The 144,179-nt window shown below is 35.5% G+C and overlaps 5 protein-coding genes and 1 long non-coding RNA gene across 11 annotated transcripts; 3 read left to right on the plus strand and 3 right to left on the minus strand.

Moving 5' to 3' along the window:
- Window positions 1–24,317: 24,317 nt before the first annotated feature.
- LOC131145645 (protein yippee-like At4g27745) lies at window positions 24,318–26,429 on the plus strand. 4 transcript variants are annotated; one of them, XM_058094838.1, is made up of 4 exons: window positions 24,334–24,686; window positions 25,002–25,162; window positions 25,306–25,375; window positions 25,949–26,429. In XM_058094838.1, the coding sequence occupies exons 1-4, from the start codon at window positions 24,558–24,560 to the stop codon at window positions 26,045–26,047; spliced, it is 459 nt and encodes a 152-aa protein (XP_057950821.1). In that variant the 5' UTR covers window positions 24,334–24,557; the 3' UTR covers window positions 26,048–26,429. The 4 variants fall into 4 exon arrangements, with proteins under 4 accessions (XP_057950820.1, XP_057950821.1, XP_057950819.1 ...); XM_058094836.1 differs by having other exon boundaries at window positions 25,989–26,429; XM_058094839.1 differs by having other exon boundaries at window positions 24,662–24,686; window positions 25,272–25,375; window positions 25,989–26,429.
- A 2,886-nt stretch (window positions 26,430–29,315) lies between these two features.
- On the plus strand, window positions 29,316–37,128 carry LOC131145648 (uncharacterized). The gene is made up of 5 exons (XM_058094842.1): window positions 29,316–29,759; window positions 31,795–32,000; window positions 33,865–33,963; window positions 35,390–35,463; window positions 36,798–37,128. The coding sequence occupies exons 1-5, from the start codon at window positions 29,459–29,461 to the stop codon at window positions 37,021–37,023; spliced, it is 906 nt and encodes a 301-aa protein (XP_057950825.1). The 5' UTR covers window positions 29,316–29,458; the 3' UTR covers window positions 37,024–37,128.
- Window positions 37,129–37,216: 88 nt separating this feature from the next.
- LOC131145646 (pentatricopeptide repeat-containing protein At2g13600-like) lies at window positions 37,217–40,031 on the minus strand. The gene has a single exon (XM_058094841.1). The coding sequence runs from the start codon at window positions 39,791–39,793 to the stop codon at window positions 37,241–37,243; it is 2,553 nt and encodes an 850-aa protein (XP_057950824.1). The 5' UTR covers window positions 39,794–40,031; the 3' UTR covers window positions 37,217–37,240.
- Window positions 40,032–50,103: 10,072 nt separating this feature from the next.
- On the minus strand, window positions 50,104–51,892 carry LOC131145649 (dof zinc finger protein DOF4.6-like). Its single transcript, XM_058094843.1, has 2 exons — window positions 51,762–51,892; window positions 50,104–51,311 (listed from the first exon to the last, which is right to left on the minus strand). Exons 1-2 carry the CDS (start codon window positions 51,786–51,788, stop codon window positions 50,394–50,396), a joined length of 945 nt encoding a protein of 314 aa, XP_057950826.1. The 5' UTR covers window positions 51,789–51,892; the 3' UTR covers window positions 50,104–50,393.
- Window positions 51,893–61,355: 9,463 nt separating this feature from the next.
- LOC131145650 (uncharacterized) lies at window positions 61,356–105,758 on the minus strand. 3 transcript variants are annotated; one of them, XM_058094844.1, is made up of 8 exons: window positions 105,316–105,758; window positions 101,848–101,979; window positions 99,411–99,534; window positions 92,084–92,526; window positions 91,755–91,831; window positions 91,491–91,626; window positions 62,542–62,745; window positions 61,356–61,659 (listed from the first exon to the last, which is right to left on the minus strand). In XM_058094844.1, exons 1-8 carry the CDS (start codon window positions 105,724–105,726, stop codon window positions 61,600–61,602), a joined length of 1,587 nt encoding a protein of 528 aa, XP_057950827.1. In that variant the 5' UTR covers window positions 105,727–105,758; the 3' UTR covers window positions 61,356–61,599. The 3 variants fall into 3 exon arrangements, with proteins under 3 accessions (XP_057950827.1, XP_057950829.1, XP_057950828.1); XM_058094846.1 differs by lacking the exon at window positions 62,542–62,745; XM_058094845.1 differs by lacking the exon at window positions 101,848–101,979 and having other exon boundaries at window positions 105,316–105,757.
- An 8,402-nt stretch (window positions 105,759–114,160) lies between these two features.
- On the plus strand, window positions 114,161–115,321 carry LOC131145651 (uncharacterized). The gene is made up of 2 exons (XR_009134186.1): window positions 114,161–114,835; window positions 114,916–115,321. It is a non-coding gene; the product is annotated as an uncharacterized LOC131145651 (long non-coding RNA).
- Window positions 115,322–144,179: the final 28,858 nt, after the last annotated feature.

Genomic DNA, 144,179 nt, shown 5'->3' on the forward strand with positions numbered 1-144,179 from the left:
CAGATTTGAAGAGAACTCCGCCAGGAGCTTTGTGGTGACTTCAGATCATTGATCTGACCATTGGTGGGGCCGAAAATGTAGAGAGAAGGGAGAGATAACCGTAGAGAGAGAGAGAGAGAGAGAGAGGAGAGAGAGAGGTTTCGTAAAAAAAAATAATATCTCCCCTGAATTTTTCATTCTTATAAAACAGGATTTCATCGACGAGCCCGACCTTCATCGACGAGTCCTTCACAAATTTCGTCAACAAGACCCTGTGTTCGTCAACGAATTTAAGCTGCCTCAAAATCTCTCTTGGTATTTTCTCGTCGACGAGCCCCCTATGTTCGTCGACGAATTCTCTTAAACCTTCGTCGACAAATACAGGGGATTCGTCGACGAAGTCTACGACTTCCTTCTATTTTTGGTTTCCATTTCCCTTTCATTATTATTTAAATTACATTTTTAAATTCGAGTCGTTACACAGGTCATCTGCACTGGTATAACCCTCTGCTCCTCCAACAATCTGGTGGCTGCCCACCATCTCTCGGCTTCCCCTGCCTGCCTATATGTAGCATATAAAACTCTCTGCTCGTTGGTGCAATGGAGTACTATCAAAATCTTCTCTACTTTCTGTACCCAGTTCTCTGCAACTGCAGGATCAGTCACTCCAGAAAAAGCTGGCGCATTCATCTTCATAAATTTTTCTATGGTACATCCCTGAGCTGAGGATGGACCTCCCTGTTCTCTAGAACTCTGCGCTATCTCAGCCATGACTTGTTGAGCCACACTGCGTAGCATAACATCTAAATCTCCACCTGCTGCGCCAGAAGGACCAGCACCATCATCCCCACTGGCGTGAGTGCTATTGCCTCCTGGGTCTATCCTGCAAACACATAGAACATTGTTTCAAAATTCTATCTTCCTACAGACCCAACTTATTTAACTAAAACTCCAAATCCTCTATTAACTATCCCTCATACTTCTAGTCCCAAAAATCCACTCCTGCAACCCAAACACATGGCTCGTCGACAATTTACTATGGTTTTCCTAGAATCGTCACCCCAGGAAAAACACAGAATCAATTACGAAATCCAGTATTCGGATCACAGAACAAAACCTCAAATCTCTTTTCTATATTCTGGTATAGCTTTCCGCTGCACTGTAGAGTCTACAGAACCTAGCAACCTAGGCTCTGATACCAAATTGTAACGACCTCAAAATTCTTACCATTTTTTTTATCTATAAAAATATATCTGTGCATTTACATCCATACCTAAGCAGCGGAAACACAAATCATATAACCATTTACATATATATACAAAACAACACCATGATTCAAGATCTACAATTGTATTCATACAAAAATGCCCTTCTATCCTCATCTACTCAAAAATATACCCAACTCTGTCAAAAACTCACCCTAAACCAGGGTGATAGAACGCTCTCTCTATCCGCGAGCCTGATCTGCTCGCCTAACTAGCTCACCTGAAAAATGTCAGAGTACTGGGGTGAGTCGACGCTCAGTAAGGGGAAATATGCTATTACTAGTGTGTGGCAACTAAGTTAAAAGTACTTTAAAATATAGCAACTGAACTGTAATGCAACAATTTATAAAACATATCTTCCAAGCATATCTATCTTTCTCAATTTAAAATATATTGTATCGTCTGTATTTTCTACTTTTCATACTGATAATATCAATACTCATCACATACTGCAAAACTGTATACATATATATAACTGTGCTTTTATCCATGGGACTCTGTACGTCATGATTTGACCCCTCATGACAGGGTTGTACGGCCCGTAGGCGGGACTCTATCTGGTTGGCCCTCCAGATAAGTCAATAAACTCTACACTACCTCAGTCTGGCCAAACTGCATCCTCTCCTAGGCGCGGGACTGGCTGCTACCTCGTCTAACTGGCCCCCTCTACCCAGTGTACTGGGGAGCTACATCCTCTCCGAGCACAGTTAGACGGTACCCACATACTATCTGAGATATGTGGTTGCACTCTATTTGTATATAGCAATGGTACCATGCTCTATAAACTGTTTCCGTACTGTGTTTGTCTATAATCTTTTCACAAGGATCTTATACTATATACATATATATATATATATATATATATATATATATTCTTTTACTGTTTTCGCCATGTTCCAGAATTACCATAATGCTATCTTTATGTACTGTATATATACTATAAAATTGTATACTGCCTCCGTAGCATCTTGATGCTACCTTTGTATCTCTGTCTATATATTTTGTCTATATACTCTGTCTGTATACTCTGTATATTATGGTAATAGGAACATGGCATGCTAAAACTCTGTGTGTACTGTTCTGTATAGAACTGTAATATAAATATTGATCTGAATAAAACTGTATGCGTGTATACATATATATATATATGTATCTATCTATCTATTTCATGAAATTGTTCATAAGAATACTGTATATGCATGTAAATCTCTCTGTATAGTCTCTGTGAATATATCTCTATATCTACACCTGTATATTCTGTATAATTTCATATACTGAGAAGAACCATATAAACTGTACATATTGTCTACTTCCATGCATTTCGTATAGTATGATATATATTATAAAAGCTATATAAATTACTTCATCTCATGAAAATCACTTAGGCCACGCAATCATTTAAACTCATATTTGATAAAACTTGTATAATAAACTGGCATAAATATACATCTATAAAATCACTATAAACATTATTAAAACTTCTAGCATAGCATATTTCTCTTACCTTAACTTTGAAAAACCCCTATATAATGCTGGCTCTATACCCACAGGATTCCTAATTCAACATCTTGAAAACACAATATCGTAGAACAAAATATTAATATTTTTCCGCCTACAAAATTTCCTATAACTGTCATAAGGCCAAAATCTGAATAAAAGACCTTACCCTAAATTTGGAATGAAATTCAACTTTGTTTTCCCTACGATCCACTCTGGCAAACTTGTAGAGAACTCTGCCAGGAGTGTCGTGGTAGCTTCGGATCATCGATTCGGCGACTAGTGGGGCTGGAATCGAAGAGAGAAGGGAGAGGATTCGTAGAGAGAGAGAGGAGAGAGAGAAGGGCGCTAGTAAATGGATAAAAATCCCGATTTTCAAATATTTATACTGCCAGATTCGTAGACGAGACACGTCACCTCGTTGACGAGTCTTTCATTAAATTCGTCGACGAGTCCCTGTATTCGTCGACGAAATTCAGGCTACCCTCAAAACTCCTCTCGGTACTTTCTCGTCGACGAAACCCTTTGTTCGTCGATGAAATCCTTTATGCCCTCGTCGACGAACTCCCTGTGTTCGTGGACGAAGCCATGTGTGCAACTATGAGCTTCTTTTTTATTTGCTTCCCTTTTCCTCTCTTTTAATATTTAAATATCGTTATTTTTCCAGGTTGTTACACATTAGCTGCTGTTAGTACCTAATTTGGTACGAGATTTTGTAATCGGGTTGTCGTGATGGTTTTTGTAGACACCTGGAGTGTGAACAGTATTTATGGGATTGTATACCTTAGTATTGTATGGGTTTGTATATCCTAGCTTTGTACAGACTCTGGTATGGTATGTTATATAGATAGATGAAGCATTTTTTTGCTGCGTAACTGATGAGTATGGATGTATATGTGTATGTGTATAGGGCTTCTGCGTACCTCACGGGTCGTACCCTCTTATTGTATTGTATCATGTATGTTTGAATTGATACAGAGACATGTTAGATTACTATATTCACACCTGGGACCCATCTGCGGTTTCGGGGCGTGACACTAAAATACAACTATACATTCATTACTCTGTACTGAATAAAATAAAACTGTTGTTATCTGAACAATTCTAACTATTATTATATTTCACTAAATAGGTGTGGGTATTTCTATCTGATTTTCTCCTCAAGCTCTCATGAAGCTTCCTCTATAGCATGATTCCTCTGGGCGGCTTTAATTCTTTCTTACAATGTAGGCTATACTACCAGGTTGGTAATGAATGCTTGGTGATCAACTTCTATCAACTCCATGCCTAATCTCTTTAAATCCATCTGGATAGGGTGCTGAATCTCCATTGTTGACACAGCTGCTCCTGCAGTTTTCCTGCTCAGTGCATCAGTCACCATATTTGCTTTCCTAGGATGGTAGCTGATAGTGTAGTCATAATCTTTAATAAGCTCTAGTCACCTCCTCTGCCTCATATTCAACTCTCTATGGGTAAAGAAATACTTCAAACTTTTGCGGTATGTGAAGATTTCGCATTTACCACCATATAGATAATGCCTTCATATTTTTAAAACATATACCACTGCAACTAACTCTAGATCATATATCGGGTAGTTCTTCTCATATTCTTTAAGCTGCCTAGAAGCGTATGCAATAACTCTGCCATGCTGCGTCAACATGCACCCGAGTCCTTTCTAGGATGCATCATTGCATATAATGAATTCATCCTCTCCCGATGGAATAGCTAACACTGGGGCAGTGACCAACAGCTGCTTCAATTTCTGGAAGCTCTGCTCATACTCATCAGACCATTCAAACCTCGCATTCTTCTTGGTGAGCCGTGTTAAAGAACCTGATAATCTGGAAAAACCATCTACAAAGCGTCGGTAATACCCTGTCAGACCTAGAAAACTCTTGATCTCCTAAACATTCCTCGGCCTCGGCCAATCAACTACTGTTTCTATTTTTCCTGGGTAACCTGATATACCATCCCCGGAGATCACATGCCCTAAAAAGGTAACCCACCTCAGCCAGGATATACATTTCTTAAATTTCACTTACAACTCTCTTTCCCTCAATACCTGTAACACCAGCCTTAGATGATGCTCACGTTCCTTAAAGCTCTTTGAGTAGACCAATACATCATCTATAAAAACCACAACAAACTGGTCCAGATACTAATGAAACACCCAATTCATCAAGTCCATAAATGTTATCAGTGCATTCGTCAGACCAAACGGCATAACGAGGAACTCATAATTCCCATATTTGGTCCTGAAAGCCGTCTTCGAAACGTCCTCTACTTCAACTTTCATCTGGTGATAACCAGACTGGATATTAATCTTGGAATAGACCTGAGTCCCTTGGAGCTGATCAAATAGATCATCGATTCTGGGAAGAGGATACTCATTCTTTATCGCCACTTTGTTTGTTTATCTATAATCAATGCACATCCTCATGGTCTCATCTTTTTTCTTCACGAATAACATTGGTGCTCCCCAAGGCAACACACTGGTCCTAATAAAACCTCTATTTAACAATTCTTGCAACTGATCTTTTAACTTTTTCAATTCTGTTGGTGCCATTCTCTAAGGCGCTTTAGATATCAATGTCATCCTTGGTAGCAGATCAATTGCAAACTCTATCTCTCGATCTGGTGGTAAGTTAGGTAACTCCTCTGGAAAGACATTTGGAAATTCTCTAACCTTTGGAATGTCAGCCCGTAATAACCCGGGAAATTTTAATGATAAATAATTGGGAAAAATAATAGAAGAAAAAGATAAATAGGGAATAAAGAAAAAGAGGGGAAAAGGAAAGTTTATAAGAAAAAGGAAAAATAAATTGTAAAAGAGTATAAACAGGTGCTTGTCGATGAGCAGGATTTTCTCATCGATGAGAGATATTTAGAAACTCATCGCTGAGTATGGATGTCTCATCGACGAGGATTAACCGAGAGGGTTTTGGCTATTCTGGAACTCGTCGACGAGCTCACGGCCTTGTTAACGAGTGTTCTTCAGTGGTTCGTCGACGAGTCTACGTGGCAAAGTCGAGTATAAGAAGGTTTGGGGAAGCTTCTCTGCGAAGGAAACTTATTTTCCTTCAGCTTTCTCTTTCTAAACTCGTCTCTCTCCCTTCTCTCTTCAAATCCGGCCTGGATTCAGCCCAAATCGAAGATCGGAAGTCGCTACGGTGTTCTAGGAAAGATTCTCTGCACATCTAGCGGATCAGTTTTCTAAACTGGGCATTTCGAGAAACGCTCCTAAGTTGAGATAAAAGTCTAGATTCTTAGTTTTGGGTTTTTCAAAGGTTATTTAAGGTTTATAAGTTGAGAAAATGTAGAAATAATGGTTTATTTGGAGTTTATTTAATTAAACTAGGGTTTTTGAACCAAGGTCCGGGTGAGCATCACATGCATCGGTTTGGGATTCCTGTTCGTGTAATTTGAGGATTCAGGTAAGGGGGAAATTATATATATTAAATCATGTTTTTGTGAATTAAATAAAAATAGACTATGTTATATATGTATATGAGTTTTCGTGTGGGTATAAAATGCCAATCATGTAAATTATGTTTTCTGAACTTAGAGTTGCTTATTTATTTATGTATATGTGAAAATGAACCAATGAAAGTAAATAATATTTTTAGGATAATTATGTAAGAAATGAAAGGTATATTCTTAGTATATGAACATTAAAAGTTGATTGATCTATTTTATAGGGAATGTATAAATTTTACTGCTAAATTGTGTGGCATGGGTAAATATAAATTTTGTGCAAATATATGTTATATGTATGAGATGTAGGTTATGTAAGGAATGCACTGAGGATAAAAATGCGATATGAATTATGCTGCTTGTGTTTGTTAATGAAACCATGTATACAATGACAACTAAAAGGAGCTGTAGATTAATTGATGACAGTTAAAAGGAGTTGTGTTAGCAGATTCTAGCGCATATTTATGTGGACTAACTGATGTACAGCTAAAAGGAGTTGTAGTATGAATGAATGAAATGAAAATGAATAAAATGGAAATGTGAATGAAACGGACATGAAATATGAAATGTGAACAATGTAAAATGTTAAAGGTTACGTAAAGTGAAATGCCAAGAAATGCTAAAGTTATGAACATGAACAATTATGGATGTTTGAATAACGACAAACAGAATGATGTATTATGATATTATCAAGTATTTATGTTGTAGAACATGTTACTTTAAGGCAGGACAAACTCTTCGCTTGAGGGCTTGTTGAGAAAGGTGAGTGCACTAGTAGCATCAGATGTAGCAGTAGGCTGCATAACGCACTAAGGCAGAGGAAAACTACTTGTATGTGCGAGTAGATTTCCTTATTCTTAGGGGTCTTCGCTTGTAACGACCCGAATTTAAATTGGAAATTTGAGTAATAAAGAGAGAGGGAAATAGAGACAAAAACAGAAGGAGGCCGTAGACTTCGTCGACAACAATGCTTTTGGGGAATAAAATAATTTTAAAGAGATTGCCTAAATTCATCAACGAACACAGGGTTTCGTCGACGAAGGCTTAAAGGATTTCGTCGACGAACACAGGGCTTCGTTGACGAACAAATGCCGAGGGGGGTTTTTGAGCTGACTGAATTTCGTTGACGAGGAGTGGATTTCGTCGACGAAATTTGTGAAGGACTCGTCGACGAAGGTCGGGCTCGTCGATGAAATCCCCTGTATAAATATGGAAAAACCCGATTTTTAATTCATTTGAAGATTCCTCTCTCTCTCTCTCTCTCTCTCTCTCTCTCTCTCTCTCTCTCTCTCTCTCTCTCTCTCCTCTTCGGCCCTCTCACTCTCTCTCTTCGATTTTGGCCTCACGAGTCACCGGATCGAAGATTTGAGGCTACCACGACGTTCCTGGAGAAGTTCACTACGAGTTTGCCGGAGCGGATTGTCGGGAAAACAAAGTTGGAGATCATCCCTGGGTTGAGGTAAGACTTTTTAAGCCAAATTAGGCTTTATGGTAGTTAGAGAAATTGATGTATGCATGAAAATATTGAGGTTTAATACTGGAAGTTTTGAGTTTCAGGGTATTGAGTAGGAAATCCTACGGGGGTCAAGCTAGGAAGTTGTAGGGGCTTTCTCAGTAGCCAGGTAAGGGGGTAAACTAAAGCAGTTCTTTTCCATGCAAACTATTATTGATTATGAGTAGATTTATTTTCAGGAAAGCATATGATATATTCGTTTATTATGAATGAAATGTACGATTTGGGAAAATACTACTATGATGCTTAAAATATATATGTGTGTATGAGATGTCAGAAAATCATGATTTTAGTATGACTTTTAATAGAGCATGTGTGGCATGAATATTATTTTACGTGAAATGAGATAAGATATGAATGCTTTTACAAGTAAAACACATTTTCAGGTATTATGAAATGATGAGTTATATTGTGATGGTTTTGACGATTATATGATGAACGATGTATTTTCAGAATGTATATACCTGAAACGATTGGTGCGAGGCCATATTTTATGCTATCGGCACGAGGCCGTATTTTATGTTATCAGCACGAGGCTGTATTTTATGTTATTGGCACGAGTCCGTATTTATATTATTGGCTCGAGACCATATTTACTATGATTTTGGCACGATGCCATAGGTATGATTTCGGTGCGAGGCCATATCTATGTTTTCAGCACGAGGCTGTAATGATGTTATGTATGATCATGTATTATATGTTTTCACAACCAAAATGTTAGTTTAATTCAAACCAGGAGCTCGGTACCGTAGCTATGGGTTGATTTTGGCACGAGGCCTTATTAGTGCTACCGTCCCACGAGGGGATGGGAGATGGATAGTCGATGAGGCTTTCAGTAGAGTGTAGACATCCACCTGGCAGTCCGGACCAGGGTGCGGCGGGCCCATCGTAGTTACAGACATAGTTGATTCGGCAATGGTCGGCCAGCCATTATCGGGCCCCGCCTTCGGGTTGCACAACCGGTCATAGGGGGTAATACATGACATTAGCTAGCTATTCATCCTGGGTTGATTTTCAGTATTACGAGTTATAACAGATATTTATGTATGTTATGATTTATTAACGAATATGAAAGTACATGATTATCCAGTATGATATTATGATTATTTCCAGAGTTATGAAATGTATTATACCTGTATAAGCACTCTAAATATTCATGTTGCCACACAGCTGTATTTAGTTTATTTTCCCTTACTGAGAAGTGTCTCACCCCCAACATTATTAAATTTTTAAAGAGCCCCTGAGAGACCGGCGGGTCAGGGCCGCCGTTGAGATAGAGAGATTACCCCGTGAGGAGGGTAAGATTTTTGTACTAGGGTTAGAGTTATTTTGTGTGACCCTGGAGATATTTTGATATATATGGATATGTACAGAAGTACAGGAATATAATGTTATAAAAGCTCTGGTATTATGTTTTATCGATGGATGTATGGATTTTTTATGTTTACTGCTGCTAGGTTTTTTTTTTTTTTTTCCGCTATGTATGACAGGTGTCCCCGTTACCCACGGGTTCGGGTTGACCATTTGATTTATTTGTTGTGTTTTAATAAGGGACGTTACATTTGGTATCAGAACTTAGGATACTAGGTTCTGTAGGCTCTAGAATGCAGCATTAATAATACCAGAGTATAGGATAAGGGGATTTGAGGTCTAGTTTTGTAGTCTAGATGCAGGACTTCCGTTGTGGTTTATATGATTTTCCTGGGGTGACGATTTCAGGAAATTCATTGTAAACTATCATCAGGTCGGGTATCTAGGTTGTAGGATTGAACCTTGAATTGAGATAAGGAGTGATGAATTGATTAGGAGAAAATATTATAGGAGTTGGATGATATGTATAGAGAAGAAGGAAGTTTGAGTTAAGTTACATGTTTTTCAGGATGGACCCTGGCGGCAGTAGTGCCCATGCCAGTGGGAGTGAGGGTGCTGCACCCTCAGGCGCTGCGGGTAGCGATTCAAATGCAGTCTTACACAGCGTAGCACAGCAGGTTATGACTGAAATTGCCAGGAGTTCAAGGGAACAGGGTGGTCCATCAGTAGGCCACGGTAGTTCTATAGAGAAGTTCATTAAGATGAGTCCTCCAGCTTTTTCAGGAGGGACAGATCCTACAGTTGCTGAGAACTGGGTGCAGGAGATGGAGAAAAAATTTGCAGTGTTGCAGTGTTCAGAGGAGCAGAAGGTGTTGTTTGCCACCTACAGACTGACTGGAGAGGCCGAAAGGTGGTGGTCGGCAATGACACTTTTAGAGCAGCAGAGAACTATACCTGTGGAGATGATGTGGGAGCGGTTCAAGGAGATTTTCTTTGACAGATATTTCCCAGCCTCTTCCAGGGAGGCTAAGATTGTAGAGTTCCTGAATCTGAAACAGGGACAGCTGTCGGTATAGCAGTACGCGGTGAGGTTCATTGAGTTATCCTGCTTCGCCCCGTACACTATTCCAGATGAGGCGAAGAAGGTACGATAGTTTGAAAGAGGCCTAAGGAGAGAAATATACAAGCAAGTATCGATACTGAAGTTGCAGGACTTTGCTGAGCCAGTGGACCGAGCCACTATAGCAGAGATTGGTGATCGGTTGGAGGCTGAGGAGCAGAGATAGAAGAAGAGATCCATACCTTCTGGTTCCTAGTAGGGGGGTGGACGTGGTACATGGAAGAGAGGTGGCTATTATAGAGGCTAGAGGCAAGAGACTGGGAATAGCGGTTTCCAGGGTGCGCAGCCATCTCCAGCTTGCCCATCTTGTGGGAAGAGACACTTAGGGGAGTGTCGTGCCGGGCAAGGTGTCTGCTACAGTTGCGGGGAGCCGAGGCATATAATGAGAGAGTGTCCGACATAGACTGGTATGGCTTCTGCTCCTAGACCTGTACGAGGAGGTTACCAGGCACCACGAGGAGGCCAGCAGAGGAATACGGCCCTAGCCAGAGTTTTTGCTTTGACGCCAGGCGACGCTGAGGCGGCCGGCGACAAAAGAAATGTCAGAAAATGAATTGAAACTTATCAATATGCCTGTGGTGAAAGAATTTACAGACGTGTTTCTAGATAAGTTACCAGGTTTGCCACCTGATCGTGAAGTAGATTTTTCCATTGATCTACTTCCAAGTACAGCGCCCATCTCTAAAGCACCGTACCGAATGGCGCCGGCAGAGTTGGAAAAACTGAAAGACCAGTTACAGGATTTGCTTGATAAAAGCTTCATACGACCTAGTGTATCTCTATGGGGAGCTCCAGTGCTGTTTGTAAAAAAGAAAGACGGGTCTATGAATGTAACACCCCGACCCTGAGGGGTCTGGGATATTAACTTTTTACTACTCATTTACAGCGGAAGCAAAATAAACTCAATTTTTATTAAACCAGAGCACTAATTATCCATATTACAATCATTTATTTCAAAAAAAGAAAAATTACACAAACATAAATATCTGAAACCATACTAATATTTCTAATCAATCTTTATTTTTTCTAATCCCCACCCGCATGCTTGCTAAGCCTGATTTCCGACATGTCCTTCAGAGTTATCTGAAATAAAATATGATTGAGGTGAGACGACGCTCAATAAGTAAATAAGATTATTATTAGTGTGTGGCCAAAATGAGTTTTTAAAGAATTTCGTAAAACAATATTTAATACTATAACTTCAAGACTGCTTTTAGAATAAACATAAATTTAAAAATTTCTGCATAAAATTTTTGTCATAAATTTCAATAGTAAATTTTGACAATCATATACTATAACTGTTAAATTAAACTTTTAACTTTAAAACTGTAAAAATATTTAATGATAAACATACATATACTTTTCCTTATACGTTTTCCTTAGATCGTCATTTAAGTACCAAAATGATCATTTTCACGTAAACTTACACTTTTCCTTCAAATCATCAGTAACTTTGTACACGTAATTAAATATGTATAAACATATATTATAAAAACCCACCCTTAGGCCTGTTTGCCGTAAGTCATGTTTACCCCCATGACTGGGTTGTGCGGTCCGAAGACTGGACTTAGCTGGCTGGCCGACCAAACTAAATCAACGTACGTAAACTTTAAGTGAGATTCTCCTTATTAAGTCCTGGACTTAAACCAGGTGTGCACTCAGGAGAAATCCACTAACATAAATAACCACTCTGTAAACAGTGTGGGTGCACTCTGATCCGTATAAACTTTAAGCTGCGGTACCGAGCCTCTGTAACTTTGAACTTCCGTTGCCATAAGGGGTTTTAAAATCATCTTATTATAATTTATGCAAATTTAAAAGTAATATCGTGAAAATCTCATCTTTACTCATATTTACATAAAAAAAATGTAACGTAGAAATAAACTCATGCCACACAATTTTTGTGTTAAAAATATATATAATTTTATTTTTAAATAGAAAGAAATGCTGAAAATTTACCCGAGGGGATTGGAACATTTCTTAACCCAAAAATAGATGCAAGTATATTAAAGATAGAACTGGTATAATTAAATATGCGTAAAAATAAACTTATGGAAATTTTGTGGAACTAAGTAACATAATTAAAATTTACGTACCAAATAAACTCGGGTATGAATTTAAAATAAAAAGAAACTAACATAATCAAAATTTACTTACCTTCTTCTTTTACCGTGTGCTACGAACACAATAATTATCTTTAAGAAATGAGATCGGAAAAAGTGGGTGATTGAGAATTTATTCAAAAATTCTCTCTCCACCACAAATTCTTTCACTCACTAATCCTTCTCTTCCTTGGAAAATTGTTGTGAAAAATGAAGGTTGAGAGCTCCCTATTTATAGGAAAATTTTGGGGAAGAAATAGAATTTATAAAAGTGTGGGGAGATGGGTGAAATTATAATTTTAAAAATTAAAGAATGGGCAAAGGATGGGCAAGGTATGGGTTGAGTATGGGATGGGGATGGAGGCCATGTGGGAGTGCTTGCCACCATTCCCATTAAATAAATTCTTAATTAATTATTTACCTAATTAATTAATCAATTAGTTAATTAATTATTTTATTATTTTATTATTTTTCTTTAATCATTATTATCATTGTTATTACTTTTAAACTATTTTTAGTATTTATTTATTTTATTATTTATTTTTGAACAAGAATTTAATTTTAATTTTGAAAACTCATGTGGGCCCCACACGGTTTTGTGGGCCCCACACAACTTCGAGACCCGAATGGATCCTACGTAACTCGAATAATTCTTATACGATTTTATGCATCCTAAATAGCTTCGAGACTCGTGTAAACCTCCATACGGCTTCGGGACTCATGTGGGCCCCACACAGTCTTGTGGGCCCCGCATATGATACTTACATTATTATTATTTTATCATATATTTCTACAAATTATGTCAGTCAAAACATTATTTTATGTACTTATTTACGTATATAAACAGTGTCTACCCTGTTTATCCTATGAAATTCCATTTTGACCAGGCCGACCTCCAAGGAGCGACTGAGCCGCAATGGTCTCTGAGCACTCGCTTAGACAAGGTCTTTCTTAGGCATCAAACATGGAATCAAGGATCCTAACAGAGAAACACTTTCTTTTTTAATACTAACTATTATTATTATTATTCATTTTTTTTTTTCGGTTATTACATCCTCCCCTCCTTATAAAAATTTCGTCCTCGAAATTTACAAAGATTTAAATGAGTACCTTGTATAATGTTGTGCTTTTACCCGATCCTGCTATCGTCAAAAAGATGTGGGTATTTCTGGCGTATTTCTGCTTCTAGCTCCCATGATGCTTCTTCAATGTCGTGGTTGTGCCAGAGCACTTTTACCAGTGAAATCTTCTTTGTGCGCAACTCCTGATCCTTCTTGTCTAAAATCTGGATTGGTACTTCTTCATATGATAGAGTGTCACTAACTTCTAACAACTCATAACTTATCACATGAGAAGGGTCTGGGACGTACTTCTTTAACATTGAGACATGAAATACATCATGAATTCTCGATAGTGCATGAGGTAAGGCAATTTTGTAAGCGACTGGACCAATCTTCTCCAATACCTCGAATGGTCCAATATACCTAGGGCTTAGTTTGCCCTTCTTCCCAAACCTTATGATTCTTTTCATTGGAGCTACTTTTAAAAATATTTTATCCCCCACTTCAAACTCCAACTCACGTCGACGGGTATTCGCATAGCTCCTTTGCCGACTTTGAGCGGTTTTTATTTTGTCTCGGATGAGCTTAATTTTCTCAGAGGTTCTTTGTATAATCTCGGGACCTAAAATTCGTCGTTCGCCAACCTCATCCCAATATAATGGGGATCGACACTTTCGGCCATATAACGCTTCATACGGTGCCATCTCTATGCTGGACTGATAACTGTTGTTATAGGCGAACTCAACTAAAGGTAGATACTGAATCCAACTTCCTTTGAAATCCAGTACACAAGCTCTCAACATATCCTCCAATATCTGAATGGTTCTCTCTGACTGTCCATCAGTTTGAGGATGAAATGCTGTGCTGAAGGTAAGTTGTGATCCCAAGGCTCTTTGCAAACTCTTCCAAAATTGTGATTTGAATCGTGGATCTCGATCTGATACGATAGAAACGGGCACGCCATGTAGTCTAACTATCTCTTGAACATATAATTCTGCAAGCTTGGTCATAGAGTAGTTAACTTTGATTGGAATAAAGTGAGCGGTCTTTGTTAGACGATCAACAACCACCCAGATGGCGTTCTGTCCATGGAGTGCTGGAGGTAGCCCAGTTACAAAATCCATGGAGATGTGCTCCCATTTCCATTCAGGAATGTGGAGTGGTTGCAGTGGTCCTGCTGGTCTCTGGTGCTCAGCCTTTACTTGCTGACAAGTAAGACACTGTTCCACAAATTGTGCAATCTCCCTCTTCATGTTATTCCACCAAAAAGACTCTCTCAAGTCCCTATACATCTTCGTGCTTCCCGGATGCACTGTATAAAGAGATCGATGAGCTTCTTCCAAGATTGTTCTTTTGATATCTTTGTCATTGGGCACACACAATCTAGTTTGGAATCTCAAAACTCCATCGTCAGAGATGTTAAAGTCTCCCTTCAGTCCACTCTGTACCTTACCCATAATCTTACTAGCTCTGCATCTTCCATCTGTGTAGCCTTAATCTTTTCTTGTAAGGTCTGTTGGATTACCAGATTAGCAATAAGAGCTTGATGATTTCCTTCTACTATTTCCACACCAAATCTTTCCAGGTCCATCATAATTTGATGTTGTGTCACCATTGCCGAGACTGACGCATTCATTGACTTTCGACTTAATGCATCTGCTACCACGTTGGCTTTTCCTGGGTGATAATTGATGGCGCAATCATAATCTTTGATTAATTCTAACCATCTTCTCTGTCTCATGTTTAATTCCTTTTGTGTGAAAAAGTATTTGAGACTTTTATGGTCTGTGAAAATCTCACACCTTTCACCATAAGATAGTGTCTCCAGATCTTTAATGCAAATACCACAGCTGCTAGCTCCAAATCGTGTGTGGGATAATTCTTCTCGTAGTCCTTGAGTTGTCGAGAAGCATATGCAATGACCTTCCCCTGTTGCATTAATACACACCCGAGCCCTTTCCGAGATGCATCACTGTAGATCACAAAACCATCTTCTCCTGATGGAATTGTCAGCACCGGGGCAGTGATGAGTCGTTGCTTTAATTCTTGAAAGCTTTGCTCACATTCATCAGTCCATTCATACTTCACATTCTTTCTTGTCAATCTCGTCAGAGGTCCAGATATTTTAGAAAACCCTTCCACAAATCGACGATAATATCCTGCCAGACCTAAGAAACTCCTGATCTCATGAACATTCTTTGGTCTCGCCCAATCCACTACTGCCTCTATTTTACTTGGGTCCACAGAAATACCATCCTTAGATATCACGTGCCCTAAGAATGCAACTCTTTCTAGCCAGAACTCACATTTCGTAAGTTTGGCATAGAGTTTCTTTTCTCTTAGTATTTTGAGTACTAGCCTCAAATGGTTCTCATGTTCCTGGGGGCTTTTTGAATAAATCAAAATATCATCAATGAAGACCACCACAAATTGATCTAGATATTCATGAAAAACCCTATTCATAAGGTCCATAAAAGCAGCAGGAGCATTGGTCAGTCCAAATGGCATGACTAAGAATTCATAGTGACCATATCTCGTTCGGAATGCGGTCTTTGGAACATCTTCTGATTTGATTTTCACTTGATGGTACCCTGATCGGAGGTCAATTTTAGAGAAGACTTGTGTTCCTTGGAGTTGATCAAACAAGTCATCTATGCGAGGTATTGGGTACTTGTTCTTAATGGTCACTTTATTTATTTCCCGATAATCAATACACATTCTCATCGATCCATCTTTCTTTTTAACAAACAGTACTGGTGCTCCCCATGGTGACACGCTGGGTCTGATGAATCCTTTGTCCAGCAACTCTTGTAATTGTTCCTTCAGTTCTTTCAATTCTACTGGTGCCATTCTGTATGGAGCTTTAGATATCGGTGTCGTCCCTGGTAGTAGGTCGATAACAAACTCGATTTCGCGATCAGGAGGTAGCCCAGGTAAATCCTCAGGGAATACATCCGAGAATTCCCTTACTATTGGGATATCCTCGAGCTTCAATTCTTCCTTTGGTGCCTCCACCACGCATGCTAGGTACCCTTGACATCCATTCAAGAGTAATCTCTTTGCCTGGATTGCCGACAATATTTGTGGTGAAGGGTATACACGAGTTCCATTGAACTTGTATTCTTGTTCTCCAGGAGGTCTAAACACCACCTCCTTATTATAGCAATTTATACTAGCATAACTAGAAGTTAGCCAGTCCATCCCAAGAATTACGTCAAACCCGTGCATATTAAATACTACCAAGTTAGCCGGTAGTATTCTTTCCTCAATACAAATTGGATAGCCTTTAAGTATTTTTTTACATACTACCGACGTTCCCATTGGTGTACCCACAGATAACTCAGTCTCTAATGGCTGAGTCTCTACCCCGCATATTTTAACATAAGCTGTAGATATAAAGGAGTGTGTGGCTCCAGAATCAAATAATACTACTGCTTTCTTGGAGAATATGGGAATAATACCTGTCACCACATCACTAGTATTTTCAGCATCTCCTGGAGTGAGGGCATAGACACGTGCCTGAGTGGTGTTCTGTTGATTGTTGCTTCGAGGTGCCTGGTTGCCTCCTCTTTGTTGATTTTGTGGGCATTCTCGTTGCATGTGACCAGGTTCACCGCACCGATAACATACCCCTAGTCCGGCTCGACACTCTCCCCCATGTAATTTTTTGCATTTTGGACAAGGGGTGCCTTGTGCATTGTTTGGGTTTCTCGCTGTTTGGCCTCGCCCCACATTGCTGCTGCTACTGTTGCTGTTGTTGTTGTTGCTCCTTTTCCAAGGTCCTTGATTTCTACCGGGGTGAGACCCTTGTGGCATGGGCCTCTTTCTCTGCTCGGATATCTCCGCACTCCTTTGTAGACTTTCTTCTGCCTTCGTTGCTTTGTTCACCAATAGGGAGAAGTCTTCGAGCTCGAATACTGTTACCATCTCATAAATCCTTGAGGTCAATCCTTCTTCAAATTTTCGAGCTTTCTTTGATTCGTCTGGAACCAAATAAGATGCAAAACGAGATAATTCAATGAACTTTGCTGCGTATTGTTGTACATTCATATTTCCTTGTTTCAACTCCAAAAATTCCCTGGCTTTAGCATCTCTGGTGGTTTTGGGGAAAAATCGTTCAAAGAAGACTTCCTTAAAACGCTCCCACGTAAGGACGGTTGGATTTGGTCCTTCCTCCAAGAGTAACTTTTTCGAGTTCCACCAACGTTTGGCTTCACCAATCATTTTATAGGCTGCATATAGCACCTTCTGTTCGTCCGTACAATGAAGGACTTGTAGTATTTCTTCCATTGCTTGCATCCAATCTTCTGCAGCAATTGGATCGGCTTTTCCCTCAAAGGTCGGAGGGTGCATTCGATTGAACTGTTCAACCGTACAACCTCCATGGGTTGGTGTATCATTCCGATCCTTGGAGTTCCGCAGAAGTTCCTTCATGACTTGTGCCACGTCACGCAACACTGTAGTAGCATTGATGTCTTCTCCATTGCGAGTACTCGTATTATTCTCGTTTCCTTCAACACTTACGTTGTTGTTCCTTGGGTCCATTCTGAGGGAAAGGACTAGAGTTATTTTAAAATCATAACCTCATTTTTTAAAATTTTATCAAATTTATAGGCAAAAGAAAAACATCCTAATTTACCCGTTCTTACCCACATCATGGTTATGCCTATGCTCTGGTAAAATTATTTCTTAAAGTCTACAGAACCTATAACCTATTTCTCTGATACCAAATGTAACACCCCGACCCTGAGGGGTCTGGGATATTAACTTTTTACTACTCATTTACAGCGGAAGCAAAATAAACTCAATTTTTATTAAACCAGAGCACTAATTATCCATATTACAATCATTTATTTCAAAAAAGAAAAATTACACAAACATAAATATCTGAAACCATACTAATATTTCTAATCAATCTTTATTTTTTCTAATCCCCACCCGCATGCTTGCTAAGCCTGATTTCCGACATGTCCTTCTGAGTTATCTGTAATTAAATATGATTGAGGTGAGACGACTCTCAATAATTAAATAAGATTATTATTAGTGTGTGGCCAAAATGAGTTTTTAAAGAATTTCGTAAAACAATATTTAATACTATAACTTCAAGACTGCTTTTAGAATAAACATAAATTTAAAAATTTCTGCATAAAATTTTTGTCATAAATTTCAATAGTAAATTTTGACAATCATATACTATAACTGTTAAATTAAACTTTTAACTTTAAAACTGTAAAAATATTTAATGATAAACATACATATACTTTTCCTTATACGTTTTCCTTAGATCGTCATTTAAGTACCAAAATGATCATTTTCACGTAAACTTACACTTTTCCTTCAAATCATCAGTAACTTTGTACACGTAATTAAATATGTATAAACATATATTATAAAAACCCACCCTTAGACCTGTTTGCCGTAAGTCATGTTTACCCCCATGACTGGGTTGTGCGGTCCGAAGACTGGACTTAGCTGGCTGGCCGACCAAACTAAATCAACGTACGTAAACTTTAAGTGAGATTCTCCTTATTAAGTCCTGGACTTAAACCAGGTGTGCACTCAGGAGAAATCCACTAACATAAATAACCACTCTGTAAACAGTGTGGGTGCACTCTGATCCGTATAAACTTTAAGCTGCGGTACCGAGCCTCTGTAACTTTGAACTTCCGTTGCCATAAGGGGTTTTAAAATCATCTTATTATAATTTATGCAAATTTAAAAGTAATATCGTGAAAATCTCATCTTTACTCATATTTACATAAAAAAAATGTAACGTAGAAATAAACTCATGCCACACAATTTTTGTGTTAAAAATATATATAATTTTATTTTTAAATAGAAAGAAATGCTGAAAATTTACCCGAGGGGATTGGAACATTTCTTAACCCAAAATAGATGCAAGTATATTAAAGATAGAACTGGTATAATTAAATATGCGTAAAAATAAACTTATGGAAATTTTGTGGAACTAAGTAACATAATTAAAATTTACGTACCAAATAAACTCGGGTATGAATTTAAAATAAAAAGAAACTAACATAATCAAAATTTACTTACCTTCTTCTTTTACCGTGTGCTACGAACACAATAATTATCTTTAAGAAATGAGATCGGAAAAAGTGGGTGATTGAGAATTTATTCAAAAATTCTCTCTCCACCACAAATTCTTTCACTCACTAATCCTTCTCTTCCTTGGAAAATTGTTGTGAAAAATGAAGGTTGAGAGCTCCCTATTTATAGGAAAATTTTGGGGAAGAAATAGAATTTATAAAAGTGTGGGGAGATGGGTGAAATTATAATTTTAAAAATTAAAGAATGGGCAAAGGATGGGCAAGGTATGGGTTGAGTATGGGATGGGGATGGAGGCCATGTGGGAGTGCTTGCCACCATTCCCATTAAATAAATTCTTAATTAATTACTTACCTAATTAATTAATCAATTAGTTAATTAATTATTTTATTATTTTATTATTTTTCTTTAATCATTATTATCATTGTTATTACTTTTAAACTATTTTTAGTATTTATTTATTTTATTATTTATTTTTGAACAAGAATTTAATTTTAATTTTGAAAACTCATGTGGGCCCCACACGGTCTTGTGGGCCCCACACAACTTCGAGACCCGAATGGATCCTACGTAACTCGAATAATTCTTATACGATTTTATGCATCCTAAATAGCTTCGAGACTCGTGTAAACCTCCATACGGCTTCGGGACTCATGTGGGCCCCACACAGTCTTGTGGGCCCCGCATATGATACTTACATTATTATTATTTTATCATATATTTCTACAAATTATGTCAGTCAAAACATTATTTTATGTACTTATTTACGTATATAAACAGTGTCTACCCTGTTTATCCTATGAAATTCCATTTTGACCAGGCCGACCTCCAGGGAGCGACTGAGCCGCAATGGTCTCTGAGCACTCGCTTAGACAAGGTCTTTCTTAGGCATCAAACATGGAATCAAGGATCCTAACAGAGAAACACTTTCTTTTTTAATACTAACTATTATTATTATTATTCATTTTTTTTTTTTTTGGTTATTACAATGAAGATGTGTATAGACTGTAAAGAGATTAATAAAGTGACTATCAAGAACAAGTATCCTCTACCTCGTATAAATGACTTGTTTGACCAGCTCCAGGGTACATGGGTATATTCAAAGATCGATCTCAGGTCAGGTTACCATCAGGTGAAGGTGAGAGCAGAAGATGTATCAAAGACGGCTTTCAGGACTAGGTATGGGCATTACGAGTTTCTTGTTATGCCATTTGGTCTGACGAATGCTCCAGCGGTATTTATGGATTTGATGAATAGAATCTTTCACCAACACCTAAACCAGTTCGTGGTTATTTTTATTGATGATGTACTGGTCTATTCGAGGAGCTATGAGGAGCATGAGATACATTTGAGGCAGGTTTTACAGATGCTTAGGGAGAAGAAGTTGTATGCCAAATTTAGTAAGTGTGATTTCTGGCTTGAGAAAGTTGTGTTTTTGGGGCATGTCATCTCAGGAGACGAAATTTCTGTAGATCCCAGTAAGATTGAGGTGGTGGTGAACTAGGCTAGACCGAGGAACATTCAGGATCAGGAGTTCTCCTTAAAATCAAATGCTATAATATTATACATACTTTTCATAAAATACTAGCTTAGTTTATCCCCTTACCTGTGTCCTGAAAAAGCCCCTAAATCAAACACTCCTGCACCCGCAGGGTTCCCTGTTCAACACCCTGAAAATAACATTCCCCAGAACTAAAGGTCAGTATTTTTACGCGTACAACACTTTCTACAACTGTCAAATAGGCAAATACTGAGTAGAAAGTCTTACTTTGGATTTGGGTTGCTTTCCAACTCAGCCCCACTGATGATCTGCTTCGGCAGACTTGTAGAGAACTTTCTTATGAGCGTCATGGTGGCTTCAGATCGTCGAATCGGCAGAAATCCAACCCAAAAACTTAGAAAGAAGGAGGAGAAACCGAAGGATGAGAGAGAGAGAGAGATTCTGCGCAGAAAATGAACTGAAAAATCATGTTTAACCCTATTTATACTGCGGGATTCGTCGACGAGTCACGTCACCTCGTTGACGAGTCCTATAGAAAGTTCGTCGACGAACCTCAACCCTCGTCGACGAATTTTAGGCTTCAAAAAATCCTCTTTCGGCATCTTCTCGTCGACGAGATCCTGAAGCACCCTCCTTCTGTTCCTGTTTAAATTTCCCTTTCTTCTTATTATTTAAATACCATTATTCTTCAAGTCGTTACAAGTTTACTATGGTTTTCCTGGAATCGTCACCATAGGAAAAACACAGAAACCACCTCAAAGTTCCTGTTTCCAAACTGCAGAACATAATCTTAAATTTCATCTTAATTCCTCAACATTAACTCACTGATCTATTCTATTATTCTCAAAATTTCAATCCTAAATTTTGGTATTGTTTTTCCCTGTACTTTAGAGTCTACAGAACTTAACAACTTAAACTCTGATAACAAATTGTAACGACTTGATTTTTTAGGCCATTTTTTAAAATAATAATAATAATAATAATAATAATAATAATAATAATAATAATAACTGGTAAATATATTTTGTTCTCTGATACCCATAGCTCTGAAATAAATACTGTATAATCTGCTCTGTAAATGACTGTATAATTTGTATGTCATAATTCTATAAAACTGTATACCTATTCATAATTCTCTAAAAGTTGTATAAATTCAATACTGTACTCACATTACTCATGCCACACAACAATGATAACTCATCAAATATAATTTGTAAAACAATATAATATTTACTCTGAAAAACACCCATAATTTTATACTATCTTTACTAATAAAAAAATTCTAATTTATCTGGCATAACATATTTCTCTTACCTAACTGGCTGGGAGGCTTGCACCCAACTTTATCCTCACGCTCACGGTGTACTATCCCCAAAATCCTAAAATAATACATATATACATATTTGCAATAAATCAACTATATTTCCCCAAACCTACATAATCGTAATTTTTCGAATTATAATTTACCTGAGCTCTTGAAAATATTCACTTGGTCCTCAACCCATGCCTGTAGAGTCCCAAAAAAACCCTAGTCCTAAAATCATTACATCCTAATTTTATTCCACAAAACTCCAGTATATTCTCATATAACTTAAAATCAAAACTCAAATAAGTCTGATAAAACTGAAAATGCCCAAATAATCTACTTACCCTAATTTTGGGATGGTTCCTAGACTTCTCAAATCGAACTTCTACTCCGACTAAGTTCTAGATATTCTCTCTAGGATCATTGTGGTCGCTCCTGATCGTCAAATCAGGGAGAGACGGAGCCAAATTTTTAAAGAGAAGTTGGAGAAATCGAAATTTAGAGAGAGAAGGAGAAAAGAAGATTGAAATTTCGTCAAAAATCATTGTTTTGCATATTTATAGGTGGTTAGATACGTGGCCTCGTCGACGAGAGGTGTCACCTCGTCAACAAGTCCAAGGAGAGATATCGTCGATGAACTCCTAATCCTCGTTGACAAGTTTTAGGCCCTAAAATCAGCTTTCTCGGTTTATTTTCGTCGACGAGACACAGGTGCTCATCGACGTGCCTAGTAATGCTGTCTGTCGAGGAACGCGGCCTTGCTGAATCACCTTTTAAATTCCTTTTCTCTCTTTTCTTCTATTATTAATTGCTATAAATTTTTTGGGTTGCTACCTTGAAGGACTGATCAGTTGGGGTTGTTCTAAGCTAAAAGGGCTGATCGACTAGGGTATACAAATTAACCGAGTAAGGCCAGTAGGCTGGGCTTTCTCAAATATAAACTGGCTAGTTAGTCGGGCTCTGTGAAAATTATATTTTTGCCCTTATGCTCTCACCGGTCGATTGGGGCTTATAACACATAAGGGGGCCGGTCTGCCGGGCTTAGATAAAATATGATTCTAGCCCTGTTTTTTATCTAGAAACTATTCAACCATTTGTGTATTAGTTATGACACTTTAAGTGAAGGGCTTTTCACGAAAGGTTTTGGATCCTAAGGTCAATCTCTGGTCTTTGTTTGAGCATTCAACCACATCATGCATAATATGCATTATTACAGATCAAACTTAAATGCAATTACAATTCAAAATGAAATATCGTCAATCTTTGCTCTTTATTCTGCCATGCTGCAAGTCAAGTGATGTGAGTTTTTAGTTTTTCATGACTTCCATTTATACCTCGACTCATTGTGCCTTCTAAAAGAATTATTTGTTTAAGCACTAGATGCACAAGTGAGATACTTTTGGATTTGTCATAATCAAAACGGGATAGAACTCATAAAGTCAACACATAGTATTGTGAAAGTCCTACGACATTTCACCCATCGAACTTTGTTGATGTTTTTGTGATCCCTCCAATTCATCAACATGTTCCGTTAGTCGAGCCATCTCTATGGCCACATTGTTGACTGTTGTCTCAGCTTGTGCTTCCAACATACTAATTCTTTCAACATTGGTTGACATGGTCATTTACCAAAGTTTTACCAATTTCACAATGGAGGCAACTTAATTCATGTCGTAACTAAATGAGCTCTGATACCAAGTGTCACGGGGCGAATATTTCACACTTTTATGAATGGATATGCGGCGCTAGCTAAAGCCCTATTGTTTAACTAGTCAGCCTATCGTTGACCACAATTCATCCACAAAACAAGTTCATTGTCATTCAATCAAACATAAGCGGAAGTAGTAAACATTTTATTAAAGTAGTGACACGTAAGTAGTAAACATGGAAGCAACATAATTTATTAACAACACTCCATTAATATTATGTGCCTAGCAAATGAGGCAAGTAGGCTAAAGATAATAGGTACTGAGTGTTACAAGTTGATAAACATTCACCCTTCCTTAAAAGAGTTTTATGTGTTATTCTCATTTTGATATTAGAAAACATTAAAATGACCCGGAGTCATATTGTCTTTTTTAGCATAGGAAGAAATTACTACTAAAAAATAAATCTACACCAGTCTCTACAGAGTCATAGTCGAGCATAATCTCCTGAACAAAAATGTGACTTGTCGCCGCGCAGATGCAGAGCCGCCATGCAGGGACCTGCTTCCCTATCTCGATTAATTGACACATTGGAAAGAAAAACAATTGGGGAAAAGGAAGAAGCTTGAGCCATTGGAAAGAGAATCAAAACGCTGAGATCATCTTCGGAGAGAATCAAGCGGAAAGGGAGAAGCCGAGAAGACGACGAAGTCATGCCGAGCGCAAGAAAAATACAACCAAAACGCGCTCGCGAGCGCGTGAGTTGCCCTCCTCGTCCTCGTAGATTAAGTCCTCTTCCCCGAGTCAATTCCTGCTTTACACGCTCGAAGCAAGGAATGGTTGTAAGGACTCTTGATTTCCCAATTTCCCATTTCAAGCTGCGCTGTTTCTGTTTTCTTTTTTCTTTTTAATAATCGATTTCTACTTCTCAACAATGATAATGGGTTTGATTTTACAGCTCAGATCCTCATCAGCTGCCATTATAATAATCTTTTAGCAAATGGATTTCTTATTTTCTCTCCACTTTTTCTCACTGTAGATAGATTTTCTGTGTAATCCCTCGAATGGGTTTCGTTTTTCTTATTCATTTATTATAATAATCATTTGTGGGTATCTATGTATTTTTCTAATCTACGTTATTGTTCTTTACTACATAGCAATCCTGTCTCCATCAGACCCATCTGTTTTTTCAAAACCCTAGTACCAAATTTGGAATCTTTACCCCAACTTGTACCCATTTTTGCTGTGTCTTGCACGCCAACACGGTGGAATTCTTATCTATTTCAGAAGTTCGGATCATCTTCTGTCTCTGTTTCAGGTAAGAGGAATTGGGTCTCTTCACTTGAGTCGTCTTCTTTTCAATTTCCTTATTTCTGTCTTGTTTGAGCGATATGTGTGTATGAGTGCGTGTGTCTGCTGACCTGAAGGTGTTTGCTTAATGGCCGAACCGGGGGGTCCTAGGTTGTACAGCTGCTATAATTGTAGAAATCATGTCTCTCTTCACGATGATATAATCTCCAAGGCTTTTCAGGTGAAACACTCTAATCTCCAAATAATTTTAGAAAGTTTTTGATGCTCAAAATCAGAAATCTTGCAGTGTTTTGATGTATTATGGATAAAGACCCAGAACTATTGATTTGTATTTGGTCATTAGATTGAAAATATTTTGTTAATGGAGAAAAACCAAGGAGAGTATTGTTGAGGTTTCCTTGGAGGGCATGTAGGTTTTGCAAATTTATGTATAACCAACTTCTGGTTTAGGTTTCCATAGCTGGTAACTCGGATGCGTATGTGGGAAGAAGGGAACTGCTCTTCTTATATCCTAGGACTGCATTTGGGAGCCTGAATTTGGTGCGGCAGATTTGGAACTGTGTCAATTTGGACAAATTTTAATACAAAGTTGTGCGGAGTTTATCTAAATTCATGCAGTTTCAAGTTCTTACACTCCAAATTCGGTTCCTAAACGCAACACAAAGAAATTAATTTTGCAGTTCAATTGAGTTTAGTTGTTTTAAGCTTAATTCAGCTGCTGCATTTTTCATGATTTCTACCTGAATTTCAATGATCAATTTGTTTTTGGATTTTGACAAAAGGGTTTATGCAGATTTTCGCCCAACATTTTTTTCCCATTATTTTGTTCTTAGGGAAGGAATGGACGAGCCTTTCTTTTTTCGCACGCAATGAACATTGTCGCGGGGCCTAAAGAAGACAGGCAGCTCACGACTGGTCTCCACACTGTCGCTGATATCCATTGTGCCGATTGCCAAAAGGTTTTGGGTTGGAAGTATGTGCGAGCTTATGAGTCATCACAGAAGTACAAGGAAGGGAAGTTCATACTCGAGAAGTCAAAAATCGTTAAGGAAAACTGGTAGCTCCTCACCATCAGTTTCCTCATTTGATTTGTCCTACTGTTGATTCAAGTGTGTGAAGTGCTTGCTTGCTAATGTTCATCCTGTACAGAAACTTCCTACTCAATTGAAAATTGGTCATTGTTTCTAGCTGCTTATACTTGCTAAGTGCTGTTTCTGAAAGTTGTTGATGTTGGAATACTAACATCTAATCTCAATAAAATTGTGTTGCTCAAATGTGCATTTCCTTGACAATAAATATCTTCAGATGAAAAGTCAAAATTTAACCAATGTTTGCTGGGGTTGGAATGATTTCTTTGAAGATCTCAAAGATCATGGCAACTGCACTGTGTGAAGTTCTGTTTGGGTAGAAAGAGAGCCTGAATTGCCAGTCAAGCTCTAGGTTTTCCCATTCCAAATCTTTATGGAATCCTTGATGGATAAGTAAAGCTAGCTACTGCAGTTCCATTAGTTTATAGTTGTGATGGCTGTTAAGAAAAGGAAGCAAAGGAGGATAGAGGCCTTTTGTCTTTGGAGATGAGCAAATTCCCAGTGCCTGCACGTCCACCCCTGTCCTACCCATTCAGGACTGGGGTCTGAGATTGATTTCCTCTTTAGTCTCCCCCATTTTGAAAATTGTTTCTATTTCTACATTTGTTTCTTCCTCACTTTTCCCCTTTCTTCCGTTTCCTTCAGTTTCTTATTAGGAATGGGTGACCATTTTTTGCCCAAGTAGTAGACATATAGGTAGTAAAGAAGAGAATGCTAAGGCTTCGTGAGAAAGAAAAAAATCGAGAAATTTGCATTTTTATATTTAATTATTGAGGAAAGTGAAAAAGAAAATAAACAATATGTCAAATCTATAACAAAGTTTTGATTTTATCATCATTAATATTTTTTGATTTTTTCATATTTTTAATCATATTAAAATAAATTTTCATTAAATAGAAAGTGGGTTTCCTTTTTTTTTTTTTCGAACTAAAATCCTTAATTAATTAGAAATCTCTCTCTCTCTCTCTGTGAGTGAGTTCTGTAGAATTGATTTTACTTGTACCGAATGACAATGACTGTTGTTTTCAACATCAGTGGTAATTTTTGCATGGATGAAGTCTAATGGCTCTTGAAAATGTTAGTTTGGTGGGTGGAAATTTCAGGCAGGGTGCTTTGCTCTGTCTTTTTCGTCTCCTTTTTCAAACCAACTCATTAGCAATCACCACTCCACTTGAAATTCCCTTCCATTTTCCAATCTACTCCTGGATGCATTGTGGAAGTAATGAACACACAATTAGAGTACAGGGTCTGAAAACCATTAAGCCTTCTTTTATTTGGATCTTAATTTTTTTCTTTTTAAAAAAATTCATTTTCATGGTTCGTTATTAAAAAAAGTAAGAAAAAAAATGAAATATATATGGAATAAATCTTTTCCACTTTATAGTAGAAAACTACTTTCTTAAAGCAAGAAAGAATATTTCTCTTCAAAATAATAGAAAATAAATATTAAGAAAATGGTTCTGTTTAAGAAAAAAATTCCTATTTTATATGGAAAATATATTTTTCATCTAGCCTTTTGAAGAGTATTTTTCACTAGTTTTTTCTCTAATATTTTTCTTATTTTGCCTTTGTAACGATCTTGGGCCTAACTTGAGTGAAGTATTGTCAGCTTCACGAATTTGTACTATAAAACGCTTCATATAGTTGGAGTCCAAACCATCTTTATAAGCTAAGGTCTCGCTGGTACACATCCATGACACCTTGCCTTGAGGCAGTGTGCAAAGTTCACTCATTTAATAAAACTTTGGCAATACTTTTCTTTACTAGATCATAAGCTTTTTTATATTTTTTCTCTAGATTTTTACAGTCATCTCTTAATATTAATGCGGTGGAAATTAGTAAAATTTATAGAAAACAATAAAAGATAAAGTTTGTTTTTTTTACATTTAATTTGTCTACTAAAGTGATAAAACTCTTTCTTACTAATAGAAAGTAACTTACAATTATTTTTTTACTTTATTTTTTAAATTTGAAGAATATTATGATCACAATTATTTTCTATTTTTCTTAAAAAAAGAAACTAACATAGATAAAAAGGTAAAAAAAAAAAATAAAAAAAAAATAAGCATTTGGCAGTTCAAATTAGTAAAAATAAATCTATATAACACATTTTTATCATAAAAGTGGAAGAGTTGAATAGATCAATTTTTCATTTAAGCCATTATCAAATTGGAGCAAAGCTTGAAAGACCTTAATACAAGAAAAGAAAATTAGACACGACTTAGGTACCATGATATTATCGTGATAGGTACAATTTAACCAATAATTAACAATTAAGGGGCTATTTGGTATCTGAACATCAGAAACAAAAATAAAAATTAGAAATAAAAATTAAAAATGAGAAATCAACAACCCGTTAAAGCAAGTTAAAAATTTAATAAAAAAAAGAAGCTCATTTTCAATTTTAAATCAAATAATGTTCTAAAACATGATTAAAATAATATATTTGAAAAATAATACACATTAAAAAATATTTGAATAAAAATAAAATTTTTATAATTATTTTAATCAACTGTTATACTTCCAAAATTTACTTTATAATTATTGGACATGATAATTGAAAAATACTAACATTGTGTCTGGGAGTATGGATTTTGAACATTGAATTTGAATTTAAATTTGAGTGAATTTGGATAAATTTTAATATAATTTTATATTACATTTTTAGCCAAATCTAGTACAACTCCAAATCCAAGGCCTCTTCAAGCATTGGGTAAAAATATTTTGTAATTGGATTTATTATTATTTTTTGAAATTTATGCATATTTATGTTTAAATTATATTTAAATCCATATGTTTATTTTATTTTAATTTTAATTTTATTTTTAAAATATATAAAATAATTATTTAATCTAAAAAATTTCTTCCTGAAAACATAAGTAAACATATTTTCATAATTTATTTCTTGACAGTACAAAAATAGAACCAAAACTGACAATAGCAACATGCCAAACAGGCTCTAAAGTGTCCATGTGATAATGGACGAGCTGTGCCATTCATCATGGGTCCATAATCATCATGAGCCCATAATGTCACAGCAGTTTCTGGTAATGGGCTGATCCCTCAATATTTTTCGGCAACATGGGTCGAAACCCAGCCCAATATAAGACGAAATAGGAGAAATAGGCGCCCGGTCCAAGCTCGCCATAAGGCCCGCCTGATGAGTCAATGACCTCAAATTTTCAAGCAAAGCAATTTCACGGAGAGAGAGACAGATGTACCTGAAGAAGGCGCTGTGGAGCGAGGGCCTGTCGAGCTCACCGGAATGTGACGCGCAGTCGTCGTGTTCGGAGAAAGCGACGGCCGTCGAAGAGCTTGTGAACTCCCTGAACAAGCAGCGACTGTACAGAGAGGTTACTCTCGCCCTCCGAAGCGGTCTTAGCGACGCGCGCGCCGAGTTCTCCTTTCTTCGTGTTCGCGGCCTTCGCAGCCTCCTCAAGTACCTTCAATCCGTCGCTCAGTTCCCTGCCACCATCGATCTCTTCTGCCACACCCAATCCATCGCCGACCTTCAAGGTATCGTGTATAACACCAAGCTTTTAAATTTCGATTCAACTAGATTTTCGAGGCTTCTGAATTCTAAAATTTTGATTTCAATTTCAGTTTTCAATTTGGATCTTGGAAAATGATGAAATTAGTTGTAAAAATGCAAATATTTTTATGAAACCCTGTAAACCGTTAATAGATACGATAATGTGTTACGTAGAGCTTAAATACTGCAAATAAAATGCATAAATGGCAAATGTGTTGGAGCCTAGTTTGTGTTTTAATTTGGATGACGACCTGACCTCTATTTAATTAGAAATTTCTATCCTAAGGCTTAGTCCATGGAGCGAAGGCTTGGGCGTAAGGCACAAGCCGTACTTGTGGGAGTTCAGGGGTAACGCTCCTGGAAAATTTTTGGAGCCCATTCGGAACGGAACCTTAGGCGCAACATATAAAAAGGATTGCTTTCGGGTGATTAGGGTTGGCGTCATTGTACCTGCGAGAGAGCGAGAGGGAGAGCATTGTATCGCCGCACTCTCTGTGTTTTCTTCCTAATAATATTGAAATCCCTGCAACTCTGTGGACGTAGGCAAAATTGCCGAACCACGTAAATATTGTCTTGTGCGTGAGATTGATTTTCTTTGGCGTTATTTTTCTTCTATTTTGTTTCTCACAGGTTTCGGGAATTTGTTCTTTATTCTCAACAAAATGTATAGTGCATAATGTGCAATAACTGTGAAGCAATAAGCGTATTAAAAACTTAAATTAATATAAATTAAATTCATAAATCAACTAAATATGATTTCACATGCAAATGCAACTCATCAAAGCTTTGTTGAAGCTTAAAACACTTAAAAAGTCCATCTAAAGTGAGATTTATTTGACGAGAATCTTTCTATTCTTCAAAATTTTGCCCAAGAATTATGAAACCCTCAAAATTTTGATTGAAGTTTTACGAAGCGTATTATATTGAGTCCAAGTATTAGAAGGTTTTGAAACTCAAATTTCAATTTCAAGGAAATTTTGTTTTAATCATAACCTGACTAATTTCGTTGAAATTTTTAGATCTCAATAATACATTTCTAATGATTTGTGGAACTATTGAAATATGACAGAAATTGGCATCCATTTTGTTTCAAGGGTGGCTGAAAGTGGAAAGTGGAAAATCGCTAGAAATTTTAACAATTTCATATAAATTTAAGACCATGTATAACTAATGTATAATTAAATATTTGTAGTACTTCAATGCTTTTAAGGTTGTCTGGATTAGTTTCTTTCCCTTTGTTTGGTTGCCGTTAAAATGAAGGAATTCTTTTTCATTTCCTGAAAGATGGTAAAGTCAAAGCAGCTATGAATTGAAATCTGGTGCTGTTTTTGGTTTTTGAGTAAAGTGAGAAAGACACGAAATTTTTAAATCTAAATTTTTTTTGCTATGTAAGATGCGAGAAACCGAAGGCCTTCACCTAATCCTGCCCACTTCAACTTTTTTGGCTTAAATGAGCTGGTGCCATATACCATAAATAGCCTGTTTAAAATTTTCTTTTGCTCGTGTTATAAATTTTTTTTTTAAAAACTAAACATTTGGTTAGGTTAGCTTGCCCATTGTTAGCAGCAGAGATTGTTAGGTTCATATTATTATTTTTTATGACAGTTTCCTTGCAACTGAAAAGATTTTTAGATTTTCAAAAATTTTCTTTTTTTGAAATTGACGGATAAAATTCCCAATTTTGGAAGACCATTTTACAATTTCTTCAGGATTTTTGGTTTTTGTCTGTGAAGGTTATTGGCTTTGAGAATATATAAGGTTGCATTTTGGTTGGACATCCGATTCTAAGTTATTCAAAAATCTTGCTGTTACTTTGGAATTCTTTTGTTGATTTTTTATCCATTGAATTCAATTTCAATTCTGAAGATTAGTTTTGGAATTCTGCCTGAAAATTTTCACTTGGAAGCTCTCAAAAGTGACCATATTTAGCATTGCAGCCTAACTGTATTTTGCATTGTTATAGTTTGTTTTTAAGATTTGTTTTGAACTTCTAATCTTTGTTTACTTTCTTTGTAACAGTTATTCCTGTTCTGTTTCAAAACTCATTGAAACAGTCAGAAGATGACAAGGTGGCAAATTTGGACCATATATTCAGTGTGGAACCCATGAAAATCACTAGTCCTTCAACTGATGCTGAAGTTGCACTAGCACTTCGAGTTTTGGAAGGATGTTGTCTACTGCATAAAGAGAGCACAGTTTTTGCGCATCAACACAAGGCTATTCAGGTATATATAGTTTGTTATGGAACTCTTTTTAAACCCTTTGATATCACTTCAAGTTTTTGAAGGAGCTGTTTTTTGGAGGGAGGATCTTTTCCCATTCAATTATTGGTTTCCCCTTCTCTAGAAGGTGAGTGTGAAGAATTTATAGTTAGTGGTGACTGTTGAAGAAAGCTAAAGTGGAGCACAAATAACACTACTTTTTTTTGATTTCCTATTTATTGACACTGTTAAAACTTGATATATATTGTTGGCCCACAACCTAACAGGTTCAGCTTTTAGGTAAAGTAGTAATCTAACATGGTATCAGAGCTAGTTACTAGGAGGTCCCAGGTTCTAGTCTATTTGCCCTTGTTTATTGTGTGTTGTTTAAAAAATTATTGTGTTCCACGAATGGGTGTTATCTATCGTGTGTTTATCTTTCCACGTGCTGTTGGGCTGCACGTGCGGGGAAGTGTTAAAGCTTGATATGCATTGCTGGCTCGCAACCTAACATCTTAAGTTTTTAGATAAAGTGGTAATCTAACAAAGACATTTTAAAATTGAGTGATCCACAAAGTGTATGCCAATATATGTGATTTTTAAAATTTGTTTTAATTGATAGAAAATAAATTATTAACATACTGTGTAGAGCAATGTTTTAAAAGGCGAAGGTGTAAGGTGAGACGTTTTAACCCTTAAGAGGTGAGGTTTAGTGAAGGTGTAAGGCGAGACGTTTCAACCCTTAAGAGGTGAGGTGTAAGCCTTTAGGCTTTGGGGCGTAAGTCTTTTGAGAATTTGTTTTTAAGATAAAAATATGTTAAACAAATTATATATACTTAAAATAAAGAAAATCACAAATATAATGTAAAAAAGAAAAACTAGATATACTTTGCAAACTACTTGTTGGGTATTCAAAAATTGCTAATTTGTATGCATGACATAAATCATGACAAGAGATGCCCACACCATTATAGAGTTCAAAATATTTTCATGATCTAAGATAAAACTCTTAGATATTTTGGAAATATTAAGGTTCAAGAGTTTTAGAAATCAACTCAGATTCCTTTTATACAAACAAACATGTAGTTAAATTTTCTAACCATCTCTAATTTAAGAATCACACACTCAAAATGTATAAGCCTCAACTAAAAAAGCCCCAAAGGCATGTCTTTTGTAAAAAAAAAATGCGTCAGCCTCAGCATGTAATGCATTTGCTTTTTTGGAGTTTGATATTTTAGGTTGAGCCTCGATTGAGCCTTTAAAACACTGGTGTAGAGTGTAAACTGCATGTCAAAGTGTAAAAGCCAAATATTCACTGTGAGAAGGATGACAAAAGGACCTAGGAATAAGCAAGATATCCAACTTATATATCACCCAATGGTGTGCCATTATATACATGAACATCAATAGACCTCCCTCCCAAACAATCCATAGTCTCCTCCCTTCCCTCCCCAACCCAAATATAAAGGAAAAGGAAAAAATTCCCAAAAGGAGGATTGAAAATTAAAGGTGAATGAAAAGGTGCTTCCCCAACTCAAAATCTGCTTCATTTGTATTCAGTGGTTGAGATTTTTCTGATTTCAACAGTTGACACGATAATGTGACTGCTGACTGATCCAATTGGATAATCTATGCTGGAAGCTGTTTTGTATTTTGGAGGTAGTCACTTTCTATTTTGAATATAGCTTCATCAGCTTCTGCATGAAGACTACCTCAATTTGCATCTCATGAGGATTTAAGCATGCTGCTAGGGCATTTATTTTAGAATGTTTAATTTTGTTCTTGGTTGTTCAAGTTCGACAGATGAACTTTCCCTTGATTTTGCTATATAAGTGTCGGAGCATAAGATTCAAAAGGTTGGTCTTGAAATATTCTGAATATCATGCAGGTTTTGATGAATATTTTATCAACTCGAGGAGTGCTTGAGCAAGGTGCATGTTTAGATGCTTTTATCTCAATCATGTTGGACTCATCAGCCAATCAAATGGTGTGTCTACTCTTCTTTAGCTGTTGGCTATTGGTATAATGTACATTTTAACTTTATTGTTTGAATTTATTAGCAAATCAATTGGAATGCCATACTTTGTGTTTGCTGTTGGTTAGTGTTGACAATATACTGTATTTTGGTGTTTGTTCTTCAGTATGTTGAAGCTGAACCTAATAATCTAAGTTTGCATTTCTATTCCATAATTATGCAACCTACTAAATTTCCGACATTGGTGTCTAACCTTTGTAGGCTTTTGCTTTTTTGGTAAATTTTATGTTTGCTGTTGATTGAGTATTTTTATTTTAAGTTCTGAAAATTCAGACGTCAAAATGGTTGTTTAGTTAGAACTATAGTTCTGTTTTGAATGGAACTATGTAGAAAATTCTAAAATAGTTCGTCTCCCGAGGATGTTGAGAACCTACTTTTCTGGTTAATGCGATTTTGGGGTGTTTTAGCAGTTATCATCTTCGCCTTGCAGCATATGTTTATGATACTCTCATTGCTTCCTTTCTCAACAAAACATTTATGTACTAAGAACATTAAAGAATCATTATGTGGATATTAGGGATAAAGTAAACAAAATATATGCCTGGTATTAATGGCTGTGTATATAAATTAGCCAGGTGGTTTAGACAGAGCGTATATGTGTGAATTTATCTAGTCTACATCTATAACTTCTGGATCTGGTCCAAAGAAGTTTATATTGTTCAAAGGGAGCAAACAATGCATTCAGCTTTTCCTCATGTAAAAGCAATGCACCTTGTGTCATCCAGGTCCCTCTGAAGCACTCATTGTTCCTGTTATTTTGATTTTCAAGATGGAAAAGGAACATATCTACAACTTTTATAACTATGTTTGCAAGTGACACAAGCCAACATTGCTTCCAATGCTATTAAATGCTCTCCTTTTGGCTTCTCTGCAAAATCACAGATGCCAAGTCCTCTTTGAATGGTTGATGCCATGTGCAAACAGCAAGTCATTTGTTTTTATTTATTCTCACTTTTATCTATGACCTAGCACGCTAGCTTCCTTCTTTATTTCCTTTTTCTTCATAACTATATATGCAACTCGTAAACTGCTCTTCAGTGATAAAAGGAGCTGTGTATTTGGGTTTTAATTTCATTTTGTTTGGTTGCCATTTCTTTGAATGAGTCATGTGGCCTTATTTGGTCATGATCCGTTTTACAAGATGCTTAATATACCACTATGAAGGTTTATTTATATTTGTTTGTCTCTTCTCGAGGGTGAAAGTGTTACAGAAACCAAATAAATGAGTTATGTGGCCTTCTTGGATAATGGAAGTATAGGCTTTTTGTATTTATGTTAATTGGATTAAATCTGACAGTTATAATGTTTGGTCTGAGGAAATCAGTCCTTTCCTTCTTTTATTATGACATGTGTATGCATTTCACTAATTATTTACCAGGACTTTGAGGCATGCAATGGTATTGAGGAAGTTGCAGATCTCATTAGAGACAAACGAGTGGATGAAAATCTGAGGTAAATGCTGCTTTTTCTGTAACTGACCATTCTATTTGCTATTGGTTGACTGCTCTCTATTATAAGTTCCATGAGCATTTGTTGCCTGTGTACATAATGTCAGGCAAAATGATTTTCCCCTTGATGTTTTTTTTTATGCTTAATATAAAATTGACCTTTTGATTTTGAGAAATTTGAGAACTATGTTACCTGATGCTTAATAGCAGTGTGTGATTGCAATTTTATTTTTGTAGAGAGAACTCAAATACTATATTAGTGTTCTCAAGGGAGACTTGTGCCTAGATCAATTGACAATTGACACCCGTAAAGTTTCTTGTACCTCACATAAGGGTAACTTTGTCATACCGTATGAGTCATTTTGGAGTAGCAATAGCTTTTGGTTTAAAAGCAATTTTTACCTAAAAATAGCATTCTCCAAAAGTGGGCGATGCCCACATTTTGTGCAACTCCATTTCTACCTTAGCATAATGCAGTTCTAACTTCTAACATAGCATTTAGTGATAGCCAGACAATTTCAAACTCTGTTATTGTAATGCCCAGACACAACGCATGTCAATGGTTAGATGGCACGGTATTTGCCCACCATGCAAAAAAATAGTTCTGATAAATGTGTTAAAATCTAAACTATGTTGATGGAAGGGGTTAAGAACTGTTATTACTATTTCGAGACAAGAAAGGGTGCAGAAATTTCTGTGTTGACTGTGTTGACTGTGTTGAAGACTATTAGGAAGACGAATGATCCCCCCCCCCCCACCTCTCCCCCAAGAATAATTTGTTTCCCCCATTTTCATTTGCTTTATATTCCAAGTTTTCTTATGCCTGCTATGTATTCTAATTTTATTCTATAAGAACTGTTGATGCTTTCCATATCATTTAATCTCGCAACACTGACATAGTCACTTAATCCTATTCGGATTTAAAAAATGTGTGTGTGAGAGAGAGAGAGAGAGAGGGGGGGGGGGGTGTTCAAGTCAAATAGTTCTCTTGGCAATAAGTACAAATTATTACTAGGATTGTGGCACAAGTATTTCATTCCCAATATCTCATAGAAAAGGGGTATAAGCAAGCAAAACAGAAGGTTTTTCACAATCTTTTCTATAGTTTATAAACCATAATTGCCAACAACAATGTGGTACTTTTTATGAACTTGATGTTAACGTATCTGCAAATCTAGAGATTGCAGTTTGTTCTGTCCCATCCTTTCTACAATCTACCACCTCTCAACCTAGAAAACAATATCCTGAGCCTAGATTCCTGAAAATGTTTTCATCTCTGTACACTTTATATAAAATATTTTGGGTGTCATGTCTCGCTAATTCAATGTCTTTGATTAGGATGAAATGTGGGGAGTTCTTGCTGCTATTTGTTGGACATGTAAATGGCAGGGAAAGGTCACCAATGGCAACAATACACGAAGACTTAAGGCGTCTTCTAGGAGAGAAATCTGCCTCCTTAATATGGGCAGCAAGTCAGTTTGGGTCATCTCTTGATTCGGAGCAAAGACTGATGGCTCTTCACATCCAGGCTCGTAGGGTGCTTGAATCACTGGACATGTATTGAATGTAAAAAAATAGATCTACTTCTTTGTAAAAATATATGTATCTGTTTCAACATTGCTGGTAACACAAGGAGCATCCTGGAGGGGATTTTTTCAGTGTCACAAAATGAAAAGTCTCAATTTCATTTTTTTTAATATGCATTAATGACTGTTAGCGAATAGTTAGACAAAATATAATGCACATGCCAACAAACCTTGCTCTGAAATTAGGCACTATTTCTATGGCACTTTTTTCATATGAATGCTTAAATTATTTAGAGTTCCATAAATCTCATTTGTTCTCCTATGGGATCTATCAGCGGCAAGAAACACATGGATCTCATCTCTATCCTCAATCCAGCTGCATCCTGGATTTTTTTGCATTCCTCTATCCTTAATCATCTGTCTTGTTCTAGCTAGATCGTTCCATCTCCCTGCATAAGCATATAAGTTTGCCAATTGAATGTAATGACCTGTGTTATTTGGTTCAAGTTCTATAAGTTTGTCTGCTACAATTTGTCCCAGCTCCAAATTCCCACAGATACTGCAACCTCCAAGCAAAACACCCCAAACCACAGAATCAGGTTCCATGGGCATTTTCTCAGTGAGCTTATAAGCTTCATCTAGTTTACCTGCACGACTTAGGAGGTCAACCATACATGTGTAGTGCTCTAATGTGGGTTCCAGATTGTACTCCCCCATCAAGTTCAAGAACTCCTGTCCAGTCTCAACAGATCCAGCATGCACGCATGAAGAAAGAACTGATAGGAAAGTCACGTGGTCAGGTACGATATCATCTCTGAGCATTTTCTGGAATAGATCAATTCCCTCCTTCCCATGCCCATGCATTGCAAATGCAGTGAGCATAGCATTTTGGGAAACCAAATTAGGGTTTGAGATCCTATTGTAAGCCTGAATCGCATGTTTTATACTTCCACATTTTGCATACATGTCCACAATGGCTGCACAAATGTGAACATCTGTATCATACCCACTCCGGATTGAATGTGCATGAACTTGCTTGCCTCTTTCTATTGTTGGCAATCTGGCACAAGCAGGTATGATTATCCCAACAGTGTAGATGTCAGGCCTCAAATTTGAAGTATAAAGTTCAGAGAACAGTTGCAAAGCCAACTCATGGTGGCCATTTTCCACATGACCTGCAAGAATACCATTCCATGTATATACATCTGGGTCAAAACCATATCTTTTCATCTCTTGCAGAAGATCCTGGATGTTTTCAATCTGATCACAATGAGCATATCCTGATATCAAAACATTCCATGTTGCCGTATCAGGTTCATTTACTTCGTCAAATGCCATTTGAGCAGCCCTTAGGTCTTGGCATTTACAGTACATTTCTATCAGTGTTCCCCCAACGAATGGATTAGATTGCAGGCCTCTAACAATTGTTTGGGAGTGTATGCTCTTTCCTAGTCTCAAAGAACCCAAATCAGCACAAGCGGTAATAGAACTCCCTAGAGTGTAAGAATCAGCTTCAATCCCTTCTTCCATGAGCAAATCTAGAAAAATGCTCAAAGCCTCATTATAGAGGGAGTTATTTACATAACCCGCCATCATTGAATTCCATGAAATTAGATCCCTCTTGATTCCCCTTAGCTCCATCCGCTCGAACAGATTCTCGGCCTTGTAAATGTCCCCATTCTCGCAGTATCCAGCAATCATTGTGTTAAACGAGACGACATTTTTGATAGAGAACTTCGAAAAGATCTTGAAGGCACTTCCCATTTTGCCACATCTCCTGTACACATCAACTAATCCATTCACAACAAAAGAATTGGACATGTACCCATGTCTTATGACATAGCAGTGGATTTCTTTGCCAAGGCTTAGCCTCTGTAACCGAGCACAAGCAGGAAGAACACTTGCCAGGGTTCGAGCATTTGGTTTGAACCCTGTTTGTTGCATTCTGAATAGTAGCTCAATGGCTTCTTCATCGTACTCATTTTGTGAGAACCCACCAATGACTGCACTCCAAGAAACCAGATTAGGCGTCGAGTTATCCAAATCTGACATCCTTTCTAGACACTCCAATGCTTCATAGACCATCCCATTGGCAGCACAAGCCGTAGCAAGAGAATTCCAAGAAACACAATCTCTTTCCGGCATCGTACTCAAAACATTCTTAGCATCATCCAAGCTTCCACACTTACCATACATATCAATCAGAGCATTACCCACATAAACATTCGAAACGAACCGATACTTTACCACAAACCCATGCACCTGCCTGCCCAATTCCACCGTACCAAGCCCACTGCAGATGTTCAACACTACGGGAAACACAAAGAAATCCAACCCAACATCCTCAAACATCAGTTCTCGAAACAGGGCAAAAGCTTCCTCAAACAAACCACGACCCACATGCACACTCAGAACCGCCGTCCAAGAGTACAAGTTTCTTTGTGGCATTTTCTCAAACACCAACACTGCATTCCCCAAATCACCAAACTTCCCATACATTTGAAGCAATTTAGTCTCCACAAACTCGTGCCCACGAAACCCGGTTTTGAGAGTGTGGGCGTGAATCTGTTTACCAAGATTTGGGCAAGCGCAAGAGTCCAGCAGGGAAGCATAAGTGCTTGAGCTCACTGGTTTGTCAAGAACGGAGAAATGGGAGAAGTCCGACCGGAGAGAGAGGGACGGGGGGTGGTGAGACGGGTCTGGTTTTTGAAAGCAAAGGGTACTGGATTTGTGAAGGGCAGTGTCTGAGCCATGGTGGAGCGGTGCCGGTGGAGGGTGAGTTATGGGTTTTACCGGCAGTATTTGCATTTTGGCGCCGGCGAAGGAAACAACAGAGCTACAGAAACTTATGATATTAAGCAATTTGAAAGGTTACTACACAGTAACACAGTGGAGAGACGGCGATGAGAAAAATTGAGATATGGTATGTGGGGATTTTCGTGTTGGCCAAAGCTCCTTCCATAGTTCCATGCTTCGGTTCGAAATATCTTCTCTGCCAAATTTTTCTTCAAAATATTGACACGCCCCCCCTCCTTCAAAAAAAAAAAAGAGCTTGGTTTTGAGAAACTGCTTTTAATTTATTTTTGAAATATTATTATTTTATCTTTAATTTTTTAATATTTAAATTAAAATTTTGAAAAACAATAAAAAAGTCATACTTTCCATATTTACAAAAAATATCATACTGTTTATCAATTTATACTCGTTTTAGGACCATTATCTTAAGGGGGAATTGTCAATTTGGACGTCATTGCTTTGCTCAAATATAGTGGATGGTTGTTGATCAGAACTCTTTTGCTTAAAAAAAAAAAAGAGCAAAGATTATTATTATTATTATTATTATTATTATTAATCATCATCATCAAAATATAAATCACACCTATATAGTAAAAAAAAAAAAATACTTATTTTCCTTCAATTAATAACTCCGGCTCAATAATAGCCTCAATTACATAAATCTACAAATATGTATAAAAAAACCTCTCATTTTGGACTAACGACATGTTTAACTCTCATGACGGGTTGTGCAGTCTGAAAACTAGACTTAGTTTTGGTTGGCCTACTAAGACTAAATCAAAATAACTAGTCTGTAAGTTCGATTTGCCTACCGCTTCCTGATTCGGACTCCAGAAGGGTACACAACCCTTCTCTGGCCAAATCGACTTTTCATCCACCAACACTCTCATAACAGTGTGGCTGCATTGATTCTCGTCTATGACTATGGTATCGAGCATCCACTGGTCCATCAAAGTTTTTAGAACATATAATGAAATTTACATAATATAACCAAATAGCATGATCTCAATTCTCAACACATAATTCAACAATAAATTTCTCAATAATCAGTTTCTTAACACAATTCGCAAAAGTTTTTCCAAAATTTTCCAACCACCCACGTGATCGGTATTAAATTGTCAAATTCACAATATCAGCAATATTATTCCCAACAATTTTAGAAATTAGTATAATAACACAACTTTTGCCATATAATACCATAAAAATTCCAACAGGTTTAAATATGCAATATAATAAATTATTTTCATGCCACACAATTTGAATGTTTATATCATAATCTAATAAAACTGACCAGAGAAAGTATATCATAATATAATTGGTATATTTTGCTAAAAATAGAGGTATGATCACCTTCACGGTTCTCATTCAACACAGAGTATATATTTTACAGGAAAAAGGAGATGATCACCCTACTCACTTTAATTTTTTCCAAATATGTGTATAATAAATCAAAATCATAAATTTCATATGCTCGATTCATTCAGAAAATCCAATACAGTATTTCTGTATCCAAATAATCAAGTTTAATCAGTTCAATTTCAAAATGAACTGACATAATCTATTCACCTTACCTTAACCCTGGAGTGGTGTTTACGACGTCCAAATGACGAAATCTCTCCAGTTAAAATGTTGAGGAGCGGAGTTAGGACCCAAAAATGATGTTCGATTTCAATTTGGCCAAGAAATGGCAGAAAAATTAAGAAAGAGAAAGAAAGAGTGAAGAGAGAGAAACAGAGAGAGGATGAGAGCATCTGGGGGTGAGATTGAATTCGGTCTCTAATTGAATTGATTAGATCAAGAAAATTTCCTGATCTTTCATATATATAATTATTTTTATATTTATATACATATTATTTTTTGGGGGATGGTTACAGACCTCATATTACCAAAAATACTTTACATCCCATCCGTGTTCACTTGAGCCAATCAACATTCTCAGTTTCTCATAACTTTTTTAGGTTTTCCAGTTTAGAATTCAAGAATGAAAACATAAATTTAACCATAGGGTATATGAAATGATTTCAAACTTCATCTACATAGCTACAAATTCATACTTGCATATCAAGGGTGACTCTTTCATTCTCCTTAATAAAAATTTACTAGCAAGATGAAATCTGCTTAGAAGTGAATCATATATTTCAATTTTTTATTTTATAAAAAACTTATATAGGATTATACTTCCCAGAATTACCCTAGCTATGCTACCTTAGTGTAGGGCCTTGGCCTTGGGCAAACATGTAATATATTATATAGAATATAGAATGAAAAGCTTTTGATGTTGCTCCAACACATACACGCGCCGTGATTATTTCATATTTGGAGAAACTGCCCTTTTGCTTTGTGTCCCTTTCAACTTCCATGTTCATTCTTCTCATTTTTCACCATTCAAGAGCCAAGCCCAATGCTCAATTTTCAAACATTTAAACATTTAAACATTATACATAAATACAAACACATACGGGACGGTCGTAAATTAGTCAATTATTTTACGAACTTGTAGATAAAACGAACATAAAGACATATACATGTATAGATGACTTCGAAGAGTCAGCTATTGATAACTAGTAATAATAAAAAAGATATGTTTTTTAAACTGTTAATTTTCAAATTATTTTATGGCGCATTTTACGTGTCAAAAGTTATGATTATTAATATACCGATGCAGAAATTATGCCTTATGAGGGGAATTGTTAACGATTCTACCCACCCCCAATATATATATATATATGACCCTTGGCTATATAATATATATAACTTGCCCCTTATTAATAATGATTTTACAATGGATGGCCCAAAAAAAGTATATGTAATAGTATGGGATATGGTAATCACTAACACTGAAGAATAGTGGCCAAATTGAATGAAATCACAAATGCCAAATCAAACGAGAAATTTCTTATTAGGTTTTGGTTCTAAGTTTTAATTTATTTTTTATTTTTGGCATTTTCAGTTCAATTTTTTTTTGTTTGAAAAAAAAAAAGCTAATATTAAGAGAAGGCTTATTATATTTGTGTGTATAGTTCAAATGAAATTATTTAAAATTTTCTATGTTTTCTTTTTATTCATCAAGTAAATAAGCATTCCTAGATTTTCCTAATTTATCTTGCATCTATTGTGTCCATCAAATATAATATAAGTAACAATTTTTTTTTCAATTTAGTTCTTTTACTTTTCTTATTGTAATAATTTAGGTCGGCGCCACGACCCTCTTCAAGAGTCTCGATCCTTTTGAACAGAGCTTGTGATAATTAATATTTATCGAGAACCCTTCACATGACATGCTTTTAGACTATTAGTTCTATTATTTTACGGCGTACTTTGCGCACCAGAAACTTATGATCGATTTGATTAAATCAACATTTTCAATTTGATTTTTGATTTCACATTTGAAATGTGGATCTAATCAAAGGGATATATATATATATATATATATATATATATATATATATATATATTTAAATTCATGCCAAGAATTTTCTATATTTTCACTCTTTTTATCAAGTAAATATGTTTAGATTTTCCTACTTTATCTTATTTTCTAAATTTGATTTTGGTATTGCATCAATCTATATAGTGTGAATGATCTTTAACCCTATTAATCCTCTAGGATTGAATTTGTGATAATTAATTAATACTTCTAGTAAGTCTTTGACATGACATTTTCTAGGCAATTAATTTTGAAAATTGTTTTATGATGCATTTTACTTGCCAAAACTTATGGTTAATATTGGTTTAAATAAAATGGATTGTGTGGGAAAAAAGAAAAGGTATAACGTACATCACGGCATATGATAATCACTAAAGGTATAATATTACAGCATATGATAATCCCTTAATCACTAGGTATCTATGTAAAATTAGGAAAAAATGTTTAGATCGAAAGGAACCATAAATATCGAATCGAATGAGCAACGTGTCATGTTTTCTTTCTAGGGTATAAAAAGTAGACATTTTCGGATCGAGTTTAGTTTTTAAGTTTGAAAATTTGAATACATACATACATATATATATATATATATATATATATATATATATATTTATTTATCAAATAAACATGCTTGGATTTTCCTAACTTGTCTTGCACCCATGTGTGTATAAAATGTAAAATAAAAACGAAAAAAAATTATTTATTTTTTATGTATTTCAATTTAATTTAATTAAAATTTTTTTATAACCTGGGGACTCCAACCATCATCACACCACTTTGGCCACATGGTGTGGCACCAAATTCGAGAGGGTGAAAGCCGCCCACCCATTGACACACGCCTAGTAATTCACTAGGTAAGCTCTCAAGGGGATTTAATTTAATTCAACTTTGTTATTATAACATTCTAGGTTGGTGGTAGTGGCTTTCAGGAGTGCTCATTATGTGGATCCGAACTCGAAATAATAAATAATTATTGTGAGTCTTTTTATATTTTAGAGCATTATTTTTTAAAATTATAATATATATGGCGCAATTTACATGCCAAAACTTATGGTTATTATTGATTTAAAATGTTTAGTCTTAAAACAAGAACATTTTTTTAATGTCATGGGATACTATAATCAGTATCTAGGGATCCATGTAAAAATCGAAACCATGAGCAAACCGAATGATAAAAACAAAATTATCAAATTGAACAAAGAATTGTCTCATTATGTTTCACTTCTAAATCATAAAAAGGTTTTAAAACATTTGATTTTTTATTTTTATTTCAATTTTTAAAATAAAAAAAATTAAATGAACATATATATATATATATATATATATATATATATATATTCATTTTTTATCGAGCAAACATTTTAGTTTTTCTTCATTTGTCCATGCAAACCCGGGAGCTTTGTGCACCGGGCTGCCCTTTCATTTTTCCATGCATGTGAGTGCATAAAAATTAATATGACAGTGAAATTATTCACAAATAAACAAGAGCCAATGCTCATTTAATTCTTTTAGAAATAATTTTTTTGTTTAAGAATTCATGGTTTAACATGGTTTTGCCCCAAATATTAATCATGACAACTCATTTATTTATTTACTTATATTATATTGGCTTGGAAATTAAATGAACAAATTAATTAAATAGGGCAAGTTTATAATTTTTGTATGAAAAAAATTAATCATTTTGACTAAAATCAATCAAATATTTTTGTCAATTATACATATTGTTGGACTGATGCATGATACATATATATATATATATATATATATATATATATATATATATAAAGAAGGGCGGCACTTCCATTTATTTATTAATATACTCTCACTTTTGGCGGAGGAATACCGTGGTTATAAGACAAGCAATGGAAGATAATAATAGAAAAAAAACTTAAATGCCTCCCAAAATTAAATATCATTAGAGGAAGTTCGATCGTTATTTTTATTATAGTTTTCTATTCAAGATAATTTAGTGACGAGCCTTCTCATATCAAGTTCGATGCTCTACCAAAAACTTAAGTTCATTTAACTCATCTCCTATTTAGATTTTATATATATAAAAGTTTTATATGGTAAAAAATTTCTTTAAAGCTCCATTTGAAGCTAGGATAATATTAGGGAAAGGACATAAAAATATCAAGGAATTTACATTTTCATATTGGGTTATCAAGGAAAATGAGAAAAAAAAATTTTTAAAAAATAAATTTAATAAACAAAAATTTAATTTTGCACATCATTAATATTTAGTTTTTCTTAATTTTTAGCCATATCAAAATAGAATTTTGTTTTTGATAGTATTTAATAGAGAAAGAAGATATAAGGGAAAATTAATTTCTTCTTTATTTTCCTTTCCTTTCTTTCCCTTGATCCAAACATAACCTAGAAAAATCATTTTCCTAAGAGTGCGACTTTTGTAGAAGCTCATCAATTTAGAGATGTGGGTAGGTAGAACCCTAAGGAAGGTGATAATTAGAGCTAAAACTCGATACTCTTAACATAGAAATAATAATTTAGTCAATGGATTAAATATAATCACTCCAAATTTATCAGCTATATAAGTCATTTTTATAAATTATTCCAACCACCACCTTAAGTACAAGATCATTAAATAAAAAGTTAGGTTACATATAAGCTAATACCACTTCATTTTTTTTTTTTTTGTGAGGAATATATAGAAATATACTTAATTAGCCTCCCTAATTATGACAACCCACATATATTATAAGTTTAAATTTCCATAAAAAATTTCACAAAATCTAAGTCTTTCCCATATATAGTAACACATACATGTATATGCTTTTAGGGTGTGTTTGGGTCATAACTAAAATGACAAGACTAGATATATACGACAATACTGAATTTATACTAACCAATTATAGAAATTATGTTATTCCATGTTCAAATTGTCATTTATAAAAAATAAGAAAACATAGATTAATTAGATAAACTATTCATATGCAATATCTTATCATATAGCAATGAAGAAGATCCAAAGGAGCATTACACACATTCAATACATATATATATATATATATATATATATATATATATATATATATATATATTAGGATCGAAGGAGCCCATGGGTGGGTTTGATACATATGAGTGAACATCAACTTGACCCAAAAGCTTAAGCCTATTGGGTCTTGTGCCCAACCATGTATATAAGCACTCATCAATATATCCACTCTAATTTTTCAATGTGGGACAAACTCATAAGTAGAATTTTCAACAATCTCCCCCTCACTTGTAAGTTCCAACTGCTCCCCCTTGAACGGAAATCGTCTCCCTTCTAGGAGTAAGTCCAATTCTCCAACAGTTGTTTAAGTGGGCCTTACCACTGGCGCCTTACGTGCGTCAAATTGCATTCCACGTGCCTCCAAACCAATCGTACCTCTCACGTCTTAACCCTATTCAGATCTATCCGCAGTTTAGATGATCCTTATTGGCCTCAGCCACACACTTGGTCCTCCAACTGTTAGCACGTTAAGAGAATTAACTTCACGCCTCGACTTTTTACAATGTCGCTCACCAAGAGTTACGAACCGTCAGCTCTCATACCACTTGTTAGGATCGGAGGAGCTCATAGGTGAGCTTGATACACATGGATAAACACCAACTTGACCCAAAGGTTTAAGTTTTTGGGTCTGGTTGGTGTTCACCCATGTGTATCAAGCCCACCCATAGGCTCCTTTGATGCTAACAAGTGGTATTAGAGATCTGACGAAGTGATAATGCAATCAAATATGTTTAGTTCTGGAATGAAATGCAGAATTCTTTGCCAGATATATTGCACTCTGACTGTCACTGTACAAAACATTCATCTCCTGCTTTAATCCAATCTCCGTTAACAAATCCTAAAGTCAAATCATTTATTTACTGGCTTCTGTCACCGCTACATACTCAACTTCTGTAATTGATAGAACAACAATCTTCTGTATCTGTGACATCCAACTAACAGCTGTTGTACCAATAATGAATATATACTTAGTGGTGCTTCTGCAATGATCAATTTCACTTGCAAAATCAGCATCTACAAACCCTTAGATTTTCAAATCGCTTTTGCCGAAACATAGACACTTATCAATAATGCCACGTACATATCTCAAAATCCACTTCACTACTTCCCAGTGTGTCCTCCCTAGATTTGACATATACCTGCTGACAACTCCCACTGCTTGGCCAATATCTGGTCGGATACCAACCATAGCATACATTAGACTTCCAACGGCTGAGGCGTATGGTACCTTAGCCATGAAATCTTTTTCTTCATCTGTCTGAGGAGACTGATCCTTAAAAAAACGGAAGTGACCTGCCAATGGTGTATTTACAGTTTTGGCGCTGCTCATGTTAAACTGTTGTAAAACACAGTTGGTGTACTCTGACTGAGATAACCGTAACGTTCTTTGTTGCTTATCTCAAGAGATCCGCATCCCAAGAATTTGTTTTGCAGGACTCAAGTCTTTCATATCAAATTTCTCTGACAATTGCTGCTTCAATTTTCTAATCTCTTCTATGTCTGATCCTGTGACTAGCATATCATCAACATATAACAATAGGATAATATAACAAGTACGATACCTTTTGAAGTAGCAACAATGGTCAGCATTACACTTCTGAAAATTGTTCCTCTACATACAGCTGTCAAATTTCTTGTACCACTGCCTAGGAGCTTATTTGAGATCATACAAACTCTTCTTCAATTTGCATACAAGATTTTCTTTCCCTTTAACTAAGAAACCTTCTAACTGTTGCATGTAAATTTCCTCATCAAGATCACCGTGAAGAAATGTTGTCTTCACGTCCAACTACTTAAGATGTAAACTTTCTGAGACAACAATACTTAAGACAGATCTGATGTTTTTTATGCTTTTAAAATTTGAAAAGTAATGGTAGAAAATGGAACAGGTTTGAAAATCAAGAAGTTGAGAACAGATATATATATATATACATGCATTGGTATGTATAGATGTATGCATATATATGTATATATGCATGCATAATTATATGTATAGATGTATGCATATCTGCATACAAGCATGTATAATTATGTCATATATATTTAGACTCGGGAATTTTTTTTGTTATATTTTTTTATGATTTGGGAGTGTGATTAAGCTCATCATTTTTTCTTTTAGTAACTTTCTTTTGTTCGAGAGGATTGAAGTTTCTTACTGATCGTTCTTTTAATAAATTTATCCTTTTTCAAAAAATTATATTATATATATTTATATATATAAATATATGTATATATGGTCTGTAGGAGTTGGATGCGAATGCATGTACCACCCTGTGACCCTATCATGCATGCCTGTATATATACATTGTGCAGTGACTTCAAATTGTACAGAGATAGATTTTGCTGGGAAGAAGAGATATGATTGCTCTAGGGCACGGTCATCAAGGAGAATGTTTGTGGGTCCATCCACCCAAAAGCTTCATATATATATATATATATATATATATATATATATATATTCATGAAAATGGGGAGCAATGTGACCCATCAAAAATATATATAATTACAATGTGATCATGGATGGCCTTTCAAAAATATTAAACCAAGTGGGCAGAATTTTTTTTCCAAAAAAGAGATATGTAGATATCATAACTATTAGGTAAAGAAATATATATATATATATATATATATATATATATATATATATATATATATATATATATATATACTTACACACATGCAGTGGTGGGTGGGTTGGTGGTTGATATTATACATGCAATTGGGATGTGATATATCAATACTTCTAGTAAAGCAAGTCCAGAATAGCTACAAATGAAAAAAAGTTCACCATGTGATCTTCCATTTAATATTTTTATCTATTCATAAAGTGGGTGCATGTGAAGATATAGTGAACATATGTATATGTGTGGCATATACACCTAGTTAGGGTTAAGGGTCATTGCAGATTGCTGTTCATGACTCTTGAGTCCATGCATGTTCATGAATTAAGGAGGGTTTAGTATGGCTGGCCGGGGAGCGAATCTGATCAAGAGCTGATTGGACCTGACACATGCACTTCGTGATGCATGACTCTGTTACCCAAGCTAATTAAAAAAAGGAGAGAGAGAGAGAGAGAGAGAGGGGTAAAGCTATGCAGACAGACAATGGAGAGAGAGAGAGAGAGAGGGGTAAAGTGATGCTGGGTACAGGATTGACAGCCATCATTCCAAGTTTCCAATCCAATAATCACTTTTGAGTAATTTAAGGAATTAGTGAGATAACAAAACAAACAAATAATATTAGTTTAGTAATCAACCCACATAATCCTCTGCTAATTAAGTGGACTTAATTAATTAAGCAACAAGTGTACCAGCACCACTTTTACTTTTGGTTCATAGATGATACAACACCTTTCAAACTTAGATTCATTTCACCGACTCCTGCTGCCTAACCATTGGGGACATCATTCATTTGTGCCAAGACCATTTTTACCTACAGGAGGGGGTAGGGCTTGATGTGTGGGGGGGGGGGGGGGGGATGGGGTGCCCCTCACTTTGCTCCCACTTCATTTTGTCGAAAATTACAGTCGAGTTAAGAACGATAATAAGTTGAAAATTATAGAATTAAATCGGACAATGAAAAATAATTAGTCCATCTCTCGACTTACTTTTTCTCACCTCTTTTTAACCATAATATACTTATCTAAACCATATCGATGACAAATAAGATGTCTATTATGAAACTTATTGTTCACCTTTTAGGTTTCTTTTCTTTGATCTTCATAAACTCTTTCTCCTTTTCTGAAAATTCGAACTTGAAACGTATTTCAATCATATCAATAGTAGACTCTTAACTATTATGGTGTCGACGGAATACGAGATTTGATCACCTTTTGGTTTCTATTCTTCGATCTCTACACACAATGCAACTCCATGAATAAGAGTTAACTTCACAAGATCAACCATTAAAGCTATATAGCAGCATATATCATTGAACAAAAGTAAATCAAGAAGGAAAAAAGGAAAAAGCAAAAGGCATGCAGATAGATTCTTTATGAAAAAAAAAAAGACAAAGAAAAGAACCCCATGTACCCTATTTGTTAGTTAATTTTGCTCATCACCTGAAAACAAAGTCACACCCGCCATTTGAAAAAGAAAAGAAATATAACAGATACTCCATTCGTCTTCTTCTTCTTCTTCTTCTTCTTCATTTTTTTGGGGAGTATTAACTTACCATGATCCTCCCCCTAGCATTCCATTCCAGTACCCATTGGATTCTCCCTGATGATGCTGACCTCTATTCTGCTCAAGCACTTGCTGATGACCACTTGTGCTTGAAACTTGCTTCAAATCTTCGAAAGGAAACAAAACCCTAGCACCACCACCACCACCACCACCACTGCTACTCTCTTGAACCCCTTGTAGCCCTCCATACCCACTCTCAAACCCATCAAGAGAAAAATTCAAACTTGGCTTGTACTCATGCATCCCAACAAACCCAGATGGGTATATCGAGCTCGAACCCGAACCGGAACCCGAATTCGCCATCGGCATCGAAGCCATGAAAGAACTGAGCCCCCTTGAGGCAAACCCAGAGGAGGAGCTAGGGTTTGGGGCAGCCCCAAATGGCATGAACTCAGAAATGCTAGAATTAGCACTGAAATTGTGATGATGATCAGTTGGTGGGTAGGCCAGGTTGAGATCCTGCCCTGCATTGATCTTAGGGTTTTGAGAATTCATGGCAGCAACTGCTGATGCTGATGCAGCTGATGATGATGATGACGACGATAGGTCAGGGAAGCCAGGGGGTGGGGCCAGATGATCAGGAAACTTCAATTTTGCTGATTGTGATTGTGATGATGATGGTGATGGGGATGGTGATGATGGGGTAGGCCTCTTGTTCTTCCTTGAGCCTCCCCCCACTGGAACATTTCTCAGAGACCCACCCTCTGTCCAGTACCTTCTGCAAGTCTTGCAGAAGTATCTTGGCTGGCTTAGGCTGTAATTATTGTAGTAGCAAAATTTTGTGTTGATGGAATTGCACCTTGGGCAGTTCAAAGCTTGTTCCTTCTGAGGCCTCCCCTGCCTCCTTTCCAGCATAGGCCTAGTACTGCTTCCACTCTCCATGGGCTTCACCACTCCAATCCCCTTAACAAAATTAAAATTAAATTAAATTAAGTACCCAGAGTAGCAAAAGGCAAAAGCAGAAAATTAATTGGCATGAATGGAGTACGAGTAGCAGCTGCTTTTACACTTTCAGGGATTGCAAAAGCAAAAGAAACAAAATATGATCACTTTCCTGGGTCCTTTTGGAAGAAAAGAAAAGAAAAGAAAAGTGAGGTACTTTCATGAGCAAATCAAAATCTCAGACGACAGCAACATACAAATTCAAATTTAGTGGGGAGAACAACAACAACAACATCCCATGGAAAAGCAACCCTTTACCAAGAATTTTCTTTTTTTTTTTGTTTTTTCAAAACCCAAAGCAAAAATATTCTGAATTTAGCCCTGAAAACCCCAACCCACAAAAGAAGAGAGAGAGAGAGAGAGAGAGAGAGAGAAGAAAGAACAGAGCATGTAAATTAGTTCCTTCTGTACCTGTGGCCACTGAGCAGTAGCATCCATGGATTATGAGGAAGAAGAAAAAAGTGAGAAGAAAAGCTATGGAGGACTGTTGAAGGGGATGAACTTTTTTCTGCAGATGGTCTCAAAAGCAAGCAGGAGCACTTGTGATGTTAATGTATAATGGCTCCATGTGTTGGCTGAAGAGAATGAGGGGGCATTTCTGTCTTTTCACACCCCAAATAATCAATTTTTTATTATTATTATTTTTTTCATTAACTCATTTATGAATTTATGAATATTAAATTTAGAAATAGTCAATTTTATTCTGTGGGGTGGGGGTGTGCCTATGTGCTGTGGACTGTAGCTGCTCCTTTTCTGACCGGAGAATGAGAAAGTCAGGATCACCCTCCATCTCTATTCAATGTTTTTTTTTTTTCTTGTTAAAAAATATTTGTCTTTTGGTAGTGGAATGTTTTCTTGTGTCTTCTTATTTACTCTACTCAAGAAGACTTTCAGTTCAGAGTTCTCTGTTTTTGTTGCTAATAACTTTCCCAAGAACCAAACAAATTCCTTTTTGCCAGATATGGCCTTTGGTTGCAAGTGGGTCTCACCTAATGACACGTTACCAGGACGGCAATTCATTACGAGGTTACACGGTATTAAATTTTATGTGTAAAGATCGTTTTTTCTAAATATTTTTCAACGGTCTATAATTTTATTTGTCTAAATTTTCTTACGATCGAGAAACAGTCGAAAAAAGTATTTATAAAATTTATTTTATTTTCAACTGAATGAAAGAAAAAATACGGAACAAATTTTTTCGCTATATTATTCACTTTTTACATTTTAAAATACTCTTATATAAATATTAGTTGAATAGCAAAGATAATATACAACAACAACAAAATTAAGCCTTAGTCCCACTAAGTGGGGTCGGTTATATGAATCATTTTCTGCCATTTTAATATAATATAAAAAAAATAAATGTGATCTAAACTAATTAGAAATAGCATTAAATATATAAATATATTATAACCGAGTATAACTAATCTATGAATGCATTTCCTTTTTTCTTTGTTTCAATAAAAAATTTAGTATACCAAGCATATTTGGTTGACAATTTACAATAATTGAATTGTGATAATGAACCGTTACTAAAATAGAAAATGAATTAATAAAATTTAATTTAATTAATTATTTGAAAATAAAAACATATTTCACCTCAACTTACGTATCCAATAGCTATTTTGTGTATATAAATCCAAAATGCGAGTAAATTTGGTCGGTTTGGTTTGGTTAAAAATTTATTCGGTTCGATTTTCATTTTCATCGAATTTTGATTTTTGATTTTCGGTTTGATTTTTAGGTTTGGTACCGAATTAACCAAACAGTATAAATTAATAATAAATAATTATATATTTTGTATATTAAAATACTTTTTATATTCTATATATACTAAAATTTTATTTATTTTATATTTATGATATATATTACAATTTTATATATACTATTTATATTTTCTATAAATTATATATATATTAGATGGGTTAAAATTGGTCAACCGATTTAACCAAAATTCGGTTAATTAACCGAATTCACTAAATTGACCGAATGCTCACCCCTAGCCACATTGCAATTCGGAAAAAAAAAAAAAAAAATGGCAGAGTGATGAGACAAAAATATGAAAAAATTCAAGAAATTGCCCACATGAACAAATTTTGCAATTAGACCCATAAATCTTCTTCTTCAAAAAAAAAAAAAAAGCTCAAGAAAACCGAAGATTAGCTATCCTAATGTATCGATCCACCTCTCTTTTATCATTTTCAATCTCATATAGGTTTTACGATTTACCCTACTCTCTATTTTTCACTCAAACTAACAACTGTCTGTTACAAAAAATAAACATGTGAATCCAATAGTGTATGTGTATATATGAAATTAAAGTAATGTATTTGTTGAGTTTGTCCCTTTCACTTCAATTCTCTTTTCAAACTTTCCAAAGCACTCACACTTTACAACTTAATTGAAGTTGCATGAAAACACAGGCACCAATAGAGAGAGAGAGAGAGGGAGAGTGGGGTCCCAAATAAAAGGAGAAATCTTATCTCAGTCTGCAAATTAAATAGAGGCCTAACGTGAAAGGAGTGGAGAGGGAAGTGAGGAGTGGGAACCAGTTAATGTGGAGTGGGAGTAGATACCATATGCATGCGCATTCGCCCCACCAACATTATTTAAAGCGGGGATCGAATAGTTAAGACAAAATTTTGGTGTTCCAAAAGTATTGTTGGGTTTATAGTAGGTACAAAATCTAAAGAGATTTTTATAATATATGTACATGAGATGATCCATAATGCCCTATTGCTTCTTTGAATCAAATCTCATTCTCATCTCCATTTTTTTTTTTAAAAAATTTCCTGAATTAAATTAAATATTTAGATTTGTTTGAATTAAGAATTTTACGAAGAAATAAAAGGATCAAATTTATTCTTAATTTTATTATATTTTTTTTCTTTATATTAGAAGTAATTTAAAATATATTTTCTGCATATGATTAGCAATTTATAAAATTTTAAAATTAATTATATATATCTGCAAAGTAAATAAAAAATTTTATTGCCCATATACATTTTTTTTTCCTAAAGTAAAGTGATGGTATCGAGATCCGTTTGACACTCGACTAATCCACTTGAATAATGGACCCGTCACTCTATTCGTTTCCTTATTATCTAAAATGAAAAGCCAAAACCCGATCTGTAAAACTCAAATCCTAATATTTTAACCGAAAAGCCTTAAGTTTACGGTACTGAAATAATCTCACACCATTATAGTTAAAAAAAAATTATTTAAACTAATTTAGAAACACATTGTGCACCAAAATTTAAGTAATTTACAGTTAACGTAATTATTTAAAGGATTTTAATAGATGCATTTTATTTATCTTTAAAAAAATTAAAATCAAATTTAGTAAACTAAATATTATGAAAATATAAAATTTACGAAAAATTAGAGCACGATGAACACGTGGCAGAGACAGGCAGTGAGCCAATGAGAGTTCGAAAAGTGTCCAAGAGAGGAATATTTTAGGCGTAGGGCAGGAGTGGGTCCCGCGCACTTCTCCAGTCCAGTCCAATCCCGGTCATATGCCAACTTATTAAGCAAAGAATCCGCCGTGACCGTCTGATGGCTGATGATGGCATTATGATGGATGCTCTTCGTGACGGCGTCGCCATCACGCGATGGATCCCCTCGCACGTGCTCGCAACCAGGTGCTGATGCCTGCCACGTCACCAGCTCTCTGTCGCGTTTCTACTGCGCCAGAGGCACGTGCAGTTGCATACGTGTAAGAAATAAATTTAAAAAAAAAAAAAAAAACTTTTTGTTTTTTCCCATCTGGTTTTGGCAAGTGAGGTGGGTGGTGATGACATATAGAGTGCCTTTTATTTATTTATTTTCTTTTCTGTTTTAAAAGGTATTAGCCTTTTAATACCTTCTTAAAAAGAATAAATAAAAAAAATTCCCTGAAAAAAGGTATAAAATTTTTTTAAGTTTAATTTACACAAAAAAAATATATTGTAAATTTGTATTATATTTTATTTAAATTTTTTTAAAAAAAACTCTAAAATGGGATTTTAAATCAACTCTTAAAAATATTTTGTCAAAAGAAAAACCAAAATTACAATATCTATGTAGAATAATAAAAAAAACCAACTCAATAATTTTTTTAATAATTAAAAATTATAAACAACATGCTAGTGGACTAAATAAGTACACCTATAACAAATTCATTAAAACTTTACAAGCATAAAAAAAAATACTGAAATTAGTAACAATTGCGAAAAAAATGGTGAGATTTGATTTGTCTTCGAAACGAGATCTCAAAATGCTAGGAGTCCTCAAAATGCTAGGAGTGTTAGGACGTATTGATTGTATTAGAGCTTGAAAAATCCGTTTTGTTATTATGTTGCCGTCATTATAACTCGTTCTAGATCAAAAGTAATAACCATTTGAAGTTTTATCGTAATTTATACGCATCTTTCTTTCAGTGAATGATTATGTTCATATTGTTTCTCGAACTACTCCACCAATCCACATCAATGCTCAAAATTTCTAAAGGGAAAACACTCAAATTTTGGTTACATTTTGTGTGTGAAATCGAATCAAAGTAATTTTTTGTTGCCTATTTACCTTTTTTTAAATCGAAAGTGAGTTAGATGGATGTGCAGATGCTACATCCAAAACAATTTCAACCAAAAAGAGAAAACAATTTCAAAAAGGTCGAAGAAAAATGTGTCAAACAACAAGTAGGTTGATAATTTTTAATGATCAAAGTCGATTTCTTCTTCTTTTTCTTTTTCATATTTTTCACTATTTTATCCACTATACTTTGTTTTTTAAATCTACAAGAACTATATATAATAATATTTTACTAGAAAGAAGTTAAAAGCAAAACGAAAATTAATCTTTTTCTTTTGTACAATAGTTTTGATTTTAAATGATTTTTTAAATTCACATTTTAACTTTTGCTCTCCTACAAACCCTTCCTTCTACTTTTATCTTGTTTCATATAATTTAAGGAAAAAAAAACAAATCAATATCTATATATACACTTGCATTTACATATGACATCTCATTTTTATCTTTTATTTTTTAAATGAGTGAATTTTTCTGATAAGGGTGTCGAAATTTTGGATAAAAGATTCTTAAGGGTTGCTATCGATGTTGTTATAGTTAATTTCATTTTCTACACTCCCTATAATAATATGAATTATTGTGTGTTATTAGATAAAATATGATTTAATTTATTAAATTTTAAATCATTGAAAAATAAAAATAAATTCTTTTAAGGAAGAGTTTTTCAGCTAAGGATTACTTATAATTTAATTATAATATATTTACGAGCCAATTTTAATTAATTATACTAGCTACCTATTTTTTTTGTATCACGCTTTCTTTATATTCAATCAATATTTGCGCACATTTTAGAAAATAAAAATAACTTTATTGTATTTCTAGTCATATATGGTATGAGCAATTCAAATGAAATATTTTTCTATTTAGTTTTTTAATAAAATGAATTGATTTTCTTGTTTTTTAATTTCGTATTATAATTTTTAATTGAATTTTGCAATTTCTTTAATGCTTGATTACTCTCTACATATTAAGAATTATTATAAGCTATTGGACAAATATTAATAGATTAAGAATTATTATAAGCTATTGGACAAATATTAATAGATACTAACGAAATAACACTAATTTTCTTTTCGTTTAATATAATAAGACTTACACTTTTTCTATTAGTTGATATATGTTAGTACCTTTGTATAAAAACAAAACGATTTTCAAAACTATAATAACTATCATAGAATTAAGATTATGAGTCATACAATGAAATTATGGAAAAGAGTAATTGAACATAAAATAAGTTTTAAAACGAAGATTTCAGAAAATTAATTTGGTTTTATGGTTGAGAGATCAAGAATAAAAGTTATTTATCTTTCAAGAAGTTTTTAATGGAAAAGTTGGGGGAAAAGAAGAAGGACTTACATATGATTTTTATTGACGTAGAGAAAACTTATGGTAAAGTACTTGGGGAAGTGTTTTGGTGGGTATTAAAAAATAAGAAAATTTACAATAGATATACGAAGGTCATTAAGGATATGTATGATAGAATAGTAACTACCGTTAAGACTGTAGAAGGAGATTCTAGAGAATTTTCAATTACAATAGATGTACATCAAGGTTCTACTTTTAAATTCTATCTTTTTACTTAAATAATTTGTGAAATTATTAGAAATATCCAAAATGAGATCTCTTGGTGTGATGATAGTAGGAGCAGAGTGAAATCTAAGTTAAAATTTTGGAAAGTCACATTAGAGTCTAAAATTTTAGTAATGTGAGGAGTGACAATAGAGAGAAGATTAAACTGGACAATGAAGAGATAAATAATACTGATGTATTTAGATATTTTGGATTTATTATACAAGGTGAATGAGAAATTAATGAAGGAGTGTGTACATAAAATTAAGATAGGTTAGGCAAAATGGAGGAGTGTGTTATGCGATCAAAAAATACCCCTAAAAATTAAAAGGAAAGTTTTATAAAATGGCTATAAGGTTAGTTATGTTTTATGGTTCAGAATGCCGGACAACTAAGAAACAACATGTACAAAAAATAAAAGTTGTTAGAGTATGCTAAGATGGATGAGTGGTTTAATAATAAAAGATGAAGTAAAAAATGAACATATATGCAATAACTTAGGCATAGTACTAGTTGAAAACAAGATAAGGGAGGAGCGACTTAAATGGTTCAGACATTTAAAACGCAGACTTGGTATAACACCTATGAAGATAAGTGAGTTAGTTATAGTTTTTGTCGTGAAAAGGGATAGGGATAAATTTAAAATAACTTAGAATGAGGTAGTGAGGAAGGATTTAATAGTCTTTAATCTAATAGAAGAAATACTCTGAATCGGGTAAATTGGTGGACATTGATTCATGTAATCAACCCCACCTAATGGGACTAAAGTATTAATTATTAATATATCATATGTACAAATAATTTATATATATAAATAATAAAACAAATTAGTAATTTAAATTTATAAATATGACATAACAAACTAATATTTTTTTACAAAAACAAAAGCTAAACTGACTTAATTATATATAATTAATTGAGTCAAATTAATTGAATTTGTTTGATTCGGCTAATTACTTTGATTTTGGTCAAATTATGCTTAACCCTATGACCAACTACTATTTTTTAGTTTTCTAGTGAGAATTATAACTGTTATTTAAAAAAAGTTGGGAATTGAACCACAATTTTTGCATATAAAGAAATTACTGTTTCACTAAATAAGTGAATTACTGTTTCCACAAGAATGTAATTTCACTTTCATTTATGCAAACCAAACATAATAACATGAATCATGATAAAAAAATTTTACTTCACTCTAACATTAATTCTGCAAACCAAACAAGGGATTAGAAGGATTGCGAGACTCTAAAGTTAGACAAGCAATAGATATTATTCTACAATATAATTGTCAAATGCTGAGTAATCTATTACGAAATTTCATTAGAAAATAAATAACAATGTGACAGCTAACATTCTCGGGAGTCTAAGTGAACATAAAAACATCATAGGCAAAATAGGGAAAAAAAAAAACCTATAAACTCCCAAATGGTTAAAAATTGAAATAAACAAAAATTAATTTTAGAAAATAATATAATAAATTCTCATAAGAATCATCAAATAATAATAATACATCGAACTCCTCTCTAAATAAAAATTAAGAAAAAAAAAAACCCCTATTCTACGAACTAATCGAGCTCGAAAAGGAGTTCGAGGCCTTTGGTTACGAAAAAAAAAATAAAATAAACATTAAAAAATAAAAAATAAAAGGAAAAGGTGATTTGATTTGGGTGGGACCCACAGCTGTTCCTTCAATCAAAAGAGAATATATTTTCTCCCCCCCTCTGAAATCTGAATGTCTGGCACTTTTATGGGACAGGCACAAGGCATCAGTCACGTGGCGCACGTGCAGCTATGGCCCCTCTATCTGTCTGCTCCCTATAGGATGCAAAAATTGGACACTTCCACAGCCGCAATCCCCTCCTCCATTTTTTTCTTACTTCTTTGTCCTTAAAATTTTGTACATATTTAAAAAAATACCATTGATTTTGGCTAAACCCATTGCTTATTCAGTGGAATCCACATTAATCTCGGTGAGATTAATTAATTATTATTATTTTATATTCAAAGTTAATAAGAAAATGTATATAAAAAAGATTTACGCACGTGGGTATATGTTCAAAAATTATGAAATATGATTTTTGACTTAAAATTCTATATACAATTTTTTTTTTCCGGTTAATTATGTTGCTATGTCGATAAAACTGAAAATGGAGAATGAAAATTTATTTTCCAAACGATGTTGACAACATTTAAAATTTTAACTCAAGAACATGTAAAATTTTAAAAAATAATAATAAAAAAAATAAGTTGAGAAATAAAGTAAAGAAATAAGAATGTGGTAAGGTTGCATATATATATAAGTTGAGAAAATAAAGTAAAGAAATAAGAATGTGATAAGGTTGCATATATATATATATATATATATATATATTATAAAAAGAAAAAAGTGATCATCAAGCAATGTGCCTTATTCTATACAAAATAATTTTGAATTTATGCTCAAGAAAAAGAAAGAAGGAAAAATTATAGAATTATCATTATTCGGCATGCAACTATAGCACTTGGCCGACATAAACTCTTAAAATTAAAAAGTAATTAGTCAAGCTTATTAAACCCTAATTAAATTGTAAAGAACAAAATAGGGAATGGTTCATAAACCATTGGCAGTAAATATTTATTTATCATAAATATAAAACATGATCTGTATTTATATATGGGTAAAGTTAAATAGATCTTCATCACATTTCTTACGATAGAATGACGTCACCTTTAAAGCAAACCACTTGAACAAATCAGCTGACATCCTAATCTTAAAAACAATGTATCTAACCTTAAAATCTTGACCTTTACGCAAGGAAATTTTTGAGTGTCCCTAGTATAGTGTCCTTAATCTATGTCTGTCACTTAATTAGCCCACAAATTATGAAAAATCAAGTATAAATTCACATGACCATACCAAACACACCCCAAAAATAAAAATAAAAAAGTTTCTTCTGGGATGCAGTGATCTAGGTTTGGCTCAAAGCTTAACCAAAAACCCCAAAAGGCCATTCACAGCAGCATGGGTTCTCATCTCATCTTCATCAGTTGAGCTTCCATTTTCAGTGTAGACTTTTAGAACGAAAGCAAACCCCACAAGCATTTGGTACCCTTAACATGACACATTGAGAAGCACCAAAATCTCTCACATCACACCCACAAAAGAATCTCTCAAAGAACCCAACAAACCAATTCAACTACTCCAACAAGGCATTCCATTTGTGGGATGCACAATCTTCACAAGTTAAAAAAAAAAAAAAAAACTAGCTACATTAGTCCAACTTAGGTGGACCCACCCACTAACCAGAATTACCGTGTGGGACCCACACGGCGCTATTAGATTCACCTGCTTGAGAATTGAAAACAGGGGTTGAGAGTCGAGCCAGCTTGCAAGCTACTCAAGCTTTGACTTGATTCAATTAACCCAAAGCTCAACTGGCTTGATGAGTCGAACTTCGTCTTTGGCAGGCTTCGAGTTTTAGAAACTCTCAATCAAATCAAGTTTGACACAATAATTATAAGATCGACTAAATTCAAGTCAAATTCCAAGGTTAAAATTTTTAAACCAAGTCAGATTTGAGTATTCAACTAGAATGCTCATGAATATAAAAAATTGGGTTTGGCACGCTAGTTTCCATCTCCCTGCTCATGTTTGAATATGAAGCAAGAGTTCGAGTGCCCCATGAGTGGCACTGCTTGGATGGGGGAAGAGGAATAAAGGGTAAGATCGATGAAGACATTTGCAGATAGCTACACTTACTGGAAGGATAATACAATTACACAAAAAGTATATTATTTGTTTCATAGGTTCATAATGTTGAACGATATACAGTTCAAGAGCATGTAGTTAATAATGAACCCAGGCCTGCTCCAAAACCAATCTCAACAAGCGATGAATCAAGATTTGACATTATCTGTAAAGGATCAATATGAAAGTATGATACTGGTTTGGTCAACCAATTCTCATTGCCCTTTGAAAAACAAATTAATTCTATATACACAAAAGTAAGATGTCATAACTGATTATATCAGTCATCACACAAAAGCAAAGTTTATGAATGTTCGAAGTAAAACAAATTATTTTGAATGTAAACAAACATATTTATAACTTAAATACATACAGCCTCCAACATTACCCCTTCAACTTGCAAACGTCGATAAACTTTTGAACTGCATTGTGGTACTGGGTTCCCTAAAAACAGAAAACACAAATAGCATGCATGTTAATAGCATTTGCTAACACACTGCCCGCAATTTTTAAGAGAACAAGGTAAAAATAAAATATCTAAACAATTGGAGAATGAATTTATTTTATATTGATAATACTAATTTTAGGAGTCCTAAGAATAATATTCCGAAGTTCAAGTCCCCCACAGATAACATGTTCAAACCCCTCCAGAATAATAAATTTCAAATTTCCCCGATATTATTGCTTCCAGTGATAACAGCCCGAGTTTTTTAGGTTCTCATCAAATTACTTGCCATGATGTCTTGACTCGCAGATTGCTAATGCACACTTGACACACAGGCATCACATCCTTTAGGATACATTGGACCAATAAGAGAGTATGTTAGGACCTGTTTAGTTGCCAAAAAGAGTCTTTACTTTTTACTTTCAGTTTTCCAAATAATTACAAAAAAATGATGCGTCTAGTTTCCAACATTTGTGCAGAATAATTGGAAAATATTTTTGTTGTTTTCCAAGTTCTTTAAATAAATTTTGAGAGACTAGAAAACAAGGTGGCATTTTATTAATTCTTTGGGAAACTAGAAATGGAAAATGAGAACTGTTTTCCATAGCTAAACAGGCCCTTAACCTTCTCCATTTTCAGGCATCATTAGTTTCGTGGTCATGTACTAGAACTTGGCTGCGACAATAATCTAGAGGGAAGGGGCGTTGTACCCAAACTGGGAGGTCATTAATTCCGAGTCATGGAAACAGCCTCTCCAAAAGTGGGGTAAGATTATTTGATTGGTTAAATTTTGAGGGCATAAAAGTTATATACTAAATTAATAATCTTCATAAACAAAGTAAAACAAAAAAATAAACAAAAAATGAGTAAATTAACCCTACCTCCCAATAAAGTTGGTTGCAGTCCATGCACTGCCAAAATTCTAAATTCTTGTCAAACAAGCAGTTTGGAATTATTTGGAAACCCTTTGCGGCTTCAACAGCCTCTTCAGTTGTCAATGGTTTTTGAATGAACTTTCCATTGCATTTGGTGCATCTTGACATTAGTTGATCCTCGCAAATTTTTAACTGGAAAATTTCAATCACCTGCCAAAACACTACAGTTTCAGCCTTCTAGAATACCAATCCCCTCGTTGCAATTGACAAAAATAATTGCATGTTGATACATTGCAAAAGAGCAAATTAATATCCTTTTTTATCTTTGAACATAGTTAAACAATGACATTGAGACGTATAAATTTGAAAGAGTCAGCGAAGGAATGAATGCTATGGCTACGTGATCAGGCATCTGCAGGAAAGATGATCATTATTAGGTGGTCTTACAAATGGATATCCTCAGCATTTCTCTTCCGACCTCATCAACGTATCCTTTCCTTTCTTTTGTGACAGAAATCATTCTACTAGTTTTTAAGTTGGACGGTCCTAGGCAGGCACGAGGTGCAGCAACAGTTCACTTGTTACATAGCTCCCCATGCTTTTATCATCCAGGCTAGTTAAGCCAAATTATCTTTTGGGTATTTCATTTATGGACTAATAACATTTGAATTTTCAATTCACAAATCAAGCATTTAATTATGTTTGGGTCTGGGCTGACAAAATTCTTCTCCATCACCATCATCTTGATTATCTTCTTGTCCTTTTTAGATTTCCAATAAAACATAAGAATTTGATAGAGAGAAGTTTGTAGAGAGAAATCAAAATTACACGATCTAACAAGGAGTTCAAATCATGGTCATTGACACTGCCAATATGGCAGGCAGCAACCCCATTCCTTGATTAGAATGTGAATGAATGTTTCGAGTCCCAAATTGAAAATTTTAATATTATAAGTCTAAAATGAGAAACTATGGGGCCGTTTGGTATCGCAGTCAAAAATTATAGAAACAGAAACTAAAAACCAGAAACTAGAAACCAATAACCTATTTGGTTAACATTTACAAAGCTAATACAAATTCAAAAATATTAATTAAAAAACACTCAATTTCATTTTAAATCAAATAATACTATAAAAATATGATTAAAATATACAAAATTACAAATAATACACATTAAAAAATACTATAATAAAAACAAAAATTATTATAATTATATTACTTAATTGTTATATTATAATTATATTACTTAATTGTTATACTTTCAATTTTGACTTTACAATCAAAACTTTGTTGCACATGACAATTGAAAAATAGTAAAAATATTTTTTAATTGGCTTTATAATTTTTTTTGAAATTTATATATATTTGTTTTAATTATATTTAAATTCATATGATCATTTTATTTTTATTTTAATTTAAAAGTGCATAAAATGAAGATATTAAAATTTTTGACAACAAAATTGCTAAAACAACTTAAAACCATAAAATCTAGTGTTCAATTTTTTCACAAACAATTCCAAATCAGCAATAGAAACAAAGAACTAATGACATAAATAAACACGTTTTTATAATATGTTTCTTCACTATGCAGAAACTGTTGGCCTTACAAGGCTTAATAAACAACAAATAAGTGAAACTTAACATATTTGTTGAGCAATGATGTTTCAGGACTTGCAAGGATCAAGCATGAACATGCAAGCTTATACTTCAAAGAAGGATGATCATATGAAGCTTAAAGCATGCATTTCAAGATGATATTTTAAAGCTTGAAGTATATGAGAGAGAGTTTGAAAGTATATCAAAGCTTGAAGAAAAACAAGAGAGGCTGAAGAAAGCAAAAACAAGAGAGCCCAAAGAAAAGACAAGCATGAAGACTCAAGTGCCAATAATGTTCAAAGTCCTAGAAGTCTTTATGTAAGTATTTCATATTTTAAATATCTTTTGAAATATTGTTGAAGCTCTTTAGAGGATATTTATGGACTTAGAGACCTATTTTAATAACCCCGAAAATGTTTTATGAAAGATTAAAGCAAGAGAGCAAAACTAATTTTGAAAAACTAAAAATGAAAAACCAGAAAAATAACTGGTCAGCCGACTGACCAGAAAACACTGAGATTGACCAGCCGATTGACAAAAACACCAGAATGGAAAAACTGCCCAACCGATTAACATAGTATTGGTGATCTCTATACTTGAGCTTCAATTCTATTTCATATTGATATTTAAATTGTTGAAGTGCATAGTGCTAAATTTGTACTAATCAACTCCATGGTTTTAAATAACGGCCGTTACGTAGCGTAACGGCCGATACGTAACGGAAATCGGAGGCCCCGAAACCGATACGGGCCGATAATACGGTTCGGAAAAAATTCACGGCCGTAACGGCATGTAACGGCCGATACCCCAACGTTACACGTCGTAACGTCCGTTACGGACCGTTACATGGCCGACAGGTCGCAGATTCGCTGAAAGTTTCTGCTGCAAGCAGCAGCGCTGCTTTCCCCCTCTCCCCAATCCCCACACCCATCTGCCATTCAAAGGGTAAAATGGAAAGTTACAAACTGACCTTGAAAATTTGTTGGCCGAAGCAATAAGAAGGCTTCGAAGCCTGAGAGTGAGCACACCGAGGCTACCGAGCAGATCTACTCATCTTCGCACTTCGCAACCTTCCAGGACTCAGGAATTGCAGACTTGCAGTTCCAGCAACTTGGCGAGTTACCGGCAACGGCGACAGGTTTGCAGCAGCTCCACCAGTCGTCACAGTCGGCACCTTCCTCCGCCAGTCGTCGCAGTCGCCACCAGCCAGCCTCTCGATTTCAGCTTCGGAGCTTGGAGTCATCGCTGCTTTATGCTTCGCAGCCTTCGCTCCTTCGAGGCTCCTCCGAGTTCCCTCGAATCCCTCCCCTCTCTTGGTCTGACTCGACTCCCAGGCCCCAACGTATGAGACACTCTAACACTAACACTCAACACCCACAACACTTTTCATTATGTTTTCTTTTTTAAATTATATTTTGTTGTACCCACAACACTTTTCATTCTGTTTATTTTTTTAAATTATATTTTGTTGTAAAATAGGTTGGTTAAATTGAATTAAAAAAAAAAGTAATTTAATAGAGTAAAAAATTAGAAATCATTAATAATTATGTAAAATAAAATTTTCTTAATTTATAAATATTTTAATTGTATTATATTTTTTGAAAGATAATTATGAAAATTAATTCCATGACATAGCAAGCAATTATTAATAGTATATAATTAATATTTTTTAAGGTTAGTAAATAATTAATATTTACCAATAATAATTGAAGCCTTTTTTATAATAATATTTGAATATCCTATTATCCACTACTGCATTCACCATCTAAACAAAGCATTAAAATAATGTATGTACACAAGAAATCCATGTGATGGCATTTTATATTATCTAGGCTTAATTGAGCTCTATTTTTCACCATTCTTAAAGAATTCCAAGGAATACTCTGCACAATTATTATAATATTTAGTCTTAGGATTTGCCAAACTTATAGAAATAAAATTAATTCATGGCACCAATTGGCTAACATACTATTTATGTCAGCAGGACAAAGTGGTCATTTTGATAAAGAAGATATCATATTCACTCCCATCTATTGAAAAAATATTAAATAATATTCATATTATAAAAGAAAAAATAAATAAATAACATCTGTCATCCATTTTATGTTACATGTGTATCTACTTACCATTTCTTGAGTAGGGTGACCCTGTTTATTAATATTTTTTAAGTTTTAAAACATCATTTTGACGTTAAATTTAAAATTAGGTAAAATAAATGTTTACATCAATTTTTTGTTTTTAGTTTTCAAATAAAGTAAAAATTGATAACTTAATAAAAAAAAAATTAACCTAATAGTTAATACATTAATAAATCTGATTTTTACTAATTACTACTGGAATTTGAAGAAAAATTTAATTTTAATCCATATACTAAGAAAATGCTTAAAAAATTAAATAGTCAATTTGTAATGTATGGATCTCTATTTGTGATGCTGTGATGTATATGAAAGTAGAGCAAAAATCTTTTTCACATTTAAAATTACAATGTTAATTTCTTATACTTATAAATGAAAATAAAATCAAACTATAAAAAATAATGAAAATATCTTTTTAAAGATAAACGAATATTTTTTTTTGTAATAAAATATCTAATATTTTATAATTTTATTTATTTAAATATAAAAATAATAAACATTACTTATTATTTTTAATCAAATATTATACTTTATTTTTATGTAATAAGTATTTAAAATTAGGATTATTTAGTACTTATTATTTAATATTTACTAAATTACTAATTATATTATTCCTATCATTGTAGGAAGGTTGTAACTTTGTATTTTCTTTATATTTTGTGTAGAGATCATCAAATTAAGTCTATCAATATGTCACATGATAGAGGAAATGAAAACTTACCTAGTGAGGATATTGGATGGCATTTTGGTACTGCGGTGGACGGTAATAGACATGTTATTATGTGTAAGTTATGTAAGAAGATAATCAAAGGGGGCATTACACGCTTGAAACAACACTTGACACATAAAAAGGGTCAAGTAGCTGGATGCTCAAATGTGACCACACAAGTAAGAGAACAAATGATGAAACATCTACAACAGTATGCCGAGAAGAAAAGAGATAAATAAAAAAGGCAAGAAGAAGCAGAAGCCCAAATTAGAGGAGATTTTGAGAATTTGAGCAATGAAGAAGACTTGGAAGAAGAAAGTATGAGATTTGCTCGACAAGAAAGCATGCGATCACAACAACAATGGGAAGAGAGACAAAGATTTCGAGCAAGAACAACTGAAAGGGGTAATATTTATGAAGAGGGAGGTGGCTCTGGCAGTAATGCTACCAGTGGTTTCAATAGAGCAGGAGCTCGATCTTATAGTGGTCGAGAAGCTGGAGGTAGTGGACGACAATGGATCAATCCTGATGCCCCTGAAGCTAGACTAAAGGCAATGGATCCTATTTTAGAAAGAAGCAAGAGTGCGAAACAACCAAAAATTAACACAAAGTTACTGAAAGGTTTAAGAAATAAATCAGGAAAAGCGGTTGGAAAATTCCTAATTTATAATCGGATTCCAGCGAATGTAGCTGACTCTCCATTTATGCAGCCTATGCTTAATATTGCTACAGAGGTTGGAAAGGGGGTGAAGGGTCCGTCACCCTATGAGATATTTGAAATTTATTTGGAGCAAAAGTATCAAGAAATGAAAAATTATATAGCTTCTTTTACTGGAATTTGGAAGGAAAGAGGTGTAACACTTATGTGTGATGGTTGGTCAAGACCAACTAGAAAACACATTATAAACTTTTTAGTTTATTGCGATAGAGGCACCGTGTTTCATAAATCAGTTGATGCCTCTGATGTGCCAAGCAGAACAGCTGAATATTATTTCAGGTAATTTTCTAATTTCAATTGTATATGCAAATAGTATTATGGACTTGCATGTTTTTAATTAAATAGTAGTAATTATTGAATCTATAATTTCATTTCAGATTAATGGATGAGGTGGTTGAAGAAATTGGAGAGGAGAATGTTGTCCAAGTAGTGACTGATAATGAAACTGCAATGAAGGCAGGAGGAAAATTATTAATGCAGAAGAGGCCCAATCTCTATTGGACAGCATGTGCAGCTCATTGCATAGACCTTATTCTTGAAGATATTGGTAAGAAAAGTAACGTGAAGAAGGTCTTAGAAGATGCAAGAACAATAACCTCATTTATTTACAACCACACATGGGCAGTGAATTTCATGAAGAAATTCACAAATAATAGAGAGTTACTTCGCCCTGCCATCACTCGATTTGCCACAAATTTCATTGCTTTGGAGACTATTGTCAGACATAAACAAGCACTAAGGGAAATGTTTACATCTGATGCTTGGAAAAACTCAAGGTTTGGAATGGCAAAATCAGGCCCAGCATATGATTCAAAGAAAATTATCTTAGGCAAAGAGTTTTGGCAAAAGGCCTCTGATATAATTAAAGTGCAAGAACCCTTGGTGAAAGTTCTTAAATTGGTTGATGGTGATGAAAAACCAACCATGGGCTTCATATACAAGGCAATTGATAGGGCGAAGTTGATCATTCAAAAAGATTGCCGGTTTTACAAAGACTATTGGAAAATTATTGACAAACGATGGAGTTTTCAGTTGCACCAAGATTTGCACGCTGCTAGTAAGTGTAAATCAAATACAATTTCTTATTATTTTAACTTTTAAATTATGCATAGTTGCATTAGAAAACTATTGATTAATATGTTTCTAAATTTAATTGTAGGGTATTTTTTGAACCCACAATTTCTTTATGGTGCCCCACCCTTTCCTGAAGTTGTTAGAGAAGTCATGGATGGAGTTAAAAAAGTGATAACCAAGTTGGTACCCGCAATAGATACTCAAATTCAGGCTATTAATCAAGTAAGTATTGGTTCCATTAAATTGAATAATGAATTGTTCTAGTATTCTGTAATACTTTCAACAATAATTATTAATACATCTAATTAATTAATTATATTTCACAATCATCCTTTTTTAGTTGTTGCTATATCGAGATAAGCAGGAGACTTTTGGAACCCCATTGGCTCAAAGGACAGTGAAACAAACAAATCCTGGTAAATATGGCTATATAGCTAAATAATGGAGAATTACTCTATTTTCTCTCTTTGTGTTCAAATTTGACTTTTGAAATACGCTATACTAACATAAAACTCTTTTTCATTATTCATGCAGCTGAATGATGGATTCATTATGGCTTGTGTGCTCCTGAGATTCAAAGAATAGCAATTAGAGTTCTTAACCAGACCACATCAGAATTGGAGCACCTTTAGCCTCATCCATACGAAAATAAGAAATAGATTAAAGTACATGAGACTACAAAACTTGTTTTCGTACATTACAACATGAGGTTAAAGTTAAGACGTACAATGAGAAGAAGCCAACGAGAAATTAAAGAGGGTTTCAATCCTATCAATTTGGACTACATTTTCGAAGAAGATAATCCTTTAAGTCAATGGTTAGAGGAGAGAGAGACACCACTACTCAACGGTCAGGACAATTCAAATTGGTTAAATGAAGAGGTTGGTGGTACCACAGAAGGAGGTGATCAACCACCAATAAATGCGCATGATGATTCAAGTTCAAGTCCTGAACGCACACAAAGTGATGACAATCTTGGTTTGAGCCCACCAAGTGATGATGATGGTAATAGTGGTGCTGGAGCTAGGGTTGTGGGGGGGGGTGGCAGTGGTGGTGGTGGAGGCGGCGATGTAGAATATAATTATGGATATGATACAGGGACATCATTTGGAAGGGATATATATCCTTCTGATCCTTATGGACTACATGACATACCTGAAAATTATGACTTGGGTATTCCTCCAGGGAACCAATCTTCACAACCCAGGAGAAGGAGTGCTCGTGGTGACCCTAGCGATTCTACTGAAGATTCATATGGTGTGGTTCGTAGTTTTGGCGACTTTGGTTTAGATAGTTCATCATCACAATCATATGGATCTCATCCAGCATATCCACATATGCATCTCGTGACTCACATTTTTATCCCAGTGGATCAGGAATCTCAGGATCTAGTGAGTCTTCTTCTACACACTACCCAGAGCCAGCCCCTGCCCCAACTTATAGACATTATTCAGGAGAATTTTCATCACCAGTACATTTTCAAGAGCAACAACAAAATGACGCAAACTTGGGTTCATTCAACTATGTATTTCCACAAGGATGAGGAGATAATTTCCCATCCCAATCTCAAGATACAGATGCAAATTATGAAGACCCTCCACGTCATTCTTTTTGGTGGTGACATGTGTTATGTTATAAATTTGTAATATTGTATTCATGTATTTTCAACTATTTATTGATATTTGATATTAATCACTTTTTAAATTCATGTATGTGTAATGTGTATATTGAGTATTAAGTCTATTGAGTATTGATTCATTTTTAGTAATTTTATTACTTTAATTAATTGATTCTTACATTTCTACATCTTTTTACTCATTAAAGTAATGTAAACCATAAAAAAAATATGCTTTTTTTTGTAAACAGCGCACTAAAATTAATATAAAAATCATAATGCCTATTAAAAAGCATTTGTAGGTTGAATGAAAGCCTTCAAAATTCATTAAAAATCATGTATTAATGGATTTCATGCTTATTTTTTAATTTTGGCAAGGTTGTGCATGCGTGAAAAAAATTCACGACCATTACGCCCGCTTCCCGTTACGTAACACCCGCGTCTCCCGCGACCCGCGACACCCGCGACCGTTTCGCGACGTTACCCGCGACCGCGATTTCGAACCATGATCTACTCTATTTTGAGAGTGTTCTTGTACGCAGTGTTTACTTCATATTTCTTGTAGATCTTGGACAATTCAAAGTGTTTGGATCGTTGGCTAAGCGTGGGGTATCACTTAGAGAGGCAGACTCTAACCTAATTGAAGAAGTGACCGAGTGAGAGGATATCACTTGGAGAAGCGGGCTCTAGCCTACTAAAGGAGTGTGTAAACGGTGTTGTTCCGCTCGACAATGGAACTGGTTTTAGTGAATCCTTTGGTGGTTTGCCAAAGGCGAGAACATAGGCTAGGGATAAGTCAAACCTCGTAAAAGTTGTGGTCTCACTCTCTCTTTCCCTTGCTCTTTATTTTCAGCACATATAAACTGCGTGGATGATTTAATTTCTTAATCATATATACTACGTAAATTTGGAAATTAAGTAAACTTAAAGTCTAATTTTGATTTTGGTTATGGAAATCGAAATGGAGTACGTTGGTTAATCCATACTTTACAGAAACCAAAAGGGAGTACGTTAATTGGTTAACATATAAAGATAAATTAACTAAGAGTTTATCTGAATTATGAATTTTGGGAAGAGTGTGGATGTTTTCTTGAAAATCATTTTGAGAAAGCAAATTCATTACCACAGGGCTTGAATCAAACTTTCATATATACAAGGCTGCAAACAAACAAAAGCTGAATCTTATATCTTAGTTTGAATATTGTGATTGATTGGAAAATTGATTGGTTTGGTTGATTGATTGGTTACTTGATTGTTTAAATACCTATGTTGTGGATGTAAATTGAATTTTATTTTTAGTATTCATTGTGTATTTGATAAATCAACAAGAAGTCAAAAATTCATTAAAAATAATTAAAAGAAATTTTTAAATCCAATTCACCCCCCTCTTGGGACTACACCTTTGTTTTCAATTGATATCAGAGAGGGGTTATAACAAATTTTAATTAGTAGCTATACAAAGATCTTAATGGCACACTTAGGCATAGCTCCCTTTGGGGAAGGACAATCCTTAACTAGGTCTCCCATCTTTTGTGGTTTAAATTATACATTCTGGAAATAAAGGATGAGAATTTATCTTCAAACTATGAATTGGAAAGTTTGAGAGGTTGTCACGGATGGTGACCTAATTCTCCTCAAACTAGTAGATGGAAAACAAGTCCCTAAGGAGAAAAAGGACATGACTGACATAGATCACAAAATGCTGCAAGTAAATTCAAGTGCTATCAATGCTTTGTATTGTGCTCTAGATATTAATGAATTAAATAGAGTCATGGCTTGCAAAGCAACCAAAGAAATTTTGGATAAGTTAGATGTAACCTATGAAGGAACGGTAGATGTTAGAGACAATAGAATTGACATGTTAACTAGTGAATACGAAACTTTCAAAATGAATTCTGAAGAATCAATCACTAGTACGTATACTAGGTTTACCCACATAATTAACTCACTCAATACCTTAGGAAAAACATATACTACTTATGAAATGATTAGAAAAATTCTTAGAGGGCTGCCACCAATATGGGAACCAAAAGCCACTGCCATAACCGAAGGAAAAAATTTGAAAAACACCTCCTTAGATGAATTAATAGATTCTCTACTCATATGAAATGTCAATGAATGAAAGGAATGGTAAAACCAAAGCCCAAAAATCTATAGTCTTCAAAGCTTCAAAAGAAAATTCTAGTAGTGAAGAAGAGATGGATGAAGATGAACTATCATTCATATCTAAGAAACCAAGAATACTAAGAAGGAAGAACAAATTCAAAAGAAGAATCCAAAACTCCGAATTAGATGAAAAAGAAACCAATATAAAGAAATCAAAAAATAAAATTCCTACATGTTATAATTGCAATAAAGTTGGACATATAAAAACCGGAATGTCCACTACTTAAGAAAGATTCCAAAAAGAAAAAGGCAATGAAAGTCACTACTTGGGATAGTACAAGTAGTTCGGAATGTGAATCAAGTGACCAAGAGGTTGCTTACACTTGCTTTATGACTTGGGACAATGAGGGAAGCTCCTCATCCAAATCGGTAAATGGTTATAATAGTAATGAATCAAATATGAAAGCATGTCATCTTATGAAGAATTACAAAATGATTTATTCAAAGTACATAAGATGCTAATCAAAGTAACTAAACAAAACACATCATTAAAAAACAAGAATGATGGAGTGATGAAAGAGCTAGAATCAATTAAGCTTGCTGAAAATGATAAGATTCAAAAATCAAGAAAATAGAAAATAAGTATGAAACTGTGATAAAAGAATTAGAATCTAAAAATCTTACTGAAAAAGATAAAGAATTGAAAATTAAGAAATTAGAGAGCAAGAATGAAAAGTTGATAGAAAATCTTCAATCCCAATCCGCTATGGAAATGAGAAAGACAAATATATTTTTGAATTAGAGAATAAAATCAGAAAAATGTCTCAAGAATTAAAGAAGTCACAAGAGAATATTGATGGCAAGAAAGATATTGAGATAAATGATCTCAAAAGTCAAATTGAAGATAAAGAAAACATCATTTACAATTTCACGAAAGGAAAAGAAAATTTTGAGAAAATGATAGGATCACAAAAAATGACCTTAAATAAAGAAGGCATAGGATTTAATAGAGTTGAAAATACAAGAAAGAAGAACCTCTATATGGGGTACTTTACAAACGCCTCCAAGGAATATGCAAGCACTTCTTCAAATGTTTACACTCACACCATATGATAGGTATGTAAGAAGAAGGGACATATAAAGTTTGAATGTTCATTTAAGAGAAAGGGTGTGAAAACTAAACAAGTATGGAAAGTAAAAGAAACATCCTTTAATAAACCATCAGGACCCAAGAAAGTATGGGTACCTAGATAAAAAGTCTTGTATGGAAAATCTCAAAGAAGAGTTTAAGAGCTTATCTTATTATAACAAATAAAAACAAAAAATGAAAATTGTTAGCCTCAAATCAATGAATGAATCATACAAGGCTTAAATTAGAAAGTTTTAAAATATATGAAGTTTGGATGTTCATATGAAATCAAAAGAAAAGAAAATCTGAAGCAAATTAAGATTATTGCATAAGTATTTTAAAGAAGAGAGCTTGATAGAGAAGTGGTCAGCCGACTGACCATAAGATCAACTGACTGACTGAAGAACACCTTTAAGGAGAATGGATAGGTTAGCCAACTGGACATAAGCTTAGCCGACTGACTGGAGGTAAATTTTTTTTAAAAAAAAAAAAATTAAGTTTGAAATGAAATACTTGAACAACATAAGAACAATCCAAGCAAAAGTATGGTAAAATGCACATGATATGATATACTCCATGCTTATATGAATGCGACATGATACATATATATATCTTGAATTTGGTATCTTGAAATCTTTAAAGACAATGAAAATATTGATGATTTAAGGCTCACTATATTTTTGAAAATCTGAGCATAAAGTTATTGAGTATAATTTTGAAGCATGAATTGTTAAATTGATATATGAATGTGAAATTAATGCTTATGATGGATCAACATGGATAAATTGAGTTGTGCATGATGTGACATTAACATTGATATCTATAAAATATATTAGTATCCATGAATATATAAATTGATATTTGAGCGTGTCAAGTATAATAATATCCATGAGTATGTTGAGACATTGATATAATATTGATATTTGATATTTGATATCCATGAGCATATACATGATATGAATCAAATGTTCGAAACATGAATATGATAAATTTAGAAAGCATAATTAGTATCAAATTTGAATGTATTAAATTCAAGGGGAGTATTATGGTGTATTATGACTCATTGCTTGATTTTTCCCTAAATTTTAAATGGGTATCATAAATAATTTTTTTTAATTGGTATCATAATAGTTTTCTATTGGTTAAGATTAATGAAAATCTCAAATGATATTCATATGCTCAAAATATGATTTATTTTACTTTTTTTGATTGATATCAAAAGGGGGAGAAGTTTTGAACAAAAATTGAAAAATTGAGCTTGGTATTGAAAAATTTTGATTGTAAAATTTTGAATTTTTTGTAGCAAAAAGGGGAGAAGTATTTGACATTAAATGATCTTGAACTTGCATGGATGTTATGAGCATAATATTGAAATTGGTGTTGATATTGATCTTGAAATTTTAAATATGTTGAGATGATGCTTATTGTAAGGGAGAGTCTTTTTAAGGTTTACTCATATTTTTGCTCTTTGTTTGTCATCATCAAAAAGAGAGAGATTGTTGGCCTTACAAGACTTAAACATCCTATTTTGATGCTAGCAAATAAGTAAAACTTAACATATTTGTTGAGCAATGATATTTCAAGACTCGCAAGGATCAAGCATGAACATGCAAGCTTATACTTCAAAGAAGGATAATCATATGAAGCTTAAAACATGGATTTCAAAATGATATTTTAAAACTTGAAGTATATGAGAGAGAGTTTGAAAGTATATCAAAGCTTTAAGAAAAACAAGAGAGGCTGAAAAAAGCAAAAGCCAGAGAGCCCAAAGAAAAGACAAGCATGAAGACTCAAGTGCCAAGAATGTTCAAAGTCCTAGAAGTTTTTATGTAAGTGCTTTATATTTTAAATATCTTTTGAAATATTGTTGAAACTCTTTAGGGGATATTTATGGATTTAGAGACCTATTTTAACAACCAGGAAAACGTTTTATGAAATATTAAAGCAAGAGAGCAAAACTAATTTTGAAAAACTAAAAATGAAAAACCAGAAAAATGACTGGTAAGCCGACTGACTAGAAAACACTGAGATTGGCTAGCCGATTGACAAAACACCAGAATGGATAAACTGCCCAGCCGACTGACAGTTTGAACTAGAAATAGTCAGCCGACTGACATTTTTGAACGTGGTCGAGTCAATCGACTGACATTTAATTTGGCTAAATTCTGAACAGACAGAAAGGTGTCAGCCGCCTGTTCAGTCAACTGATCATGTGAAATACACTACTCAGTCGCCTGTCCAGCCAACTGACTCCACGAAAATTTGAATTTTTAAACCTCAACGGGAAAGTTTTAAAAATTAGTTTTTCAAATATGAACGTTATAAAAACTTGGTGGGAACTCCTGATGGACACTCCAAGTAACTTGGGGAACAAGGAAACTAATTCTAAAAAGTCTATAAATACTACCTTAATCCCAAGAAATTAACAACCAAGCAATTACATAGCAAACTTGCATTTAATCTCTCAAAGTTCTCTATTGCTCATACTCTTGCTGGGGGAAATCATCTAAATTGTTGTTGAAACATCAACCTACGATTCTCATACTGAGTTTTCTCAATCACTAAAAAACCCTTGGTGATCTCTATACTTGAGTTTCATTCTATTTCATATTGGTATTTAAATTGTTGAAGTGCATAGTGCTGAATTTGTACTAATCTACTCTATTTTGAGAGTGTTCTTGTACGCAGTGTTTACTTCATATTTCTTTTAGCTCTTAGACGATTCAAGGTGTTTGGATCGTTGGCTAAGCGTGGGGTATCACTTAGAGAGGCGGGCTCTAGCCTCATTGAAGGAGTAACCGAGTGAGAGGATATCACTTGGAGAGGTGGGCTCTAGCCTACTAAAGGAGTATGTAAACGGTATTGTTCCGCCTGACAAAGGAACTGATTTTAGTGAATCCTTTGGTAGTTTGCCAAAGGTGAGGACGTAGGCTGGGGATAAGCCGAACCTCGTAAAAGTCGTGGTCTCACTCTCTCTTTCCCTTGCTCTTTATTTTCAGCACATATAAACTAAGTGGATAATTTAATTTCTTAATCATATATACTATGTAAATTTGAAAATTAAGTAAACTTAAAGTCTAATTTTGATTTGGGTTGCGAAAACCGAAAGGGAGTACATTGGTTAATCCATACTTTGCGGAAACCATGCACATATAAACTAAGTGAATAATTTAATTTCTTAATCATATATACTATGTAAATTTGAAAATTAAGTAAACTTAAAGTCTAATTTTGATTTGGGTTGCGAAAACCGAAAGGGAGTACATTGGTTAATCCATACTTTGCGGAAACCATAAGGGAGTACGTTAATTGGTCAACACCCAAAGATAAATTAACTAAGAGTTTATCTGAATTCTGAATTTTGGGAAGAGTGTGAATGTTTTGTTGAAAATCATTATGAGAAAGCAAATTCATTACCATAGAGCTTGAATCAAACTTTCATATATACAGGGCTGCAAACAAACAAAAGTTGAATCTTATATCTTAGTTTAAATATTGTGGTTGATTGGAAAATTGATTGGTTTGGTTGATTGATTGGTTACTTGATTGTTTACATACTTGTGTTGTGGATGTGAATTGAATTTTTTTTAAGTATTCATTGTGTATTTGATTAATCAACAAGAAGTCAAAAATTCATTGAAAAGAATTAAAAGAAATTTTTAAATCCAATTCACCCCCCCCCCTCTTGGGACTACACCTTTGTTTTCAGAAACAAAAATAAAAAATAAAAGACAGCAAGGAACAAACAGGCCCTACACAAACATTTAGGTCCTACACACTTTTTTACTAGATTTTATCATCTCAACTTCAATTTAAAATATAGCAGTTCCATAAACCTTAAAAGAGCACATATTCTAGCATATGATAGAGTACCTAGGGAAGTTCTTTAGTAGGTCTTAGAAAAGAAGGGGGTTTGCAGTATATATACTAAGGTCATTATCAATATGTATAATAGAGTAATGACTAGTGTTAGGACTATAAGAGGGGAATTTAAAGATTTTCAAATCACTATGGGTGTACATCAAGGTTCTACTTTGAGTCCTTACCTTTTTAACTTAGTGATTGATGAACTTACTATGAATATCCAAAACGAGATCCCTTGGTGTATGTTGTTTGCAGATGATATTGTATTGATTGATGAAAGTAGGAACAGAGTAGAGTCTAAGTTAGAATTTTGGAGAACCATAGTAGAGTCCAAAGGTTTTAGGATAAGTAGGAATAAGACAGAATATATGAAATGTAATTTTAGTAACATAAGCAGTAGCAGAGAGAAGATTAAACTTGATAATCAAGAAATTATTATCACCAATAGATTTTGATATCTTAGATCTACTGTGCAGGCCAACACAGAAATTGAATATGTAACACATAGAGTTAAAGCAAGTTGGATAAAATAAGGAATGCGTTAGGCGTGTTGCGTGATCGTAGAATACCCTTAAAATTAAAAGAAGGTTTTATAAGACAACTATAAGGCCGAATATGTTTTATGGGTCAAAATGTTGGGCAACTTAAAAAACATGTATAGTAAAAGTTGTTGAAATGCAAATGTTAAGGTGAATGACTGGTATAACATTACAAGATAAACTAAGGAACAAGCATATACACAATAATTTAGGCATAGCATCAGTCGAAGACAAGATAGGAGGGGCAACTTAGATGATTTGGGCATTTGAAACGCAGACCTAGTAGATCACCTGTGAGGAGTGAGTTAGTTATTATTTCTGGCATGAAAAGAGATGGGGCATGTCAAAAATAACTTGAATGATGTAGTGAGGAAGGATTTAATAGCCCTTAATCTAGTAGAGGAAAATGCTCTCAATCGAGTGAATGGGAGAAAAAGAATTCATATAGCTGACCCCACCTAGTGGGACTTAAGGCTTTTTGTTATATAAATCTTAAAAGAATAAGCCCAATTTGAAATAAATAACAATCTATTATGTTTTGAGGGCGCGGGGGGATGAGGAAAACATAAAAGCTCATGAAAATAACATTTTGACCTATCTAATTTAATTTGTAAAGAAGGAAAAGGGAAGAAGAGAAAACTATAACAGCAAAAAGGGTAAGGAATTGGCTGTTTACAGAACCAAAAAATATATTAACCCATTGCAGGAGCCTATTCAAGTGCAATAACTAAAGCTATTCCTCTAGTCCTCAGTTGCTTAGGTATGTCATGTGTAAGCCTGATATAGGATGTCTGCCCAATCTCTAATGGCTAGAGCTTTTGACAGCGCCAGCTTAACATTGAATTAGAGCTCCCATAAAGTCTTGGGCGTGAACCTCATTGCCACCATGGGTCTTCAATAGTCTGTTTTATCTATACCTGTCAATGTGCATCACCATATCATATGAAGGGTTGCCAGCTGGATATGCTTTGTTTGCCCATTTTCCAGCAGATTAAGCTTTGGGGGAATAAATCTGATCTTAATATATGACCACTCAGAGTGGGGATTTTTTTATTTGCCTAAAATCCAAAGCATCAGATTATAGAATGTTATATCATCATTATAATTGTCATTTTCTGCATCTTCTAGCTATAAGCTGTAAATACCTACTAAGCAAGTGTCAAGATCGATTAGAAAAGTAAAATTTAAAGTATACAAGTCAGAAATGTCAATATAGAAAACCATAGCTTTGATAACTTATCACTTACTACGTAAGAAAACATTCTACTTGGAATGGCCCAAATAAAAACACTTCATTCATCATTTTCCTCATTAGAATTTAGACATGATCAGTGAACACTAAAAAACTGAAAACCTCATTACTTGGACCAGGGATTAAGCAAAAGATGTGGTTGCATGTCCAGGTGTCAGATTCTTTAGACTTTGAAGATCAGGGCGAGTGAACATATCTAAAATGCAGTCAAAATTTTAGAATATGGGGATACATTAGTTTAAGTTAGCTCAATATGAGAATTTTATAAGTCATATACCAAGAGTTAACATGAATAAAAAGTACTAAGGTTGATGAAATGTTTGAAATAGAAATGTCATTTTAGGACATATAGTGCAGGTAATTTTGCAATATTTCAAAAAAAAATAATGGCACTAATGAAATAAAATTATCAGTTGGAAAAAAAAAAAGCCAGCTTTGTTCTTTTAAAAGCTCTGCATCAATAAATTTAAAAGCTCTCCATAAAAAGCTTAAAGGTAACTTTTAAAAATTTTAAAAAACTGTTTACCAAACGCATTGCCCCCAACTTCTACTTTCTCAAACTCACCCACAATGGTTTGGAGCAGAACCAAAAGGTGAATTCGGTTCATCACTTTAGAACGATTAGCCTTTGCAATGTTGGCTACAAAATCATCTCCAAAATCCTTGCTGCTTGGTTGAAAGGCCTCATGGAAAAATTGGTTTCCCCCAGTCAAGTAGCTGTCATAAGGCGATATCTAACAACTTAAATCTTAGTCCAAGAAATTCTGTGCACATACAAGAAGAAGAAAAATAAAGATGCCTTCATGGGAGTTAAAATTGATTTACGCAATAGGATGTCTGGGTTACTTTAGGCTGCAAGAGGATAAAGACAAGGAGACCCCTTATATCCTTTCCTTTTCATTTTGGGAGCAGAAATTCTCTCTCGGTTGTTCTTCATAGAAGAAGAACAGGGAGGTATGCAAGGTATTAAAGTCGCTAGACAACCGACTAGCAATGGGGGAGAGAATATGCAACAAGAGCTTGATTCAACGCATCAGCGAAACACTGCTGTCTGTTCCAAAAACAAAAGCCCCATAGCACCCTGGGATGGGAACAGGGGACGACCCTATGCGCAGGCAACAGCAGTGCCAGCTCTACAAAGTCAGAATCGAATCCTTCTGTTGGCTTTCCCAAATCACTCATAAAGAATTCAAGGGTGTTAAGCCAGCGCTTCTATGCCCTCCTAGAAGGCAATACGCAATATTCCTTCACCTGTTCACAAGAGATTTTCTTCATTTTCTGTAGAGCGAACAAGTCAGATGCAGACACCCCCTTGAATGTCTTGGCGATGTATGGGGATTAGTCAGGTCAGACAATCAACAAGAACCATATTTAGCTCCAATATTAATAGAATTTTGGCATCAAGCTTAAATCCAAATTGGGGCTAAAATTTTTTGATGAAGAGCCGCAGCATCTGAGATTACTTCTGACTTCGGGATGCCCAAAAAAAATCAGACTTTAGCAATATAGCTGAGAAATTATATGAAAAGCTGAATGGATTGAAAGCAAAAGTTCTCTCCTTTGCAGGTAGAAACACTCTCTTGAAACTGCAGCATTTGCTCTCCCTGCTTATGCAATGACTGTTCTAAGTTTCCCTAAAGAGGTGTGTAAAAAGTGGGATTCTACGCCCAGAAATTTTTGGTGGGGATATGCAAGGCAACAGAGGAGTAGCATCAAGATGAAATGTTGGGATATGCTCTGATCCCTTAGACAGGTTGGAGGTCTTGGATTCAGAAGAATTGAATGCCCAGAAATTTTTGGTGGGGAAAATTTTTGCTCCCTTAGACAGGTTGGAGGTCTTGTTTCAGAAGAAATGAAAGGATATTAATCAAGCCTTCATCTCAAATATGAGTTGGCAAGTGGCAGCAGGAGGGAACTAAGATGGATGTCAATTCTTAATCAGAAATTGACAGCATTTTTTATTAAACAGACAGCTAATACAATTAAAAGAATCCCTCTTTCTCTTGAATCTAGAAAGGATGAACCTGTTTGGACTCCAAATAAAAATGGAGCTGTTTCAGTAAAATCTGCCTACTGGACAGATCAGGGCAGCAGATTGACAGGAACTTTTTAAAGCTCCTTTTCCTGGAAAAAGCTCTGGAGCTTCAAAATTCACAAACGAGAATCCCAGGAAACATTGTGCGGAGAATCAAAGGAATATCACAAAGAGAATCGAAAATTTGATGACGTCAGCCCCTTGTGTGGAGAATCCCAGGGAACAGCAATGCATCTCTTTTTTCAGCAAGACAATTCAAGGTGGCTCGGTTTTATTTCTGGTGAATCAAGATGGACAACCTAAATTGAGTGCACCTCAGTGTGGGTGGAATGGACCCTGCAGCCAAGGTGTTTAAATGGAACAGATCATCCAAACGGCCATCTATTACCTCTCTTTTCAATTATTTTGCGTCAAAAATCTAGTCAACCAGAAACAAAGCAATTTTCCAGAAACAACAAGTAGATCCAAACAAGTTTTTATCAGAGCTGCAGTCCCAAATCCCAATACAATGAACATGGTACCCCTTCCCACAAAAACCAAATCTGTCAAATTCAGTGGACCCCTCTCCTTTAAGATGAGCAGTAAAAATGAACTTTGAAGCAGCCTTCCATGAAAAGTCCCTTCTGGCATATGCTAATGCTGTTAGCCAGAAATGACTCAGTGTGGGTGATGGGAGCTTGGGCAAATTTCTACCCAGCTGTGGAGTCAGCAACCTGAGAAGCTCTAGTTGCCAGATTTTACCTCAACAGGGCAACTGCAGAAGGTTTTGCTGATGTAACTACTGAAGGAGACACAAAAGAAATCATTGACGCGATAGCAAGCTGATGGAGAACCACCAATGGAGAACTTTAGATGTTTATTTTGTAGCTAGAGTCTTATTTTAGTTTGGAAAAACTCGGGTTATTTTTAGTTAGTCTAATATATTTTGTGTATTTAACTACTTTGGAGTTGTTTTTTAATTTCTTGTTTATTGGGGCTTCTATGTAAATATGTGTTTTAGTTAGTAGTGGGCATAAGTGCTGGACATGCAACCTAATTTACAATTATCATATTGAAATCAGGTTGCTGCAGTTCCGTTCTCTCTCCCCCGCAGGTTCCTGCTTCTCTTCCACTTCTTCTTCCTCTCTCATTTCTGTTGTGTCTGTTCTGCCCCTAATCCTGTCACTTTCCTGTCTATTTCTGAATCCCTGTTCTATCCTGTTGCTTCTTCTTCTTCCCTTCTCTTTCTTCTAATTCTCTCAATTCTCTCTCTATATCTAAATGTCCTACATCAACAGTAATAGTGTTATCAGCTGGAGTTATAGGCAGATCATCCAGGGCATAAGGAAATCCCTCCAGAGCTTCTCAGGAGTCTTTGCTTTTATGCACAGGGAGGCAAACAGCCTAGCACAGTCTAGCATCTGGGCAGCGGCTCTTCAAGGAGGAATTAAGTCTCCCCAGGTCAAGACTTCCTATTCAGATTCAGAAGTCCCTCTCTACAAATCTCCTCTCCTCAGGATGACAGTTTCCTTAGGCCTCCCCGGGTTTCCTGTGTTTTTTTGTTTTTGTTGTGATTGTTTTGCTTGTTGTGGCTGGCTTGGCTTAGCAAAAAAATAAAAGTTCGGGCATAGAACGAACAAACACTATCTCATGTGATCATGTTGAAAGAGGAACCCTAGCAAAAGCACCCACCCATACAACTAAGGCCAAGACTAAAACATACAAATACAACAAAACCAAGCCTTAAATCCCACTAGGTGAGGTCGGCTATATGAATCCTTCTCCGCCAATTTATGCAATCATAGACCATTTCTTTTGACAGATTCAAGGACATTAAATCCTTACTCACTATCTCTTCCCAAGTTATTTTCGGTCTACCCCTACCCCTTCTACTGCCCCCCACAGTAACTAACTCACTCTTCTTCACTGGTACACTATGTCGCCTACATTGCAAGTATCCATACCATCTGAGTCATCCCTCCCTTATCTTATCTTCTATAGGAGCTACACCTAACTTACCGCAAATATGTTCATTCCTTAATTTATCTTTCAGTGTTATACCACTCATCCATCTAAGCATTCTCATCTCGGAAACTTTTACTTTTTGGATATTATGTTTCTTCGTCGCCCAACATTCCGATCCATATAGCATAGTTGGTCTTATAGCTGTCCCCCAAAAACTTCCATTTCAATTTTAAGGGTATTCTACGATCACAGAGCTCACTTGAAGCACTTCTCTATTTTACCCAACCTGCTTTAACTCTATGCATTACATCATCTTCAATTTCTCCTTCAGCTTGCATAATAGATCCAAGATATCGAAATCTACAAGTGCTACTTATTTCTTCATCATCAAGTTTAACTTTGTCTCCAATATTCCACCTATCATTACTAAAATTACAATTCATATATTCTGTCTTATTTCTACTTATCTTACAGCTTCTAGATTCCAAAACTTCTCTCCATAATTCTAACTCAGTCTCTACAAACAACATACACCAAAGAACCTCCTTTTGAATACTCTTAGTCAGTTGGTCCATCACTAAAGCAAAAAGATAACGACTCAAAGAAGATCCTTGATGTACACCTATGGTGATTGAAAATTCTCTAGTTTCTTCATCTATAGTCCTTACACTAGTCATTACTCCATCGTACATATCCTTGATGACATCTGTATACCTACTACATACACCTTTTTTTTCTAAAACCCACCATAGAACTTCCCTAGGAACCCTATCATATGTTTTCTCAAGGTCAATAAATATCATATGCAAGTCCTTTTTCTTTTCCCTAAACTTTTCCATTAATCTTCTTAAAAGATATATAGCTTCTATGGTAGATCTCCTAGGCATAAAACCAAATTGATTTTCTGAGACCTTCGTTTCTAACTTTAATCTTTGTTCAATTACCCTTTCCCATAGTTTCATCGTATGACTCATAAGTTTAATTCCACATTAGTTATTACAATATTGAATATCTCCTTTATTTTTGTATATAGGTATTAAAGTGTTTTTCTTCCATTCATCTGGCATTTTCTTAGTTTTTATAGTTGTATTAAATAAATTAGTTAACCATATAATTCCGTTAACACCTAAGCATTTCCAAACTTCAATTGGGATGTTATCTAATCCCATAGCTTTCCCATTTTTCATCTTTTTTTGTGCAAACTTAACTTCGTTAACTCTAATTTTGCGAATAAATCTCATATTTTTAGTCTTTTCCTCATTTGACAATTCTAAGTCTAAGCCTTCTATTTGGTTTTCATTAAACAACTTACTAAAGTAACTTCGTCATCTTTCTTTAATGTCTTCGTCCTCAACCAAGACAAACATCATCCTCACTTTTTATACATTTTACATTTCCTAAGTCCTTACTCTTCCTTTCTCTAACTTTAGCAAGTTTAAATATATCTCTTTCCCCTTCTTTTGTATCTGATTTATCATACAAACTATTAAATGATCCATATTTAGCTTCACTAACGGCCTTTTTTGCATCTTTTGTCACCTCCTTATACTTTTCAAAGTTATCCCTATTTCTACATTTTTGCCACGTTTTATACCAAATTCTTATTGTCTTTACGGATTTTTGTACATTTTTATCCCACCACCAACTTTCTTTACTATTCGAGAATCTTCCCCTTGATTCACCTAAAATCTCTTTTTCTATCTTTTTAATAGAGCTAGCTAATCTACTCCAAAGAGGGTTGTATCTATCCCATCCTCTATAGTCCAATCCCCATCTTTAATCATTTTATCTTTAAATTTTATTATATTTTCTCCTTTTAGGTTCCACCACCTAGTTCTCTTACACTGGTTTATTTTATCTTTTTTCTTCCATTTTTTAATACATATATCTAACACTAAGACTTTATGTTGTGTGGTTAGGCTTTTACTTGTAATAACTTTACAATCCTTGCATGATAAACGATCTACCCTCCTAGTTAAAAAAAATTCTATTCTGACTTCTATTTTGTCCACTTTTAAAGGTTATATTCTTCTCTCTTCTTAAAGCAAGTATTCATTATACTAAAATCATATGACATAACAAAGTCTAAGATCATCTCCCCAGGCTCATTTCTGTCTTCATATCCATATCCTCTATGTATCCTCTCCTAATTTTTATTATCCTTTCCAACATGTCCATTTAGATCTCCTCCTATAAATACTTTCTAAGTCCCTAGTATGCCTTGTATAATACTATCCATATCTTCCTAAAATTGTCACTTAAGATTTTCTGCTAAGCCTACTTGAGGAGCAAAAGCACTAATGATATTTTTATCTCTTGTCCTAATACCATCTTGATTTTTATAATTCTATCCCCTACTCTATTTACATCAACAACGCTATCTTTTAAGTTTTTGTCTATAATAATTCCTACTCCATTCTTATGTTTTTATTTTCTAGTATACCAAAGTTTAAATCTTGATTTATCAATTTCTCTAGCTTTCTCCCCCACCCATTTAGTTTCTTGCAGGCAAATTATATTAATTCTTCTTTTGATCATTGTGTCCACAATTTCCATGGTTTTATCCATAAGTGTCCCTATATTCCAAGTTGCTAATATAATCCTAATTTCCTAAACTAACGTTTTTACCTGCCCACATCCAGAATGATGCAAGAACCCTCATATATTTGACACCATACCCAGGCGCCAACACGGCGCGTCGCTTTGAGGCAACGACCTAGCCCACTCTCGCCTACTTTTCGCTACACCAGAATGGTACAAGTGCAACGCGTTGCTCATAGGGGACGCCCCAACAAATATTCGGTAAGAATTCATATCATAGTGATCTGACAATTTTTAGCTGGCTGTCAGCTACCTAACGCAACCCTCCTCCTTTACCCAGGTTTGGGACTGACTGTGTGTAAAAAAATTTGGACATTAAATGCATCACAGGCGAAGTTACCAAGACTAAAACATATAGCTTCTATTTATATGCAAAGCAACACTATAGAAGTGGAGAAGGATTGAAATAGTATTTCTTATTATTTTAAAATAAGGTACAATCTGAATGTCTCATAGAATACAAGGATAATCTAACAGGAAAGAATAACAAAAGGAAAGGATGACAATTGCTAACAAATCTCCTAGAATAACTCCTAAGAATATATCCTAGAATATCTCCTAAGAATATTTACATAATTACAAAAATTTCTCCTATAATCAAGGAGAATTGATTGGATAAATTTGGAAACTTTCCAACACTCCCCCTCAAATTTACAAATTGCTTCTTTGGTAGTCCTTTTGTAAGTATATATGCTACTTGTTCAATAGTAGAGATATAGGGTAAACAAATCAGTCCACTGTCCAGCTTCTCCTTTATAAAATGCTTGTCAACCTCAACATGTTTTGTTCTATCATGAAGCACTGGATTGTGAGCAATGGCTATGGCAGATTTGTTATCGCAATACAGTCTCATAAGTAGTGGATTAGTGACTTTCAATTCTTGCAATAATTTTTTAATCCACAACACTTCACAAATTCCATAAGCAACTACTCTAAATTCTGCCTCTGCACTACTCCTAGCTACCACATTTTGTTTTTTGCTTTGCCGTGTAATCAAATTTGCACCAACAAAGGCACAATAACAAGAAGTTGATCTTCTATCGGTTATACTCCCAGCCCAATTTGCATCAGTGTATACCTCAACTTGTAGATGTCTATGGTCTTCAAACAATAGACCTTTTCCTGGAGTTCCCTTTAAATATCTCAGGCTTCTATAAACTGCATCAAAGTGGTCAGGCCCTGGTGAGTGCTTGAATTGGCTTACCATACCGACAGCAAAGGCTATGTCAGGACGTGTATGTGATAGATAAAGTAGCCTTCCAACCAATATTTGGTACTAGTCTCTATTGGTTACTTCTTCAAGCTTGTCAAGTTGTAGTTTAAGATTAGGCTCTATAGGTGTCTCGGCTGCTTTACACCCTAGTAAACCTGTTTCTCCAAGCAAGTCAAGCACATATTTTCTTTGAGAAACAAAAATACCTTTTCTTGACCTTGCAAATTCCATACCAAGAAAATACGTCTTTAATGTCAATTTCATTAGCAAGCATCTGTTTTAATTTCTCAAGTTCCTTGTTGTCCTTACCTATCAAAATAATATCATCAACATAGACAATTAGAATAGCAACCATCCCTTCACTTGAGTGCTTATAAAAAATGGCGTGATCAGCTTGACCTTGGCTGTAACCATGACCCTTTACAGCCTTCCCAAAGCGTTCAAACCAAGCTCTCGGAGATTGCTTGAGCCCATACAATGATTTTTTCAATTTACACACCTTATCTTTGCCAAGATTACCTTCAAAACCTGGTGGTAATTCCATAAATACTTCACCCTCTAGATCTCCATTTAAAAAAAGCATTCTTTACATCCAACTGGTAAGGGCCGGTCAGAATGTACAGCTAAGGAGAGTAACACTCAGATTGAGTTTATCTTGGTCACTGGAGCAAAATTTTCTTGATAGTCAATTCCGTATGTTTGTGTAAACCCTTTCACAACAAGTTTCGCCTTATATCTCTCTATATTGCCATCAGCCTTGCATTTAACAGTAAACACCCATTTGCAACCTACAACTTTCTTTTCCTCTAGTAAATCAACAATTTCCCATGTACTCTTGTTCCGTAGTGCATTCATCTCTTCAAGAACTGCTAACTTCTAATGCAGATGATCCATAGCTTCCTAAATGGTCCTTGGAACAAATAGGTGACAATATTGGATGTAAAGGCCTTATAATTATGAGAGAGTCTATGGTATGACAAATATTTGCCAATGGGGTGTGTGGTACAGGTTCTAACTCCTTTTCTAATGGCTGTAGGTACATCAAGGATAGTAGATTGATCAACTGGAAGTGTAGCAGAAGGATTACCTGGGATTTCCAAATGACCAGTTTTTGGAGGTGATGATTGATTCTGCTCTGAAATTGTGGGATGATCCTTAGTATTAGAACGATACCTGCCTCTAGTATAAACACGAAGCTCAGAAGAGGGATTATTCTATAGCAATTCTCCCCCTGTTTGTGATTCCCTTATGCTTTGTACATGCAGATTGGGATTTCCATTTTTTTCACTATTTAAAATTTCAGTTCCTTGAATGCTATGTAGAGGGAAGTCAATGTCAAGAAAAACATTAGGCATTGGTATATAAGTTTTCCAAAACTGATCTTCACTACTCTCTTTCTCCCCTTGAAGATAAGTTTGGTTAAAGTAGGACTGATTTTCAACAAAAACGACATCCATACTGATGTGAATTTTTTTGTTTTTGGATTCAAACATTTGTACCCTCTCTTATTGGGGGCGCATATCCAAGAAACACACATTTTTCAGCCCTAGGATAAGTTTAGGTCTAAGATGAGCTGGAATATGAGCAAAAACAATGCATCCAAATACTTTTAGGGGCAGATCAAAAATTATCCTATTATTAGGAAAGGATTTTTTTAGGCATGCCAAAGGAGTGATATACTGCAGCACATGGGTAGGCATTCTATTAATAAGGTAACAAGCAGTTAGAATAGCATCCCCCCACAAATATTTTGGAATATGCATAGAAAACATTATAGCACATACAACCTCTAGTAAATGACGATTTTTTCTTTCAGTGATGTCACTTTGTTGTGGGGTGTCACGACACATGGATTGATGTTGAATCCCTCTTTCTTTCAAAAAAAATTCCCAAAATTTGGTTGAAATATTTTGTACCATTATCCGTACGAAGTATGCTTATTTTTGTGTGAAATTGATTTTCGATCATACTATAAAAATTCTTGAATAATATTTCAACTTCAGATTTTCCCGTATAGGGTAACCATAGAGGGACCCCAAATATCACTATGAATCAAATAAAAAGGTTTTGATGCATAGTAGCCTTTTAAATTATAAGGAACTCGATGACTTTTTGATAAATGACAAACGTCACAATGAAGAGAAGTACAATCCAAATTTTTAAACAAACTAGGCAACAAATATTTTAAATAAGAAAAACTAGGATGCCTTAATCTAAGATGCCAAAGCATTATTTGATCACGCACAGGGATTAAACTAGTACTACCACTCAAGCCCTAAGCTTGTTTATTGTTGAATAGGGTATCGTCAAAATAATAAAGGCCATTGATCATCCTAACAATGCCAATCATCGCCCCCGAGTTCTAGTCGTGCAATTCACTGTGAGAATCAAAGAATATGATACGACTGTTAGAATCATGGGATAATCTACTAAAAAAAAGAAGATTGCAAGTTTAAGAACATGAAGGACAGATTTTAATTTATTTTCCCATAAATTCTAATCAAACCTGCTCTTGCAATGGATGAAAGACTCTCATCTGCAATCCTAACCTTTTTATTACCCAAACAAGGATAATAAGATTGAAACAACTGAGATATACTGGTCATATCATCGGATGCACCTGAATCAATAATTCATGGTGTAAAGGCTAAAGAATTGGAATAGGCACATGGCATATTACCTGTTTGGGCCAAGGAACCAATAGAAGTACCGGATATCAGATTGGATTTCAGCAGTTGAAGAAGTTGATCCATCTGCTCTCAACTCAGAACATTGGTCTGGGCTTCATTTGCTCTAGAAATCACTTGGTTGTTTCCAGGTCCAAGTTTGCTGCTCTTCAAATTTGCTGGTTTTCCATGTAGTTTCCAGCAGGTTTTTTCGGGTATGGCATGGCTTATTACAATAGTCACACCATACTCGAGATTTTTGATTGGGATATGACCGTTGTACAAAGGCATTAGCAGCAACCAAAACAGTTGGATTAGCAGCAACCAAAGTCGAGTTCTTCACTATTTCATCAGCCCCTTTTTTATTTAGCATAACATTTCAACGACAATCTTCACGTTGCACTTCAAAGAATACCTCTTCGATTGAAGGCAGAGGTTGTCTACCAAGAATCCTCCCCCTAACCTCATCAAACTCATCATTGAGTCCAACCAAGAATTTAAAAATTCTTGCATTTTCCACCATCTTCTTGTTGTAGTTGCAATCATCAGGGCTCTTCCATTCATAATTATTGAATAGACCCAAGTCCAGCCACAGTTCCTTAAGGACATTAAAATACTTAGTCACATTGTCTTCCCCTTGTTGAATCTTGCCAATATTTTGCTACAATTCATAAATCTGAGAATAATTTCCAAGTTCAAAATACGTACGACTAACATTATCCCAAAGTTCTTTTACAGTAGGATAGCACATATAATTAGCACTAACATCTACATCCATTGCATTCACAAACCAAGCCATAATCATGGAATTTTTAGCATCCCATATAGCATATGATGGGTCTGCTCTGTCAGGGACCTTGGTTTCACTAGTAAGGTACCCAATCTTACCTCTCCGGCGGATATACATTCGAATCAACTGAGACCGTCTCAAGGAGTTGGCTTCATTGAGACGGATATTTGTGATTTGGACTTAATGGGGTTCGGTATAGGCTACTTTGATTTCTGTTTTGGTGTTGACCACAGGTTCAAGTCTAGCCATGGTGGAAGTTTCGGAAATTTCAGACATAATGAAGGTTGAATAGGGTTAAGGCAATAAGGCCTAGGTTTTAGAGGCTATGATTGCCAAAAGGAAAAGAAAACCAGGCTCTGGTACCATCTAGAAGTGGAGAAAGATTGAAATAGTATTTCTTATTATTCTAAAATAAAGTACAATCTGAATGTCTTATAGACTACAAGGATAATCTAAAAGGAAAGAATAATAAAGGAAGAATAACAAAAGGAAAGAATGACAATTGCTAACAAACCTTCTAGAATATCTCCTAAGAATATTTACATAATTACATAAATTTCTCCTATAATTAAGGAGAGTTGACTGGATAAATTTGGAAACTTTTCAACAAACACTATATCCAAAACAATAATACGTTTAAGATGGCAAGCTTCACAAGCTAGATGGTTAACAGCCACTCAATAAATGAAATTGCTAAAAATAAATTTGATTAAAAAAAACACAAATTTTCCTCATCCATACTTGCATGAATACATAAATCCTTAACGTTATAATTTTGGCACAAATCTTTCTGGTTCATTCAAGGAAACACTTCGAGAAGGTTCAATTGTCTAGAACGAAGTTCTAATTTTGCAGACTCAATAAATAATTAAGTAGTTTCTAATGCTTAAACAGTACCCAAATAAATCAATTTAATTTTCACAAAATATGCATAACATAAAACTCCTTACACAGATTACTTAATGCATACCTCAAGTAGCTGTTCGTTCTTTAGAAGGTTCTTTACCCTATATATTTGATTTTGTATCAAATATTCATGTCTCAATAGCTTGGCATCTCGTGTCAAGAGCACTCGCTTCTCTCTGCGTGCTTGATCTAGTAACTCTCTAAAAACCATGATAAAGAATAAATAAATAAAGAGTAACGACTACATTCTTGTAGCAGTTTCACATTAACATGCTCAAATTTTAATCATAACAGAAATTCATCATAATAATAATTCTGTAAAGAACACCTGGATTCGGGCTTTCTTGAATATGGAATTGCAGCATCAATACCGACACACCTTAAATGCTTTGCCAGTCCCTCCACCTGAGTACAAGTTCTATTAGTCTCATCAACATAATGTGAACATAATGGTTTAAACTCTACATGCATTTGCAGGTAGTAGAAAGGTTACAGTCCAAGACCAATTTACCAAAGAAAAGGAAAGAATGAGAGAATTTTATACAAGCCATTGCAAGTATATTAATCTGAATTTTTTTTGAGAAAAGCATATATAAGCCTGATAGTTTCTTTTCTTTTTCTTTTAAAATTTTTTTAGCACAGATAGATACTACTTACCATCACATCACATAAAAACTTAGGACACCCATCCCCACCCAAGGACGAATCCCAAGGAGGAGGACCTTGCCAACCATCAAAATTCTTTAATAGCTTTTCTTTGCTATTCAGACCAGCTGAGGATGTCCTCTTCACTTTCTTTTTAGATATTCTTGGTTTGCTGTCAGATTCTTTCAACAAAATTTTGTCTCCATATCTTTTAACAATCTTCAAGAGGGATTGGCCCATAGGGATAGTATTTCTACATGATAATTTGGAAACTACACCTGCTACAATAGGTACTCTTTGAGTAAGTTCAGAAGCAGAAGCTCGGACAACTTTTGAAGCTTCAAAAAATGTGCTTCTTAAAATTTTATTGGAGATATCAGGCTTCCCAAGAATGTCTTTCAGACCAAGATCCACATTGGAGGAATGCAGATCAGTAATCTTGTCCAAAGAAATATCTGCAAAAATGGGTACAACAGAATTTCAGATATATACTCAAGTTCTTTTAGGAATCAAACGAAAATAGGCAGGAGAAAATTTTGAGAGTTTCCCTAAATCTACATCAAAAGAAGCTTTGTTCAACGGAGATATTTTTTCGTCTTTCAACATTTTCAACTTCACTGAATTTGACTATGTTCGTGCACCACAAATGCAAGTGTGATACCACAAGGGACAGAAGAAACTCAGAGTAATTCCCAGTTATTATAATGGAAAAGCATAAAGTTGTTTATAATGAGTGTGAGAGACAAAACACAATATAACATTCCCCCCCCCCCAGAAAAAAAAAAAAAAATTTGTTCACAACTTCATCCCACATGAGTAAATTGACTAACTTGGTGATTCAATGCAATATCCCATGCATAAGCTTGTCTAAGAATCTTATATTGTAACTTCATTTTAAATAAGAAAGGAACAAAGACTTGGGGTTGGCCATCTTGTTTTTGTTCATCAACTATTTAGAGGATATCCCACACAACTGAAGCTGAACCATGATCAACATAAGTATATTAATGTCAATCAGCAAAAAGTACTTGTGTGTCACAGCCACATTCCAACATGCTTTTATCTTGAACTCTGAGATAACACAAATCCAATAACAACAACCAAATATATATCTCAAATCAATGATTAAAATTCAGATTAGTACTAATTAAGAAGGTGTAAGAGCAGATATGCTATCCTGGAAGTGCCTTGCAGCCTATTCCTGAGGGATCACTGCAAAAATGGGCCCATTGAACCAAAAGGATCCCTAGATATGAAGTGAGACACACTTCGAAACAGTATGTTCACTTCCAAAAGGTGCATAATAACCATAGATTTGATATATTAATCAGTATAGAAATAATGAAGGCATGGTTTACTATTCACAAAGCCAAGCCTACTTCGTTGATATGCATGGGATGGGTATTTTTTGTATGGTTATGTGTCAAAATATTATGTGAACAACCGAATGATTTGGCCTTGAGTTCTATATATTATATATAGACTTTACAAGAATGCTATACATGGAAAGTAAATAAGTTCTCGCATGAATCTAGCCCTATACATGTAAACTATAATCTGTCAAACCCTATACATGTAAACTAAATATATGCTAACTGTACAAAATAATGAATTGAGAAATAAGGAAATAATTGTGGGTTGAAGTAAGGAAAAAAAACAAATTTTTGTCTTCTCGGTTTCGGAGGTGTCTCTCATTTCTGTGGCTGTTGTGGTTTTTTTTTTTCTCTTCTGGAATTTTTTGTTCTCTGTTCTTTCGGTATTTCTGTGGCTGAGTGGCTGTTGGCACAGCAAGTTTTTTGGTTTGCCATTTATTGTGCAGGCAACAGCTTTCTGTTGCTGTTTCTGGTGCTTCTCTGTCTCGGCACAGCAGGTTTCTGTCCTTATGATTCTCGGCACAGCAGGTTTCTTGGTTCAAGATTTATTTTTTAGTGTAGGAAGGTTGGTCCTGGTTCTCTCTGTTGCTGTTTCTGGTGCTTCTATGTCCTTGTGATTCTCGGCACAGCAGGTTTTTTGGTTCAAGATTTATTTTTTAGTACAGGCAGGTTGTTCTTGGTTTTCTTTGTACCTGTGTTGATTTATTTTTTGGATTTCTAGACTTTCTGGTGGTCTTTTTCTTTCAGCAGAGTCTGTTTTTTTGGGCTTCTCGATTTTCTCCTTTATTTAGCATGGACTCCGCACCTGTGTGTGCCAAGTTTACAGGCAACAATTATTCTACGTGGGCCTTTCAATTTGAACTTTTCCTGAAGGGAAAAGATCTTTGGGGTAATATTGATGGTACGGATTGTGCACCCAATCCTGATAAATCCAAGGAGTTAGCGGCTTGTCCTTCATGGGTTGTGCTTGGTGCCAAGGATTCAGCGGCTTGTCCTTCATGGGCTGTGCTTGATGCTCAGATTATGTCTTGGCTTCTTGGTTCGGTTAAGCCGCATATTGTCCCCAACTTGCGACCTTATCGCACCGCTCAATCCATGTGGACTTATTTGAAAACAATAAATCATCGGTGCTCGTCGTTTTCAGTTAGAGCATGCGATTGCCATGTTTCAACATGACAATCGTTCCATCCAAGACTATTATTTGGGGTTTCTGACTCTTTAGAACGAATATTCTGATCTGGTTACTGCAGATGTTCCTGTTGCCTCTCTGCCCATTATTCAACGTCTTCACGAGACTAGTCGTTGTGATCAATTTCTTATGAAACTCCGCCCCGAGTATGAATATGTTCGCCCCTCTCTACTGAATCGCTGTCTTGTTCCTTCTCTTGATGTTTGTTTGGGTGAGTTACTTCGTGAAGAATGACGACTTAGTACTCAAGTTACTCTAGCACAATCTCATGGTAGTTCAAGGTCTGTCCCTGTGGCTTATGCTACTCAACTACGAGGACCGCCTGCGCATTCTAGCACCTTGCAGTGTTTTTGCTACAAAGAATTTGGGCATATCGCAACTAATTGTTCTAAGAAATTCTACTCTTATTGCTAGAAGAAGGGTCACATTATCAAAGACTATCGTATCCGCCCGCAGAATCGTCAGGCCCAGGCATTACAGACTTCTATTATTGTACCCCCCACAGTGACTTTTGCGGCCCCTAACTCTTCTTCAAGTGACTCCTCTGTTCCTGCACCTCCTACAACAAATTACTGCACACCCGAAATGGTGCAACAGATGCTAATTTCGGCATTATCAGCAATGGGACTCCAAGGTAACAATTCTACTAAACTCTGGTATATGGACTCATGTGCCTCTAATCACATGACAAATAATCCCACTACCCTGTGTCATGTTCGACCCTACGCTGGTAAATCTGCTATCCAGACTGCCAATGGCAGTTCTTTGCCAATAGCTACTGTCGGAGATGCCTCTTCTAAGTTCATTGATGTGTTTCTTGCTCCTCAACTTTCCACGAATCTTATTTCTGTTGGTCAATTAGTTGATAACAATTGTGCTGTTAATTTTTCTGGTAATGGTTGTGTTGTGCAGGACCAGATAACGGGGGAGCCGATCGCGAAGGGACCTAAAGTGAGGCGCTTGTTTCCACTACTTTGCCTATTCCAGCACATTCTCCAGTTTCTTCTATTAAGTCTTTTGCTTGTAATAATGTTTCAAATCTTAGTATGGTGTGGCATCATCGTTTAGGTCATCCCAATACTCAAATCTTATCTCATGTATTGAACTCTGGTTTACTTGGTAATAAAAAACATTCTTCTTTATCTATTGAGTGTGTCTTTTGCAAACTTGGTAAAAACAAAACTCTTCCCTTCCCTTTGCATGCTAGTAGAGCCTCTCAGTGCTTTGATCTTATCCATAGTGATGTTTGGGGACCTTCCCTGGTTAGTTCACATGAAAAATTTAAATACTATGTGACTTTCATTGATGATCATAGTAGATTTACTTGGGTCTACTTTCTTCACTCTATATTTGAGGTTTTTCGTATTTTCACTGAGTTTTTAGCATATGTTGACAATCAATTTTCTACTTCTATTAAGACATTACACATAGATTCTGGTGGTGAATATGTGTCTACTGAGTTTCGGACATTTTTGGCTTCTAAAGGTATTATTCATCAACATTAATGTCCCGCTACTCGCCAACAAGATGGAGTAGGCGAACGGAAAAATCGACATCTCCTAGATGTGGTACGCACTCTCTTGCTGGAATCCTCTGTTCCATCCTTGTTCTGGGTTGAGGCTCTGAAAACTGGTACTTATTAATCGTCTACCTTCTCAAGTCCTACTCATGGAGTCTCCCTATTTCCACTTATTTGCTAAGCAACCTAGTTACGATAACCTCCGTACCTTTGGTTGTGTATGTTTTGTTCATTTACCTCCTCATGAGCGACATAAATTATCTGGTCAATCTATTCGATGTGCATTCTTGGGATATAATGTGTGTCAAAAGGGATTTGTTTGTTATGATCCTACATTAAATCGTACACACATTTTTAGGAATGTTATTTTCTTTGAAAATCAACATTTCTTTCCTATGTCCTCTGTATCCTCCTCTTCTATTGTGATTGTCCCCTCCTTTGAGGAGCACTTCTCGGATCCTCATCAAGTCAGTTCTCGTTTTAAACTAGGTATTGTGTATACACGACGCTCCCACCCACATTCTCTTCCGGTAGTTCATCCGATATCTGATCCTACCACGCTCCAAATCAGTCAATTGCAGCACCTCCAGAGCCTTTGGTACGTCACTCTTCTCGAGTGTATGTACCCTCGGATAGGTATGGGTTTCCCCCTTCAAGTTCTTGCAATTCTGTTTCAGCTCTTCCTGCTGCATTGTCCAATTTAGATATTCCCACATCCTACTCACACGCTACCAAGCATGATTGTTGGCGACAAGCTATGCAGGAAGAAATTGCCGCTCTAGAGGCCAATTAGACCTAGGACATTGAGCCTTGTCCTCCCACCATTGTTCCTCTAGGTTGTAAATGGGTTGACTCAGTCAAGGTCCAATCTGATGGAAGTCTAGATCATTACAAAGCTCGCCTTGTTGCACTTGGGTATAATTAGGAATATGGTGTCAATTATAAAGAGACATTTGCTCATGTGGCTAAGATGACTATTGTTCGTACGATTATGGCTATTGCTGCTTCCAGTGATTGGCCACTACATCAAATGGATGTCAAGAATGCTTTTCTTCACGGGGATCTTAAAGAGTGTATTTATATGAAGCCACCCCCGGGCTTGTTTCCCTCTCCAACTTCAAATGTGTGTAAGCTTCGTTGCTCTCTTTATGGTCTCAAAGAAGCTCCGAGGGTCTAGTTTGATAAATTCCGCACCACTTTATTACAATTTTCATTCATGCAAAGCCAGTATGACACTTCATTATTTCTTCAAAAATCAGACATGGGTATTGTTGTTCTTTTGGTTTATGTTGATGATATTGTGTTTACTGGTTCCGATTTTGCTTTACTTGCTCAGCTCAAGACTCATCTCTTAGAGTCCTTTCATATGAAAGATCTTGGGTCTCTCACACATTTTCTTGGTCTTGAGGTGAATCGTAGTCCCTCTGGTATATCACCCAATCAACATAAGTACGCTAGTGACTTGGTGGCCACAGCGAGCCTTCAGAAGGGTACTTCTGTTGATACTCCCATGAAAATTAAATGCCAAGCTTTGCAAAGAGGAGGGTGACTTACTTGCTGATCTTAGCTTATACCGGAAGTTGGTGGGTAGTCTTGTCTATCTCACCATTACTAGACCAGACATTTCTTTTGCTATATAGCATGTCAGCCAATTTCTTCAGATTCCTTGTCATCTTCATTTGGCTGCTGTCCGTAGGGTCATATGCTATGTTCAAGGCACTTCTGCCTGTGGTTTATTCTTCCCTGCAGGTAATTTTACTCGCCTTGTTGCTTATAGCGATGCTGATTGGGCTGGTTGTGTGGATACACGTCGCTTCATCAATAGTTGGTGTGTGTTCTTAGGTGATGCATTGATCTCTTGGAAGAGTAAGAAGCAAAACAAAGTTTCTAAGTCATCAACGGAATCTGAATACCGGGCCATGTCTCTTGCTTGTTCTGAAATTATTTGGCTTCAAGGTTTGCTTGCTGAGCTAGATTTTTCTGAAACCGATCCTACACCTCTACATGCCGATAATACGAGTGCTATCCAGATCACGGCCAATCCTATCTATCATGAGCGCACAAAGCATATTGAAGTCGATTGTCACTATCCGTGAAGCATTTAAAGCTTGTGTTATCACTCTTCCACATATTTCCACTAAATTACAAATTGCGGATATCTTCACCAAGGCTCTCCCTCGTCATTGACATTGCTTCCTAAGTAGCAAATTGATGCTTATTGATCAACCCACATCAATTTGAGGGGGGCTGTCAACAGAACAACAAACAGCAAAGCAAAAGATTCGAGGGGGAAAAAAAATTAGCAGTCGGCTGGCTCTAATACCATGTCAAAATATTGTGTGAATGACCGAATGGTTTGGCCTTGAGTTCTATATATTATATATAGACTTTACAAGAATGCTATACATGGAAAGTAAATAAGTTCTAACATGATCTAGCCTTATACATGTAAACAATAACAGTCAAGCCCTATACATGTAAACTAAATATATGCTAACTGTACAAAATAATGAATTGAGAAATAAGGAAATAATTGTGGGCTGAAGTAAGGAAAGAAATCTTTTGCTTTGCTGTTTGCTGTTCCGTTGACATTATGATACTTAATAGACAGTTTTTCAGAACAATATAACTGAAAAGGCATTAGCTTATACTGTTCGAGACTTTCCCAAAATGGGTACTATCGGGTTGGGTGAATTCAATAATATCTCTCTCAACTTGGATGTCATGAGGCTGGAGCAGAGAATGCGATTGCATTATAAGGTCGCAATTGAACAGATCGAGCAAGAATGGATTCTACATTTTTATACCACATATCCTTTTTTTTTTTTTTTACACCAAGAAATGGGGACATAAAAAGGAAAGAGAGGGATGGGGTTTCTCTCACTTTTGCACAAAAATAAGTAATTTTTTCTGGACTTTTATCCTCCAGAAAAGGAGATTCTTTGTCTAGAGCCTCAATGTTTTTTGGAAACACATACGCAAATGGAATTCGTTTCTTAATACGATTCTACGACCAGTCAGTTAACAGCCGACCGCTCTACCACTGAGCTACTGATCAAATAACTCCAAAAAAAATAACCTTGAAATAAATTTCCTAATTCTATTCTATTAAGGAAAATATTATTCTAAAAGGCATGTTTTTTAGATGAGACAGATGTGTAGTGGAACAATGATAATGCCCAACAACAGACCTATCAAGTTTGTTCCAGATCTCTCTCAAACAAGTTTTGCAAATTCCAAATATCAGCCATCACAAACCTTCTCCAATAACTTTAACCTGGAAGGCAGTAAATATCTCAAGCAGACAATGTGCATCCGCAGCTGCATATATTTTTTGCTCTTCTGTAAGAGGCCGATGTGACCAATCACTGCATTGAAGTTCCTGCAAAAAAAAATATAACGCAAGCTAAAAATTTAGAATATATTCTGTGTGTGTGTCCATGTCTCTCTGTATGTGCGTACATGTGTGTGTGTGAGATAAAGTAAGTGACAGAGAATTTAAAATCTGGAAAAAACAAATAAATTCCAATAAAAATATCTCATAAGGAATTTCTATGCCATAAAATAAAAGAAAATAATAAAGAAATTGGTACATTCTAAACAAATAAAACATGTAATCTTATCTCGTAAAATAAAAACACATACTATTTCCTTAATTACTGTGGACAGATGCCAAAGCCATGCACGTTAAACTAGTTACAAGAATTTCAACAGACTCTAAGAAACATAAAAACAAACTCAATCCTACATTTGCATGCTTTGAGGTTATGGTAATAGATATACTTACAAGTTACAAGAATGATATTTAGAGCACACCCAAATACATGTGTTTGACAAAAATCTTTAAGTATGTGGCAAATCACTAACTGAAAGGATTCCCCGCTGACATAAAAGAATGCAAGAATCACAGGCTACAAGTCACTAATTGATAAACCTCAAACTATAGTTTCTCTTACAGAAATGGAAGAAACATGAAATTTTAAATGCCACCATGGATCAACAGGAAATTTGACTCTTTGCTCATTTCAATTAATTTATTTTGATGCAATGATTCTTCCACACACCAAAAAAAAAAATTCCTTTAACTAACCAAGACATAAAATTAAGAAATTATTTGCATCTAGTTGTATCTTTAAACAATACCAAGTAGGGAAGACACTTTATCCGTCCCCATGGAAACTATTCAACAGCACCAAATCAAATCAATGATTGTCCTGTAGAACCAAAGTCCGATGTAATATAAACACACACATATTAATAAGCAGCATAGTAGCATACCATATATCCAGATAAAGAAAAAATAAATGCACAAAATAATGAGAAAACTTACCTCTACAAGAAAAAAAAAAAAATTGTGGGGGGAGGGGTGGAGGAGGCTTTAACGGAGACAAAGAATTTCTTCAAACAACCATTGGGTTATGGTGGTAGAAAGTGGGGAAAGATCCATTGGCAGTGTGCTCTATTTTTCATTGTTTTTGTGCATTCAGTTGGAATGTAAAGTGAGCAGGCAATGACTTCCGACCTTTTGTGGAATTCTTAGCTTCACTTTGGTGCACTGCAGCGTGCAACTGCTTTTTTTTTTTAAATCAGTCTCTCTCTCTCTGATATCAAAGGAGATTGGAAATCTTATCCTTTTTTTTTTTTCCTCTTTTCTTTTGAAGTTTGTGAAGTCTGCTACTAAGGCAATAGCACAGATTAAGATGAAATAAACCACATCTGCCAATAAAGTAAATGTTTTACAAGTAATGCACAAAATGAGAGTTTATATGTGCGTCTATTGTGCTTACTCACTTGCCAGTTGGGTAGCAAGAGGAAAAGAAAAGAATTCTCTCTTTCTCTATAAAAACTATTTGAAACAAAAAAACATATATGTAATAAACCACATCTGCCAATAAAGTAAATGTCACACATGACACGACTAGTGCAAAAAAGGAAAAACAGAGAGTGTGTACATGTGCATCTACTTGTCCTTTCTCACTTGCAAGTTTCACAGCAAGACAAAGATAAAAAACAATTCTCTCTTTTTTAATATAAACCAATGGAAACAAAAAAACAAAAAAAAAATTTAATCATTTCATTTTTCAAGTCTTAGAAATTAACTTTTTTGTTGGTAGAATTTTTTCTTCAGAGGGACAAAAGAACAATCTAATGTATAAAAAAACACATTCTCGAGAGTCGAGGCTGCAAAATTTTAATCAATTTATTAAAAAGATAATTATTCTTTAAATTTTAAAAGCAAATGGTGCCAAGAAATGTGTCAAAAAACAATGACATCCTCACATCATCTTAATCAAAACTCAAGAATTTTGCAATACAAAGAAATTGGTTGTTCTAAAAAGGTTTTTTTTTTTTTTTTTTTTTTTTTAAAAAGAGGCATCTCAAGGCCATAAGGCTTCCAGATTTGCAAATCTAGGGAAGAGTCATCAGTGTACGCAGCCTTACCCCTGCTTTTGCTCAATCAGGTTGTTTCCTTGGACACGAACTGATGACCAACCCGTTACAAAGGAGCAACCTTATTGTTGATCCAAGGTCCACCCTCTTTGGTTGTTCAAAAATAATCTTATTTAAATTGGCAAATAACAGCACATCTTAATTGAGGCAGAACCCTAGAATGACAAAATAAAACTATTGCGATAGATGAGGGTCATGATGGGGCCTTCAAATGAACAAAAAATAATTTTTAAGAGAATCAGACCTTTGACAGAAAAATACCCAACACTTCATTGCAAATAGTTGCCAAGCTCTTAGTTTCCTTTGGTATCTTTCTTCCCAGCAGCTTATGTTGCATAAAATTGCATATGCTTGTAATATCAATAAATGGCTCCACCTATCCACCATCATTCCATGTAAAAATACACATAAGATTTGCCCCAATAGTTGTAATAGTAATTGTCATAGTGTCTAGTCTAGCTATTATTAAATAACAGTAGAAACAACCAGCTATTTATATGCTAGAAACTGACTTAAAGTTCTAAATACCTAATAACAAACAATGCAATCGTGTTATCATAAATTATAAATTTAGATAACTACAATTTAATAATATTTCAAAATCCAAAGAAAATGTCCTCACGTTAAATAAGATGCATGCATAAAAAAAGTCAATGTTGTTATGGCTGACATGATGAATTTATAGGTAAAAAAACATTAAATTTTAGTAGCACGAGAAAATGAATTTGAAATGTACTTTTTTTTACAATGCTTAAAGAATATATGTCTACTTCTGACCATATCAAATAGGAGTCACCCTTTTACATACTGTACTTTGTATGTACTAGGAAAGACAGCATCAACCGACCTCAATCTAATGATTAGCAGGTTTCCAAACTCTCAATGAAGCATTCCCAGTTGCATACAAAGTTTGTCCTAAATGCTACTGTTAAAATTATAGAAATCTTTTAAAATGTGCTAGGAGTTTATGAAAAGAAAATATGGGCAAAAATTAATTCATTTTTCATTTAGCATATTCAACACACATTTATATTACCCTCGAACTCACTGTACACCATATGTCTTGACTTCCTCAACAAAAGCAAAATTGGCCTCAATACCAAATGACATTTAACAATATTAAAATTATTCCTCAAACAGACCAGCTGAGTTTTTTTCCCTCTCAGTATTCTGGCCATTTCACCATACCCTTTATATTAATATGCTTGTTTGCTAAATTGTAAGAGTAAGGCAAGCTCCCTTAAGAAAACAAGGAGCATGGTTATAGAATGACAAAACATTTTTATCAGCAAAAAAGAGATTTCAATAGAAGGGCCCATTGGTGCCACCCCATGCACAAACAACAAAAGAGAGGAAAAACCCAAAAAAAAAAAATGAGTGAACAGTGTGACAGTGTATCCTCTACATCAAAAGTTTTAAATGCGTCCAGCACATACTGCCCAGCTTGAAAAAGCAGGAAGCCATCTATCCTTGAGGATCAAGGGAGAAGTAGATGTTCCATTAAAAGATCTAGCATTTCTTCCTCTCCACATAATCCAGAAAATGGTGAGAGGGATCAAGAACAAGGCTATTAAAGACTGCCAACCAAATAAAAGCTTTGAACTTGGAAGGGAACCTTAGCTCCAAATATGATTGCCACGTTGTATAAGAGTCCAAAATTACCACCCAACGCCTCACCAGGCTTCTCCAACATCATGCACAGCCCATCTGGTCCTTTGTCTCATATGAAGCAAGCACAACAATTAGTGGTCATGAAAAGAAAATCATTTAACTTGGTTCTTGATGGAGAACATGTCAATCTGCTTAGGGTCACCAAATATAGTAAGGCCAGATGGGTTTCCATCTTCTTGGAGATGGAAGAGGTGGAATGGTTTCTCACATCTTCGGCTAACTTCTGGGCCAGCAATGAACCTTGGTCATGGTTTAGAAGGGAGAGGAGTGGGGAGACAACCCTAAGGCTGACTCAAAAGAATGAGTTTGGCATGTTCCTAACTCTAACAGAAATCAATGCAGGAGGATGGAGGCACATTGCCTTCCCAGAAGGGTTCAACTCCAAAGGGTCACATAGGATCTCAACAGCGGCAGAGAAGTTGGTCGACAAATCCTTCCAAGGCCCAAGCAAAGAGCCAATGACAACGAGTCATGTTTTTAGCAAAGACCTCCAATTGCTCTGCCCCTTTCGCTATAAAGAACGATTCTCCGTATGTTTAAGCAGCCACAAATCTTAGTCACTTGGAGACAATGGACTCCTGCCCCCACTGCACCAATATCTCCCTCTTGAAAAGCCCTACACAACTAGTGAGCTTGGAGACTAATGAGTGTACCGTTGCCCTCTTCCACTCAAATGATCATGGGAGACATGAAATATGGCAGACAGTTGGAAGTTGGAACCATCCACCCCACCCCCACATGGGGTTCAATTTTGAATACATCGAGCCATCCTCTCCCTGCCCCAATAAATTGAATAACCAGTAAGGTTTCATAGAACTTGCAAAGGCTTTCTTTAGTGCCCTCTCCTTCATTTAAAGTTTCACCATTAATAGGGACTCTGTTCAAGGTCTTGTATCTCTAACGGAGATTGGCTGTGTGATGGAAATATTTGGTGTTACAGTCTCCTTCTTTTAGCCATAAGGCCCTATATTTTTGTCTCCCAGCAATTTATTCCATATTTATAATCTTAAAATCATTCTTTTCACAAGATGGTCCTTCTTGTTTTATCTTCATCCGTAAGGCCTTGAGCAAGTTCTTTGGCATCAAAATCTTGGATTTTCCTCAAATGATTTCTTGTTTACATGTATACCTGCAAATGTGTTTTTATTCCACCATTTGAGTTCTCCTCAATCTATTTCACCTAGGAAATAAGAACGAAGCTCGCAAGGCCTTCAAAGAGGAAAGTAGACCACTAATCCTTGAAAAGCTTCCCAGACCTTGTCTTCGAAGCATAAGGGATTTGGTCCTCACTTGAACACTAGGGTGTCTTAATAGTATGGGAAAGTGGTCGAAGATAGGCCTAGGGAGAAGCTTTTGAGCAACCTTGGGAAAATATCCCTCCCCGCCCATCGCAATTAAAATCTTTCAATTCTCAGAAGAAAAAATAAAAAATAAAAAAAAAGGTGTATCTATTGAGTGGAGCAAGTAATTGCCCATGATAAGAGGGATGTCAATAAAAGCATTCACTTTGAGGAAGTCCCTAAATTCTCTCATGCTTGCATTTCCCAAAGTCCCCCTCTTCCTCGTCTTAAAAGAAACCATGTTAAGCAATTTAAGCTCAACATCCACTGATATAAAAGAACATAAAATGCATTTTTCTTAATTAAACCATCAGAAGACCAAATACTGCAATTCAAGTTTTTGCTTAATAAACTAATACATTTTCTACAAACTAAATTTTGCATGGATCTGCCTACTAATCAGCAATTTTATATTAACAAGAAAAAAATAAAATAAAAGCAAATATTACACTGAAATGTCTTCAGTTTTCAAACATGAGTATTCCAGTAATGATAAATGATGAAGCTCCTGTTGCTATTATCTAGTGCGATCAGTAGTTGTCAAGTAATCGACAAAAATCATGTAAATGAAATAATGGGAACCAAAAAACAGCTAAAAATTAGGTACTTGAAGTTCAAAAATTAAAAGCAATCAACGTCTTGCAATATATTTTAATCATAAGCAATTAATGCCTTGCAGCATATGAAAATTGAAGGCTTACTCTATCGAAGCCATGATCACAGCCTTCGGAGCAAAAAGTGGACGACAAATATATCAAATCCTGCTTGAATCTAAACCCTAATTTCAGAATATCAGGCGAGTTAAACACATCCCTCAACAGATCGTAAATTGAAGGCAGAGGGATAGCTAACAGATCGAGTAGAAAAACCACGGAATTCTCGCGGCAGTGACCCTCTGTCGAGTCCCCGCCTGTTGCTGCACCGAGTCGGCAAGCGAGCTGGAGGAGGGAGACCCTGGGGAAGGACGGCTGGTGAGTGCGAATCGGCTTCCACTCGGCATCGAGAGCAACGAGAGAGGAGCGTGTCAGGGCCCAACTCAGGTGAGCGAACTCGGGTGAGTCGGTGGAGGTGACGAGGTGAATCGTCAGTTGATATGGATACCTTGGATCCATTGGTTGAATGTGTATGGGTGTCCGTCTCAAATTCCTATGAACCTTTGTATTGGGCCACAGATCTGGGCCTTGATTGTAGGCTTTGTGCCAAAATGTTTGATGGGCCTAGCTTTGTTGATGGCTGATATTGGGCCTTCATTGTGACTCTCTCGACTCTCATGTTTAATTTTGCACAATGGTCAATTATTGTCTAATTAATGAATTCTTTGTAAGGCTATCGAATTAGAGAATTCCCTCTTTCAATTTTGCTCGCCCTACTTCTAAAGATGGATAGTTTAGGGTCCCAGCGAAAGAGGTCATCCCTTCATTCAGGGCATGCCTTCGGGAAATTGAGGTGGGGATCACAAGGGCGAAATGCAACTCAACTCGAGTAGATTCCTCTATGCACCTCTATGATAGATAAATCCCCGTGAAAAGGGGGCAACTTTCGTGTAGTTTGTAATTGGATGTAACTGTTAAGATTTTTTCTCAAATAAATCTTTCTCTTAATAGATCAATTTTTGCTCTATCTTTCATATAATCGCCCTTTTTTTAGGTCTACATAATTTTTTCCTCCCTTTTTTTTTTTTTATTTTAAAGAATGGCGGTACCTCCATCTATTTATTGATAACCCCTCACTTTTGGCGGAGGAATACCGTGATTACAAGACAATCAATGAGAGATCACAAAAGACAAACGTTAAAAATCTCCCAAAGAACAACACCAACATCCAGCCAAAACCGGGTTACAAGTCCAAACAAAACGAAACAAATCAGGACCTACAAAACAAACCTCACACAACAAAACAAAAAAAAAAAGATAAACAGTAAAAACCATAAGCAAAAACCAAAAGGAAATCAATTAAACATACCTCATATAAGCCATACTCATCTTCTCCAATTTATACAAACCATTGCTAACTCTAGGGAGTTGACTACTATTTGTAAACAAACTATTCCTCCCCATAGCACCTTGTCGAGCCAAGGCATCTGCTACTTTGTTCCCTTCTCTATACGAATGATTTATCGAAAAATCCACTCCCTCCAATAAACCAATAAATTACTCCCAAAAATCCCACAAATACCACAATGAGCACTTCCTGACTCTAATCCAATTAACTATAATATTCGAATCACATTCAATATCGATACAGGTATGACCCAATTGTTTGCAAATCTTTATTCCCTCCAACACAGCTCTCAATTCAGCTTCATTATTTGAACAAGAACCAAAATATTTTGAAAAACCAAATACAAAAGAACCTGTATGGTCTCTAAGGATGCCACCACCACCCGCCGGCCTTGGGTTCCCCAGGCTACTCCCATCCAAATTTAGTTTCAACCTCCCTTGCCTCGATTTTAGCCATCTTATACTTTGCATAGTTTTAATTCTTTTATTCACAATTTGCACTTCCAAATTCTGCAAAACCCGAAAATCAGCATCCTTTAACTGCATCATTTCTGTCATGTTCCTACTCAAAACCCCCACCCAATACTTAATGGAGAGCCACACATCAGTACTACTCTCTAATTTTCCTCCCATTCTAGCCACACATCTCCTTCTCCACAACCTCCAAACTACTAAACAAGGAATCAAACCCATCAATGAGCCCAGTTGAGAGAACCTAGAAGCCCTATTTAACCACATTTGGACTCTTTCTTTCCAACTTTGTTGCCTAAGGAAAGGAACACCTATCTCCACCGAAACCTTCCTCTAAACCTCAGAAGCAAGGTCTCCCTTATTTAACACATGCTCCAAATCTTCTGATTGCCTCATCTCACAACAATTACACGCCGAAACCAGAGAAACCCCCACCCTTCTCACCTTTTCATCAACACTTAGGCACTCAAAAGCAGCCTTCCACATACAAATAGAAATTTTCTTTGGTAACCATTTGTTCCAAACCCACTTAACCCAATCAAATTTTGGAGCTCTAACTCTGATAACATCCCATGCGGATTTTGTATTAAAGCAGCCATCCTTTTCCTGGAGCCATAACAGAATGTCCAAAGAATTTCTAAGATTTCTTATATTTTCCATCACTTTATCCACTTTACTAAACCCCAAAATCCTCTACAAATTTTCCACATCCCACCCATTGTTGATAACAAAATCTTTTAATTTGATATGAGATTGTGCACCATTTGGACAATTTGCAAACAAAGGTCCCGAATTTAGAAACTTATCATACCACAATTTTACATCTCCTTCTCTAATCTTCCACTTAGATTTACTTAACAAATCAGGCATACCCTGTAGAACTTTCCTCCAAAAGGAAGAATCCGATCCATGCGATCTGCAAAGAGCAATATGTCCTCCTTTCACATATTTAGCTTTAAAAAATCCAGCCCATAAAGAATTTTGCGTTAATAAATGCCAACCAAACTTCATGAATAAAGACCGTTGCACTTCCGAAATGTCCCTCACTCCAATGCCCCCCTCCTCCACAAGAACACACAATTTCTTTTAAGCCCTACATTTCATTTTTTCTTTTCCATCCTTAAATCCCCATAAAAAAGAAGCAAACATACCTTGAATCTTTTTAATCACCAGTTTCGGTACATTTACAGATGCAATGACATACTTGAAAGCACATGTCTCAACAAAACAAGATGACTTCCTTAAGACAACAGTCAACTTTTCCAGCCCTCAACTCTCTTACTGATCTTTTGGATTAAAGGGTCAAAATGACAGCCTTTCAATTTACCATCCACTATTGGCACACCCAAATATGTAAAAGGAAATTTACCCTCAATAAAACCAGTCTCTTGAAGAATTTCTCCTTTCCTCTGAACACCTAACTTGTTTGAAAAAAAAATAGCTGATTTATCTTTATTCACCCTTTGGTCAGTCCAGTTTTCATACTTCTTAATCACCTCCATTAGCTGACTAACAGATTTTTTTCCAACATTAGCAAAAATAACAACATCATCCGCATACATTAAATGCGATATAATAGGTGCACCACACAGGTGTGCAAATGGTAAAATCCGCTTTTCAGACAACTTTTTTTGAATTAATTTAGAAAAAATTTCTTCCATGATGATGAAAATATACGGCGACAACGGATCCCCTTGCCTCAAACCCCTTTTTGACTTGAAGAAACCTCTATAAGTGTCATGCATTATGACAGAAAACCATAGAGTGGAAATACAATTCTGAATCAACTTACAAAACCAATTTGGAAAACCAAAAGCCTTAAAAATCTGATCTACCACCTGTCACTCCACTCGATCATACGCTTTGCTCATATTAAGTTTTAGCATTATATTACCTCCTCTCACCCGCCTATATAATAATTTTGTCATCTCTTGAGTAAGCGTTATATTTTCAAAAATACTCCTCCCTTTCACAAAAGCACCTTGTTCTAACGAAATTAAATCACTCATCGCTAACGAAAGCTTACCAACAAGGATTTTGGAGAAAATTTTATAGATTACATTACAAAGGCTTATCGACCGAAATTTATCAAAAGACTGAGGATCCTTTACATTCCTCCCTTATGGGCTCGTAGCTCTAAGAAAACTTTGCCCAAATATTTTAAGCTGTTGGAGTTTTTTTTTTCAGGTTTTATCCCCTTTTACACATTTTAAGTTCATCATAATTGAAGGGTTTTATGTAGTTTGAGCTTTTTCATATCTCTACATCAATTTTTCTCAACCCTAACCACGTACGCCTTGAAATTTTTTTGGACAAGTTTTGGGAAGTACATCAATTTTCACAATTGACACTAATCTATTCAAATATCATATTTTAACTAAATTTTTATAAATTTATTGTGCAGGAGAAAAATCTAATTATCTTTTACCCAATAATTTTTACAAAGCATAATTTTGGTAAATAAAATATTTTAATTGGAGCAATGAGTTTAAAGAAATTTCATAAGCCATTGAAATTAAGGGGATGAAAAAATTGATTAAATAGATTAATTTGATATATTTGGATATTTATTAATCTTCTTTGTACTGAATTAATATTGCAAGTCGAATTGTGTACAAGGAAAAGTTAATGATTTTTGTAAGTTTAACCTTATATTTTATCTTTTGATTTTTTTTCTTATATTATTTGGTGTACTTGTAGGTCATATTTTAAAAAATTCTATTTATAGTTTTATGAATTTCCCGATATACTATTTTGAGATTAATTTTTTGGATATTTTATTAATCAATTTTGGGCTAATTTTTCAACTAGTTTTCATGTTTTGAGCTACCTGTCTATGTTTTATGGATATCATTTTTTTTATAGAAATCATTATCCTCAAATTAAATATTTTATATTAGTCTAAATTCTCAAAATCATGTTTTATGAAATTGATCTCTTCAAGTTTTATTTCACTTTAAAAGACTTTCAAAACCTTCATAATTTTTTCAATATTTTACAAAATGAGAGAATAAAAATTTTAAACAATAGATAATACTAAGGAAGAATTTTAAACAATAGATAATACTAAGGAAGAAAAAAAATTAAAATCCATTGAATTTTTGTCATGCGAGTCATGCAACAAAATCATTGGAAATAATTAGAAAAATAATTTTAAAATGTAAAAAAAAACTTTCAATTGTGCTAATAAATATTCTCCTATTAAAAAATATTAAGAAGCATCTTGTGAATGTACTAATTGTGTTGATTTAAATTTTTAAGCATGAATATGAATTCGAATCGATGTTAGAAAAAAAAAATATCAAGCAATTTTGGGAAATATAAATAACAAAATTGATTGTAGATGAAATAATTTTTAAAATAATATTAAAAATTATCTTGTTCCAAGTTGTTATTAATTGAAACTTAACTAAAGTTATGGTTGCGGTTCAACTGTAAAGACCTGAAAATTTAAAAAAGATTAAAATAATTTGAAAAAAAAATATAAATAAAATAATTGATAAATAAATAAAAGAAATGAGGTGGGAAAAAGAAAAAAAAATTAAAAATAAAGAAATTAAATTAAATTAAGATAAATTAAATAATTAGTTATTAAATTAAATATTTTTACATTGGACTAAAAAAAACTAATTAATTAATTAATTAAAATGATATATATAAGTAAGTTATTATAATATATATATATATATATATATATATATATGATAAGTATAAGTTTAATATATATATATAAAGTATCTGACAGAAAGAAGATAAGAAAGTGGAAAGAAGGAAGAAGAAGAAAGAAGAAGGCAAGACCCCGCCTCTAAAAAATATTCTTGAGGCCAGCCACTCCGTCTCCATCTCTTTCTTTTTCTCTCAATTACTCGGTGAGTTTGCTACGGATCGGGAAACGGAAGGTGCCGTTGGAATCCTGGTTCCGTTGCTAACATTTCTATTGGAGTAGATTTTTCATGGGAACGGCTTAAACACTGCTCCTGAAGAAAGGTAATTTTTCTCTATTTTCTCAATTTCGCCATTTATATATGATTAAATCGACGAACGAACACCACCACGGGGTCCTAGTCGTCGTCATCGTCACTTTGATGTAAGTAATTTTTCAATTGGGGTTTTTTAGGCTTTACTCCAAAGCGAGAGTCGAATTTGGGAAATTTGGCAATTTGGTTAAATTTAAGGGTATTATTATTTATTTTTGAATTATGATCTTAGGAAATATTTAAACAATATTTTATTCAAGAATAATTTATTGGAATTAGGAATTTAATTTCAGGATCCGGATGAGTGCCGCAGGTATTTTTCGGAATCCCTATTGGCGTATTTCAAGAAATCAGGTAAGGGGAATAAATATATATTAAATCAGAATTTTTATAAAGTTAATGAAAAAAAAATTGTGTTATATATACGTGTATATGTTTTAGTATGGGTAAAATGTCAACTGTTTAAATTATATTTTTTCGAGTTTAGGGCTATTTATTAGATATGTATGTGTGAAAATAAACTGATGGAAGTGAAAAAATATTTTCAAATATTTATGTAAGACATGAAAGGTATTTTTATTATAATAACATTAAATGTTTGTTGGCTTATTTTACAGGTAGTGTATAAATTTTATTACTAAATTGTGTGGCATGAGATTCTGTGCAAATATATGTTAAATGTATGAGATGCCGACTAAGTAAGTAAAACAATGAAAATAAAATATGATATGGATAATGTTGCCTGTGTATGTTAAATGCAACCATGTAAATGTAAGACAGCTGAAAGACAGTCATGTTAGCAAATCTTACACACTTCTGTGTAGACTAACTGATGACAGTTAAAATGAGCTGTGTTAGCAGATCTAGCACGTTTCTACGTAGACTAACTGATGATGATTAAAGACCAACTGTAGTATGAAGTAATGAAATAAAATGTTATGCAATGAAATGACGATGAAATGACAATGAAATGAAATGACAAAGGTAAATGATGTAAATGGAAAATAGTCATTTAAAGTGAAACGAAATGCAAAGTTAAGTTATGAACAGGAATGAATGTGCATGAATGTATAATGACAGAAAAGAATAATGTATTATGATATTAGAAGTATGTATGTACGTAGAACATGTTACGATTGGGCGAGGCGTACCTTTTGCCTAAGGGCTTGCTGAGTAAGGCGAGTGCACTAGTAGTTTCAGATGTGGCAGTAGCTGTATAACGCACTAGGGCAGAGGGAACCTACTTGTATGGGCGGGTAGAATTCCCTATCCTTATGACCTTTACCAGTAAACTATTGTTGAATGCGTGAATACGAGATCAATTTAACACTTGAGAGCTTACTGAGTAAGGTGAGTGCTCTGGTATGTTTTAATTGTGACCTTAGGGTTACCTAAGTATCAGAACAGAGGGGTGCTACTTGTATGGGCGGGTAATCACCCCTATCATTGGGTAATCTCGTGAGTTAAACATTTGTATGTGTTTGATTAGGATCAGAAAATGGTTTCAGGAATTTATGTTAAGGATTTTCAAATGTTAAATATTATGTTATATATAAACTCATGTTGGCCACACACTGTTTTAATATATTGTTTTTTCCCTTACTGAGATGTGTCTCACCCGAATATGAATTTATCTTTTTTTTTCAGGATTCCCTCGAGATTGAGCTTTGAGAGCTCGAGGTTTTTTATAGCATTATTGGGAAATAGAAAAAGAAAATTGTATATTTCTATGTTAATTTTGGGGAATGTAAATATTTATGTTTTATGTCTTTATGTTTTAAGGCTATTAAGTAAGGAATGATTGTGAAAATACCGAATTGTTTGGGAGTTATGTAGATTTATGGAAATGCAGGTGATGGATGATTTAATATTGATTATAGTTAGAATTAGTAAACTCTGGTATTATGTTATATGGAGATTTTGTTCATGTTTTCCACTGCGTATGTTATGTTAATTATGGATTAGTAGGTATAACGCGCCAGACTCGGGTTTAAGGGTTCGGGGCGTTTCATCAACACTTACTTTGAGGTTAATTTTATGATAAAAGACACTCATCTCCCTAAGATTTGACAAAAAGACAAAAATCTCATTGTACCACAAACCTTTCTTGAGATTTATCAAAAAAAAAATATAGACTTTTCCAAAAAAAAAAATGATATATTTGCAAAATACAAAGGAAAGTTTATGTTTTTTTGATAAATTTCAAGAAGGTCCCTAAACTTTTTAAAACCTTATAGGAGATTTCTGAAAATTTCGAAATCTCATGTGAGGTCATTATCTTTTTATCAAACCTTTGGAGAGATTAATGTCTTTTACTTCTAATTTTGTTATTAAATTTTAAATTAACTATTCAATTAATTTGCCCATGCAAAAAATAATAGAACTAAAAATAAAATATTCAAAGCAAATTATAAAAATAAAACAAATAAACTTCAACTATGGGCAAATAGTTTCAATCCATTAAAGTGCAAACCATGAATCAATGGAGAAGACCCAAGTCGAAGTGTATTCATTTGATGCAGTCCAGTTCTTCTTGTTGGGTCTTGAAGGAAGGCGGCGGCCGGCGGGGAGCCTTAATCTCGCTATCCACGGAGATGACTAGGAAGGAGTAGTCTAGAGTAGCAATTTCTTTCAATCTTCCGCTGCAGTTTTTTTGGAGAAAGACCCAATTCGAGGAAGAAGACCTCGAGACACGGCTGCCGACAATTCATTTGCTTCACCGATGTAGACACCCCATTTTGTTGAGAGACCAAATATAACAAAGGAAAATAATTTTATTTTTATTATTATTATTATTATTATTATTATTATTTACAACTGATAAAAAATACAAAATAAAAAAAGAATACACTAGAGAAAAATACAACAAAAAGGGGGGAATACATCATAAAAGTACAAACAATACATCAAAACATAAATGAATGCAAATAGGAGGATGATACAAAAGTCTTGGAACACTACATGCACGTCTGCATGTAGTGTTAGTGGTTGAAAATTAAATTGACAGGTGGGACTTTAGCAATTAATATATAGGGTTAGTGGTTGAAAATTAAATGCATTCCTAGACCTATAAATTGAGATTCACAGAGAGAAACAGAGGGATACGGATACAGATACAAAGAGAGGAGAAAATTCACAGTAAAGAGCAATAGGAAGTAAGAGAAATAGTCAGAAAATGATCAGAGATAACATCAAAAAGAATATGAGAGAACAATCAAAGAGATATTATTAGGAAGTAAAGGCATTTGTCAGAGGAATTCTATCCCGACCCAAGAAATATGGATTAAATAAATAAGAAAATGGAAGGAAATTTAAAAAGGAAAAATCGGCAGGGCTCGTCGACGGGGCTTCTTTCGTCAACAAAGTCCCTTCTAGCTTGGCGATGAAATTCAGAGGTTCGTTGATGAGTGAACACCGAAAGATTTTGGGAATTCGAAAATCTCAGGTTCGTCGACGAGGTCACTCTGTCGTCGACGAACTCCCTTCTTATGCTCGTCGACAAGGACATTGTCTCGTTGATGAGGCTGACTGATTCAAGGGGTTTATAAATATCATTTCTCATTTCTTAATTGCTAAGAAACCAAAATCCTCTCTCCCTCTCTCTAGAGCTCGAACCGACTCTCTCTCTCTCTCTCTCTCTCGCTAAGATTCGGACTATATGTTACCTGAATCAACGATCCGATGTTACCATGTGGATCAGGAGGAGAATCTCTACGATTATAGCGAATCGGAATTTCATTTCGAGAATTTTTGGGTTTTGATCCAAAATCGAGGTGAGGGTCCGATTTCGTTTTTGGTTCGGTAGATTTATAGTAGGTAGGATTATATTAAAGCTGTGTTCTTCATTTTTTAGGTTTTGGGAACTTGGTTCGCTGTTTAGGAACTCTATAGTTCGTGTTTCGATTTTAGGGGAAAGGTAAGAGATTTCTATTTATATCAGTTATTTTTGTAATCTAAATGGATAAAACTATGATTTACGATTCTGCCAATGTTTTGATTACTTATTTGGAAGAATCTATCAGGTGAAATTACAGGATTTTCGTGCTTACAGTTTTGGAAAAATCGAGAGTTTTAGGTATCATCTCTGTTTTTGTTGAAAAACTATATATTTGGTTAAATTGTAATATAGAGATGACTGTACCTTTGATTATGTTAAATTATGTTAAACTGTATTTTCGAATTATCTGTTATTAGATTATTTGTTTACCGAAATAAGTGTGAAATGAGATGATGAATTGAATGATGTGTTTTGTGGAAAAGTGTGTCGATTAACTACCTTAGGCTGTGTGTTATTGAAATGAGATATAGGAAATAATTAAGAAAATAATTTTAAATTCTAAAAAAAAAACAAAAAAAACTTTCAATTGTGCTAATAAATATTATCCTATTAAAAAAAATATTAAGAAGCATCTTGCAAATGTACTAATTGTATTGATTTAAATTTTTAAGCATGAATATGAATTCTAATTGAAAAAAAAAAATGTCAACGCAATTTTGGGAAATATAAATAACAAAATTGATTGTAGATGAAATAATTTTTAAAATAATATTAAAAATTATCTTGTTCCAAGTTGTTATTGATTGAAACTTAACTAATATAATTAAAGACACTCATCTCTCTAAGATTTGACAAGAAGACAAAAACCTCATTGTACCACAAACCTTTCTTGAGATTTATAAAAAAATATATATATAGGTTTTCCCTAAAAAATTGATATATTTGCAAAATACAAAAGAAAGTTTATGTTTTTTTGACAAATCTCGAGAAGGTCCCTAAACTTTTTAAAACCTCAGAGGAGATTTCTGAAATTTTTGAAATCCCATGGGAGATTATTGTATTTTAATCAAACCTTAAGAGAGATTAATGTCTTTTACTTTTAATTTTGTTATTAAAATTTAAATTAACTATTCAATTAATCTGCCCACGCAAAAAATAATAGAACTAAAAATAAAATATTTAAAGCAAATTATAAAAATAAAACAAACAAACTTCAACTTTGGGCAAATAATTTCAATCCATTAAAGTGCAAAACATGAATCAATGGAGAAGACCCAAATCGGAGTGTATCCATTTGATGCAGTCCAGTTCTTCTTGCTAGGTCTTGAAGGAAGGGGGCGACCGGCAGGGAGCCTTAATCTCGATGTCTCCGGAGACGACCAGGAAGGAGTAGTTTAGAGTAGCTATTTCTTTCAATCTTCTGCTGTAGTTTTTTTGGAGAGAGACCCAATTTGAGGAAGAAGACCTTGAGACATGGCTACCAAAAACTCATTCGCTTCACCGGTGTAGACACCCCATTTTGTTGAGAGACCAAATATAACAAAAGAAAATACTCTTATTATTATTATTATTATTATTATTATTATTATTATTATTATTTACAACTCATAAAAAATACAAATAAAAAAATAATACAACAGAGAAAAAAACAACAAAAAAGGGGGGAATACATTAGAAAAGTACAAACAAATACAATGCTTGTTGTAGTTGGAGACAGGCGAGCCAGAAGCTGGAGACGCGTGAAGAGTTGGAATGCGATTTGCATTTATGTCCATTTATCTTGATTTTATCTTGATAGATGAAATCTCCCATTTGTAATTTAATGTATTTAATTAAGATTTAAATATCAGCCCTATAAATAGAGAGCTGAGGAATGTAATATGTACAAGAGGAGGAAGAGAGTGAGAGAGTTGTATTTTTCTGGTGAATAGTGAATTTGTGGTGTGCTCCATGGACGTATGTCGATATTGACCGAATCACGTTAAATTTAAGGTGTCATATCTTTCTAGTTGCTCACAAGGTCCTAACAAGTGGTATCAGAGTCCGATTGGAGCAGAAAAGCCAAATTGAAAGTGATCTCGAAATCAGAGCTCTGTCTAGTGGCTTGAAATTGAGTTTTGAGGCCACCATCACCTTCAGCTCACCGAGACGAAGAGAACCGTGCAAACTGGAGCTCGAAAGGAGCCCAGACAAAGCCTCACGCGCCACCACGTGCCTCGTCGAAGCAGGATGCTCTGCCATGCGCCGGTCACACGCCAGTGACCTACTGCTCACTCGCCCCAAGTGTTGCCATGCGTCTTTCTTGCCCGGACCGCCTCAACCCGACCCGATGACTCACACATACTAGACCAACCCGCACCAACCTGGATCTATATCCAACCCGAACCGATCCGAACCCAAGCACATCTGCAGCGCCACGTCACTCGCCACGTTAGTAGGTGGGTCCCAGTGCCACATAAGAGGGTGGGCCCCACTGCCACGTCAGTATTCTGCCATGTCAGCGTGCCACGTCAACATAGTTGACTAGTTTGACTAGGTTCAATCATAACTATGACTGAGCTTTTCGGAGTCGTTTTGGGTCCATTTTTCGAACGACTTGAATCATTTCTAAGGTTTTCTACCATTCTGGATCCAACCGTGATATCCATTTGAGGTAATTCCATCTCTAGATTAGCAAATCGAGATGTCAAATGAAAAGAGCTAAAAAATCGAAATGTTCAATGGCAACAATTTCGGTTTCTGGAAGATGCAGATAGAAGATTATTTGTTTGGGAAGGAATTGCACTTACCATTGAAGGGTAAGCCAGCATCTATAAACGAGGACGAGTGGGAGTTGCTTGATCTAAAATCTCTTAGAGCCATCAAAATGACGTTGTCAAAGTCTGTGGTGTTCAATATCAAACATATATCATTCACCAAGTCTCTGATGGATACGCTCTCTAATATGTACAAGCAGCCTTCGGTCGCAAATAAGATACATCTCATGAAAAAAACTATTTACTATGAGCATGTCTGCAGGTGAAAGTTTCAGCATGCATTTAAATAATTTCAACGAGTTATCGGATCAACTCGCCTCAGTCGGGATAACGTTTGATAATGAGATTCATGCCCTATTGATTCTTAGTCAGTTCCCCGAAAGTTGGAATGGTGTTGTTACTGCCATCAGTAGCTCCGCAGGAAAATCAAAACTTGTATACGATGAGGTCGTCAGTGTGATTTTGATGGAGGAAATCAAAATGCAGTCGAACCATGGCTCCACTTCGAGTTCATCCTTGAACATGGAAAGTTGAGGCAGAGGAAACAGGCATGGACGATCAAACAACCGCGGTAGATTTAGGCCCAGGCGATCTAAATCCAGAAATACCAGAGGTTCTCAAGATACAGGTTCCCATAGTACAAAAGTTATTGAGTGCTGGAATTATGGAAAAACTGGTCATTACAAGAACCAGTGCAGAAGTCAAAAGAAAGAATACGAAACGAGGGCAAAGACAGAAGCCAGTGTTGCTTCTAAAAATGATGATTTGTTGGTCTGCTCTTTGGAGAGAAAAAAGGAGTCTTGGGTGTTAGACTCTAGAGCTTCATTCCTTGCCACTCGCAGTAGAGATTGCCTAGAGGAGTATACATCAGGTAATTTTGGTAAAGTATATCTGGGCAATGATCAACCTTGTGACATTGCCGGTAAGGGGATAGTGAAGATTAAAATGAATGGGTCAGTATGGAAACTGAGAGATGTCAAGTATATCCTATACCTAAGGAAGAATTTTGATCTCATTCGGTCAATTGGCAGATGAAGGATATAACACATCTTTCATTGGTGATGAATGGAAGATTTTGAATGGTGCATTGACAATTGCTCAAGGTAAGAAAAGTGATACTCTTTATGTAAGTCCTGATGCATGTATGTCTATTACAGTTGCTACAGGAAATGATGATAGCAACTTATGGTGTGATAACCCGAATAAAAATGGAATTTAAATAATGAAGAGGAGGGGAAATGGAAACAGTAACAGAAAGAGGAGGTCAACTTCGTCGACAAACGCGAATACAAGGGATTCGTCGACGAGGGTTTAAGAGAATTTGTCGACAAAGACTGAATTTCGTCGACGAAGAAATACCGAGGGAGTTTTGAGCCGACTAAATTTCATCGACGATGACTGAATTTCATCGACGAAATTATTGAAGGATTCGTCGACGAATGACATGGCTCGTCGACGAATCCAGTTCTATAAATATCAAAAATCCAAATTTTTAACTTCACCCTTAAGTAAACTCTCTCCTCTCTCTCTCCTCTTCGGTTCTCTCTCTCTCTTTCTCTTCGATTTCAGGCTAAATTTATGTCGGATCGACAATCTAAAGTCACCACGACGCTCCTGGAGAAGTTCTCTCCAAATTTGTTGGAGCGGATTGTTGGTGAAAGTAAGTTGGAAATCATCCCTAAGTTAAGGTAAGGCTTTTTAAGCCAAATTTGATCTTATGGTAGTTATAGAAAATGATGTACACGTAGAAATACTGAAATTTAATACTGAGAGTTTTCAGTTTCTGGGTATTGATCAGGAAATCCTACGGGTGTCAGGCTAGGATATTTAAGGGCCTTTCTCAGTAGCCAGGTAAGGGAATAAACTAAAGCAGTTACTTTTCACGCAAACTATTATTATTATGAGTAACTTGATTTCTTGAAAGTATTTACGGTATTTGAATATTATGGAATAAATGTACGTTTGAGAAAAATGCTGCTAATGTGATGAAATGTATATATATACGTATGAGATGCCAAAAATTAAGATTTTTAGAATATAATGTATGGTTTTATACAGCAAATGTGTGGCATGAATGTTATTTTCCATGGAAGAATATCATGATACGACGATGATATGAATGAAATATGTTTTGAGAAATTATGAAAGAGTACAGTACATTACAATGTTGAAATACATAATAAATGATTTATTTTCAGAATGATATGTATGATATATTCAGCGCGAGGCCGTAATTATGATATGTTCGGCACAAGGCCGTAATTATGACATATTCGGCACGAGGCCGTACTTACGAAATATTTGGCGCGAGGCCATATTTATGAAATTATGAAAGATGTTATATTATCATGTACTATATGTTATCAGAAGCCAGATGTTAGTTTAGTTCAGTTCAGGAGTTCGGTACCGTAGCTATATAGATTAGATATATATGTTTAGATTAGTGCTAACCACCCCACGAGGGGGTGGGAGATGGATAGTCGATGTGGCTTTCAGTGTAGAGTTGTAGATGTCCACCTGGCAATCCGGACCAGTGTGTGGCGGGCGCATCGTACTTACAGACATATATTTTTGACTCGGTAGTGGTCGGCCAACCATTATCGGGTCCCGCCTTCGGGCTGCACAACCAGTCATGGGGGGTAATACATGACATTAGCTAACTATTCATCCTGGGTATGTTTTCAATATTATCAGTTATAACGGATGTTTTATTAATAAATATGAAAGTATATGAGAATTTAGTATGTTATGATGAATGTTTACCGATATATGAAATGTATTGCATATGTATAATTGCATTAAATGTTCATGTTGCCATACAACTGTATTTAGTTCATTTTCCCTTACTGAGAAGTGTCTCACCCCTGAACTAAATATATTTTTCAGGAGACCCTGAGTGACCGGCGGGTTGTAGCCGTCGTGGAGTCAGTGGTATTACCCCGCTAGGAGAGTGAGATTTTGTACTAGAGTCAGAATTATTTTGTGTTTGATCCTAGAGTTATTTTGACGTTTATGAGGATGTATATAAAATACAATATTATGATATTGTAGTAAATTCTGGTATTATACTTTATAGATGGATGAATTTAGATTTTATGCTTGTTGCTGCTTAGGTTTCCGTTATGATTGACAAGTGTCCCCGTTACCCACGGGTTCGGGTCGACTTTCCCATTTATTATGTTACATTTTATATTAAGAAATTGAGGTCGTTACATATGACATCAACGACTCAGACACCCGAGTGAGAAGGGACTCAGGGTAATGCACTCAAAGGGTAAGTTTAGTGATTTACAGTCGGTGAAGATTGACACATGTGAGGATTGTATATTTGGGAAACAAAAGAGAGTCGGGTCAGGGCCCAAAATTTTTAAACCAACAATTTTTAAAATGAAAGGGACCAGGCCCAAATTTTTACCAAGGTCCATTTTTTTAAAACCAAGGGCCAAGGGCCCATTTTTAAAAAAAAAACACCAGGCCATTTAAAAAAACAAAAATTAGCCCATTTTAAAATGCCCTTGGGCTCATTTTTAAAAAAATAATAGGGCTCAGGGCCCAAATGTTTAACCCACCATTTTTTTAAATAACAAGTCCGGAGCCCAAAATTTTTAAAACCTTATTATTTTTAAAACAATAGGGCCCAAGGCCTAATTTTTTAAAACCCATTAATTTTAAAACGATCGGACCAAGGGCCCAAATTTTCAAAACCCAATTCAATGGGTTAACTCACCCTGAGTCAACCCAAATCCCCAACTCAGTGAGTAAACTCACCCCTAAAAATCCACTAAATAATGCAATTCAAAACCCTAACATAAATTATGATTAAATCTAAGTAAATAAACAAAAGTAAAATTTCAAAGGGGGTGGGAACTTATCTTTGCAATACCCCATGATCCTCAACTCCCTAACTCATTTTTAACTTGCAGAAACCAAAAAAAGAAATCAAGAAATCAGATCAGAAAGCAAAAAAAAAGAGAAGAGAAAAAAAGTGAGAAGAAGTGTTTGGAAAAAAACAGAGAGAACAAAAAAAAAAAGGAGAGAAGGAGAGAGAGAGAAAATAGATCTTCGCAAAAAATCAGAAAGGAAAAAGAGAGAAGAGTGGGAGAGCACACAGAGGAGAGGACAGAGCAAAATAGTGGGAGAGCAAAAGAAATGAAAGAGAGAGAGCGCATGCAAAAGAGTGGAGAGAGAGAGTGAGCATAATAAAGAGAACAGGAGAATAGGGAGAGAGAGAGAGAGAGAGAGAGAGAGAGAGAGAGAGGAGAGAGAAAATATTCGGAAGAAATGAGAGAAAAAAGATATAAAAAAAGGGTTTTATATAAGGGGTTAGTGGATCACGGTCACGTGTCACCACCGTAGCATGACACGTGGCAAAATTTGGTCCAAGTTGTTCAGGGGTGACGTGACTTCGTCTAGCTTGTCCAATATGTGTTTCTTTCGATGGTTGGATTTCTGTCACGCCAACAATCCTTATTAATTCTTTCGAGCCACTCATAAGCTACCACGTGTTTAGGCGACGTTAGAAATTCAAAAAAAAAAAAAAAGGAAAGGAACCAGGTGATGCCACGTGACATCAGCATTGGGCCACATGACATCATCACCCAATGCTCATGTCACTCAACTACAGTAAATTGAAAAAATAAAAAATAAATAAAACAAAGTGCCACATGTCACGATTATGGGTTGACGCGTGACCCCCACTTCTTGAACCGGTTGACCCGGTTTGGATTGGTTAAATCGCTTTGTTTTTTGAACTATTTTTTATTTATCTATTTTTTAATTTTTTTATTGAAATAATAAAAAACTAAAAAAAAGGAAAACATTTTGAAAAAATTAGGGAAAAAATAAGGACAATATTTTGAGGGTCAAGAAAATAGGGAAAAATATTTTTTGGCTATTTTAAATGGAAGAAAATGAGGAAAAGTCTTTTAAAAGCTCAGAAAATTTTAGAAAACATGTTGAAAAAATTTTTACAATTTTTACAAAATTTTTGAAAAAATATGGGGATGTTTTTAAAGACACTTTTGTTTATAATTTGACATTTTCCCCGATTTTCACCTGTGTGCGTCCCTATGATATATAAAAGGGCAATAAGGCATTTTAGACCTCGCCTGTATTAGCTTTGACAAAGGTTTATCAAACAAGATCTCATCGTTTAAAGGTCTTATCAGCAATTATAAATCACACTTAGATTTTTAGTCTTCTGTTTTATTTTATTTATCTATTCATTTATTTGGATTTAGTTGAAGGTTTTTATATTCAACTTGGGGATAAGTCGTAATTAACTAGTTACCGTTCATAAAGCGGGTGTGTAGGGAATGATAGTACATTTTTCTCTCATAATTGAACTCCTAATCTTAATTATGGTAAAAGCAAACCGAAACTAATGATTCCTTTACTTAGATTTAGTATAGTGACAAATCAAATTAGTACTTAGGTGTTCTAAACGCACAAAGAAAAATAGGTCAGTAGTGACTCAAAATAAAAAATTTTCAACATCATATTTTATTCCCTCACCTTCCTGGGGATCCCTCTCTGGAAAGTTGCGACAACGGGCAATATCTGCTTCGTCGACACTTTTAGGGACTTCCCCTGTATCTCTGTAGTAAACATGGTGGCAATGGCCAGAGGAATGGTGCATGTGCCATCCTTGAGGGTCTTTATATATGAATGGAGAGAGAGACGTCGAGTGTCGATGATGAGGGGGTGAGTCTGAAATTTGGAAACGTTGAGGGTTGGTGACCAGGGTAAGTTTCTTGGAAACGAAGTTTTAATTCAAAAACAGAGTGACTCTAATTAATTCGAAACAGAGTGTTGTTTGAAATAGAGTCTCCCTGAAATTTGGAAACTAGCCCCAACTAATAAGTTTCCTTTTTCTTTTTTTTTTTTCTTTTTAATATTTTATGGTTGCCTTTCCTTGTTCTCCTAATTTTTCTTTTACTTTATAAAGTATCTAAAAATCTAACTGAATTAAATAGAAATTTTAGTTCACTAAATTTTCGGTTTTCATTATGAGAAGTAATAGGGAAGATATGCTATCTTTTAAATATATTTTTAATAGAATAAGTTTATAATATTAGTTAATATATATTTTTAAGTATAGAAATAATTACTATTAAAATAAGTTTGTGAATTTTAGTTGAATTGCAAATGTTTGAAATAAGAGATTTTAAGTGTAAAAATAATTCCTTTAGCTATAAAATGATATCAATTAATATTATGGGAATTTTTTTGTTAAAATAAAGAAAATGCACAAATCTCTATTAGTTTTAATTTAAGTTTTCAGATGTTGAAGTAATTTTGAATATGTTTTTTGCAATATATTATTTTCCTATGGGCATTTTTAAAATGTAAAAGATTAATTAAAAGTCACACATAGCACTAAAAAATGATAATTTAAAATGAAAAAAAAAGACTTAAAAGAAGGACAAAAAATACTTACATCCCCAAAGGTTTAGTAAAAAATAAGAAAACTTTTTTCAAAAATGTCATAGAGGTCCCTTAATATTATAAAAATTCATAAACCTCTCTTAACATTTGATTTTTGGAGCTTTTATACCCATAAAAAAAATATACCTTCAAAGAAAAAATTGCATTTTTTTGACAACTCTTATGAGAGATCTTTATCTTTTTATCAAATGTTGGATAAAGTTAGTATCTTTCACTCTTAAAAAAATCATAAGACTGTAAAAATAGTTAATATTATAAACTATTGGAATTGATGTATTTCCAATAGGGGGATGAATTGAAATTTTAAAAACTTTTTCCTAGATTTAACGAGATATCAATAATACACAATCTAGGGTCTTTCTAATCATATGCCAATTGAGCAGATAATGATATGCGGAAATTAAATCATGTGTAGCATTCACAATATATTAAACATAACATACATGTGCAAAAATATAAAGTGCTGGAAATTAAAGTAGACACACAATATGTTATCGGGGTTCGACCAATACTACCTACTTCCCCGCCTCTAGCTCGCAAGCCTAAGGATTCCACTACGGCTTACTTAATGTGTGGAGCGATACTGGTTACAATCAGGTCAAATTACCAAGGCTGACCTCAACCTTTATATACAATCCTTTCGGACTGGATTATCACCCCTTCAGTCCACACTTGAAATACAACAGATATTCAATTCAAATTTCGTGTACAAAATACATGTTTCTCCAACAAGCAGATATGTACCAATATGCACAATCAATTACACTTCAGTATGATATGGATGTATAAACTTAATGAAGTCTAAATGTCAACTCTGAGTTATATACAACAATAACAATTTATATGTGAGAGTGGTATGAATACATATTTGAGTTAAAAATATGCATGTCAATCGCAGTCCATAACCTCAAAGATCTCAAGAGCACACTCAAAAATCTCTAGAACAAATATCACATACAAAATATAGGAGATATTTGAAATCAATATTGTTTGGAAAGTATTTCACAGAAACATAATAAACAAGCTCAAGAATCTTGCAACACAAATACAAAACTCACAAGCCTTTGAGAGTTATTCCCAATGAAGACTTATGAATTAAATCACAAGGGAACTCTCAAGCATACTCTCAATAAAATCAATATCACCCCCAGGGTGTGGTTCAAGTGGTAGTGAGGGCTGCGAGAGTGCCTCTCACGAGATCAGGTGTTCAAACCCTCTCGGGTTCATTTCCGCTCCTGGATTCCTGAAATTTACCTTCCTTTGGAGTTGTGGGTTCGGCTTCAAGGGCCGCAGGATTAGTCATGTGGACCGTAAAACAGACATGTGGAAAACCGGTGCGTAATCCAAAAAAATAAAAATAAAATCAATATCAAACAAATACGATGAGAGTGTGTGCTAATATAAACAATCTCAATAATACTCTTACCAAATGATTTTAGCAAGTAGGATGGGTAAGAGAGAGATTTTTAGCTTATGTAAGTATTTGAAAATTCAGAACATTTTGGCTAATGATATTTGCTAATGTCTTATTAATCTTTCCAAATAAACTAGTATATATAGACATTCATAAAATTATAACCATTGGGGGACATAGATGGAATTTTTAAAAAGATGAATGAAGGTTAATTAAAATTAACCATGGTTTAAAGCGATGAAAATAAACCAACCCGAGAGATTCGGTCTGTAATGTCCCAACCTGTCACGTGGGCCCAGGGTACTACTTTAGTGACGTCTGCATACCTAATATCACATCATCATAAATAAATGCAACAGAAATAATGAAACATTCTCCAAACATACATTACCAGAGTTCTAAATTTCCTTTATACATAAAGGTTTCCAAATATCCATATTACAACCTGACAAAAAAAGAACAACTAACTCAGTATATACCACCATAATACAAGTCCAGCAACTTACAACATAACTTACATACACCAGAGTTCATACAGATACTCGCAAAAGAGACTATTCTAACTTCCACTCCCTTATCTTACTAGGCACAATCCCTGACATTTCCTGAAAAGATGATTTGTATATTAGGGTAAGACACTTTTCAGTAAGGAATATTAAGTTAACATCAATGTGTGATTAGAATGCATTAGGTGTTTACAAAAAACATTTATCCTTCATTTAATTGAAAATTTCATTTATACATTGTACTCACTTTATACTGTCGGAAATGTTCTTTTCGATTCCATGGTATAAACAATTCAGTAAATAACTAGTATCATTTACATAAATCTACAGATATGCATAAAAGACACTCCTTGGGACTAAACACCATTTACTTCCCCCATGGTACGAGTTGTGTGGCCCAGAGGCTAGACTAAACCTGGAGTGATCAACCCAGACAAAGTCAAATCATACGTTTGCATCTAACTTTGACTACGTAGGCATCCATAACTTGCTTGCAGGATTCCGATTGCCTTACCACATCCTAACAGTCCGGGCTTCCAGGGAAGGTACACCCTCTACTGAGGCTAATTAGTTGAGACCACTCTATACTTTCATCTAGAACAGTGTGGACGCACATAGCCAAATACTGAATCTCTAGCAATGGTACCGTGCTCATAACATAACTGGTCATCAGGGTCCCTAAAGCATATAATACAATTTAAGTAATAAAAATTGTATTTCCACTCATTTCATATAAAATCTATCATGTTATAAAACTCAGCCCCCGACCGTCATATACCTCTCGGTTCACAGCCGCTATATCAAATCCCAGCCCTTGTGGCCGTCATATAAAACTCGGCTCATAGCCGCTATATCAAATCCAGACCCTCGCGGCTGTCATATAAAACTCCTTATGTTTTCACAAACAATTCCAGTATGGCGCAAGCAGTTCTAGTATTTCACAAACAATCCCACAAATTCGGTTATACAATAACCTTAAAATTAATATCCATTTGCCACTCAATTTCAGGATTTTAAACATAGCCTGTAGGCAACCAAGAACACAGTATATTTAGTTTATAAGATCAACCAAATATCTCATCGTTCATTTTATTTAAAATAGCATAACATATATCCTAGGTTTTAAAAAGGTTCATTTTGAACGGTCGATTTTCGAAGCAACAACTGAAAACATAAATATACTTACTCTAAAAACATTTCAATCGGTTCAAACTCCTTAAAAAGCTGACTACATTTAATCCCCTTACCTATTTTTGAAAAAGGAACCAAAACAGATGGAAAAAAACTGAAATCCTAACTTTTTTAAGTAGGTAGAAACTCAAGATCCTACGAGTTGGTAAGAGAGGGAGTGATCCGCGAGTAAGAGAGAACTCGTAGGAGCCTTTTAGTGAAAAAAAAATCGAGACCCTAGCAGAGCCCAAGAAGAAAGGAATTTCAAATTTCAAGAAAAAATGAGCTCACTTCTATTTATAGGTGGGTAGCCCAGGAGAAAACCGTCGACGATTTTCCCTGTATCCAGAAAACCATCTACGGTTTTATTGTTGACTCGCCCAGTTGACCCAAAATCGACGACGATTTTTCTCTTGCTTCCTGAAACCGTCGACGATTTTGGCCCTACCACACCCAAATCCTTCATTTTCTTTTATTTTCCTTTATTTTTCCTTATTTCTCCCTTTTATACATATTTTTTTTTTTTTGGGTTCAGGTTCCTATACGATCGCCTGGTCCATAAGACCGGTTGCCTGAATGGACGCATACTCGTTCCAAGTTTAGGGTGGTTGAAGAGAGTTCGGTTGGTTGAATGTTAGGGCGATTTCCTTACCTTTGTGGTTTCGGGCGCCTGGTCCATGGTTCGGGTTGCCGAACGTCACAATTCGGTCGCACGGGCCTATTTTGAATTACAAGTTCGGTTGCCCAAGGATAGTGGAAAAAATGAACTTTCATGTTGGGTCGACTATGGACAATATGCACAAAATCAGTTCAGTCATCCAAGCCATAGTCAACAATTTGACTTTAGGCTAGTTCAGTCGACTGAGGCATTTATAACGCCAAGGTTCGGTCGTCCAAAGCCTTTTGAAAAATATTTACTCTTCTTTGGACCTTAAATGATTTTATCCCTATTTGTATATGCTTGCAATTAGGCTTGAGGGGATTTTTCATGAAGTGAACTAAGGTGAACCCTAAGGTCCTTCTACGGTCATTACTAAGCTTTCATTCATACCATGTATGCGATGTATTATTACACACCAAATAGAAAAAATAAATGCTATACAGCTGAAATTTAAATATCTTCAATCTTTTTTACACTTGTGACTTGCTTGGAATGCGCCAGATGATGTGTATGTTCGTCGAGTTTCTTTTGGTTTCCATTTTCAGTCTTCTTATATATGTGTTCTGAAATATTACCTGTTTAAGCAAAAGATCGGACTCAAAAAGTCAACATAAACCTTGACTATTACTAATTTATAAGATAACAAAAACCTTACCCATTGAATTTCTTCTTGGGTTAAGTTGGCAAGAAGAAGCAAGGAAAAAAATTTTGAAAAAAAAAATGCCCAAAAGATAAATTTGAAAATATCAACCTCTATCACACTAAATTACTGTGATTTTCATGATTTCTCAAGATAGTTTCTATTTTTACTTTCTTCCTTTTAAAAAAATAAACTTTTAAAATTTTCAATGTTTCATAGACTATTTTTAGAAAGTAATTATGCTCTTGAGTTTAAAAAATTTTATGGGACCAAGTTTTCAATCAAAATGTGCAATTTATCTTTTTAGAATTTATTAGGTTATTTCTTAGATTAAAATTATATTTTAATATTAGCAACAATTCATTTTTTAAGTACTATCATAATTTTAAATAGAACCTACAAATTAATATCCTCCAATTAATTAATTTTCAAGAAACCTTAGTGGGAATGTAATAATGTGCTTTTATCAATTTAAATTCATAAGCAGATCCTAAATCTTTGAATTTCATTATTTATGCTAATAGCTTTTGGAACGACCCAACCTTTTATACAGACCCAGATGTTACCACTCATACAGAAAACTTGTACCTATTAACATACATAAATGTAATGTAAATGTTGCGGAAAAACATAAACATTCATCGGGATTTCTAATAGACATATACCAGAGTTTACCTGTCACATCCTTAATTACAAACATTCATCTCTAAACCATAACTAGTGCTTACAATCTCCAAAAGAGTACTCCAACTACATTTATTACACAAATAAAACACTTACGTAAGCTAGACTCAAAAACCACCTTCCAGTCCCATTAGCAACTAGAACCAACGTCCTGAAGGACTTGAAAACAAAGGTTGTATAATGGGGTGAGACACTTCTCAGTAAGGCAAAAGATATTACAATCAGTGTGTGACCACATGCGTTTATTTCAATTTAAAAAAATAGGTACATACAACGAACATTTTCAATACTGTAATGCAACAAATATAATGATATAAATATCATAAATTTTCCCATATTAGCTTTTAAATCATGTATATGAACATTTAGAACGACGACCAGGTTGGTATGACATATTACGCCTATTTACCTCGTGGCACGGGTTGTGCATTGATAACTCTAACAATGCCCTGTTCGTGCAGGGACTGTCAAGTATCTATTATACAGTCCGAATGCCCCCACCTGGTCCATTATTTCACCAGTGGTTTCATTACTCTTGCAAGCTGACCATCTCTGTACCCACACTGATTCACATGTGTGGTTGCACTGTACTTTACTAGCTACGAAACCGAGCTTTAATAACGAGAGTATCTTTCAACCCCTTTAACTGAAGTGTGTTTCAACTCCTTTAAACTGAAGTATCTTTCGACTCCTTTGGTAGCAAGTTGTGGTTCCTTTTGTCATATATACAATTTACAATGAAAACATAATAACCTGTGCAATTCCAGTATTTTCACAAACTCATACAATCATATCGGATATAAACTGGCACACACCCTCTCGATTTACCTTTTTTATGTACATAGCTCGGTATATCACCGGCACCTGGTTCACATATTTTTTGTATAGCAAAAATGGAACTCCAGTTCCCATAGTTTGTACAAGTAATATAAAAGATTCTCACATTCCATTTCAATACACATGTCACACTAGTTTGATCAAAAGTCCGTTATATAGTGCATAATAAAATAAACGTCATTTAAATGAGGAATAAGGGTTTCCAGCATCTCCTGTGATAATAATAATTCCAATAAGGAAGTTTTGGAAAGTTTGGAGATCATACACCAAAACCCATATTTTTACCAAAACTGTAAAATCGCAAAACCGGCATTTTTACCTAGTGAAATTTAGCAAATAAGTAGTCAAATCATATATATAAGCGTAAATTATTTTTTTAGCGGTTTAGTTTTACAAAAGACTGTTGTAAACAAATTCTCCTTACCTTAAACCCAGAAATAGAAACACGTATGGATCGGTCCAAAACAACAACCCTGGATCCCCGAAACCTAAAAATCACAGAACATTACTTCATTAGAATCTCGACTACTATATAACTACCTAATCGAAAACGAAATCAGATCCTTACCTCGATTTTTGAAAAAATCTTGAAAATCTTCAAAACAATGATTTGATCCGCTAAAACTATAGAGTTTCCTCTCTTGATCCCCGCAGGAACCTCCAATCGTGGAAATTGACGACGAAGGATCGTAGAGAGAGAGAGAGAGAGGGCTTTTGGGTTTTCTTAACTTTTAAGCAACCAAAAAGGATATTTATAGGGTCTTTGACCGAGTCAAACTCATCGACGAGGTGGTGCCTTCGTCGACAAGTCAGCTACGTAGTTCGTCGACGAAGCCATACCTTCGTCGATGAGCCCGCCCGTATATTTCTTTGGCTTGCTCAGTATTCCCTCGTCGATGACGCTCTGAATTTCATCAACGAGGTACTGAAGGAATTTCGTTGATGAACCTTTTGCCTTCATCGACGAATCCTGCTGTAATACCCCTTTTTCTTATCTATTTTCCTTATTTACGGGTTCGGGTCTCTACAGCTTTACTATATGGTTCAACTTCAATATATATATCTAAAATATATCACCTACCTGGGGGAGACTAAAGCGCAACATTAATGAGGGGAGTTACTGTCCAAGTCAACCGCCACGCTGGAGCAATTGATGCCTGCCTTATAATGGCCAGAGTGATCCCCACCTACGAGATAATAATAGAAGTGATTCATGCCCACGCCATAACTCACCAATAAATGGTGTATCACCCTCGAGTCAAACTCTTTCACTATAAATAGGGACTCAAATAAGAGGCTAAGATATCTCATTCTCAACTCACCTTTACTGTTGCAAAAATCTCTTAAGAGCAGTTCCTTACTTAGGCATCGGAGAGATCCCTCGGATTACACCCCGGGTCCTCCAAGCCATTTATATTTCTGTCCTTTTTCAGGTGATCAAGATCAGAAGGTTCATCGGAGGTCATTCGATATTTTTTGGCTACAACAATATATTTATATATATATATATATATATTAATTTACTTTTCAAGTGTTGTAATTATCTTTAAAGTCATAAAAAATTGTAAATATTTTGAATAGTATAAATAATCAAATTTGTAGAAGAAGTTTGTTGTGAAAATATAAATTAAAAATTAACTACTTTCAAACTTTTAATAATTGTCTGTACTAATCGTGGAATAATTAAAATTACAAAAGAAAGGGGATTATGAACCCAACATAAATATTAAATAAGTCTACACACTTTCTTCGTGATCACTATCATTTAATGAAACAAAAGTAAGAAGACACATGAGTCGAAACACTACCTACCGTCAATATATATTTCAATTGGAATTGTTGTGAAAATAATGCCTCTTCCAACAATGCGCAGCGGAATAAACATTGTAAATGATCAAGCAATACCATATGGAACAATCTCAATGGTGAAATACAAAATTATTCTACAACCATAGCAATATAAAGAAAGTAAAGATAAGAACAGCGACACTAGGAATTACGTGGTTTGGTAAAGCCTACATCCATGGAAGCAATCGACAAGAGATTTTACTATGAAAATCAAAGATACACACTCAATGACCTTCTCTCCTTCTCTCACCTCTCTCTTACTCTCTTACATGTCAAAATATGCCCAGAAGAACATATATAACAAACCCTTGTAGGCTTCCCTCTGAATCCCCAGCCGTCACACCGTTTACATTCAAAATTCAAATATTTTCTCGCAACTCAAAAGTACTCATCAAGGAGAACTGGACACTTGTCGACAATACAAAGAAGACCACTCATCGACTAGTCTATCCACTCGTCAACGAGTCTTTGCTGCTGTCCTGCACCAATAACACATCTATATGTTTTTCTCCCTTTGTTTATAAACCCCTAAAGTATAAGAGCCACACTATAAACAACAAGAATGTATCATGTAAAGGGGAAAAATGTTCAAAAATTAAGTAGTTGTGAAAAAAGGTTTCTAAATTTTTTGTTGACTTTTTGAGTACGATCATTATTTTGATGCTGACAAAGCATGAGTAATTTATCTATGGGTTGAGTGCTAGTACGTGCAAGTTTTTTATTTGGCACACACATAAGACAAAGGGAAATGGAAGCTAGAAGCACTTAAATAGCACATACTACTAGTGCATTCCATGGAGACAGAAGAGCAAATAAAAAAAGAAGACATATATATATATATATATATATATATATATCTTAATTTGTAATTGCATTTTGTTTTTCATTTGGTCTGTAATAATGCATTGCATGCATGATGTGGATGGAAGCTCGGTGATAACCGTAGACAAACCCTATGACCAACATTTTTCATAGAAAAACATTTTCTTAACAACTAATTTGTTAGGGTCAAAATGAACTTTACAAATACTTCGGTCGACCTTCAATCAACCTACGTTGGGTTTTAGGCTTAATTAAAAGTCTCGACTGACCGAACCATTCCAATTTAAATCACTTCAGTCGACTGACCCAAGAAGTTAACCAAAGTCAAAGCCTCAGTCGACCGACCCAATTTGAACTCACATTCCATGGTCGACCGAACTATGAATTTTATTTTTCCACCTTTTCTCAGGCGACCGACCTTCACGTTCTAAAATGGGTCAGTCGATCGAACCTGTCAGCTCGACTAACTGACCTTTACTCATAGTCAACAAAACCTACAAAGGTTCTGAAATCGCCCTAACTCAGCCGAACGACCCCGTCTTTGATCAACCGAACCCCAAATGTAAATTCAAACTTTTGTGTGAGGTTAGCCGACCGATCAAACCCACGGTCGACTGAACCTCTCAAGTAAGGCCATTTTTATTACGCTAATTAAGGTAATTTTTTAATTAAATATTTTACAAAATGCCTAATATGTCTCTAATGGTCAAAAGTCTTCCAAAGTCTATATATACCCCCTCATTACTCAATTTTAAAAGAGAGAGATTAGAGAGAAAATCCTCCCAAATTATTTTTGTTCCTTATTCATTTTTACTCTCTTTTAATCATTCTTTTGATAAATTTTGTATTGAAATAAAGCATTCATTTTTATTTGGGCATTTGTTATACAAAGCACTCACTCTCTCAATTTGATATTGATTTTTAAAAAATACTTTTTAGAGTTGGTTTCTAGTTTCTCCCACATATTTCATTTGATAAATATCTTTGGGAGATAACTTTATTTAGCTTGTGAATCTTTGCATCTTGGTTGCAAGATTCAAAGGATTGATTTTGTGCTCATTGCAAAAATATTTTTAAGAAGCAAATCTTTTTTATCTCCTATACTTTTATTACTGAAAAATCATTTGTGTGAAGATAACATCATTTGAGGATTAAATCTTTGAAAATCACTGATTTAAATTTTCTTATCAAAGATCATACACATTTATTTGGGCATAAATTGATTTGAGTACAAAATCCTAGGTTCTCCTATTTTTATTGAAATACAATTTTGGAGAAACATTTACTTAGGGTTAAATCTTCGAAGTGTTTATGATCATAAATACTGTTATTCAATGATTGAAAAATTATTTTGAGAAAATCACATACTCACACTAAGCTTATATTCATATCATATGTGAGGGCATTTGTGCTTTATTGATGTCCACATCTACTTTTTAGAACCACCTTGGTTGTACGAAAAATATTTTATTTGAATATCATTGTATTCCTAACATGTGGTTGGAAGAGGGAGATTTGCCATATGGAAAGTCCCGAATTGCTCAGATTCGGTTAGGAGAGCATCAGATAAACTTAGACCCGGTCAAGAAAGCCCTTGATTGGTTTAGACCCGGTTAGGAGAACTAGGTGCTCCATCCTCTAAGGTTTTGTAAACGGTGTCGTTCCACCCGTAAGTGAGCAAAGGTAGTGCCTCCTCTTACTTGTGAGTTTGAGGCGGGGACATAGGCAGTATTGGCCGAACCCTGATATCATATATTGTGTCTTTCTTTCTTTTTGCGCATTTTAATTTTCACATTTAAATTTATGCACTTGAATGCTTTATTTAATTTGTTATATCTTGTTTTAAATATCTGCATACTTGATCTATTTAGGGGAATTGTGAATGCTTAGATAGACCCTATGTTGTGTAATACGATTATTATCTGATTTAACCTATGAGAAAATTATTAATACCCAATTCACCCCCACTCTTGGGAATACACCAATTCCAACATTTTTTTTTTAAATCACCAACTTGACCAAAAAGTCTAAGTTTGTTCGATTTTGAACTCAATTATATATATAAGCACCCATCTTCCACTATATTTATAAGAGTCATTACTTAGTCATTGAAAGGGCGTGAAACCATAGGAATCTACTCACCATTGCTCATCTTTCACATGTCCACATGTGCAATAAGCCAATATAACACATGCATGAGCACTCGAACCTAATTCAACTCTTCCTCTTGAACTCATCCATCTACCAAGCTGAAATTATCCTTATTGACCATAATGTTGCTTGCTTGAAGTTACAAACCATGCTCTGATACCACTTGTTAACACTAGGGGAATTTATGAGTAGATTTTATATGCACGTGAGAACACAAACTTAACTCGAAAGCTTATACAAACTTTTAATAAACCTTTTTTTTTTTTGGTAAAAGAGGGCGGCACCTCCATTAATTAATTAATAAACCCTTACTTTTGGCGGAAGAATACCGTGGTTACAAGTTAAAACCAACCAACCAAATTAGGACAAACAAAATTAAATATAACTAACAAAGGAGATAAAAACATAAAAACAACCAAAAACAAAACGAAATACACCAAACGAAACTCTAGAGAAGAACTAACAATGAACGGAAACAAAACCCCACCTATCCATCCGAAGGATACCTTTCAGATAACGTGGTAGAAGGTGTTGTTCTTCATAGATTACATTGTTTCCCATTTTTTTTTCCTTAGCAAGAAAACTAACCACACTATTGCCTTCTCTATATTGATGCATCACCATGACATTCACTCCTTTTAACTCTGCCACGAGCTCCTCCTAAAATTCCCAAAGATACCACAAAGTACATCTACCTTTCCGAAGCCAATCAACTACAATTCGCAAGTCACTTTCAATAATCACATTAACATAATGCAAACATTTATAGAAACGAATTCCTTCCCTGATTGCTTTTAATTCCGCACTATTATTTGTATCATTGCCAAAATAACTTGAAAAAGCCGCTTTTACCATGCCATGACAATCCCGAATAATTCCTCCACCTCCTGAAGTACCCGGATTGCCCCTACAACTCCCATCACAATTAAGTTTTATCCACCTTACTGGAGGTTTAACCCATGAAATAATTTTTTCAAGCCTATTGCAAACTCCCTGATGCTTAATTTGAAACTCGTTCAAAATCTTAATGTTCGACTTCTTTAATTTTTGAAAAGAAATTGTGCTCTCAGCAATAAAACTAACCCAGAATCGAACACTTCTCCACATCTGATCCGCACTTTGATAAACTCCTTCCATTCTCGCTTTACATTTTCGATTTCAGAGGCACCACGTAATCAAACATAGAATCAGCCCGATTAAAATACCTTTAATAAATGATTTTTTTGCAAAGTGGAACCAATTTGCCATTTTATTTTTCCAAGGAAGAGATCGTTGGAAAGGAATCCCCAATGCCACACTAGCCCGACGCCAAACCTTTGAAGCCACCTTTCCTAAAGAGAATATGATCAATGTTTTCTTGACTTCTCTGAACGCAACAATCATAAACCAAAGCCATTGATATTCCTTTGGTCTGAATTATATCATCTACAGCCAAGCATCTAAACCAGACTCTCCATAAACACATTGATATTCTTCTGGGCAATAAAGAATGCCAAAACTAGTCATTCCACAAAAAAATATCACTTCTGCTCCTCACTGCCTTTCAAGCCGTTTTTGTAGAAAAATGACCGTCCAGGGCAGGCTTCCAGATAAAAATAACCTGCCCACTTTTACCTGCCGGCACCTATTGCAAAATTTCCCTTATTTTATCAGCACCAACCAATTCCCGTACTAAATCAGAGTTCCAATTATTATTTAGCCAGCAATCCTTAATACACAGTTTCTTGTTCAAAATATCCTCAGTGCTCACAGATAACGGGCTTGATGACAGCCACCTGTCGAACCAAAAAGAAGAGTTCCCACCTCTCACCAAAATTTTAACACTATCCATTACTTCTGGAATGATGGCCACAATTGATTTCCAAAATCGAAAGTCATTTGGTCTCCCCTTCCTTATTAGTAAATGATCATTTCTACAATATTTAGCTCTGAAAAAATCTGCCCACATATTGTTAGAAGTGAGTAATGTGAAGGCAAATTTCATGAGAAGAGATTCCTGAACTTCCTTAAGATCTCTCACACCCAGACCCCCTTCCTAGGTAGGTTTACAAATTTTCCCCCAAGAGCACCAATGTAAGAAATGTAACCATGACATAGGGGTTAATTATGTAAAAGAGGGGTAAAGATGGACTTTGCATAGAATTCGTCGACGAGGCCATAATTCATCGATGAAGGCTGAAGACTTCTCATCGACAAAATTCAGAAGCTCGTCGATGAGTGAATGCCGAGGGGTTCAGGAAAAAATGTGAAATAGCTGGCTCGTTGACGAGGCTAGTGAAGAGTTCGTCGACGAGGACCTCAATTCGTCGACGAATTCCCCTAGGTCAAAGGGCCTATAAATATAATATTCTTTACTTTCAAGCTAAGTAACTTCAAGAAAATCTCTCTCTCTGTCTCTCTCTCTCTTAACCTCTCCCTACTATCTCTCTCCTCGATTTCTTTGTCGTTTGTCACCTAAATCGTAAATCCAAAGTTACTGCGAAGATCAGTGAAGGATTCTCTACGTTTCTAGTGGATTGGAATCTCGTTTCGAGCGATTTCGGGTTTCGGACCAAAATTAAGGTAAGGTTCGGTTTTCGTTTCTGATTCAGTATATGTGTAGTAGTACGGATTGTAAGCCTGTGTTGTACTGTGGTTTGTAGGTTTCGGAGTCTCGGTTCGTAGTCTTGGGGACCGTAGAGTTCGTAGTTGGAATTCGGGTTAAGGTAAGGGGATTCTATTTATATCAATTCATTTTCGAAATTAGGATCGGTAAGCGTGTAGACTACGATCGTATGTATGTTTTAAAAACTTATTTGGAGAAATCTATCGGGTAAAAATGCGGGATTTTTGGGTTACAGTTTTCAGAAAAATTGGAGATTTCAGGTATTATCTCTATTTTGTTTGGAAAAATGTTGGCTGTGTTAAAACTGTATTATTGAGGTGACCATAATCCATATTTGCATAAACTGTATACTTGAAATTGTAAATGATATGATTTGCCGTAAACCAAATAAGTGTGGTATGTATGGTTGTATGTAATTATTTTAGGTATTTGTAAAACGGCTATGTGGCGGCTAATTACCGTACACTGAAATGTATAGGAACGTGAGTTCTAAAATGATTCCAGGGATTTGTAAAACAACCATGTATCGGTTAACTATCGTCGGCGAGAGTGGCTGGCTCTATATCCGAGGTGTGAAATATCACCAGTATGTTCCGGCTGGTCACCGAAGGGTGTGTTCTACACCGTATGTAGCAATGTAATCACTATGGGCCTAGGTCGTCGCAGCGTAGTTGTGTACGTGGCAATGTAATCGTGGTGAGACTGGGTGACCTTGTGTAATTACGTATGTGGCAATGTAATCACTGTGGGTCTGAGTCGTCGCTTTGTAGTTGCGTGTGTAGCAATGTAATTGCCGTGAGACTAGGTGACTTTGTGTAGTTGCGTATGTAGCAATGTAATCACTATTAGGCCTGGGTCGTTACATTGTAGTTGCATATGTAGCAATGTAATCAATGTGAGACTAGGTGACCTTGTGTAGTTGCGTATGGATCAATGTAATCACTATTGGGCTTCGGTCGTCGCAGCGTAGTTGCGTATGTAGTAATGTAATCGTCGTGAGACGAGGTGACCTTGTGTAGTTGCGAACTAGTGTGACGACACTGACCCTATGTATTGGGTATCGTATGTACTGGAATGGTTTTTGTGAAAATACTGGAACTGTATGTATATGTATGAAACTGTATGGAAATGTTTTGAACTGTATCGTATCTTTTATAGTGTTATGAAGTATGTAAAATAACACTGGTATGCCACACACTGATATAACCTGTTTTCTTCCTTACAAAGAGGTGCCTCACCCTGAATATATACAAATGCTTTTTAGGTCCTTTGAGTAGCTAAAACTAGCATCCTAGAGTCTGGAAGCGAGGGGTGTCGTTTAGCTACTACTAGTGCCTGATAGGTACGAGTTTTTATAACCGGATTGTCGTGGTGGATTTTGTAGACGCCTGTAGTATGTGTGGTATTTATAGGGATGTATATCCTTGTATGGTATAGACTCTGGTATGGTACCATTTATGTATAGAAAGACTATATTTCGCTGCGTATTTTGATGAGTATAAATGTTTATGTGTATGTAAATGGGACATCCGTTCACCTCACGGGGTCGAACCTTCTTTGTATATGGTATCATGTATGTTTTCATTGATACAAAGACAAGTTAGGTTACTAAATTCACCTCTGGGTCCCATTTTCGAGTTCGGGGTGTGACAGCTTGGTATCAGAGCTAACCAGGTTGTTAGGTCTTGTAGACTTTGTTAGGAGTATTGAAGTATACATACCAGAGTATAGGATGTGGGAAATGGGTAATGTTAGTCGAGGGTTGTGCTGTTGCTAGATCGGGATGTGTCAGCGGTATTCCGTGTTTTTCCTGGAATGACGATTCCAGTAAAGGCAGGGCAGACCATTGATGACTTTCATTTCGGTGTGACGAGACAGGCTTAGACTTGTGAGAGTAATAGTTGACATGATTAGGTCTATGATTGTGTTAACTGTGTACGATATAGGAATTCTAACCGATTCCTATTCTGTTTTCAGAATGGAACCCAAGGATAATAACTTGAAGAGTGGCTCTGAGGAGACAGCGAGTGATAAGTCTCCTTCTGTGTCTTGTGGTTTAGCGAGACAAGTGATTCGAGAGATTAGGCAAAGTGTTAGGAGACGAAAGAGCTCTCCTACGGATGCAGGGTGTACCATTAAGAGGTTCACATGCATGCACCCTCCAACATTTACAGGAGGACCTGATCCGATAGTGGTGGAGGACTGGGTTGAGAAGACCGAGAGGATTTTGGTAGTCCTTCACTGCACTGAGAAGCAGAAGGTCTTGTATGCTACCTTCCAGCTGACTGGGGAGGTAGGGTGATGGTGGACGATAGTGAGCCTGTTAGAGAGGCAGAGAGCTAGTCCATCTAGTATGACGTGGGGCCACTTCAAGGAGGTATTTTTTGAGAGATACTTTCCAGTCTCCACTCGGGATGTGAAGGCCGATGAGTTTTTAGGCCCGACGCAAGGAACTTTGATGGTGCAGAAGTATGTTTCCAGATTTATCGAGTTGTCTTGATTTGTGCTGTACTTGGTTCCGAATGAGCACGAGAAGTCTCGGAGGTTCGAGAAGGGTCTGAGGAAAGACATCCGCCATCTTGTGGGGATGCTACAGATTTGTGAGTTCTCTATCCTGGTGGATAAAGCCACCATAGTTGAGACCGAACTTCGGGGAGATGAAGTTGTACAAAATCAAGGGAAGAGGCCAGTATCTTCTGGTCCTCAGAGTGGTCATCGGCAGAGTCAATGGAAGAAGAAGAAGAATTATAGCTCTGGTTATCGGCAGAACACCGAGCGACCAAGTTCTCAGGGGGATCTATCCTCTGCACCGTGCGCTAAGTGCCATAAATGGCACGATGGCGAGTGTCAGCCATTCTGGGGTGTTCGCTACAACTATGGCAAGTCTGGCCACATAGCGAAGAGCTGTCAGGAACAGAGGAGGATTATGCCTGCATAGAGCCAGAACGGTGAGAGTAATCAGGTGCCTCGGGTGAATTACCAGGCAACCACGGCTCTAGCGAGAGTGTATTCACTTTCGCCAGCAAATGCGGAACACGCTGGGAACGTAATGATAGGTACCATGTTATTGCTTTTGAATAAAGCTGTTGTTTTATTTGTTTCGAGGGCAACCCATTCGTTCATATCTAATAGTTTTGTGAAGTTGTGTGAGGCAGAAACGTGTGTGATGACTGAGATGTTGTCTATAACTACGCCGACTAGGAGTGTAACGATTTGTAGTAAGATGTTAGGAAACACCAGTAAATCTTGTAGTATATGACATGTCGGGTTTCGACGTCATATTGGGAATGGATTGGTTGTTCTCCAACTATGCGTTGATTGATTGTCGTAAAAAGGTAGTAGTGTTCAGACCTCTTGGGAAGCAGGAATATGAGTTTATAGGATCGTGTGTGTGTACGATGCCACATATTTTATCAGCATTACAGGCGAGGAGGTTACTCTTGGATGGTTGTAAGGGGTACCTAGCTTGTGTGAAGGAACCGCCGCGGGATGAGTTGAGACTCGAGGACATTCGGGTGGTCAACGAGTTCCCGGATGTGTTTCCAGAGGATTTACCTGGTTTACCTCCAGATCGTGAGGTGGAGTTTACGATTAAGTTGCTGCCTGGTAAGGCACCGATCTCTAAAGCTTTGTACCGAATGGCTCCAGCAGAACTTCGGGAGTTGAAGGATCAATTGCAGGAATTACTGGACAGGGGATTCATTCGACCTAGTGTTTCGCCCTGGGAAGCTCCAGTATTGTTTGTGAAGAAGAATGATGGATCGATGCGCATGTGTATTGACTACTGTGAGATCAACAAAGTGACGATGAAGAACCGTTACCCTTTGCCTCGTATAGATGATCTTTTTTACCAGTTGCAGGGCACGCAGGTCTTTTCGAAAATCGACCTACGGTCAGGGTATCATCAGGTGAGGGTTAGATTTGAGGATGTAGCAAAGACCGCTTTCCGAACCAAATATGGTCACTACGAGTTTTTGGTCATGCCTTTTGGGTTGACAAATGCTCTGGCGGTGTTCATGGATCTGATGAATAGGGTTTTCCATGAGTACCTAGATCGATTCATAGTGGTATTCATTGACGACATTCTGGTATACTCGAGGAGTACGGAAGAGCATGTGGAACATTTAAGGTTAGTGTTACAGATTTCTACGGGAGAAGAAGTTGTATACTAAGCTGAAAAAGTGTGAGTTCTAGTTGAATCAAGTCGCATTCTTAGGCCATGTGGTGTCTAGGGGCGGTATCTCCGTCGATCCTAGTAAGATTGAAGTTGTCTGGGATTGGCGGGTTACTATCGTCGGTTCGTGGAGGGTTTCTCTATATTGTATGGACCTCTGACACGATTGACTGAGAAGGGAGTAAAGTTTGACTGGACTAGTGATTGCGAGCAATGCTTTCTTGAGTTGAAGCACCAACTGGTTACTGCTCCAGTATTGACCATTCCTACGGCGGATGGGAGTTTTGTGATTTATAGAGACGCGTCTCTGAAAGGTTTGGGTTGTGTGCTTATGCAACAGGGTAAGGTGGTAGTTTATGCTTCTCGACAACTTAAGGAGTATGAGAAGAATTACCCTACGCATGATCTAGAATTGGCTACTGTAGTTTATGCCCTAAATATCTGGCGACACTATTTGTATGGTGTGCAGTGTGAAATTTTCACTGACCACAAAAGCCTCAGGTAGTTTTTCACGTAGAAATAGTTGAATATGAGGCAGAGGCGGTGGCTAGAGTTGATCAAGGACTACGATTGCATAATTAGTTACCATCCGGGAAAGGCTAATGTGGCAGCAGATGCATTGAGTTGGAAGTCAGAGCATGCAGCAGTAACTGCCGTTGTAGCTTAGCATCATGTCAGACGAGATCTGGAAAGCCTTGGTTTGGACTTGGTGTCTGGTGATCATCAGACTTTCATTGCTAGCTTGGTGATTCAGCCGACTTTGTTTGAGCGTATTAAAGTCGCGCAGACTAATGATGCAGAGTTAGCGGAGGTTGTGGAAAAAGTGCAGCAGGGTTTGGCTGCGGGTTTTAACATCTCTAACAGAGGTGTGTTGAGGTTTGGGACTAGGCGGTGAGATCAGAAGGACGATTCTGGAGGAAGCGCATCATTCTCTGAATATGGTACATTCGGGTAGTACAAAGATGTATCGGGATTTGCGGGAGTCCTTCTGGTGGAGTGGTATGAAGAGGGATATTGCCCAGTTTGTGGAGCAGTGTCTGATGTGTCAGCAGGTGAAAGCTGAACATCAGAGGCCGGCATGGCCGTTGCAGCCTTTGCCTATTCTGGTGTGGAAGTGGGAGCACATTTCCATGGACTTTGTTACTGGATTACTGATAGCGCTCTCAGTACTTCATGGGCAAAATTCTATTTGGGTAATTGTGGACAAGTTGATGAAATCTGCTTACTTTGTACCGACGAAGGTTAGCTACCCTTTGAGTAGGCTAGATGATATGTACGTGCATGAGATTGTGAGAATGCATGGGGTACCGGTGTCCATTGTTTCAGATCAAGATCTGAGATTTACTTCTCGATTATGGAAGAGCTTGCAAGAAGCATTGGGGACGAAGCTTACTTTCAATACAGCGTTCCACCCCCAGACTGATGGACAGTCGGAGAGGACGATACAGATCTTGGAAAATATGTTACGGGTTTATGTATTGGACTTCGGTGGTAGTTGGATTTAGTTTCTGGCACTAGTGGAGTTTGCCTATAACAATAGCTTCCAGGCAAGTGTAGGGATGGCACCATTCGAGGCTTTGTATGGTCAGAGATGTCGATCTCCTTTGTATTGGGATGAGGTCGGTGAACGTCAGGTTTTAGGACCTAAACTTGTGTAGTAGACGTCTGAGAAGGTAGGGTTGATCCGGGAGAGGATTGGATCGGCTCAGAGTCGGTAGAAGAGTTACGCGGATGTTCATCGCCGTGAGTTGGAATTCGAGGTGGGGGGTAAGGTATTCCTTAAAATCGCTCCAATGAAGAGAGTGATGAGATTCAAAAGGAAGGGCAAGTTGAGCCCAAGGTACATCGGACCATTCGAGGTTATTGAGCGAGTAGGTCCGGTAGCCTATAGAGTTGCACTACCCCCAGCACTTTCGAGGGTCCATGATGTGTTCCACGTATCCATGTTGAGGAGGTACGTGTTGGATCCTTCACATGTAATTAGTTATGATGAGTTGGAAATTGAGGATACTTTAGCGTATGAGGAAATACCTGTTTAGGTTTTGGACCGTAAAGTTCAGAAGCTTCGTACCAAAGAAATATCATTGGTGAAGGTATTATGGAGAAACCACGAGGTTAAGGAAGCTTCTTGGGAATTGGAAACGGAAATACGCCGGAAGTATCCACAGTTGTTCTGAGTAGTACTTGGATAGCAGGGTGGCATGAGTATGTATGTATGTATGTAAACCTCTGTTATCATATTAGTATTGTGTGGTTAGTCTCTGGGAGGGTCTTGTAGTATTGTAAACTCCCAAGACCGTGTATATACGTGACCATGGTATTCCTCTGCCATAAGTGAGGAAATGTATGTATGTATTGTAATGGGGCTGCGCATAAATGGCCGACGTATTCTCTAGAGTATGTATGTATGTATCGTGACGGGGCTGCGTATAAATGGCCGCCGTATTTTTATAGTATGTGTGTATGTCATAGTATGAACGTGTTTATAATGAGAGATTGCAAATTTCGAGGACAAATTTTTTGTAAGGAGGGGAGGTTGTAAGAACCCGAACCATGATATAGGTGTTAATTATGTAAAAGAGGGGTAAAAATGGAATTTGCACAGAATTCGTCGACGAGGCCAT

Source organism: Malania oleifera, chromosome 13 (genome assembly GCF_029873635.1).
Source record: "Malania oleifera isolate guangnan ecotype guangnan chromosome 13, ASM2987363v1, whole genome shotgun sequence".
Classification (NCBI taxonomy): domain Eukaryota; kingdom Viridiplantae; phylum Streptophyta; class Magnoliopsida; order Santalales; family Ximeniaceae; genus Malania; species Malania oleifera.

Bases quoted from the DNA above. Each gene is read 5' to 3' on its own strand.
- LOC131145646 (XM_058094841.1), bottom strand. From the start codon at position 39,793: ATGCAAATACTGCCGGTAAAACCCATAACTCACCCTCCACCGGCACCG.
- LOC131145649 (XM_058094843.1), bottom strand. From the start codon at position 51,788: ATGGATGCTACTGCTCAGTGGCCACAG. The intron at 51,312-51,761 runs GTACAGAAGGAA...AATTTTGTTAAG, and splicing joins CTACTGCTCAGTGGCCACAG to GGGATTGGAGTGGTGAAGCC.
- LOC131145645 (XM_058094836.1), top strand. From the start codon at position 24,558: ATGCCGAGCGCAAGAAAAATACAACCAAAACGCGCTCGCGAGCGCGTG. The intron at 24,687-25,001 runs GTAAGGACTCTT...TTTACTACATAG, and splicing joins GCTCGAAGCAAGGAATGGTT to CAATCCTGTCTCCATCAGAC. The intron at 25,163-25,305 runs GTAAGAGGAATT...GGGGGGTCCTAG, and splicing joins ATCTTCTGTCTCTGTTTCAG to GTTGTACAGCTGCTATAATT.
- LOC131145648 (XM_058094842.1), top strand. From the start codon at position 29,459: ATGTACCTGAAGAAGGCGCTGTGGAGCGAGGGCCTGTCGAGCTCACCG. The intron at 29,760-31,794 runs GTATCGTGTATA...TCTTTGTAACAG, and splicing joins ATCCATCGCCGACCTTCAAG to TTATTCCTGTTCTGTTTCAA. The intron at 32,001-33,864 runs GTATATATAGTT...AATATCATGCAG, and splicing joins ATCAACACAAGGCTATTCAG to GTTTTGATGAATATTTTATC.
- LOC131145650 (XM_058094844.1), bottom strand. From the start codon at position 105,726: ATGGATCCAAGGTATCCATATCAACTGACGATTCACCTCGTCACCTCC. The intron at 99,535-101,847 runs GTCTGATTCTCT...TTTTTTTTGCAG, and splicing joins TGGGTATTTTTCTGTCAAAG to GAACTTCAATGCAGTGATTG. The intron at 61,660-62,541 runs GTAGGGTTAATT...TTCTGTTTTTAG, and splicing joins GCAACCAACTTTATTGGGAG to GGAACCCAGTACCACAATGC.